Below are 144,179 nucleotides of genomic sequence, written 5' to 3' on the forward strand. Positions count from 1 at the left end.
TTAGCCAACACTAGATTCACATTGCTAACACTATTGGCTCAGTAGACATTAGAGAACATGGTTAATATTGTGAAACTCAGTTAACACTATGGGACTTGATCAACACTAGAGTTTCCATCACTTGTACTAAACAACTGATAAAAACTACTACACTTAGCATAAACTGTGCATAGATTTTGAAGCTTGGTAGCAATTGAGAAACTCACTAGCAACTATATATTGACTAATCATGAGTCACTAATAGAAAAATTGACCTTAATGTCAACAAAACCTTGTCATATTTTATGGATAACAGATGAGCATATGATATTGATAAGTGAAAAATGCATTATGAAGTTCAAGATTGGACATTACTTTGATGAAGTTTTGTGTGATATTATTCCTATGGATTGTTGTCATATTATTTTGGGTAGACCTTGGAAATGTGATAGATATGCTATACATGATGGAAGATTAAACCAATATACTCTTTGGGTAAATGGGAAAAAAATATTGCTGCCTTTGATTGACAGTTTAGATGAGGTTGATTTTACTACTGTGAAACATTACATTGTTAATGGAAAGCAATTTGAAAAGGAAATGAAGAAGAATCAAATCCATTTTGCTATAATTTCTAGGAGACTAAGTTGTAATAGTAGTAACTGAGTATCATAAAATTGTACTAAGTGTCATTTAGTAGTGACCAAGTGACAGAAGCTAGTGGTAACTAAGTAACAATAGAAACTACTAGTATTGATTGATTGCTAGTGGAAATTACAAAAAAATTAATGAGTATAAGGATATTATTACAGAGAAAATTCTTGATGGTTTACATCCAATGAGAAGTATAAGTCATTGTATTGATCTGATTCCTAGAGCTAGTTTTTTGAATAAAGCACCATATAGATTGACACATACTAAAAATGAAGAACTTAGCATACAAGTGCATGAGTTGTTGCAGAAAGTTTTGATTAGAAAAGTTTTGATTCCATGTATTGTACCTAACATATAAGCACCTAAGAATAATGGAAAATGGATAATGTGTACTAGTTCCAAAGATATTAACAAGATCACAATAAAATATAGGTTTTCTATGCCAAGGATGGATGACATAATGGATTGTTTAAGTGGAGAAAATTATTTTACAAATATTTATTTGAAGAGTAGATATCATTAGATTAGACTCAAAGAAGGTGATGAATGGAAGACTACTTTCAAGAACAAAATATGGTCTGTGTGAATGGGTGGTTATGCCTTTTGGTTTGACTAACACACCTAGTACTTTCATGGGGTTGATGAATGAAGTTATCAAAAGATTCTTAGGTAAGTTTGTGATTGTTTATTTGGATGATATTTTGATATTTAGTAAGACTAAGGAAGAACATCTTGAGCATGTTAGACAAGTATTGTTGAGATTGAAAGAGGAGAAATTGATGGTTAATCTGGGGTATTTTGGATTTGTGATTTTAGTAGATGGTTTGAAGATGAATCTTGAAAAGGTTAAAGAAATTTTGGAATGGCCTACACTTAAGAATGTGGGCAAGGTAAGATCATTTCATGGTTTGGTTAGTTTTTATAGGAAGTTTATAAGGAATTTTAGCTCTTTTTTTAATTCTATGAAAGAACAATGAGAGGTTATAAAAAGGAATTCAAGTAGACACATAGAGTTGATAATAGTTTTGAGACTTTGAAACAAAAAGTTGTTGAGTTACCTATATTGGCTTTTCTTGATTTCAATAAGGTATTTCAAGTTGAATGTGATGAAAGTGGTAGTGAAATAGGAGTTGTATTAAGTAAAGAAGGTAAACATGTTGCTTTCTTTAGCGAGAAGTTGAATTATGCTAAAAGGAAGTATCCTATGTCTGATCAAGATTTTTATGCTATTGTCCAAGCATTGAAGAAGTGGAGACATTATTTTATTCCTAAGGAGTTTTTATTGTATCCTAATCATAAAGCTTTACAATAGTTGTGAAGTCAACATAAGTTGAATCAAAGACATATGAAGTGGGTTGAGTATTTTCAGAGTTTCACATTTGTGATTAAGCATAAGATTAGAGTCATTAATTGTGTTGTTGATGCATTGAGTAGAAGAATTTATTTGTTGACCAAGATTAAGGTTGAAATTCTTGGTTTTGATGAGATGAAAGAGTTGTATGATATCAATCCTAATTTTTTTGGGATGTGGAGAGTACAGAGCACCTAGTTTGATAGAATAACCAAGTAAGTTTAATGAATATTTTATTCAAGAAGGTATGTTGTTTAAGAGTATTTAGTTGTGTATTCCTAAGAGTTCTATGAGGTTGAATCTAATTAAGAAGAAGCATAGTGGTGGATTGGTTGGACATTTTGGAATTGATAAGATATTGAGTCTACTAAAGGATAAGTATTATTGACCTCAGATGTATAAGGATGTTCAGAAGTTTGTAAAGAGTTGTGGAGTTTGTTAAGTTACAGAAGGAGTAAGTTAGAATAATAGCTTGTATACACCTATTTTTGTTTGTGAGAAACCTTGGAGTGACATCACTATGGATTTTGTTCTTGGATTAGCTAAGATAGTGAAGGGTTATGATTCTATATTTGTTATTATGGATAGATTTTCTAAGATGGCCCATTTCATACCTTGTAAGAAGACATTAGATGTTGGGTTGTTGCTAAGATTTTCTTCAAAGAGAATATTAGATTGCATAGATTACCAAAAAGTATTATTTTTGATAGAGATAGTAAGTTTGTTGGTTACTTTTGGAAGAATTTGTGGAAGAAGATGGATACTGAGTTGAATCTTAGTTCTACATTCCATCCATAGATAGATGGATAGAAAGAGCTTGTTAATAGAAGCTTGGGTAATTTTATGAGATGTTTAGTTGGAGACAATCTAAGTAATTAGGAGTTGATATTCTCACAAGATGAGTTTCCATATAACTATTCTATGAATAAGAGTATAGGGAAAACACCTTTTGTGATTACTACTAGAATGCAGCCTAAGGGGATATCAGACTTAAGGGATGTTGTTGGTGAAGAGAAGAGAAGTGTTTTAGGAGAAGAATTTTATAATTTTATGAATTATTTGCATGAGGAAGTAAAGTTAAGATTGGAACAAAGTAATCTAAAGTATAAGGAAAATGTTGATAAGTCTAGAAGAAATCATGTTTCTGAAGTTGGTGATGATGTGATGATTCATTTGAAGAAAGACACTTTTCTTGTTGGAAGATATAGTAAGTTGAAGATGAAGAATTTTGGATATCATAAGATCTTGAGGAAGTTTTATAGAGGTAATGCTTATGAAGTTGAGTTACTTAAGGTCATGGATATATCTCCTATATTCAATGTTGCTGATTTGTACAAATATCATTAGTTAGATAATGAAGTTTTTGTATTAGATGATTATCCTAAGAAGTAGATTGAAGAAGTTGAATAGGTATTTGATCAGAGAGTTGGTAAGAGAACAAGAGGAAAAGATTACTATGAGTATTTGGTAAAGTTGAAGAAAAAACTAGTTGCACATACTACATGGATTTCTCAGTCTAAGTTGGACTCAGCTCAGATTGTGACATCTCAATCATTCAAGAGAATCATTTCTTTTATCCCTAGTTGTCTAATGTAGGAGCGTCCTTGGTTGCATTTCTATCTTGCATGTTTGTTGAGTGTGTTAGTTGTTGCTGATTTACAATGTCTTGCATTGTCAAGCTCTCTATATTTTTCAAGTTTGTAGTTGTTGTCAACTTATCCTTTTGTTTTTGAGTCAGAATGATTGCCAAGATCCTTTGGTTGTTGAATGCTATTGAATTCCTTCGATGTTCAAGTATTATGTAGTTCCTTTGTTTTCTGTGTGTTTTCAAGTTTTTGGGTGCCAATTGTTGTCAAGTTTTTGATTTGTAGCATTTTTTTCCCCCTTCATTTACCAAGTTTTCTGAGTGTGGTTTCTAGTTGGAGCTAACCTTTTCATTTAATTTTTTGATGGGTATTTTCCTAGAGTCAATGTGTGAGTTTTTTTGGCATTTGATGCAAGGTTTTTATTTAATTTATATTTGCAATAGGATGACTTGTGGTCATGCATATATTTAAGGGGTCTATGGTAGAGTTTTAGAGTAAGAATAGAAAAGGAAAGTAGAAAAGGAAGAGATAAAAGAAAAGTTGGAATGCAAAATTTATCATTGAGGATTGAAGTCTAATTATAATTTTGGTTCTAACCCAGAAAGCCTCACAATTGGGCATGTATTTGGAGATTTGATGAATCTATAAAAAAATTTGTTCCTCTATCTTATGTGTTTGCAGTTAATTGTATTTTTTTCTATTGTGATTACTCTCACAAGTAACTTAGATGGTTGGGTGTGCCTTTGGCCCTAGTTATTCCATCTCTCCATGCATCATATATATATATGTATGTATGTATGTATGTATGTATATATATATATATATGTATGTATATACACATATATATATCTACACATATATACATATATATACATACATATATATATATATATATATATATATGTGTGTGTGTGTGTGTAGATATATATTTATATATGTCTATATATATATATAGATACATATATATGTGTGTGTGTGTATGTGTGTGTATATATATATATATGTATGTATGTATGTATGTTTGTATGTATATGTATATGTATGTATATATATATATATATACATATGTACACACACATATATTTACTATTAGCATGATTGACATGTCACATTCATGATTATGTTTTTCATTGATGTTAATATAGCAATATTTTTATAAAGAATGGGAGAGTTGCAAACTATATATATATGTATGTATGTATGTATATATAGATACATATATGTGTGTGTGTGTGTATGTATGTATATGTATGTATGTATGTATGTATATGTATATGTATGTATACATATTTATACTTATGTATAAACACATATATATTTACTATTAGCATGATTGACATGTCATATTCATGATTATGTTTGTCATTGATGTTAATATAGCAATATTTCTATAAAGACTGGCAGAGTTGCAAACTAAGAATGAGGTTCTATAGACAAATTACTAATGTTTTGGTCAACCATGGTTAAGTACATTCTCTACACTATGTCTTAATGACAAGGTTAACTGTGCATGAAGTAAGGAGAAGACATACAAAAGATATGCTAGATTTACATAAAGAAGTATGTAGACAGAGTAGATGATAAGAAATTTTTGATTGTTGGATTTTATCTCCTAACAAATATCTAATATTAATGTGTGAAGTTGAATAGAGACATCACTCTCTCCCTCCCTAGTAGCATTCTTTCCTTCCAATAGACTAATTCTTTCTTTTATCTCAACAATCTAGTAGAACAACCATTTAGTGGACCTAAAGTTTTCCATCAAAATATTCTTAGCATTGTTAAGAAAATCGATGTTAACTTCCTTTCTAAAGTCACTCATGATCAACATCATAGGGTATATGATCTTTTGAAGTTCTACCTTCCCTTTCACATCCTCATGAATTTTCAGGTTGATAGTTTCCCTAGGATTCCCAAGCCAGATGTTATCCATGTTCATCTATTTCTAGTTTGTCACCCTCCCTTTAGTAGAGGTGGTAACAAATTTTTTTTTTTCTTTCATCCAATTTTCCATGGGATTGATAAAACTCTCATTTCATTGCTGGTCTCCCAGATCCAAATTTTTGATAGGGTTATGCTCTCCATCCTCGACATATACCATTGTCTCCTCTTGACTAGGTTTCTTCTCCTTTTTTTTTGGATTCTTTCTCTTAATAAGATCATCTTCCTCCCCTTCCATTTCCATCTTCTCTCCTTTCTCATCCTCATCCTTAGAGGTGGACACCCTCCTTTTTTTTTCTTTAGTGGCTTATTTTGATTTCCTTTCTTCCTTTGTCTATTAGTAGAGCTAGTCTTACTAGTAGTGTCAAAATCCTTTATATCCATGTTTGTATCATCATCAGTAGCACTGATCTCATCATAAGACTCACCAAGGTTTCCTAGTGAAAAATTGGTAGACCTTTTCTATAGCTAGATCTCTCAAGACCCAATCCAAACCCAAGCTAGTCCAGATCCACACTCTCGTAGAAACCTCTAAGATATCAACTTGTTCTCATAAGCCACCAAGCAACCTCCTTATTTCTAAACTGTAGCCACTAGATCTTCTCACAAACTCTACCTAAGATCCAAGTGTAAACTAACTCACACTCGGTGCTCTGTCTAGACACTCACAACTCCATCACAATCCTGTTGTAATCTACCTCACGTTCGGTGCTTTGTCCACAGACTCAGGAAAACTCACTCTTCACTTCCTCCTTCTCTTTCACACCTTCCAGCTTCACACCTTGAAGCTTGACTTTCCTAAGCTTTCACCTTCCCAAAATTTTCCTACCAAAGCTTTCACACCTCGAAGCTTTCCTTCTAGCTTGATTAGGAATGCTCATATGCATTTCTTAAATAGGCACTTACCAATTTATCCACAACCTTCTAGAATTTTACCTACATAATATCCATAACCTTCTACAATATCCACAACTTTCTAGAATTCCACCTAAATACAACTAAGCACCACCATTTGGCCCAATTAGAAAATTACATTTCTTTTGTTGATCACAATATATATTAAATACATGATTTAAGCAACTTTCCACAAACTTCTAAGATGCCACCTACACACCGCGATTAATGGAATGACAACTAATTTTCTTACTTTTTTATTTATGCTACCTTTGCACCTTGAAAATAGAAATTCCTCTTTTCTCCCTTTTTTTTCCATTTTTTATTTTTTAAAATTATTTTTTCTTTCTATTTTCTTCACTTTCTCTCTCCTCCACAATTTTTTTTAAAAAAATATTTTTTTCCCATGCAAGATGCTCCTACATCAGACTCCCCTGGTAGATAGAAAAGTGTGTCACACACTTTGATGCCAAAAAGAAAGATATACAACCATCTTCATCTTCACCAAAGGCTTCCACCTCAATAGGGACAAGAAAACCACCGTGCAAATCCTCCACATCTGCATTACTCTATCAAACACTAGAATCTCAACCATCCAATCAACATGCTCATTTCCAGGAACAAATTGAACATAATGCTTCATTAGAAAACTCCCATGCACATCAAAAACTACTAAATCCATACCAACAATAATAAGCTTTGCATCAACAACAACATGTAGATCTCCATCAACACATTCCACACTCACAACATCAACAGTCTCAGCTCACAACAAGATGCTCTACAACATACAAGTCACCACCAACAACAACTAGATCATCCATGACCGAGTGCTCCACAATATCCATGTTAGACTCAACCAACTAATCATGAGAACTAATCTCCATCCCAACATCAATAAAGTTAGGAATATCCTTAGCAACAACCTCTATTTTCTCTATAGGTTCTGCATCAGGCTCCACAAACTAATCAACAAAACCAAATTCTTCCACCTCAACCTTGCGATGCCATCTTCTCTCTTGAACATCCTTGACTTGATCAACCAAGCTAGCTTCAAGCCGAGTAGATATCTTAGAAAAATTCCTCTCCACTATATCATGGAGTTTTGCAATCATCTTAGGGTCCAATCCTCTTAGAGCCATCTTCCAAGATTTTTGTAAACCCTCTACATCAAATCCTTCCTATGCTCCTTGTGAAAATCTTGAATTGTTTGCAAGTTAGATCACAACCTACCACCTTGCATGAATAATCAGGAACAACATCACAGTTCTAGGACCACAAATTTGCAATCCACAAGCTCTCTACAATCATGCCTCAAAAAGTTCAATCTTCCATCTCTGCATCCATTGATCAACTTGTAAGCCCTCAAATTAAGACCAACTCAGATCTACTTCTCCAACCCAAGTCCTTGTGCAAGTTGCCTCAACTTTAGTGATCTGTCTACACACTCAGGAACTCCCACTTGATAAACTTTGCCCAACCAAGGTCCTGGTACAAACTGCCTCACACTTCAATGATCTACTTGTTTACTTAGGAACTCCTGCTTTGATACCACTTGATAAAGGACCGCTTTGATACCACTGACAAAGGGCCACACCACCCTTACCAACTCACAACCAAGAATGTAACAATATGAAGACAAAGAGAGATAAAATTCTTCCCAAGAAATTTTATTAAACTTGAAAATCCTTAGCAATTACAATAACATTTCTGCAAGATCTCTCAAGATCCAATCCAAACACAAGCTAGTCCAGATCCACACTCTCGTAGAAACCTTCAAGATATCAACTTGTGATCACAAGCCACCAAGAAACCTCCTTGTTTCTAAACTGCAACCACTAGCTCTTCTGACAAACTCTATCTAAGATCTAAGTGTAAATAGCCTCACATTCAGGACTCTATCTACACACTCACAACTCCACCACAATCCTGCTGTAAACTACCTCACATTTGATTCTCTATCCACAAACTCAGGAAAACTCACTCTTCACTTCCTCCTTCTCTTTCACACCTTCTAGCTATGAAGCTTGACTTTGCTAAGCTTTCACCTTCCCAAGCTTTTCCTTCCAAAGCTTTCACTTTCCAAACCTTTCCTTCTAGCTTGATTAAGAATGCTCATATGCATTACTTAAATAGACACTTACCAATTTATCCACAAACTTCTAGAATTCTACCTACATAATATCCACAACCTTCTGCATCCACAACTTTCTAGAATTCCACCCAAATACAACTAAGTACCACCATGTGGCCCAATTAGAAAATTACATTTCTTTTGTGGATCACAACAAATATTAAATACATAATTTAAACAACTTTCCACAAACTTCTAAGATGCCACCTACACACCTCGATTAATGGAATGACGACTAATTTTCTATTTTTTTAATTTATGCCACCTTTGCACCTTGAAAATATAAATTCCTCTTTTCTCCCTTTTTTTCCATTTTCTATTTTTTTAAATTAATTTTCTTTCTATTTTTGTTTCTTTCTCTCTCCACAATTTTTTTTTAAAAAATAAATTTTTCCCATGCAATATGCTCCTACATCAGTTCTCTTAGATAAAAATATACTAGACTGAGTTAGATTTTTTTTAAGGTGAATAATTTAATCATAACTTCATGGAAAAGTCAATAAAAATATGTTAATGTTAGATAACACTAAAAGGTGGGGTGGGGAGGTGAATAAATGAAACCACAAATTAATATCTATTAACTATTTACTTTTGCAATGTCAAGCATGCAATGAAAAGTAATGTAGAGCTTAATTAACAAAATATGGAGAATTTTTCGTAGGGCTACAATGTATCATGCCACTTTGGATGGTTGTTCCTCTAGATTTTTTGCCTATCAATTTGTGCTTCTGAATATTTTTTGGCACAAAATGAAAGTTTCGAACCCTTATTACCTTTTACATCTTTGAATACTAGTATTAATGGGATTTTTTCTAAAAAAATCACTAACTCTCCAGTACAAAATAAATCAATAGTCCTTATATATAAAGACCTTAAGTATAATTCTTATAGGCCATCTATTCAAGAAAATTTTCCATCAGGGGAGAAAATGAAGGATTTTGAGTCTTTTTATGGTGATAATTTCTCTGATATAGATGTGAGTGGGGTATCAAAGGTAAAAGATGATGAGAGGAAGAGTCCTAAGAAAAAAATCAAATATATTACCCCTAAAAAGACCCTAAAATAAAATAAAATTAATGCTTAATAGTAATAGTAACCATGAAAAAAGATAACTCATAACACCAAATTTTGTTAACTAGGAAAACCTTGGCCAAGGGAAAACCTCAGTGGGGATGATGCCTACTAGATAATATAATGATACATAAGTTCCTCTTTAGAGGATGGACACTATTAGGAGACAATGAGAAGATTCAGTATAAGGAGTCCCTATTAGGAGACTTTGAATCCCTATTAGGAGATTCCAACCCTACTAGGTGTTGTAGTATAGTAGATGCAAGATGAGCCCACTACCCAAACATGCATTTCCAATTACAAGAAGACCTCACTACCCAGATAAGTAATCATACTTCTGGAGTATAGGTACTACAACTTCTTCCTTGATTCATCTCTAATCTTTAGCTTGATCTCAAATCACAAAATAGCTTTCACAAAACTTCACATATATCACTCTTACAAAAGTTTACATACAATTTTTCAATATTATAATTAGCACATATGGTTGCCTCTTCTCATCACAAGTTGTCCTCTTCATAAATACCATGAATTTACACAAATTTTATCTAGGTCATCTAAGACCACAATATAGTTTTCCAACTTAGAGTAAACATCTAGGATGGTAGCCCTAATTGGATAGTAATTATTTTGTAAACAAAATATTCCTTTCCTTCAATTTCACTGTACTATTTTGCTAAAACACCAATATATTTTTTCCATATAGTCCATACTAACTTCAAAGGTTATACATGTCATCATCAACATGTGTACTATCTCCATCTAACTTTGCTAGTCATAATATGATGTCAACAACAAGTTATAGACAAAATAATACACTATTGTATACCAAATTCCATACTTAGATAATTTTCTAATTACCAAATGCTAAGTATCTTTATTTTTGAGGTTTCTTGTAATTTTATACATCATTTGTTGCCATAAATGACAATAATTACATACCTCCATTAGCAAATTTTCAACAATCTCCCCCTTTGACATTGATGGAAACAAAGTAGGGAAAATTGGCTAAGTAACAAAAACTACATAAACAATATAGTAACATCTTTACATATGCTCTCCCTTACAATATAATTTACAATCCCTTTTACCTATTGTATCTCTTCCTTAAATAAAATTCTTTTCTTAAAAATCTTATCAATTTTCATGTGTACTTCTCCCCCTTTGACATCAATGACAAAGGTCAAAATGTCAAAATCTGTCAAAAAACTATCCATTTGCTATCAAAAATGTTGTTCTACCTTAAGTTGGTAGAATCTTCATGCAATCATCAAAATTTTCCTTAATTTTATCCATATATTTTTTTCATGTCCCCTTAGTTGTTTCAATAGAGGTGAGAATTGCACATAAAATATATGATGCAATCTCAATTGCATTCAAGTCTGAATATAAAAACTTAGAATAGGTGTCCTTGGCCTTGACACATTCCTCCAATTATTTCTCAATAAAAGATACTTTTAGAGAAATAGACTCTCTAAAATCCGATATCCTCTTCAAAATTTGTCTTAGTTTATATTCATTATCCTTAGTATTGGATTCATTAATTTCACTATTCCCACTATATCTTTTAATTTTAGATTATTGGCTACAATGTATCTCACTGTAGAGATATCAATATGATCCTTCTCAAAATTGCTATACAAATCACAAAATTTGTTCATTTGAAAAAAGTTACCTTTAATAGCAATAGCTAAGTTAATATTTTCTATCTTTGGCTTCTAGGGTTGCTAAACCTTTCCTGGTGATTGCTTTGACATTGTTACCTTCAGTGCTTGCTTGATTTCTTTTTTTTCTTCTTCTTCATCACTAGATTGAACAATTGTCAAAAATGTATTTTGCCTCTTTCATGGTTCAGTGGCTTGTTGCTTGACCCTTTTTGTCTTTGTGGTCACTACTTTCACTAATATTTTAGATTTTCTCTTTGGCTCACTAGGTTGTACATCTCACACTACTGCATATGGAATGCTTTGTTCTGAAGATGTCTCTGCAATAGATACTGCCAAAGGTCACACATTTAGTTTTCCTTGTTTCATTATTTTCCTAACTACCTTAGACTCACTCTTAGTCATAACAATTTTTTTTAATGCTTTCTTCATGATTGACTCTATCTTCTTGTGTGATGCCTTTTCCAAGGATGCTTCATGAGTTGACTGGGTAATCTCATCATAGGTTCCAAATCTGTACTCTACTTTGTTCTTCTTTGATTTCAACAATAAATCAATATAACCAACTTTTGTATCATCATTCAATTCATAACCCAAGGGATCAAGAAATATTTCTCGAGGTTTCACTACTTGAATATAAGTATAATCTATATCAACCATAATGCAAATGTCTTCTTTAAATCTATCTACAATTGTGGGTGAAATTTTGAATCTTTGTCTCATTTCATTATGAAATGTCTTCATTATCAGGTTTCCACTATTTAATATCTGATCTGCTGGATGTCTTTTGCATACTTTTGTGATCTTCTCCATTGTACATCTATCACTGCTTATTATATCTATGACTAATAAATATGGATATCTTTAATGCACATGAAAGAATATGTGATTGATTAGTGACTAAAATATAAACACACTATTCTTAGTCTTCTTGATATTTTCTAGGTTTTGAAGTAATTGCATTCTCAAAATCTCACTAAGGTTAACTTGTTCCTTCTCTACACATATCTTATACACTACATAGATAAATCTGACTGATAATTCATCAATCTTTGAGCTTGCACATATAGAGTAGGCAATGATTTTACTCTAAAATCTTACATCATCTTGCTTAATGGTGCTATTCACCATAGCCTTTCTATTATACACTGCTTTGGTATAACTTTCAACTTTCTTCTTGACCATTTTCTCACCTATAGGCACACTACCTTGTTTACTAAGACTAGTTATCTCATGAATAAGGTTGGGAGAAATATCAATTACATTATCTTGTATCCATAGTTTTTCATCATGTATCCTACTTAATATGATCTATGTCCAATTCATGGTAGAAATGATATTTGAATAGGTCTAGTTCCTTTAAATGTTCAAATCCAAGTTTCACAATCATGTCAAGATTGAAAACTAATTCCATATCCTTGTTCATGTATTTACTCACAATAGATTCAAATTTACTATTCAAATAGCTTCCTACATCTTCCAAATATACTATATTGTTCAAAGTAATGGATATTGCAAAGATAGAGTTTCCTTTAGTAAGTTTCATAGAAACAACCTTCAACTTAGGTCTATCCTCATTCTTGACATTGTGCACTACTAACATATCCATGATTCTATCAAATATGAACTTTTACCAAATAAATTTGTGGAAAAACAATAAAATAATTTTTCTAAAAATAGGGTTTTCTTTGAAATCACCTTGACGAGTTCTTCTAAGTGCTCTTCACTTTAGATGTATTTGCAATAAAATGAAAATCAATTTTGTACTCCATTTATTCCATCAACTTGAACTTGCATTAATAGCATACTTTGTAAACATGAAAAACATATCAATTACATTCAGTAATCAAATAATTGCTCAAGATCATCTAACCATTCTCTATATGCCACCCAAGGTTTAATATAGCCTCCTTTCATCATGAAAATGCTCCTAAAGACTTCACTTCATGAAATTGTCTTCAAAAACATAGTTTTCATCTTCTACTATAGAATTAACCTTTTCCATAATACCAGTGATTCCTAATTCCTTCATAACTTGTTCAGACAAGCTTCAAATTACAAGCAAGCTTAGTTACCATCTAACTAGATACACCTTTTCTGAACTTTGCTACCTCTAATTTGATCTCAAAATGAGGTTCTCAAATTCAAGTGTTGTGTAAAAGATTAATTCAACTTAGTTGAATCAAACACAACAACTGACTTTGATCTTCCTGTCTCATTAGCTAGCTTTTCTTTTGAGATATTTTCTCCTATTACAAATGTCTGATTGAGTTCTTCTCAAAGTTCACTGACTACATTTCTTTGTTCCTCATTTTCTCTATTAGTTATAGAGTTAATTTAATAGTTCCTTCTATCATTTCTGATGTTCTTTCCATCATTCCTTCTATTCCTAAAGTTTCTTCTAGTGTTCTTTCTATCTTTGAAGTTTCTATACATTCTGCAACACTTTGTTGTATGTCCAAATTTGTTGCATAACTAACATATTGGTGCTTTACTTCTAAGATTTTACTGATCATTAGGTGCATGAAAATTCTAAGCAATGTGTCCAAAGTTGTTACACTTATAACACATGATTTTTGTTCTATCTTCATAAGGTCTTCATTCTATCAATGTCCTTTCATTAGATCTTCTTCTATCTATGGGGTTAGTATTTCTAGACATTTGACTATTCCTTCTATCATTATCATATTTAGGTTTCCTACAATAAATTGCTTTATGACCCATGCCATGAAAATTATGACAATAAAATTCCTTAACATGATTGAATGACTTATTTGTATAATCTCTTTTCATATGACCTATTTCATTACATGAAAAATGCTTACCTCTAGATTCAGACCTAGTTTCTCTAAGAGATTCCATTTTATTTGGTTCATCTAAAATTTCAACTTCCTTTCCTTGTCCAATTTCTTTACATTTATTGGAAGATTGACTGGATTCAATCTTATCATCAATTTTATCTTTTTCTTTCTAATATGATCTAATCTTAGGTTTCTTTGCAGACATATTGATTAGATAACCAAGACTAGTCTTATCATAGGTGGGTCTCTATATTGACATAAATCATAAAGCTTTTCTCTACTAGAATAAAGCTTCTCAATTTGCTTCTTGCATTGAGTTAATTCACCTTTCACCATAGTATTGTATTTATGAAGTTCTTTGTGATCTTCTTGAACAATGTTTCAAATTCAAATGTTTTCTTTGCTATACTTGCTCTTAGATCTGTATTCTCAATGTTCAAATCAAATTCAACTTTGCTAGGATGATTTCTCAAAGTTAACTTTAGATTATCTTTAATTCATGCTTCAATATCTTGTACTCTATCTTTAGCTTTGAATAGTCATCATCACTAGTTCCAGATTCAATATATTTAGGATTAGATTTGAGATGTTCAATATTTTCCTTTAATTGTCCAATGTATACTTTGGATTATTCACACATGTCCTTCATCTTATCTCTTTCTTCAATAAGGAGATCAATTTTTTCTAGTGCCTCTTCAAGGTCCTTGATCAACTGTTCAATATCTATAGGGATTTTACTCAAGTTGTTAAGCCTCTTCAAAGTAACTATGCTCTGATACTAATTGTAAGAAATAGGGATTACTAAGAGGGGTGAGTGAATCAGCAATCTACAAACTTTAGTCACCAAATAGATATTATTTCTTACTTTAAACCATACATAACAAAGTAATAAAGTAATTTTGAATAGTAACAATAACCGTACACAAAGATAAATCATAGTACCATATTTTGTTAACTAGAGAAACCCTAGCCAAGGGAAAACCTTGGTAGGGATGATACCCAGTAGATAATATATTGATATATAAGTTCCTTGGTAGAGGATGGATCCTATTAGTAGTCAAAGAGAAAATTTAGTATAAGGAGTCCCTATTAGGAGACTTTGAATCCCTATTAGGAGATTCCAACCCTATTAAGAGTTATAGTATAGTAGATGGAAGATAAGCACACTACCCAAACATACATTTCCAATTACAAGAAGAACCCACTTCCCAAAAAAGTAATCAAACTTTTGGAGCATAGGTACTGTAACTTCTTCCTTGATTGATCTTTTATCTTTAGCTTGATCTCAGATCATAAAATAGCTTTCACAAAACTTTGCATATGTCACTCTTACAAAAGTTCACATACAATTTCTCAATATCACAATTAGCACATACGATCACCTCTTCTCATTGCAAGTTGTCCTTTGCATAAATATCATGCCTTTACACAAATTACTAGTAGGTTGGCTAAGACCACAATATACTTATCCAACTTAGATTAAATGTCTAGGATGTCGGCCTTAATTGGACAAGTAATTATTTTGTAAACAAAATAATCCTTTTATTCAATTTCACTATCCTATTTCTCTAAAACATGAATATATCTTTTCCATATGGCCTGTACTAACTTTAGAGGTTATACACATCATCATCAACATGTATACTATCTCCATTTAACTTTGCTAGTCATAATATGATGTTAGCAACAAGTTATAAACAAAACAATACATTGATGTATACCAAATTCCATACTTAGACAATTTTATGATTACCAAATGATAAGTATCTTTATTTTCTAGGTTTCCTATAAGCATGTATGATGTAGGAGTATCCAAAGGTATAAGGGCAATCCTGTGTCACCCACAAAATAAACTTAGAAATAGTTTCAGTTTCATGTGTATTCATTTCTAGATACCCATTTGGGTCAAATAAAGGTTCCAACTCTCACAGTTCTACTATTAGTGTTTTGGGTTAGAGTTTTTAAGCACCTTGGGATACGTGTAAATGCCAAAAAAAAAAGACTATGTAATTGAGCCATAATTATGGTGAGTTAGAAGTTGTAAATTAGAGGGGTGATTAAAATTGTAATTCATAACATTCTAGAAAAAGAATCAGGTCAAAAGGCTACATGGTTTGAAAGTTATACAATTTTTTGATTTCTAGAGACCTCCTAAGAATGCTTAAAAATCAAGTTCAAGGTACTAAATGACCTTGTATAGGCTTGAAAAATGGAGGATGAGTGAAGCTGGTCCATAGGGCTATAGAGCACTCTGAGAGCTTTCCGAAAATGTAAATGGTTTGTCAATTAGAGCTATGCTTCAAAAGTTATGCCTCCCAAAAGTTTGGCTACCATTTCTGGATTCTTCTAATTTTGTGCTGACTTCTAAAGGGACTTCTGGAGCCTTCCATTTTGGCGATGGATGCCAACCAACACTTTCTAGAATGTATTCCTAATCCTTAACCCTTTTGGGTCTATTTAAGGACATTTTTGGCATTGTAAAAGGTAGTTTAGAGTGGAGTTTGAGACAAGGTACTGGAAGAAGAAATTATCTCCAGATTTATACTATTGTAAGCCCATAGGGCATGTTTTGGAGTCTATTCTCTCTACACTGAGTGTATTAGCATATTTTCATAGTTAATAAAGTTTTCCCTTTCCTGTTGTGTCCATTCTGTACTTGGGTTGTGTCTCCATCAATGTACATCATTTGTTATCATAAATTACAATAATTACATACCTCCATTAGCCAATTGTTAGCAATCTCCCCCTTTGGCATTAAAATAGGGAAAATTGGATAAGTAAAAAAAACTACATAAACAATATAGTAACATCTTTCAATATACTCTCCCTTACAATTTACTTTACAATCCTTTTTACCTATTACATCTCTTCCTTAAATATACTTCTCCCCTTAACAATCTTATCAATTTTAATGTGTACTTCTCCCCCTTTGCCATCAATGACAAAGGTCAAAATGTCAAAATTTATCCAAAAAAATTTCATTTGCTATAAAAAAATGTTTTCCTTCTACCTTAAGTTGGTAGAATCTTCATGCAATCATCAAAATTTTCCTTAAGATTATCCATTTCTTTTGTCAATATCTACTTTGCTGATTTAGCAGAGGTGTGATTTGCACATAAATCATGTAATGCAATCTCAACTATGTTCAGGTCTGAATACAAAAAGTTAAAATGTGTCCTTGGCATTGACACATTTCTCCATGTATTTCTTAAGAAAATATATTTTTAGAACAATAGACTCTCTAAAATCTAATATCCTCTTCAAAATTTGTCTTAGTTTATCTTCAATATCCTCAGTATTAGGTTTCATTAAGTTTGGAACCTTCAAATGGATTAGTATCATCAATGTTAAAGGTAAAACTTGTTGGATACAATTAATTCAATTATGTGTTGTCTTTGATGTCACACAAATGTCATATCAATTATCAGATAGTGCCTACCGAACTTAGAAGGTCAGTAAGGAAATAGATAGTGTCGACTGAGCCCAAAAGGTTAGAAAAGATAGTTTATAGTGTCTACCGAATAGAATTTTGGTTACTGAGCCTTCAAGGTAATCAAAGAAATATAATTCTTACCGAGCTCACTCAGTAATCAAAGAAAATATGATAAAAGAAGTTCTTACCAAGCTCACTGGGTAATCGAAGAAAATATGACAGAAATAGTTCTTACTGAGTTCACTCGGTCATCAAAGGTAATTTGGTAAAAGTAGTTCTTACTGAGTAAACTCAGCAGCCAAAGGATATTAAGATATTGTAATGTTAACCGAGTCAATAAGGTTAACTCTAGAAATTCCTTGAAGTAGTATTTACCGAGCGAGGTCGGCCAGTAAAGGACATTTATTTTTTTTAGAATAATATCTATAGCCAACTAATGAATGGTTTATTGGTAAATGTAACATGTAAATGAGCCGACTTGACAATCTAAATGGTATAAATAAGAGGTCAAGTTATGAATTCATAGAGAATGTGGGAGGTATGACAAGTTAATGTGATATGAAGACTGATTATTGTAGAAGCAAATTTGAAGGATGGTCAGATATCATTGAGGATCAACAGAGTCATATTTGATCAAAAGGGATCTAATGATGTTGAACAGAGACCTATATCCAAAAAAATTAGTTGCATCTTGTTCAGGTCAATTCATTATTGCTTTCTAACCATTGTAGCAGTGATTTCAAATCTCTTAATAGAGTTGGTTTAATAGCCATTTTGTAAATCCTCTAACATGATAACAGTTCATTTGAATTATTCTAAAGACCTCTAGCAAGGCCACTCCTAACAGGGTGATTAAATCCTCTAATAGGGTCACACCTAATAGTGTGTATTGTAACCTTTAATATGGTTGGCTCCTAATAGGGCTCACTTCAAAAGAGTGAAAAATTGGTGACTGGTTACTTGGTTGTTTTTCCCATATTAGGTTTCCACGTTAAATTTGGTGTCTCTTGTGTTCATTTTGTTTTCAGTTACATGTATGAATGCTTAAAGATAAGTAATAGTTTAATTTACTGAGTTGCAACATTTGTTTACCAAGTATCAATAGTAATCAAATCTTTAAGGCATCTAAGGGACCTGTGGTTAAATTTTCTTAAGTAACTGATTCACCCCCTCTCTTAGTTACACTATCTTTAATCCCAACAATTGGTATCAGATCTTTTGGTGCTTATAGGAAAAGATTTCAAGGATCTAAGCTAAAGATCAAGATATCTTACAAAAGGGAAATTCCAAGACTTAATAGGGACAACTTCTCAGCATGGCAAGGATTGATAAGGCTTCATCTAGCTTCCATTGGTGATACAGGGCTGTAGTACCTTGATGAAAAATATGAAGAACCTTCTGGTACATTATCTATCAATGATATTGCTGAAAAGAAGACTCACAATAACATGATGATAGATATAGCATCTGCTCTGAGTTATGAAGAATTTGGTGACATCAAAGATTGTAAAACTGCCTTTGAAATGTGGAACAAGTTGAAAGAAATCTATGGAGGAGATGATAATGTGAGAAGAGCCAAAACATAAAGTTTGAGAGGGCAATTTGATCAAATGAGGATGAGAGAGGACAAAAACATTGCAAAGTATGTTGAAAGAGTTAAAGCATTTGTTAGTGCAATCAAAGCATCTAGAGGAGATATCTATGAGGAGACAGTTACAAGTAAAGTTCTTAGAACCCTACTTCCTATTTATGCAATCAGAGTCTCCGCAATTCAAGAAAGGAGATGTGAGGCAAATCATAAAATAAATTTAGAGGCCATAGTTGGAAGATTGATTGCATTTGAGCTAGACAACTATGAAAACTATGTTCCAGCAGCCAAGAATGTTGAATCAACATTTGAAGCCAAGCTTTCACTGAAAGAAAAAGGGAAAAAGATGAAGAAACCACAATCAGAAAGTAATGAAGAATCAAAAAAAAGTTTAGATAGTGATCTTGAAGTGGTTAAAGCTCTACTAGCAAGAAAATATTCAAGAGGCAAAGGAAAATACAAAGGTAAAGTTCATCATATCTATTTCTCTTGTGAAGAAATTGGACATATTGCTACTAGGTAGCCAAATAAGAAGAAAAAAGATGAGAATAAAGGTCACAAGGACAATGGAAAGAAAGACTTCAAATCATTCAAGGATAAAGGTAAGAACACATGTTTTATGGAAAAAGATTCCAATGATTCTGATGATAAAGAAGAAGATGAAATTGTCTACATTACTGTAAAAGATGAATATGATAATGATGAGAAAATGGCACTAATTTATCATATGAGAAAAAATGATACATGGATCATAGATAATGGTTGTTCTCATCACATGACTGGTGATAAAACTAAGTTTGAATATTTTGAAGACTATGATGGTGGTAGTGTAAGGTTTGGTAATAATGAACCTTGTTGTATAAGAGGAAAAGGAAGAATCTACTAACCAAGGAACTTGTATGTGATAATGCATATTGGGTAGAAGGACTAAAGCATAATTTGTTGAGTGTGGCAATAATGGATTCAAAGTAGAATTTATGCATGGAAAAGCAAGGTTGCTAGATGGAAAAGGAAAGCTGATTAGATCTGGCACTCAAAAAAAAGGTAACTTATTTTATCTTGAACTTGGTGAATGTTCATGTTTCATTGCTCAAATTGAAGAAAGTTGGTTATGGCATAGGAGGTTGTGTCATGTAAATTTTGACAACTTAATAAAGATCAGTAAATTTAGGAAAGTAAGAGGTATTCTTGACATAAAGAAACCTAAGGTTGGTCTATGCAAGAATTGTCAAATTGGTAAAATGGGAAAGACTAGTTTTAAAAGCAAGAACTATCAAACTGAAGAAGTTCTAGAAATTGTGCATACTTATTTGTGTGGACCTATTGGCATTGAAAGTTATACTAGTGAAAAATTCTTCAATTTTTTTTATATGATTATTGAAGAATGATGACCATCATGTACCTGAGAGAGAAATTAGAAGCATTTGAAAAGATCAAATAGAATTTGGCTAGAGTAGAAAAAGAAACTGAAAAAAGACTAAAATTCCTAATGTCTGACAGAGGTGGTGAATTCATTTCACATGAATTCAATAACTTTTTCATTGAAAGAGGAATTAAAAGACAAGTTTCATCACCTAGAACTCTTGAACAAAATGGAATAGCAAAAAGAAGGAACATATCTATCACGATTAAGAAATACATTGCTATCGAATACTAGAAGGAAGCTATCAGCACTACAGTTCATACCTTGAACCAAGTACAACTGAAAAAGGACTCATTCAAAACACCCTATGAGTTGTGGTATGGCTACAAACCCAATGTAAGTTATCTAATAGTATTTGGAAGCAAATGTTACATTTTGAAAGAATTTAGAAAAGGTAAATTTGATGTAAAAAGTGATGAAGGAATATTTTTTGGATACTCTTGCAAAAGCAAAGCATATAGATGTTTGAACTTATCTACTCACAAAGTTATAGAAAGTGCACATGTGAAAGTTGATGAGTTTGCAGAAAGAATAGAAGAAGAAAGAAAAAAGGAACCTAAAGACTACAGAAGATTTGTTTACATTGAACTTGATACAATACCAAGTATACCTATCAATCAAGAATCCTCAACTCTAGAGTCTTCATTAACCAGGTCACAAGAAGTTCAAATTGAGTTAGCATCTACCGAGCTGCAAGAACCCAATTTGCAAACAGAAGCTACTGAGTTAGCATCTACCAAGCCCAAGCAACCTGAATTAGAACTATAAGTTAAGAGACAAAAGGATAACAATGCAAGTCATTCAAAAGGCAAGGAGCCCATGTTAACCAAATATGTGAAAGAGCATCATGCACCAGTTCAGATCATTGGTGATAAATCAGAAGGAACAATGACAAGAAGTAAGTTGAGAGACACTTGTTTACTTGTTGATTTTGAACCTAGAAATTTCAAAGATGCACTAGACAATAAAAGTTGGATTGAAGCTATGAATGAAGAGATAAAACAAATAGAGAAAAAAAAAACATGGACTCTTGTACCTAGACCCAAAGACAAGAATGTGATTGGAACAAAGTGGGTATTCAAAAATAAACTAAATGAAGATGGTAAGGTATCAATGAACAAAGCTAGACTAGTATGCAAAGGATACTCTCAAGAAGAAGGTGTAGACTATGGAGAAACTTTTTCTCCTGTTGCAAGATTGGAAGGTGTCAGAACTTTACTTGCATATGTTGCATTCAAAAAATACAAATTTTATTAGATGGATGTCAAGTCGACATTTCTCAATGGCATATTAGAGGAAGAGGTTTACATTGAGCAGCTTGAAGGTTTTGTTGATCCAGATAAGAAGAAAATGGCCTGCAAGTTGCATAAAGCATTATATGGTCTGAAACAAGCCCCTAGAGCATAGTATGAAAGATTGCATAACTATCTTATTCAAATTGGTTTTCAAAGAACTAATGACAATAACAGTTTGTACATAAAGGAAGGACAAGATAATAAGATTTTTTTGGTAGAAATTTTTGTAGATGATACTTTGTTCATAGGAAATGATGATCTTTGCAAAGAATTTTTAGAACAAATGAACAAGGAATTTGAAATGTCAATGTTTGGTGAGATAAAATTCTTTGCTGGTCTTCAAATCTAGCAAAATAAGAATGGCATTTACATCTCTCAATCTAAATACATCAAGGAGATACTGAAAAATTTTGGTATGGAAGACTACAAACTAGTTGGGACTCTTATGTGTACTAGATTAAAACTCACCAAGGATGATGAATCAAAAGAAGTGGATTAGACATTGTATAGAACTATAATTGGAAAGTTGCAATATGTAGTGCACATAAGATCAGACATTGCCCTTGTAGTAGGAATTGTAGCAAGATTCTCATCAAAACCAAAAGAAAATCACATAATGGCAATCAAAAGGATCATGAGATACTTGAAAGGAATTGAAGAATATGGATTATGGTATAAACTTGGAGGAAAATTGGATTTAAAGGTGTTTACTAATGCAGATTGAGCAAGAAATATTGATGACAAGAAGAGTAGAAGTTGAGGAGCTTTCTTTCTTGGAAAAAGGCTGGTTTCCTAGACAAGCAAAAAGTAAAATTGTACATCTCAATCCATAGCAAAAGCTGAATATGTTGCAGCAGCAGTGAATTGTTCAAACATTTTGTGGTTTAAACAATTATTGGAAGGTATGAAGCAAGAAATCAAAGAAATAGTTGTTATGTTTTGTGATAACACAAGTGCAATTAACATCTTCAAAAATCTAATGATGCATTCAAAAACCAAGCACATTTCCATAAAGTATCACTTTGTTAGAGAATTAGTGCAAGAAAAGGAAATAAGATTAGAATATGTGCATACAAAGGAACAAATTGCTGACATTTACACAAATCCTTTACCTAAGGATGCATTCTTGTATCTAAGAGGTAAGTTAGGTGTCATTCCCCTATCTGAAACTCACTAAAATACAGTTTAGTGATGCATCAATAGGAACAAAATTGAAGATCTATTAGTTGATGTAGCAAACCAATGAAGACATTGCATATGAATCAGTACATCAGGTACATTGCTATACAATTGTTTTGAGTTATCTTTGGCATGTGTTGTCAAAGAGGGAGAATATATATTGTCATATCTTTCTAAAATTTGAAATTAATAAGAGTTTGTGTAAGAGAGAGAGATTATATGTAGGAGGGATTTTTGTATTCTTTCATTAAAAGATTTGTTTTCAAATTTTATTCTGCTATGACATGTTGTGTTGCCATCAATGCCAAAGAGGGATATTTTTGGATACAATTGATTCAATTGTGTGTTGTCTTTGATGTCACACAAATATCATATCAGTCATCAGATAGTGCCTACTGAACTTAGAAGGTCAACAAGGCAATAGACAGTGTCTACCAAGCCCAAAAGGTTAGCAAAGATAGTTTGTAGTGTCTACTGAATAGACAGTTGGTTACCGAGCCTTCAAGGTAATCAAAGAAAATTAGTTTTTATAGAGCTCACTCAGTAATTAAGAAAATATGAAAAAATTAGTTCTTACCGAGCTCACTCAGTAATCGAAGAAAATATGATAGAAATAGTTCTTACAGAGTTCACTTGGTCATCAAAGGTAATTTGGTAAAAGCAATTCTTATTGAGTAAACTCAGCAGCCAAAGGATTTTAAGATATTGTAATGTTAACTAAGTCAAGAAGGTTAACTCTAGAAATTCCTAGAAGCAATATTTATCGAGCAGGGTTAGGCAGTAAAGGATGTTTATTTGTTTAAGAATAATATCTATAGCCGACTGATGAATGGTTTATTGGTAAATGTAACATGTAAATGAGTTGACAATCTAAATGGTATAAGTAAGAGGTCAAGTTATGAATTCATAGAGAATGTGGGAGGTATGACAAGTTAATGTGATATGAAGACTGATTATTGTGGAAGTGAATTTGAAGGATGATCAGATATCATTGAGGAGTAGCAGAGTCATATTTGATCAAAAGGGATCTAATGATGTTGAATAGATCCAAAAAATTTAGTTGTATCTTGTTTAGGTCAATTCATTGTTGCTTTCTAACCATTGTAGCAGTGATTTCAAATCTCTTAACAGAGTTGGTTTAACAACCATTTTGTAAATCCTCTAACAAGGTAATAGTTTAGTTGAATTGTTCTAAAGACCTCTAGCAAGGCCACTCCTAATAGGGTGATTAAATCCTCTAATAGGGTCACACCTAATAGTGTGTATTGTAACCTTTAATAGGGTTGGATCCTAATAGGGCTCAGTTCAGAAGAGTGAAAAATTGGTGACTAGTTACTTGGTGGTTTTTCCCATATTGGGTTCCCATGTTAAATCTGGTGTCTCTTGTGTTCATTTTTTTTTCAGTTACATGTATGAATGCTTAAAGATAAGTAATAGTTTAATTTATCGAGTTGCAACATTTTTTTACCAAGTATCAGTAGTAATAAAATATTTAAGGCATCTAAGGGATTTGTGGTTAAATTTTGTTAAGTAACTGATTCACCCCCCCTCTTAGTTACACTATCTTTAATCCCAACACTAACCTAATCTATGTGCATAGTGTCACTATTCATTGACACTTCTAAGGTTCTGGGTGTCGATGGAGATGCTATCTTAGATTCTATCAATATCTAGTTTATAGTTGTTATAGTCTCACTTCTTAATTTTTCTTTCTCACCTAGCATAAACAAAAATGGTCTTACTTTATTTCTCCAGTAAGCTACAAAATTATTTAATAATCTCTTAATCTCTTCTTCATCATCAGTCTTGTAAATAGTTCTTAGCATAGACTTCCAAAGTTCTAAATCTTCTTCTCTTGTTGTTGCCTTCTTCTCAATAATTTTTTCATAGACTTTCTACTTCACTATTCCCTCAATATATTTTAATTTTAGATTATTGACTATAATGTATCTCATTGTAGAGATATCAATTTGATCCTTCTCAAATTTGTTATACAAATAATAAAATTTATTCAGTTGAAAAAAATTACCTTCAATAGAAATATTTGAGTTAATCTTTTCTATCTTTGGCTTCTAGGGTTTCCAAGCTTTTCCTGTTGATTGCTTTGACATTTTCACCTTCTCTCCTTTCTTTGTTTCTTTTTCCTCTTCTTCTTCATCACTAGATTCAACAATTATCAACAATGTCTTTTGCCTCTTTCCTAGTCTAGTGGCTTGTTACTTGACCCTTTTTGTCTTTGTGGTCACTGCTTCCACTAATATTTTGGATTTTCTCTTTAGATCACTAGGTTGCACATGTGACACTTCTACATATGGAATGCTCCATTTTGAATATATCTTTGCAACAGATACTCCAAAAGGTTGTACATTTAGTATTCCTTGTTTCATGGTTTTCTTGACTACCTCAAACTCACTCTCAGTCATACTAGCTTCTGATAACTCTTTATTCATGATTAACTCTATCTTCTTATGTGATGCCTTCTCCATGGATGTCTAATGAGATGACTAGGTAATCTCATCATAGTTTCCAAATTTGTATTCGACTTTTTTCTTCTCTGATTTCAACAATAAATCAATATAACCAACTATTATATCATCATTCAATTCATAACCCAATGGATCAAGAAATATTTCCTAAGGTTCCACTAGTTGAATATAAGTATAATATGTATCAACCATAATGCAAATGTCTTCTTTAAATCTTTCTACAATTGCAGTGCAATTCTAAATCTCTATCTCATTTCATTCTGAAATTTCTTCACTATCAAGTTTCCACAATCCAATATCTTATCTATAGGATGTCTTCTGAATACTTTTGTGATCTTCTCTATTTTACATCTATCACTACTCATTATATATGTGACTAATAAATATGGAAATCTTTTAGGCACATGAAAGAATATGTTTTTGATTAGTGACTGAAATCTAAACACACCACTCTTAGTCCTCTTGATCTTTTCTAGGTTCTCAAGTAATTGTATTCTCCAAATATCATTGAGGTTTACTTGTTCCTTCTCTACACATATCTTATACACTGCATAGATGAATCTAATTGATAATTCATCAATCTTTGAGCTTGCACATATAGAGTAAGAAATGATTCTACTTAGGAGTCTTACATCACCTTGCTTAATGGTGTTGATCACCATAGCCTTTCCATTACACATTACTTTGGTATAATTGTCAACTTTCTTCTTGACCATTTTCTCACCTATAGGTACACTTCCTTTTTTACTAAGACTAGTTACCTCATGAATAAGGTCGGCAAAAATATCAATTACACTATCTTGCATCCATAATTTTCCATCATGTATCTTGCTTAATATGATATATGTCCATTCATCTATGTCCAATTCATGGTAGAAATGATATTTGAGAAGGTCTAGTTCCTTTAAATGTTCAAATCCAGGGAAATGGAATATATAACACCCTTACTAACAAGGTTAAAGAGTTAATGAAATATATGGAGAAATAGAAAAGATGGAGCTTGAAGTGATGGAGTTGCTAAAGTGCCTTGGGTACTTATTCCTCTCTTTTTTCATTATTTGTCTTTGTTGGGTTTAGGTTATTGGTCTTTTGGTGGGCTTACCATTTTCATTATGTGGTATCTTCATCTAGCTAACTTTTTTCTTCTTTCGTACATATTTTTTGTTTGATTCTATTTTGATGTTGGCCTCATAAGGTTTATATCTCTTGAATCATTTCGAAAAGATTTTTAGGGCCCCTTCAAAACCTATTTTCACTTAATAAAAAATAAACCAAAGCTTATAATGAATAAATAAAGTTCTCAAGTTGATGGTTTAACTATGATAGCATGAAGAGAAGCTTAATATTGTGAGTGTATATTCTTATAATAATTGAGGTTGCAAACTTAAAAATGTGTTTTGGAACATGTCTCACAAAATGTGGTCTATATACCTCTTCTCTTGTCACATAGTTTTTCAAAATCCCTTTATATTTTTATGCTTGTTTGTGTTGACCCTAAAGAAAATCTTAGTGTTGTCTATTAGTACAAAACACTTAGTCATTATCTAGGAAATGTTGATTAGTCAACATTGTGATTGAGTCACTATATAGGTCGAGCAAGTATAATGGTGAAGTGTACATAATCATTTTATACTGAGTGCTAGTTAATACCAAGCATACATTAGAGTCACCAACCATTTTAGTTGATGCTAAGTGATTTAGGAGATAATAAATACCAAGAAGGATAGAGGGGATTACTGTATAAACTAAGAAAAGATAAATTCAAGAGACGACATGAAGAACAAGCATGATAGAGAATTAGAAGATTATTACTACCAAGTAACACATTTTTTGTATATGAGTTTGTAATGACATTAAATATTATGTATTCATTTTTGTCTAGTTGGAAGCATGTTTTAAAGATTGAAAAGTTAATCAAGGAGACAATTATGCATGTAATCATAGATCATTAATCCCTATGAAAGGAAATCAACCAACCATAAAAATTGAAGGAAAAATAAGCAAAAGGGATGTATCTAGACCATAGGTTGAGATATAGAAGCTTGATTGAACAACTATTTAAGGAGGGTTTTAGGCATAATTCTTAAGTGTGTTGCATATTACAAGTTTGGATGCAAAGTTTAAGGTGAATCAAAGGTAAATGATAGAAGCAACCAAGCAATTTAGTGAGAATTCATTGAAAATCAATCACAAAGAGGTGATATTTCATTAGATAGAGGATATATATTTCACCATTATAGTGCCAAGAAAATTATCAAGGTATTGTAACATTTTAATAGGTATTATAGGGTAAATATCTTAATAGAGTGGACCTAACGTGGCTATGTAAATCTCTTAATAGAGTACTCACTTAGTTGTGATTTTAGATCTTTTAGTTAATGTAGACCTAACAATCTTGTAAGCTCTTAATAGGATAGACCTTTCATAGGGTCAATCATCAAAAGTGATCAAACTTTGTAGCCTTAACAAACACACTTTATTACTATATTAGTGAAGATCTTTATGGATTTCATCCACATAGTAGTTTTACCTTCATCTTGGAGGGCTTTTGTGTTACCATATCTAGTGTAATGTTTTGATCAATTTCTTATATGTGTTATTCATGTTATTAGATATTATATCTAATATTACATTGTAGTATATGATTTTTTTGATATAAGGTTAACATTTAATGAGGGTTTATGATAAAGATGTCAAACATACTTTATTTTTGATGTGGTTTTAGAGATCCAGATTCACCCCCCACTACTATTAGATTTCAAAAAATGGTTGTATCACATCCTAGTTACTCTTAGCATATGTCTAACCAAATGGGAGTTAAATATCTTGGAGAATGAAAGTCTAAAAATTGGGAAATATCATTGAAAATATAAAGCTTGATGTTCAACTTGAATTTGAAAAAGTTAAGACTATAAATGATACATTAAGAAAATCCTTGAAGAGAAGGAAAGAGATAAAAATTCAACAAAAAGATACAGAGTGCAAAGAAAAAAGATCTTGAAGACTTGTTTGATGAAGGCATATCTAGTGAATGTGATGTAGCTATAGAAGATCTATTGGAGAAGGGAAAAAAACTAAATGAAGAAGTTAGAGCACTAAAAAGAGAACATGAAATGCATTTAGTAAGGTTATGTGAAGTCATGGAATAAAAGGAGAAAGATGAGGATGATAAGGAAATGGTTTATGAAGACAAGAGGCAAATATCTGTGAGACTTAATGAAATGATCAATGAAGTGCAAATGATCATGATATTTCTATAAAGGTAGAAAAGATTGTAAATCAAAGATAAATTTAGAGCTGAAAAAAGTCATTGAAAGGATGAAAAATCCTAAAGTGTCTATGAGATTACTTAATGAATAGATGAATGGACCAAGGAGACCTCATGGCACTTCTAGATTAGGCTATGTGGGGTTCCTATTAGGTGCCAATAAAGGAGAGGCATCAAAGCAAGGAGAACACAAAATTTCACTACCAAATCAAAGAATAAGAATCATATATGCTATCATTGTGGAAAACTAGTCCATACAATAAATGTTTGTAGGAGAAAAGTTGGTAAGTCAAATCCTAAACCTAAATTCAATGGAAATTTATTTAATTGGAATAAGTATGGATACCAAGTACTTGAGTCTAGATCAAAGGTTAGTAAGGGATCTTTATTTAAAGGATATTGGTATATATGTCATGAGTATGGTCACATGGAACAAGATTGTAGATCTAATGCAAAAACTAATTGGAAACCTAAAAATCAAGGCAATACACCTAGACATTATAATATAGTAAGTTGGGATTACAACACTTGGATCACTTATCACCTATGTGGTAAGAATTAACATATTGAAGTAAATTGTATAAAGAAATAGTTTAGAGGAAAAAATTGGAAAAACATTGGCCCATTATGTTTTCACTATTAGAAGGTTTGTCACCTAAGTAGAGAGTGTAGGAACTGAACACCAATATATTGATATTATGTGTGTTGCACACATTGCATAATATTGTTATATACCTGATGAGTTTTATTGTAACATTGCAATAATATTTGGTGTAATAATTTAATATTTTGGAAAAGAAATTAAATTTCCAATATTAAATGTGGGGCCAATGGGTTAGGTAGCACATGGTTTATGTAAGACCACATTTTAGTTTTGTGGGACTTGGTACTATATAAGAAACCACAAGGGTAGTTGTAGAGGCACAAGAAAAAGACAAAATGTAAAGGTAAGAAAGAAAATGCTTGCTAGGTTACCCAAGGAAGTATTTATGAATTAGAAGCATTGCATGGGATGTGTAGATTCATGCTTTTTCACATGGATTGCTTTGTTGTGGCTATGGATTTGAAGAATTTTATGGTTGTAATGTAATGGTATTTTTTTGAATAATACATGGTGATGAATTATTTTGGAGGCTAGGTTTTTCCCTTAATGAGGGTTTCCTAAGGTATATATTGTGTCACATTTTTTGGGTATATTGTCTATTCTCTTGCATGTGTATATAATTTCATATTTATTTTAGATATGTAATGGGTTATGTGGAAATGGTTATATTTTTTGTTGCAAGTTTCCTTACATAATATACAAAAGATCAGGAGAGAAATGGAAAAGTAAAGTTTAATATAGAAGAAGTAAGACCTAAGATGAATCAAACTTGGAAGAAGAAATCAAATGCAAGCAATAGTGAAAATCAAGAAATTATGATCACTTAGTCCAATAGATTAGGTGATTCCCTCACCTCAAACTAAATAAATATGTATGTATGGAATTGTCTTTCAAATCACTACATCATACATAAGTTCTTAAGATTGCTTGCACAAAAGTCCAAATCAACATGATATTAGATGCACAAGGACAAATCTTAAGTTTAGACCAAGAAATTTATTTTGGAGTTGAATTCAATAACTTGTGATGATCAAGTACTAGTGTTGGAGTCTTAAAATATTAGTAAGGTCTAAGTGCCTATAGTAACTAAGTTGGAACATAGACCAAGCTAAAGATTTTAGTGGTATTGACTGAGAAAATCTAAAGGAAGTATGTTTTTTGTGTTTTATAGAGATTATAAAGATAGTTATTAAACACTCACCATATGTACGATGCATTAATGAGACCCAAATTCAAATTTTTTAGGATTCAATTGATCAATTTACACATCATGCATTCAATTTTTTAAGAGACCAAAGAGCTAGAGTGATTCCATACTATTGAATAGTGATTTGAGTGAAGATCTCATAGTGCTCCATTGACAATTGAGCATTATTTAGGGTTTTTGTTTGTACTAAATGAAGGAGAGTTGGAAAGTCAAACTATAAGCATGAAGAATGGAATCAAGCTCAACCACAATGGAGAAAGGGATATCATCCAAGGTTATTATTGTTTAATTGATTAGTAATGAAGCTTGCAGTCTACTTAAATTAAAGGCAAACCTTGAGATAGTAGTTAAGGGAGACACGTTTGGAGTCCTATCCTCCATCCTACCTAGGGTAATTTTAATTCATGATGTTAGATATTGTTTTATGCGAAAAATTAGGTAAATTGGAGACATTGAACTAAGAAATGCATATGCAAAGCTATGTGTTAATGAGATGTTGAATGAGGAACAAGAACATATTTCCAAGAAATGGTTGACCCTCTCCCTACATTATCTGAAGGTTTTGAATGAAGAATGGATCAAAATTGTTTTGAGTCATATGCATGAGATGAAACTATTATTCAAATGAGGATTGGTTAAAATCACTAAAAAAATCATTCATCAAGTTACAAGATAAAATATTTTAGATAAAGTGAAATCTGTTCATTGCAAGGTGAGAAAAGTGATTGAGGAAAATACATTGGCCAAATGGAATAAGCGAGGAATGTTGATTTACACTATTAAAGATCCAAGGCTATACTTTGCAGTGGGGGTAATGGCTCACAAATTTTATCAATCTAGTTGATTGGGAAGTGTACAATGGATGTAGCATGGAAAATTGTGAAGAAAGATTATTCATATGATCTTGCTGACTTGCAATTGTAATAATTAGAGGAGAACCTAAAAAGTATCAGAAAAGTGAAGAACATAATGTGTAAGCTTGGTTCACTATTAATTTTCATATTATTTTATGTGAAAATTTCATTTTATACTATTGGTAATGTGAATTGGAGAAAGAATAATCTAGTGACCAAACAAATTAATAAGTTTATTAGATTGTTGGGAGATGATTTTGAGAGTTTTATGGATGGGTACTTTAAAGAGTTCAAACAAAAGAAGAAAAACAGGTCAAGAATACCTAACTTTGTGGTAGTCAATTAATATGGTAACATTTGTTCTTAGTTGATTTACATTGGACTTGTGTCTGAGAATTTATACTAAGATTTACATGGTTGATGCCACTAGGGTATGAGATAAATATTGAAGAGGTTGTTTCTCCTATAATAGTACTATTAGATGAACCTATTGATAAGGATTTTGAACAATTCAACACATATGAAATAGAAAATATCAAAATCGTGATGGAAACTAAAGTGCATAAGATAGAGAGAAAGATGAAGAAGATGATAAAGAACTTGGAAGGTACATTTGGTGAGGTAACATTATAGATTACAAAAGTAAAAGGTGAAGGCTTAAGGAGTGATGAAGAGGAAGATGACAATGATGAAAAAGAAGAAGGGAATGAAGAAGAACAAGAACTTGCCAAAGGAAAATAAATTGTGGCTATTGATCCACAAGAAAAAAAAGACAAAAAAATGTTATTATCCAGCTTGAGCTAAAAAGAGTTTAAATAATAGTATCACAAAACTTGCACCCACTCCACCAAAGGTGACATGACAAAGTACAAGAGGAAACTAGTACTATAGTTGCTAAGCCCTAGAAGAAATAATTGTTAAGATAACTAAGCCAACTCAAGTCTAGAGCTCAATAAAGAGGAAGACAACCTCTAAGAGAGTAGATCCAAGAAAACCTATAAAGAAACCAAGGAGAAGGCTTGTACTAAAAAAGGATTATGATGAAGAAGAAGTAGAGAGGACTGATTTAGATGACTTGAGTCAATTAAAAAAATTTGCACACAATAAGCCCCATGACTTAGATGAGGTATGTGAGAATATAAGGAGTAGTGTAGGATTGTTTGGATTCCACTATATAAAATATGATACATTAAGTAATGATGATAAATGATGAAGAAGAAGTAGAGAGGACTGATTCAAATGACTTGTGTCAATTCAAAATTTTTGCACACAATAAGCCCCATGACTTAGATGAGGTATGTGAGAATATAAGGAGTAGTGTAGGATTGTTTGGATTCCACTATATAAAATATGATACATTAAGTAATGATGATAAAAGTAAGCTAGAAGAAATAGTTCTAGATATGATGGTGAATTTTAAATATACACCTATAGAGTTATAAAAGATGATTCTAGAGTAGTTATACAATAAAAATAATGCAAAATGGAAATGGGAATTAGTGACTGAAAGAAAAATAAAGAAGTCTCATTGGCTTAGACTCTAACTAAATTGACAAAACAAAACAAAAATGTTTAGCCATGAAAAATTATACAAATAGATTTATACCCAAGAGGAGAGCATATATATTATTGAAGAACAAGGTAGAAAAGGTAGCTCAAGAAAGAAAAATAATATTAATGTTTTAGTTCTTGATGATGAAGATAAAAATGATGCAAAAGATAAGGAGGTAGGAAAAGTAGAGTTAGCTAACAAGGAGGATATCTATGAAGATGCCAAGTAATTAGTTGACACAATTCATAAGATGGCTCAAGAATTTGAGAAGAAACCTAAAATAATCACCATAGAGGATGAACCTATAGAAGATCCACTTAAACATGGGACTAATAAAAAGGAAGAGCCTAAAAAGACTACATTGATTGAGGTAGGATAGAGGGAGAAAGATCCCACACAAAAGTCAGCAAGAGAAGTGTTGATGAACATTAATCATGTGTTGGTGCAAGCTAAAGAATATTGGAAGATTGACACACAAGTGACTTCTCAACTAGTTGAATTGTCACCTATTCCTATTTCCTCTTTTAATCTAGTTTAAAGTCAAGCAAAAGTAAATGTAAGTGTTGTCAAGAAATAAAGTGTGTTAGGTAGAGAAGGTGAAAATGTATAAGAACCTAAAAAGACAAGCAATGATAATAAGGGAAGTAACTATATAAATTTACAAGGAGAGAAGAAGGGAAAAAATATCACATGTTCAAGTAGATGAATCTACTAAAAATCTAATTAAAAATGCCTTGAGACCTCAAATGAGACATAAAAGGAGGTTGTACAACTAAGTTCAAATAGTGATATTATTTTCGTTGATGAGAAGAATAAGGATAATGCACCTAAATAGAAGGTGATGGCCACTGGAGAGAAATAACAAAATGTAGATCAAAGGACAAAAGGAATCAAGGAGGCATAGAGATTGCATGTAGAAATTTCCACTCAAATTCTATAGTTGTTTGTGTTGAGTACCACACCCCAAATTCAATGATGAAGACATCTAAGAAAACAAAATTGAAATTTCTTGGAAGAATAGAAGGTAATATTGAAAAATTTCATGATGTGATTGTGATTCCTAATTGGGAAACAAATAATTTAGCTTATGATCGGATGAAAATAGTTCAAAAAATGTTATCTAGGAAAACTAAACAAGAAGAGATGAGAAGGGAACAACAAAAAAATGAGGTATTGCATGGGATTAATGATATATTCCTTAAAATAGTTGTTGTTGATAATCTAAATAAACAAGCTCCAATCATTGAACAATTTTTTCAAATAGTAGAAAGATTGGATGATCCAGATATTAATACAAATGAAAAACTTATGTAGTGGTCTGAAATAAAATTTGAGAAAAAGGTGATGGGCAAATGTGTAGATGAGATAGTCATAAGATAGGTAGAACTCTCTAAGCTTATAGATAATTTGGAAAAAGCAGTTCACAATGTACATATATTGTTTAGAAAGTTATGTGATGTTTCATTATTCACAACAGAAATAAGAGCACAAATGGACAAGAATGAAGTTCATTTCTAGTATACTACAAACACAATGAACATGGATACAAGTTCTTATTTAGATCATTTTCTTAAGTTAATATTTTTTCTAGGTAGATAATTTGAATTGATGATAGAAGACAATAGAATAAAAGAACATCTCATATCTACTCAAGTTATTTTGACACCTCATTTGAGGGTAATAGAAATGCACATTTATAGAATGCTAAAGAATTAATAATGAGGGATTATAATCTATCTATAGAAGATAGTATAGTTGATCTCACAAAAAAAATAGAAATTGAAATTCAAGCAATAGATTCTTTAAGAACTATTTGGGACAATAGATTGGTAATGATTTTGTAGATTCATAACCTATTTTTGGGCAAGTATGGTTTAACCCCTACTAATACTCCATAGTGACCATGACAAAAATAATGGGGAAAATATGCATGCTCAATGATAATGGAAAATAAAGGATCATATACACCTTAAGGGGGAGCTTTTCCAAATTTTGAAGTTTTGAATTGATAAGCATGAAATGTTGATCATGTAAAGTATTTTTTCCACTAATACCAAAGGGGGAAATTTGTGAACCTAAAAATAATCTTAGTATTGTCTATTAGTGAAAAATACATAGTCATTATCTAGGCAATGATGGTCGATCAATATTATGATTGATCCACTATATAGGCAAAATAAGTATAATGGTGAAGTGTACATAATCAGTTCATATAGAGCACTAGTCAATTTCGAGCATACATCAGAGTCATCAACTAGTCCAGTTAATGCCAAGTGATTCAGAAGACATTGAATGTCAAGAAAGGTAGAAGGAATTATAGTATAATCTGAGAAGAGCTAAAGCCAAGGGACAACATGAAGAATGGGCATGACCAAGAATTAAAAGACTATTAGTTTCGAGTAAGAAAATTTTTGTATATGAGTTTTTAATGACACAAAATATTAGCTAAACTATTTTGTCAAGTTGTAAGTTTGTTTAAATATTGAAGAGTTAATCAAGGAGAAAATTACACATGAAATCATAGATCATTAATCCCTATGAAAGGAAGTCAACCAATCAAAAAAATTGATAGACTAAGTGGAAAAGGGATGAACCTAGATCATTGCTTAGGATCTAGAACCTTCATTGAATAACTATTTGAGGATTGTTTTAGACCTAATTAATAAGTGTATTGTGTACTAGAATTTTTGATGTGAAGTTAAAGGTGAATCAGAAGTAAAAGACAAAGTAATACATAAATATCCTTAAAAAGTACTCACTTAGTTATGATACTAAATCCTTTAATCAAGGTATACCTAAAAATATTGTAATCTCTTTAAAAAAAAAACCCCTCGAAGGGTAGATTATCATAAGTGATCAACCTTTGTAGCCTCAACATGCATATTTTATTGCAGCAATAGTGAAGATCTTTGTGGGTGTCATCCCCATCAAAATTTTGTGGTCACCTTGGAGGGTTTATGTGTTACTATATCTAGTGTCATGTGTTGATCAATTTCTTATGTGTTATTATATGTTAGATCTAAAATTACATTGTAGTATATCAACATTCTAATATAAGGTTAAAACAAATTGAGGTTTTTTATGAAGATGTCAAATATAGTTTATATTTTTAGTATCTTACCTTCCATATTAGATTTTTAGCAATTGGTATTAGAGCCGAGTTACTCTTATAAAAATTCTAAGAACTTGAAAGTTAAAAATCTTAGGGAATGGAATCCTACCAAATGGGAAAGATAATTGAAAATCATAAGCTTGATGCTCAGCTTGCATTTAAACAAGTTAAGAATACAAATGAGTTATTAAGAAAATCTTTGAAGAAAGGAAAGAGTTGGAAATTAAAAAAATAAAACACAATACAAAGAAGAAATTATTAATTTCAAATTGGTTTTGACATATGAGTGACAATATACTTAAGTCATTTACTTAGTTCATGCCAAACAAATAATACATAATGAGCATAAGTTGTTAGATAGTATATGTTGAGTGAGAGATATTAAGTATGTGTTGAGTAACTAGTAAGTGCTAAGTCACTTAAGTGTCAAGTAGATAGTAAGTGTTGAATCATTTAGATGTTGATTGAACAATGGAGCTTGAGTCATTCAAAGGTTGAATTATAGCACTAAAGTTGTAGTTGAGGTCGAGCATTAGAGACTTCAAGTGCTGAGTAATAGAATTTTGAAATAGTTATTATTAATGGCACAAAATACTATGTAAACCATTTTGGAGCTAACTTGAGGGATATTTTGAGATCCTAAATGATAAGGATGAATCTTTAATGAGAACCCTATGTAGTACATGCAGACAATTAGAAAAAGGGAAGGATTTAGTGTTAATATGGGTGAATCATAATTGTTGAATCATACCTAACCCTGAGTCACCTATGTATTCTTAAGGAGGAAAACCCTAATTTTTATATGTGTGGAATGAGAAAAGAGAGAAGTTTGTATGTGTAAATAGATAATTCATGGTGGCTAAGGTATTGTGAATTGAGATACATTGCAGAATTAGTTAGAGGAGAACATAGGAAAGAAGGTTAAAAGATAGAAGAGAGACATTTGATTAGCAAGGATCAAGCACACATTAGGAAGGATGTGATCTATTATTTAGTAACAAAGTGTTAATCAAATGATCATTGCTAAGACATTCTAATAGCTCAAACAGTTAAATCAACTAATATAATAGTCCTAACAGGTTATTGTAAATCCTTTAATGAGCTGCTTACTTCATTGTAAGTTAAAGTCCTTTTACTAGGCACACTTCTAATAGAGTGTTCAAATCCTTTAACAGAATAAGAGCTAACAATATTGTAAGCCTTTAATAGGGTAGATGTTTCATAGGGTAGAACTATTAGAAATAGGGATTACTAAGAGGGGGGTGAATAAGTAATCTATAAAATTTAGTCATTAATTGGATATTATTTCTTTCTTTAAACCATACATAAAAAAGTAATAAAGTAATGTTGAATAGTAATAGAAACCATGCACAAAGATAAACTCATAACACCGTATTTTATTAACTAGGGAAACCCTGGCCAAGGAAAAACCCCAGTGGGGATGATACCCACTAGATAATATACTAATATATAGGTTCCTTTTTAGAGGATGGACCTTGTTAGGAGTCAATGAGAAAATTCAGTATAGAGAGTCCCTATTAGAAGATTCTAACCCTAATAGGAGTTACACCAACCCTATTAGGGGTTGTAGTATAGTAGATGCAAGATGAGCGTACTACCCAAACATGCATTTCCAATTACAAGAAGAGTTCACTACCAAACGAGTAATCTGACTTCTAGGATATAAGTATTGTATCTTCTTCCTTGACTAATCTCTGATCCTTAGCTTGACCTTAGATGACAAATAGCTTTACAAAACTTCACATATAACACTTTCACAAAAGTTCACATACAATTGCTCAACCTAATTTCTCCAAGATAGCACACTTGAATTCACAAGATGTCCTTTACACAAACACCATGCCTTTATAGAAATTGTTGTTTGGTTAACTAAGACCATAATACACTTTTCCAACTTAGAGTAAGCATCTATGATGTTGAACATAATTGGGCAAGTAATTATTTTGTAAACAAAATAATTCCTTTCCTTCAATATTGCTGTCTTGTTTCACTTAAAAAATGAATACAACTTTTTCGTAAAGTCTGTACTAACTTCTAAGGTTATACATATCATCATAAAAATGTATAATATCTCCATCTAACTTTTCTAGTCATAATATGACATCAGCAACAAGTTATAATCAAAACAATAGACTGTTGTATACCAAATTCCATACTTAAACAATTTTATGAGTACCAAAAGCTAAGTATATTTATTTATGAGGTTTCCTATAATAATGTACATCATGTGTTGCCATAAATGAAAACAATTAAATATCTCCATTAGCTAATTTTCAACAATCTCACCCTTTGGCATTGATGGCAAAAAAATAGGAAAAATTAGCTAAGTAGCAAAAACATAAAACAACACATTCACTTTACATCTATTAGAATTTGTCCATCTTACATAAGCTCCTCCTTACAATATAATTTTCTCCTCTTTACCTAATTTACAATTTCTATTGTATCTCTCCCACTTTGACATCACTGACAAAGGTCAAAATGTCAAAAACTATCCATCTGCTATCAAAAATATTGTCTTTCTACCTTAAGCTAATAGTATCTCCATGCAATCATCAAAATTTGCATTAAGATTATTGATGGAGGAGCATCTAGTGGTGTAAGGGAAATCTAATATCACCCAAAAAAATACTTATTATTAGTTTTTGTTTAATGTGTTTTAATTTTTAGATACCCATTTGGGTTGAATAGAGATTCCAACTCTCATAGTTCCACTATTGGTTTCCTAGGTTAAATGTTTTTGAGCACGTTGGGATATGTTCCAATATAGAAAATAGGTTATTTTGTAATTGAGCCATAATTATGATTATTTGGACGGTGCAAGTTGGAGGGATGATTATAATTATAATTTAAAGCACTCTAAGAAAAGAATCAGGTCAAAAGGCTTTACGATTTGAAAGTTATTATAGTTTTAAGTTGCCTAGAGACCCCCTAAGTGCACTTTAAAGTTATATTTTAGGAACTAAAAAGCCTTATAGAACCCTAAAAAATAGGGGACAAGAAAAGCTAATCTATAGGGTTATAGAGTGCTTGGAGAACTTTTTGAAAATTTAAATGGTTCATCAATTGGAGTCCCAGATCAAAAGTTATGCCTCTTGGAAGTTGGACTACCAACTTTGGATTCTTCTAATTTTCCACTAACTTCTAATGAGTTTTCTAGAACCTTTTGTTTTCATTTTTGATGTCAATTGGCATATTCTAAAATCTATTCCTAGCCTTAAACCTAATTTGGGTTACTTAAGAACATTTCTAGCATTGTAAATGAAATTTTTGGTGGAGTTTGGGAGAAGGTAATATTAGAAGGGTTTTCTCTAGAATTTGATAATATTACAAGCCCATAGGGCATGTCATGGAGTCTATTTTTGTTAGACTAAATGTAATAGCATATCTCTTTTGATAATAGTATTCACCTTTTCCTATTGTTCATCTTGTCTTAGGTTGTGCCCTCATCAATTATCCATACCTTTAGTCCATGTCTCCTTAGTAGATTTAGTAGAGGTGAGAATTGCACATAAGGCATATGATGCAATCTCAACTACATTAAGGTCTAAGTACAAAAAGTTAGAATAATTTTCCTTGGCCTTGACACATTCCTCCAACTATTTCTCAACAATAGATACTTTTAGAGTAATAGACTCTCTAAAATCTGATACTCTCTTCAAAAATTGTTCCTTCTAAAGTTCTAGTTTCCTAATATTAATGTGAATAATAGCCACTTGTCCTTCAAAATCATCAATCTTACTAGCTAGATGTTGTATCTTGCTAGATAGAGCTTCTAGCTTACTCGTCTTTCCTTCAATCTGACTATAAATGTGCTTAGTCATTTTATAAGATAGGGTACACTTAGTGTAGAGTATCTTACCATCCTATTGACACTTTTGAAGTTCCTTGATACAATTATCAAGACTTATCAAATAATTCTTAATATTTTGACAAATGGTGCTAAATACGTTATTATCATGTGAAATTTGTGCCTTTTCTTCTACAACACTCAAAAAATTACTAAATTCCTCATCAAATTACTTTAGCACTACCTATGCCCTTTGTTCTCGATATGCCTCTATGTGTTGCAATACCATAGTACTATGTAGTCTGTCAATAACCTTCATCAAGGTTTTTTGTAGGCTTTTCACTATCTTTTTATTCTAAATATGCTTTGATAAGGATGTGATCAAAGTAGTTTGATCCAGATCATCATTTTCTAGGCTAGCGAGTGATATTAGAGTAGATGAACTAGAAGGTTTAGTGTCATCCCCCGTTTTCTTCTTCTTAGTTGCCTCTTTTACTCTTCTTTCTTCCTCCTCTTTCTTTTCTCTTTCCTTTCTCTATTTTTCTCTCTTCTTTTCCTCTTTCAATATTTTCTTCTTACCTTCTTCTTTTGCTACTCTTTTCTTTTCTTCCACTTTTTTTTTTTTTCTCATCCTCAAGAAATTCTTGCTCGACCTCTTCTACTGTCCTTTTCTCTTCTTCTAGTAACTTATTCTCTCCTTCAGTTTGTCTCAATTTATGTTCAATATCCTCAATGTGAGGTTCATTCTATTTAGAATCTTCAAATGGATTTACATCATCACTGCTAATGGTAACATTGGTATGATCTATTTGCATAGTGTCACCGCTCAGTGACACTTTCGAGGTTATAGGTGCTAGTGAAGATACTGCCTTAGACAATTCCATCATCTGACTTATTACTACCATAGTCTCACTTCTTAACTTATCTCTCTCTCCCACCATAAATGAAAATGGTCTTACTTTATTTATCAAATAAGGTACAAGATTATTCAATAATCTCTTAATTCTTCTTCGTCATCAGTCTTGCAAATAGTCCTAAGCATAGACTTCTAAAGTTCTAAATTTTCTTCTCTTGTTGGGGCCTTCTTCTCAATAAGTCTATCATAGAATTTCTATTTCACCATGCCATCAATATCCTTGAGCTTTAGATTATTAGCTACAATGTATCTCATAGTAGAGATATCAATATGATCTTTCTCAAAATTGTTATACAAATTATAAAAAAAATTCATCTAAACAAAGTTTCCTTCAATAGTAATAGCTAAGTTTATCTTTTCTATCTTTAGCTTCTAAGGTTTCGAAGCATTTCTTTATGATTTCTTAGAAGTTGTTACCTTCTCTACTTGCTTGACTTCTTCTTCACTAGACTCAACAATTCTCAATAATTCTTATTGACTCCTGCCTAGCCCAATGGCTTGTTGGTTGACCCTTTTAGTCTTCATGGTTACAACTTCCACTAATCTTTCATATTTTTGCTTTGGTTTACTTGGTTGCACATTTGATACTGCTACATACAAAATGCTATGTTCTAAAGATGTCTCTGCAACAGATACTAAAAAGGTTGTATATTCAATATACCTTGTTTCATGGTTTGCTTGACTATCTTTGATCAAGCTTTCTTCATTATAGTTTCTATTTTCTTGTGAGAATCCTTCTCCAAGGATGTGTGATGAGTTGACTGGGTAATCTCATGATAGGTTCCAAATTTGTATTTAGCTTGGTCCTTCTTTGATTGTAACAGTAAATCAATGTATCCAACTGCTACATCATCACTCAATTCATAACCTAAAGGATCAAGAAATGTTTCCCAAGGATATACTTCTTATATATAAGTAAAATCTGTATCAACCATAACACAATGTCTTTCTTAAATCTATCTAAAATTGTAGGTGCAATTCTAAATATTTGTCTCATTTCAATCTGAAATGCCTTCATTATCAAGTTTTCACTATCCAATATCTTATCTGTAGGATGTCTTCTACACACTTCTATAATATTCTCCATTGTACATCTATCACTTCTCATTATCTCTGTGACTGATAAATATGATAATCTTTTAAGTACATGAAAGAATATGTGATTAATTAATGACAAAAATCTAAACACAACATTCTTAGTCCTCTTGATCTTTTCTAGGTTCTCAAGTAGTTGCATTCTTAGAATTTCACTAAGATTTACTTGTTCCTTCTCTACACATATTTTGTATGTTGCATAGATGAAACCAACTAATAATTCATCAATCTTTGAACTTGCTCATATAGAATAGACAATGATTCTACTTAGGAATCTTACATCATCTTTCTTAATGGTGTTGATCACCATGGCCTTTCCACTATATACTGCTTTGGTATAACTCTCAACTTTGTTCTTAACCATTTTCTCACCTGTAGGTACACTACCTTGTTTTCTAAAACACATTACCTCATGAATAAGGTTGGAAAAAATATCAACTGCATTATCTTACATCTGTAGTTTTCCATCATGTATTTTGCTTAATATGATTTGTAGTCCACTCATCTATATCCAATTCATGGTAGAAATGATATATAAATAGGTCTAATTCCTTCAAGTGTTCAAATCTAGGTTTCATAGTCATATCATTATTGAAAACTAATTACATATCCTTGTTTATATATTCACTCCCAATATATTCAATTTTTTTGCTAAGATAACTTCCTATATCTTCCAAATATTTTACATTGTTTGGAGTAATGGATAATGTAGAGTTAGGGTCTCCTTTTATGAGTCTCATGGAAATAATTTTTAACTTAGGTCTATCCTCATTCTCAACATTGTGAACTACTAACATATCCATGATTCTATCAAATATGAACTTTTATCAAATATTTTTTGTGAATAAATGATAAAATGTCTCTTTTCAAAAATAGGATTTCCTTCAAAATCACTTTGACAAGTTTCTTCTGAGTGTTCTTTGCTTTAGATGTATTCACAATGAAGTGGAAATCAAGTTTCTACTCCATTTATTCCTTCAACTTGAACTTACACTAATTGCATACTTTTCAAACATGAAAAAGTTGTCAATTACATTCTATAATCAAATAACTTCTCAAGATCATTTATCTGATCTTAAAATGACACCTAAGGTTTACTATAGCCTACTTTCATCATGATAATATTCCAAAAAACTTCACTTTATGAAATTCTCTGTAAAAACATAGTTTTCATCTTCTGCTACAAAATTAACTTTTTTTGTCATACCAGTAACTCTTAATTCCTTCATAATTTATTTAGATAAGATGAAAATTACAAGGGATATTGGGTATCATCTAAACATATCTCGATACACCTTTTACCAACTTCGCTACCTCTAATTTGATCTATGAATGAAGTTTTCAAATTTTGGTCTTCTGAACAAGCTTAATTCAACTTATTGAATCAAAATTGATAACTAACTTTGATCTTCTTGTCTCATCATCTAACTTATCTTTTGAGATGTCTAATCCTTTTACAAATTTCTTATTGAATTCTTCTCAAATTTCACTAATTACATTTCTTTGTTCCTCATTGTCTTTGTTAGTTCTGGAGTTTCTCTCACGGTTCCTTCTATCATTTCTAACAGTTCTTCTATCATTCCTTCTATTTCCAAAGTTTCTTCCATTGTTCCTTCTATCTTCAAAGTTTTCTTCCATTCTACAATACTTTTTTGTATGTCTAAATTTGTTGCATAACTGACATACTATTGTTTTTCTTGTAGGATTCTACTGATCATCTGGTGCATAACAATTTTGAGCTATGTGTCCAAAGTTTTTACACTTATAACACAAAATCTATCTTCTATCTTTATAAGGCCTTGCTTCTCTTGATGTTCTTTCATTATATCTTCTTCAATTTGTAGGGTTAGTATTTCTGGACATTCTACTATTTCTTCTATCATTATCATAATTAGATTTCCTACAATCAATTGATTTATCACCCATACCATGATAATTATGACAATGAAAATCCTTAACATGATTAAATGAGTTATTTGTACAATCCCTTTTCATATGTCCTATTCCATTACATGAAAAACACTTACCTTTAAATTCACACATGGTTTTCTTAGGAGATTTCACTTGCTTTGGTTCATCCAAAATTTCAACTTTCTTGTCTTTTCTAACTTCTTTAGGTTTATCTAAAGATTGACTACATTTAATCTTATCATTAGATTTACCTTTTTTCTTTTAGATCTGATCTAATCTCAGGTTTCTTTGTAGACATGTTAAATAGATAAACAAGACCAATCTTAGTATAAGTAGATATTTTTATTAACATTGAATCAACAATATTTTCTCTGGTAGAATAAAGATACTCAAGTTGTTTCTTGCACTGAGTTAATTTACCTTTCACAATGGCATTATATTTATGAAGTTCTTCATGATTTTCTTCCAATGTTTAAAATTCATACTTGCTCTTAGATTTGCATTCTTAGTCTTCAAATTAGATTAGATTTTTCTTGGATCATTCCCCAGAGTTAATTTTAGATTCACAATCATCAATTGATGCCTCAAGATTTTTTATTCTATCTTCAGCATTAAATAATCATCATCACTAGTTTCAGGTTTAGTAGATTCAAGGTTGGATTTGAGATGTTCAATATTTTCCTTCAATTGTCCATTGTATACTTTGGAGTCTTCATATTTATCTTTTAACTTCTCTTTCTTCACTAAGGAGATCAATTTGTTTAATTGCATCTTCATTATTCTTCATCAATTGTTCCATATCCATAGGGATCTTACTCAATTTGTTAAGCATCTTCAAAGTAACTATTATATGATACCAATTGTTAGAAATAGGGATTACTTGGGGGGGGGCAGGGGGGGAGGGCGGGGTGGGGTGGGGGTGGGTAAATTAGTAATTTACAAACTTTAGTCACCGGCTAGATATTATTTCTTACTTTAAACCATACATAACAAAGTAATAAAGTAATTCTAAGAAGTAACAATAACCATGCACAAAGATAAGTCATAAGAACATATTTTGTTAAGGAAACCCTAGCCAAGGGAAAACCCTGGTGGGGATGATAATGTTGGAAATATTCAAGATATGACAAGTTACTAAGAGGGGAGGGGTGAATCAGTAACTTTTAAAATTTCAAACAATCAAACTGCATACTGATATATTCACCATTCATCCAAGTAACCTACTGTAAGCATGAAACAAAATCATTTGCAACACTTGAACACACAGATTTGGTGACCCAAAAACCTTCCAAATAGAAAGTAAAACTGGGGTGGAGATGAAACCCACGAAGCTTCATTACTGCAGTATGAAGTTGGCCGGTTAAGGCTTACAATAACCACTTCTGGTGATCTGCCCTATTAGGAGCACAAAGGATTGCTAGATCCACCTTGTTATAGGATTTACAAACATACAATAAAGTATGCACTCTGTTAGGAGATTTACAAAAGACTATTAAGTCTACCTTGTTAAAGGATTTACAAAAACTGATTCACCTGTTAGAATGAAACAGTGGATCTGATTACAACTAATTGCTGATAAGATCCGCTATGCTCTGATTCACCTTGATGTGATAGATAAAACTTTTCTGCTCCAAAACTTGACCTTGCTGAATACCTTCACAACTCAGCACACATACTTTCGCACGCATGTACTTCTTTCACACTTTCGCATTTTCATTCATTACCATTACTATTTTTACATTTGAATGATACAATACATTGCATATATATACCATCCAAATAAACAATACATGCAAGGTCGGCCAAAACAACAAGTGCAAATCTCTATACAAAGTCGGCCCAAGGTAAAAACTTGGGTTCACTGAACTGACTCGGTGTCCTTCTGATACTCGGCGTCCACTGTGTTACTCGGAATCGTCATGCACTCGGTAGAAGTGAAGGCATGGTCCATACTAAACACTTCGAGTAGTTCTGAACTCGATAACCACTGGAGACTCGGTAGAAGAGATGTCACTCGGTGAACACTTCTATCTGAACTGTAGCTCGGTGATCAAAGGAAACACTCGATAGAACCTTGTGACTCAGTGATAGTTAGTTTCCTTGATAACCATCTGAGCTCGGTAAAATTAATTTCCTTGATAACCTCAGGAGCTCGGTTATCACAAAGTTCTCGATCAATACTAAGTACATCTTCACTCGGTCAAAACTGATTCCTTTCTTTACCTCGAACACTCGGTAAACACTGGCTGCTTTGTTCACCTCGATCACTCAGTAAACACTGACTTCTTTGTTCACCTCGATCACTCGGTAAACACTGAGAACTAGGTAAAGCTTGGCTTACAAAGGAATGTCCGGTGAGAGCTCGGTAAGCATTCAAAATCCAATAAGTGTTGTAACTAATGACAAAAATGTATCATAATGCCAACAATCTCCCCCTTTGGCATTAGTGACAAAAACACTTATGAGACAAAATTTATCTGACATGCTGATGACTGATTCTGAATATACATAGCTTCGTTATATACAACTCCCCCATAGAATGTACATACAGTATTTACATGAGCTGTATATCTCTTCCTTTGTACAATTTCTCCGAAAACACTTATTCACCCATAGTATACATATCCAACAATAATCTCCCCCTTTTTGAAAATAATTCCAAAGAATAAAAGAATATATATAATTATATAGAAACACCAAAATGAGAGATGAACTCTGAATGTACCTGAAGAATAAGCTGGAGAGTCTTATCCCAATTCTCTTGCAAAATTTTGCAGGTGGAAAGAGCTACTTGAACTTCAGCCGAAAGTTCAATCACATGGTCTACAATGGAGAAGTTATTATCATGGATTAATGTCTTTGAATGTGCAATGTGCTTCTGCATTGAATCCATGATGGGAAGGATCATGTTTTGGATATCTATCAATGTAGATCGGATCCTTGCCTCTTCTCTCAATAGCTCTGCCTGCTTCTCTGACAAAAATTTGATCCTGAGGTGATGAGATGAGCTTGAAATGGGGTCAAGCTTCAAGTTCTGTGTGCTCACCTTCAGATCCTCATCAATTTTATTTACTTTCTCTCTTATTCCCTTAGTGTACTCGGTAACATCACAAAGCTTAGCAAAAAGGGATGTTACATTATTAAAAGAATTTTCCATATCTGCCAAAACTGAGGTTAATGCAACCTGATTTATTGCGATGTTCTGGGAAATGTGCCCCAACACCTTATTATCAAATTTCTTTGCTGCACGCTCAATCAGCTTTTCTTGTCCGGAGGCATCTTCATTGAATTTATTAACTGCCTCTTCCAATTGAATCAAAATGTGTTGAGAAGTATCAACATCAACACCTATAGCCTTAGTAATTATGTTCCGGGCATCCTCAATTATCCTGTATTCCTTATCCCTTTCCGATCTTAACTGCATCTGAGTAGCCTTTTTCTCAATAAGTTGACTAGCATACCTCATTTCTTCAATGGTAGCATTATCAAAGTCAATCTTTGGAATTACTATCTCTGTGTCCAAGTCAATGTCTTCAGGAATTTCCTTTCCAGTGATCATAAGTCTTAATGGTTGCTTTTGTTTGACTTTTGAGATGACTGGTTTGACCTTTGGAATAGACACAACAGTAGAGACAGAAGGACTAGCAGTAAAAACTGGGATGCTTGAGGGTTGAGTGCCAATAGGAGTATGTATAGGGTCAAAAATTTGAGTACTGGCCAAAAATGGTGATACACTCGGTAATATAGTATCTAAGCTTACTGTGCCTGAAGTAGATGGCGACAAAATTGTAGAACAAATTGGAGTAGACAAAATTAGAGAACTCACAGCAATACCAACTGATGATGATGGAGTCGAGGAGGCCAACTTGATAGATGAAGAGGGGTGCAGCTCGGTAGACGAAGAGGTAGTCACTTCCACTGATGATACCTGGAGCTGAGATATGGCAGGTGTAGATGGTAAATCTAGTGTAGATGAACCTGTTGAAGCTGACCCCAACCTTGATGATGTCATAGGTTTAGCTGGGGAGTGAGGAAGGAATGCAATAACTGCTGCTGCAATTTTTACCGGATCATCCTCCTTATCTTCCTCTTCAACTTCTTCCTCTTTGTCTTCTTCCTCTTTCTCTTCCATCATTGCATGCAACTCTCCTGGTGTAACTGTGATGGATGGAGCGCTATCTGATTCATCACTGCTGTTGCTACTGTCATCATCCTTTATTTCTACTGGGTCTACACTGGGCTTATGTAGATGATAGATGTTTTTCCACATGTTTGTAGCATCATTTACAATATGCTCTATATCTTTGATCAAAATCAAACAAGTGTGGAATCTGATCATCATTTTACCTTCATAGGTTTTCAATTCAAATTTTACCTCTGCTCCAGTGAGACTAGGCTGAAGATTCTTCAAGGATTGCTCATATATATCTTTTACCGTCTTGGTGGCTAACTCCCATCTTGACTGTACTCTCTCCAGTAGTTCTTTGGAGATATGAGGAGCAATCTGGTCTGAGGAGTATTTCCATTTTCCCATTTTGTTAAGTACCAGTTCCTCAATCTGCATTTTCTCTGCATCAGTCCTTGTCTCAAATTTCAATGCCTTGAAATTTGTGATGCCAGCTCCTTCTTCCAATGATTTGAGCCTTTGCTCGAATGTAGGTGCAGGCTTGACCAAAACAGGTTCCTGAATACCTTTTCTTGTCCTCCGAGTAAATACTGCAGTAGGCTTCTTTTTGGGCTTGGTAATGATTACCTTGCCTTTCTTCTTTATCGGTTGCTCTTCTTCTGATTCTTCTTCTACTTCTTCTTCACTTTCTTTATCTTCATTTTCTTTATCTTCACTTTCTTTATCTTCACCTTTTCCCTCAGTGAGCATAAGAGGACCTATTGCAGTTTTCAGTTTGGCCACTTTCCTCTTACCTTTGCTGATGGCCTGTGGAATTTTGATTTTCAGTTCAATTCTGGCCTTTGCTTCATCATAAGTACCAAAAAACAGTTGCCTTGGGTCTACTGGCTCATTTACCAGTGCTTCAATGATATCCCTTGTTTCATCAATATTTACCTCATATGGAAGAGGTTTCACCCATGCAACTCGGGGTCTAACTGCCTGTATGTATACCTTGTCATAGTCAACCATAAAACATACGTCATCTTTATATTCTTCAACAAGCCTAGGAGGAATTCTGAATCAGTTATTCATCCTCTCCTTAAAGTCTTCAAAATAGTTATCCATGATACTATCAAAATTTTCTCCCATCTCTTCTATAAACTCTTTAATCTGATACAAAATTGGGACATCTTTTCTCCATTCTACGGTTCCCTTTGATGGAAAGAATTTTTGTACATAAAATAGTAAACATATTAACAGAGATCCAAATTTATAGGGGTTATTCTTTGATGTCCTTATACTATCCATGTTCTTGTTTAACTGCTTCAACATTACTTCTGACAGATCAAACTCAAGATTCTTCTTTACAATTTTCAGGGCCAAATCCACAGCTTTACACGGTACACTATTTAACCTGCTAGAACTATATAACTTATATGCAATAATATGTATGCCAAATATTAGTTCTAGATCTGTTACAGTGTTAACCTTCAAACCTCTACCATCCCACTCAGCTAGGGTTTTCCTCTGTAACTCATCCCGTCCTAGGGTTTTGGTGGTTTTGGCTTTGCTGAGCATCGGGAGACCCGTGATTTTGTGAATCATCTTCTTGGTTATCAAAATGGGTTGTTCCAACCACAATTGACCATTATGCACTCAACTCAAGATATACCTAATCCATTTGGTTTGGAAGTTTCTAGGCATATGCGCGATGTGAGTCAAACCTTTAGTTTCCAAATGCTTGTGCTCGATTTTGAGAGAACCATTTACACATAACTCCGCTAGGGCATTATCCATGTCCAATGTCCCTATTTCTTGAATAGCACACTTAAAATGAGTGTGAATGTCATTCACGAGGAGTACCTTGGGTGGAATCTGTGATTGAGCTCCATTGGGATCGAGCGATTCAGCGATGGCAGGAACGAGCTTGAACGTAGGTGCCTTCCATTCCATTCCCTTCACAAGCATTTCGGAACCCTTCTTCGCCTTGCTGTTGCTGGTGCTTGCGGATGCCATTGCTGCTTGGTGAGTGAAAAGGTTTCGTAAGAATACTTCACTGGAAAATCTCTTCAAATCGCTTGAACTCGCTTGAAAGCCTCTTTTTTTTTTGTAAATCTCTAATTTGCGGTAAAAAATGAGGTCAAAATCTGCCCTTTTGATGAAAAATTCTCCATTAATGTTCAGTACGGAGGTAGCTGCGATCAACAGACTGTCATCCACTAGCTCGACTTAAACTTCGCAACTCAGTGACCAAAAGAAAAATAGGTTAAACCGACCTTAACTCGGTAAGAGAAGAACCAACCATGCTCGGTAAGTGCAACTTGGTGAAAGAAGCCTTATTGCACCCGACTGAGCTCGGTAAGGTCATGTACCAACCATGATCCTGATGTATCTGAAATACTGATTTGATCATATTTTCATTCTAGGACTGCTTAGGATATTGCTTTGTAGATACAGTCCTGGTCTTATCCTGATGAGTCTTAATTGGAAATGGTAGAGTCACTCACTTCTTGAGTGACCATTCCATCACTTGAATTATCTGGATCGGTAGACTTAGGAATCCATTGCTGCTTCATTTGCTTTCAAATATTGTCTACTTTGATTTCCTTCTCATCCTCGACTTTCTTTATGTTCATGCAGTTTTTAGATATATGACCAAGTTCTGTGCATGTATAACATCTTACAATGGTATCCCTTTTTCTTAGGTGATGCCTTGCACAGTTTATGCCAGTATGACCATATTCTCCACAATAATGACATCTACACCAAGTGTTGTAGTCCCAACCAAATATTGCTTTGACAGGTTGTTCAGCTGGATTAAATGATTTGGATTTGCATTGTGATGCCTTATGACCTTGCTTTTGGCATTTGTGACATTTACCTTCAAATTTCGGTTTCTCTTTGCATTCATTGGCTTTGTGTCCATGCTGATTGCAATTGTAGCACTTTCCATTAAATTTTCCTTTTCCATTGCTCCAACATCTGTTAGATGTATGACCTAACTTACCACAGTGGCTGCAAGTAGGTCTTTGATTCTTTTGAGTACCCTGTTTGGAGGATTCACCTTCTTCCTTGTATCCAAGGCCTGCTTTACCATTTTGTTTATGAAAGTTTTCTTCATTTTGTAGATTCAATTGATCCATGTCCTTTTGAGATTTTACCATTCTCTCATTGACTTGTTTTTCAGAGATTAGATCACTTTGTAAGCTTGCATTGATTTGCCTTTCAGTAATTAAGTCATTTCTCAAATTCTCATTCTCAGATCTTAGATTCATAATTTCTTCATTTGCATTAGATAATTGAGTTACAAGATTTTCAAGCTGAGAGGATTGATTATTTCTTACCTCTAAGTCTTCAGCTGCCTTGTTCCTTTGCTCCAAGATTTCACATAGCCTGATGGACTGGATTTCTTGTTCCCTTTTGAGCTTTCTTACTTCTTCCTGCAGAGATCCATTCTTTTCTAAAAGTTCTTTGATTGCTTTATCAGCTTCATCTGAACTACTTGATGGTGAGAGATCTTCAATCTTTTCTTAGACATACTGATGGTCATTCATTTGCCTTGCAAGTTCTTTTCTTCTTTTCAAGGATTGTGAAAGATTCTCTTTTGCTTCATTGAGTTGAGCCATGGCCATTTTCAGATCTAGCTTTTCATTCTCAATAGTTTTGTCAAGTCTGAATATCTCCATTGTCCTTGATCTTTGCTCAAGCTGTGAAACTTTTATCTTGAGAACCTTATTGCTCTGATACCAATTGTTGGAAATATTCAAGATATGACAAGTTACTGAGAGGGGAGGGGTGAATCAATAACTTTTAAAATTTCAAACAATCAAACTGCATACTGATATATTCACCATTCATCCAAGTAACCTACTATAAGCATGAAACAAAATCATTTGCAACACTTGAACACACAGATTTGGTGACCCAGAAACCTTCCAAATAGAAAGTAAAACTGGGGTGGGGATGAAACCCACAAAGCTTCGTTACTGTAGTATGAAGTTGGCTGGTTAAGGTTTACAATAACCACTTCTGGTGATCTACCCTGTTAGGAGCACAAAGGATTGCTAGATCCACCTTGTTAGAGGATTTACAAACATACAATAAAGTATGCACTCTGTTAGGAGATTTACAAAAGACTGTTAAGTCTACCTTGTTAAAGGATTTACAAAAACTGATTCACCTGTTAGAATGAAACAGTGGATCTGATTACAACTGATTGCTGATAAGATCCGCTATGCTCTGATTCGCCTTGATGTGATAGATAAAACTTTTCTGCTACAAAACTTGACCTTGCTGAATACCTTCACAACTCAGCACACATAATTTTGCACGCATGTACTTCTTTCACACTTTCGCATTTTCATTCATTACCATTACTATTTTTACATTTGAATGATACAATACATTGCATATATATACCATCCAAATAAACAATACATGCAAGGTCAGCCAAAACAACAAGTGCAAATCTCTATACAAAGTCGGCCCAAGGTAAAAACTTGGGTTCCCTGAACTGACTCGGTGTCCTTCTGATACTCGGTGTCCACTATGTTACTCGACATCATCATGCACTCGGTAGAAGTGAAGGCACGGTCCATACTAAACACTTCGAGTAGTTCTGAACTCGGTAACCACTAGAGACTCGGTAGAAGAGATGTCACTCGGTGAACACTTCTATCTGAACTGTAGCTCGGTGATCAAAGGAAACACTCGATAGAACCTTGTGACTCGGTGATAGTTAGTTTCCTTGTTAACCGTCTGAGCTCAGTAAAATTAATTTCCTTGATAACCTCAGGAGCTTGATTATCATGAAGTTCTCGGTCAATACTAAGTACATCTTCACTCGGTCAAAACTGATTCCTTTCTTTACCTCGAACACTCGGTAAACACTAGCTGCTTTGTTCACTTCGATCACTCGGTAAACACTGACTTCTTTGTTCACCTTGATCACTCGGTAAACACTGAGAACTAGGTAAAGCTTGGCTTACAAAGGAATGTTCGGTGAGAGCTCGGTAAGCATTCAGAATCCAATAAGTGTTGTAACTAATGAAAAAAATGTATCATAATGCCAACAGATAACTATTAGATAATATATTGATATATAAGTTCCTTGTTAGAGGATGGACCTTATTAGGAGTCAATAAGGAAATTCAGTATAGAGAATCTCTATTAGCAGACTTTGAATCCCTATTAGGAGATTCCAACCCTCTTAGGAGTTGTAGTACAATAGATGCAAGATCAGCCCACTTCCCAAACATGCACTTCCATTTAGAAGAAGAGCTCACTACATAAACAAGTAATTAGATTTATAGAATATAAGTAATGTATCTTCTTCCTTGACTAAAATTTGATCTTAAGCTTGATCTCAGATCACAAATAGCTTTACAAAACTTCACATATATCACTTTTACAAAAGTTTGCATACAATTGTTCGACACAATTTCTTCAAGATAGCACACTTGAATTTGCAAGATGTCCTTTGCATAAATACCACGCCTTTAAAAAAAATGTTGCTATGTCAACTAAGAAAATAATACACTTTTCCAACTTAGATTAATCATCTAGGATGTCGACCCTGTAAGGAAACTCAGGTGCAAAAACAACTTCCTACACTAATCTCATAAGAAAAGTATGATGCAAATCCTATTAAAATCTTCTACACTTACAGATTCAATATCATGTAAACAATAATATTGTAGCCAACCATGCATACAGAAAATAGACAAAGAAATAAACACATAACACAAAGATTTTCTGGTGGGGAAAAACTTTTCGGTAAAACAACCCCACCCCTTCAGAACCTACATAATGTATTATCTTCAATAAAAGGTTACAATACACTTGCAGTGCAAGCTCAACAGTGACAAAAAAAGACTCCAATTGCAACTCACAGTACTAACAATACACTCTCACGTATCATTTCTCTTCATAACCCTATAAATGGTTATAACATGCACTTCACTTTAGGGCTACTCCCAAAGATAAACTGTATTAGGGTTTTACCATTCTCCAAAAAAATAGGAACCTCAAAAAATTTTTACCCACTATTGGGGTAGAGTGTATAGTACTCAAATATCTTAGTTGCCATATGTCTTCACCTATCATTGAATCTTCCTAACATAGCTCTTACATGTTATAGGAATCCGTCATAGCCATTTTAGCCATGATCTCCTTACACACAATTCAAGATGTCGACATATCAACATTATTTGCAAGAAATACATTTTACAAAAAAAATAATAAGAATAGCAATTATACGAGGTTGAGACACCTTATTCCTAACAGACCCTAATTCGACAAGTAATTATTTTGTAAACAAAATAATTCCTTTCCTTCAATTTTGTTGTCATGTTTCACTTAAAACATGAATATCACTTTTTTGTATACTCTATGCAACTTATGAGGATATACATATCATCAACATGTACACTATCTCCATCTAACTTCACTATTCATAATATGACATTAGCAACAAGTTATAATCAAAACAATAGACTGATGTATAGCAAATTCCATACTTAGACATTTTTTTGAATACGAAAAGCTAAGTATTTTTATTTTTGAGGTATCTTGTATTCATGTACATCATGTGTTTCCATAAATGACAACAATTACATATCTCCATTAGCCAATTGCCAACAATATTATGTTTTATTATCAAACATTATAACCTTTATTAGATACACTTTATTACTACAATAGTGGATATTTGTGGGTGTCATCCCCACCCCATTTTTACCTTCTCCTTGGAGGGTTTCTAGGTAACCAAATATCTTGTTTCATACATGTGTTGAATGTTATTTACTTTCAAGTTATGTGTGTCTGTGTTTAATTTGGTATTTAATTTTACATCTATAGATTGTGAGATGGGTGTGTGGTGAATGATTTTAAGGTTGAAGTTTTAAGTACTAATTTACCCTGCCCACCCTCTCAGAGTTTACTTTCCCTATTGTATTTCCAACAATTGGTATCAACACTTATTTCTCTAATAAGTAAGGCATTGCAACTTTGAAGAAAGATTTTGGCAATGGAACTCTACAAATTGGGAAAGACTATTGAGAACCAGAATATTGAAATACAACTTTCCCTACATCAGCTAAGTGAAGTAAGAGATGAGTTGAAGTGATCATTAAAAAAAATGAAAGAGGTAGCTATTGAATAGAATGACACACATTACCAAGAAATTGATACTATAGATTTTTTTGTAGATGGCAACACAAGTGAATTTGATGCAGTGGTTGTAGATCTGATGGAAAAGATTATAGCCCTAATTGATGAGGTTGGAAATATCAAGATAGAACAAGAACTCCAATTAGTATTGATATGTGAAGTGACTAAGTAGAAACACAAAGTTGAAGAGGAAAAAGTCATGATTGAAGATGAAAAAATAATAATGACCAATAGACTAGAAGAGAAAACATCAGAGGTGAACAAGATTTCTCACATGCAATTGGAAACATTGAATAAAATGATCATTGCAAATTATGAATTGAATGAAAAAGATATTGAGATCACAACACTAAAGTTGTAGAATGAACAACTGAGAAATGGTCTAAAAAGAGAAAAAGATTTTGTTGAAAGCTTCAACAAACCTAGTGAAGCTATCAAGTATTTTGAGCAACTGATGAGATCTCCTAGATCCAAGAATGATGGTACTAGATTAGGAAACACTGACACTAAAGAAGGAGGATCATCTAAAAGTGGTGAAGAAAGAAATAAAAAAGGTAAAAACTCCAAACCTACTTGTCATAATTGTGGTAAGATAGGTCATACTGCAAATCTTTGCAGGAGAAAGACTGCAAATCAAAATCCTAGGAAAAATTTCATGGGTCACTGCCACAAATGTAACAAAAAAGGACATCTAGCACATGAATGTAGAACCAAGACCATAAAAACACAAAGATTTGAAGGATATTGCTATAATTGTTAGAAGTATGGACATAGAGCTTATGAATGTAGATCAAAGCCCAAATGGTTATCAAACAAGTAGACAAAGGTAAAACATAATGACAACTCTTATAATTGGGATTATAATACTAGGTATAGTTGTCACTATTGTCAAGAGTATAGAAATATTGCTGAAAATTATATAAGAAGACATTTTAGAAGTGACAACAAAAGATGGTTGAGTCAAACTGTAGAAACCTAAAAAATCTTTTAGAAAACAAAGTATTTTTATTTTCTAAAAAAATCCCTGATGACATCATCATTAATTAATTAATTAATTTTTATGCCATTAAATCCCTTTATCTTAATTTAAAATATTTAATTAAAGAATCCCTCCCAAAAATGTTTAAATCTTATTTAAACATTATTTCCTTATTTATTAATTATTTAATTAATAAATTGACCAAAAATCCCAAAATTAATAATTTATTTATTTTTTACCCAAAACTTGGCCAATTTCATTAAGACCACTAACCTCTTCCAAAATCTTCTAATCCTTCTTTAATTTTGATTAAAGGCTAATCCCATCATTTCCTACCCCTAATCCCAACTCAAAATATTTAATTAAGATTAAATATTAATTCTCATGTTTATTAAAAATATTTTAATAAATTTCTCCTCAACCCAAACCCTTGAAATAAATAAAACTTTATTTATTTCCTAAAAGCCTTATTTATCCTCATCCTAGGAAGTTCTAGACTCTTTTAGAAAGTCTTCATCCTCAACCAAAGCCTAGACTCTTCTAGAAGATGTCAATCCTTATCTTTGACTCTAATCCTAATCCCCCCCCCAACCTTGTCACATTTCCTAAACATAGGTTAAGACTTGCTAACCCAAGCCAAAGCCAACAAATATCTCCTCCTTCATCCACCCTCATTTAATGCCATCCATTTGCTCATCTCTAACAAGCCTAATCTAATCTTAACCCAAGCCTAATCCAAGCCTTAATCATTTGCACATTCTTAAGTCAAGCTTAAGACTTTCTTAATCCAACCCAAGTCAAAATATCTCAACTCTCTCACAAATATCTCACCCATAAAATTTTATGAAGCCCACAAAGTCATAAATGACTCTTACAAGCCCATTCATTGCTCTTACAAACAATTATGAAGGTCTTTATAAGCTTTGAGCCTCCTTTGTTGACCCCTCAACCTCTCTTGCTCTAACCAATGACCCTGTGACATGTGTCACTCTTCAATTGGTTGTAAGGAAGCACAATCCATGTGCTCTCCTCTCATTCAATCTAAACCTTTCATAAGCTTTCTCACATCCTTGCATCCTAGCCCTTGATCCCTCAAGCCCTTTGCCTATTTAAGGAATCCTCTCCCAAGCCATTTTAACACAATCTAGAAAGTAAAGCCATAATGCCATTTTGAGAAGCCATTTTTACATCAAATCCATTCACCAAAATCTATCAAAGATCCTCCATTGAATCCCATTTGAGCATTTGAGCATACATACATAATCAAGCCATCTTAACTATTAGACACACCTCTACATCAAGTGATCATGCTCATTGAGAGAGCCTATCCATGGCTCATATTCTCATTTGAGGACTTCACTGTGTCCCTCATGAAGTTATGTTAAATTAGTATGAAAATGCTTTTGATTGTTTTAATTTGGTGTTTCTAACATACTAAAGTAGCATATACATTTTGTGCCCATGCCCAGTGGGACCCTGCATGGGTCATCTTCATTAGCTTTTTTAGTCAAGTTTTGTATGTCATTTGCTGATTTTGGCTAATTTTGTTTGTTTTTGTGAATGGTAGGATTGTATAAATTGATTTTGTAGGTCCACATGAGCATGAAGAAGATAAAGGAACTCATAGTCTATCTCATAGTGTTTGCAGATTTTTCAAGCTTATAGGTGGACGAAGCACTTGGAATTCTTCTTCCTTTTCTTGTCTATATTCTTCTTCTATTTCGTCTACTTCTTCTTCTTCTTCTTGAGGGATCTTGGCCTTTTTTTTTTTAAGGAAGAAAAATCATACACATTTTTTTTTAAGTGCTTAAAATGAACCCCCAAATCATACTTAAATCCATTAAAAACTAAAAATTTTCTATAAAAAAAAAATCTTTTAACAAGTGAAACTAAACCAATCCAATCATTTGCATCCGTGCAACATTAAGGTTTTAGATGCATTCATGCAAAGCTAGGAACACTTCATTTTTGGGAATTTAAAAAGAACTTCAAGTTTCCATTTCAAAAGGTTCAAAATCAACACTAAGTGAACACTAAAATCTAAATCAAACTCAAAGCATCAATCAAGGATAAAATGAACCTCATTTGCAAATATTTTAAAGTTCTTTTAAAAATCTCATGGTTGCCAAAATTGTCTTAAAAGCTTTGTTATTTGTTCCAAACAAATGTCTTGTTGCAAAATCTTGAATGTTTCTTAGATTTTTCATGCATCAAAACAATCTAGGAATATCATTTTTGGGTTTAAAACATGCAAATTAGAACACAAAATCTTGAATGAAAACCAAAGTCCAAAGATTCATTTTCACTTTTGAGTCCAAAACAATCTTGAATGATCTAAGGTTAAAAAATAGCACTTCAAAGTTCTTAAAACAACACACAAAATCTCAATCTTGAATGCTCAAAAGAAAAAAACTTGAATGTTTAATCACTTGTGTTCGAATGCATGTTCCTAAAATCACTCTTGAGTGCCATGGACTAAAATCAAATTTTTTATTTTTTATTTTTAATGAATGCATGATTAAAACAACAAATCCAATCTTGAATTTCATAGATCAAATAATCATCTTTTGGGGCATAAAAAGAATCCACATTTTAGAAATTTTTTAAGTTATAAAAACAAATAAAGACACTTTGAGTGAATTTGTTGTTGGACTCACCCTCTTTAATCACCCATCATTCTAACCATTGGTTGCAATATCAGTGTCATATATGGGGATGGGTCTACCTAAGAAGGTGTTAAGTGCTCCACAAAAATCAAATTCCACTCACTTGAGTTTTTATTGGTTTTTCTAAGATAGAATTTTTTTTGAATGCACATTAGTCTCCCTAACACTTCATTTGGGCATAAAAAATTGAACAAATATTAACGTGGAGGGCCTATAGGTGCATGCTTGAAATTGAGCTTTACACACATCTTTGTTTTGGGCTTAAAAAAATTCACACTCAATCTTGAATGCCTTAAAGAAAATCAATTGATACTTGACGTGGAGGGCCTCTAGGCGCGCAAGTTTACTTTTTGTTGACCCTAAATCTTCTTGGTGTATTCATTCTTCGATCACTTCTCTTTTTTTGGCACATTTCAAATTGGAATTGAACCTTTGAATCTTAAATCACGTGTGTTTTCAAAAGGTCTAGATCAGAAAACTTAAAGCGTCAGTTGGAAAAGAACTCTATCTTTTAGCCCAAGATCATCCAAGTCTTCTCTCCCCTTGTCATCTTTCAAGGCCATCTTGGGTGCATAAGATTAGGATCCAAAATCTTGTTTTAGCTTTTAGGAGGCCTTCTTGGGGATTTCATCACCCCTTGGGACAACCTCAACTCTATAACTCAGGCTAAGCCTCAAGGAACTTTATACCCTTGAGAAGTGAATGAGGAGAAGTGGGTTACCACTCCTCTTGGCTATGTGACATTGTTTTGGTTTCATCTACGAATTTGGGCCAACTCCCTAGCTAAACCAAATTGTATCATTGTAGATAGCTTCCTAGGATGTTGTTGTGTTTGACATGCTTGATCCAAAATTTTGTCTACTTGTTTGCTCATAGATTTTGTGTAGTGCCTGCCCCTGGTTCACATTTTGTTATCATTGTTGAACTCTTTTAGAACTAGTTTTATGTTGTTGGTTAGCAGCATTCTTTTGAGATTATCAGATATTGTGCTATGGATTTAGTTTATTATGTGATGAGATTACTTAGACTCTACATTTTATGTATGTATGATGATTATTTTTAGTGTTCACAATTATTGATGATGATTATTACATTGCTTTTAATTATTAATGATGATTAGTAAGATGATTTATTATCATATGTGCTTTCTTATGAATACTTACCCCATACTTGCATGTGTATGGTGTGCGTGTTTTTTTTGTGTGTTTGCTTTTGTATGGCATGTCTGATGTGGTTAAGGAAGGGAGTCGTAGTCACCTACTAGTTGGAATCTACACGATGCACCACTTCCTACCATTGTCTGTTTAGTTTACTATATATTGTGTTTGTACATGCATGGTTTTTATACAGGTTGCAGGTACCGAGTATCGACTTCTCTAAATTGCCAGGATGAGCGTACCCTATCACATTATCTCAATGATAAGAGAGGGGAGATAAATTCTCAAGTCCAAATCCCAACCCTTTGAGCCATTCGTCCTAATTGAAAAATTAGGACAAGTATCTGAGTTGAATACCCACCGAATGTGTTGGATGACATATTTCGTGATTTTTAACCCTTTAGATTTATTTTGTATGATTTGTTCTATGATGAATTTTCATATTTTATCTTGGAAGTCTATGGTGAATTTTTCATTAATTAAGTCTTAATAAATAGATTTAATTAATAAATTATTTATTTGAAAAAATTAATAAAATATCATGATCTTTGATATTTTGATCATAATTAATTAAATGTGAATTATTGGGGAAAAGAAATTAAATAAAAGAAAACTAGAAATTAAAATTAATAATAATTATAAAATAATAATAAAGTAATAAATAAAATAATAACAATAAAAGTTATAAAAATTAAAATGAAAGTTATAAAATTTAAATAGAGATTATTTAAAAAGTAAATTGGAGTTATAAGCTTGCATGGGAATTAACATGTGTCAACAACACGGGGGTTAGTGCATCAATTAAGCACAAGGTGTCTACAACTCTATGACTCATCAAAAGGTTGGAAAAGACCCATGCTTAGTTGGTGACACCTTTTAACGGTTTCAAAAAGAAATCCAAAGGTTTCTTGAGAGCTCTTCATATTTAGGCATTTATAGAAGCTTAGGGGAGGGGGTGGAAAACAATTGGAGCATTGGAGGACTCAAGAACTCTGAAGAAAGGAGCTTGCTCTGCGGGTTTTTTTGAGGAAGAACGAATTAGCATCAAAATTCGGGTAGATTCTTGTGATTTTTCTTATGCTATTTCCGCATCATGCATTCCTGTCTTCTTCGTGTCTTCCATGTGTCTTCTGAAAAATTTCATATTTTTATTGTATGCATTTTCAATTTGGGGCAATTAAATTTATTCGAGAATTGTATATGCATGGATTAAAAAAAGAGAAAATGGATTTGGGTTCGAATTAGAATCAAATTGAAATAGATTTGAAAATGGTTTCAAGATTTATGGCCAAATCTTTTAGTGAAATTATTGGATAAATTTAGAAAACAATTACCTTTTAAAAAAAAAAAATTTAATTGTCTTGTCGCTGCCCCTTGGATAGACCCGAACTCAGTCATTCATAACTTTTTATCGTGATCGAATTTATTCGATCGCTTCAGTCAGAATTGGTGCAACTTGGCCCTCTCGAACATATTTCAATTTTAGCCAGATCCAACGGTTCATTAGGGAGATATGGCCATCGTAATGAGACTATTTTATTCAAAGACAGATATTTCTCCATTTTCCATTACCAAGAGTTCTTTATACTTAAACTTCACAAAAATAATATATCAAAGCATGGAATGAATTAAAAATATTATTATAATATTGTCTTATTAGAATCTTATTAAAATGCATTAGTTTTATATAGTTTATTATCTAATCTAATTAAATCAAATTTAATTAAGATTAATTAATAGTAGAAGAAGTGTAATTAATTATTAGTCAATCTAAGTAAATGAATTTTTAAATGAGAAAAAATTAAAAGAAAAGATATTTTAATATAGTTTATATAGTAGACTTTTTATAATGTATATTGAATACTATTTAATATATATTAAACAATTTTAGAGTTGTTTAATGAAGATGATAATGTTAAGAATTTGGAGATTATTCATGTTAAAATCTGCAATGAGTCTTATTGGTTTGTGATAGGGATCTGTTTCAAACAACGTTTATATAGACAAAATATTATTAGAACAATTAAAAATAGAATCTAATGGTTGATTTTAATATTGATTAAATAATTGTAAGATGATAATTTATATTATGTTGATTTAAATTTAAAAATTCTGAATGATATTGGATTAAGATTGAATTATTATGTTATTGGTTAATATGTTTGAATACCTTAATAGTATTAAGAGTTAGCTAATGAAGTTCTATGTAAACATTCTCTAAATTGATTATTTATAGTTGTGATAAGTTTATTATTTATTAATGCTTGTTGGGTCTAACAAACTATTAATAAAAAATAGTATAAATAGTTTAAATAGTTATCAACTAATACGAACAGAGTTACTCTAAAGGAGATTAGTTAATGATTGAAGTATTGTAAAATATATTAATCAAATTGAATTGGTTAATAATTTGGAGTATCAATTAACTAAATCAACATACATAGGGGAAACTTATTTGAGATAATAATACTTGGTATTGAGAATTTATTATAACTTGTTATTATTAAAATATAAATGGGAACTTTGTTGAAGAGTGATGAATTTGGTTAGTATAGAATTATTAATAAGATTTTCAATATAGCTTGTTATTAATTATTAACAAGATTATTATTATTGAATATGATCATTTGAGTATTGAATTATAGTTGACTTTTAACTTATAGAATTATAGTTAGTTATTAGTCAACTGATATTAATTAGAACGTTGCTATGATTATGTAATTATTAATTAAATCAATCAATGAGAGTTAATTAGATTTAATTAACAATTAAGTTAAGTAATGAAGATTTAATTGATATAATTCTTTTAATAAGATTGTAGAAATATTGATATCAAGTTGATAGGTCTTATTCTTATGACTTGAATTATGACTTTAGATATTGTATGGTTGTCAACGATGGTGACGATTAAATTCAAAGACTCAAACTTTAGTAATACTTAATTAAGTTTCTAATTGAAAACCAATAAGATGTTAATAGGTCATGGATGGTGTACCTATGTTAATGGATTGAGATAAATAAAGTTATAATCTCTTATTCGAAGAATGATAATTGGTCATCTTATAATATAACGAATAATGATCATAAAAAAGTTGAAAGGTTAATCAATTAGAATATGGATCATAGATAAATTTAAAAAAATTAATGATGATCAGTTTAATGAGTAAATAGTTATCCTTAAGTTATTCTTAGAATGTAATTCTTAATAATGGAAGAATAATGCTATCGGGGAACAAATGGGTTGACTTGTAGGTCAAATGATAACTTTATACACTTGAAAATATACTTGCAAATAGAAAACTGGAAACCTCTATACTTGATTCAACTATGTAAGATAGCAAAATCAAAACATGTGTCTGCATCGTGTATTCTATATGCTTCTTATTTTGGGTTTTGGGTTAAGTAGTGTTGATCAGTCCTAGATTGTTACCAGAGGCTCGGGGTTATGAGATATGATGGCATGTTGATCTTATTTGGTCTTGATCATTATAAGCTCAACCATAGTAATGTGATCGTATGCTCTATGAAATGTTTGTATTTACTGATTGTTATTATTCATCAGTCTTCATATGTGAAGCTGAGAGGTATGTGTATGAGACACTTGAGCTAATCATTTTTGAGTCATCGATCAGTTATCCTTGAATTACTTTCTAGTCACCATGATGGGACTGAAATATGGATTTATTTCTTGATGATGTCATATTGTGACATGTTTGACTCAACCATTATGGAGTCTTCGATCAGTATGATTTTGAGATATTCTTGGTTGCTTGTTGAGAACCATTTATCTTGAGATATATTTTGGTTATTGAGAACCAATTGATACTTATGATTATCAGTGATGCCTTCAGTTGCCAATAAAGAACTGTTGTGGTCATGATTTTCTATGGATGCTTTTTCAGATGCTCATGGAGATTTGATGATTCTTATCTTGGAGATTTGATGATTCTTATTATGGATATTTGATGCTTTTATGCATATTTGATGATTTTATTATGGATTATCTTTTATGATTTTGAGATTTATGATTCTATGAGCTTAGGGTAGGTAATCTACTTGTAGTGTCGAGAAGTGGCTTGCAATGGGGGCCGGGGCCCTAAGTGGCTGTTAGGGTAACTCATTGTAAGTTTGGTTAATAAGTGATAACATTTACACACTAAATGGGGATTAAATAAACCTAAAAAGATAATTGTTTTGGTTCTCACCCATGCCTTGAGCACTTGTACAGGCTAGGATGGGAGTAGTGAGAACGCATGGTTGTGACCTTGCATTCTGTAGTATGCCTCGTCAGTAAGAGAGGATACTAGTGGCCGCATGAGATCAGTATGGACTCATGGAGTTTAACTAACTGCCAAAGTAACTTGTACGTGATAATTGCGATGACACTTTCCCGCTTGCAGAGTAGGTTTCCTACATGTCATTGTGTGCCTCTGGGAATTAGATGTCGATTTTGTGTGATGGAACTTTTGAGTTAGTATACTTTTAGGATTCTTGGACTATTAGAGATTTGTGCTTTGTGATTTGATATCTTTTTTGGGACTTGAGATTATCTCCTCAATACGGTGGGAGTGGACCACTTAGGTTCCACGTGGTCGGGTGGTAGTGTATTTTCACTCTTATCATTTGAGATCCGTCCGAGACACCGTGGCTGGAGTATCTTTGGTTGGTATTTATTCTTCATTATCTTCTTGGAGCATTATGATAGATAATATACCTTATGATGGATGTATTTACTAGTTTGTTTCTTATATTGATGATTTGCTTTACTTTGTATATGTTAGTTGATGATTTATTATGCTTTACTTTGCATGTTAGTAGGATGTTTTAGGAGTGACATTCCTACTATGTTAATACTGATGATCTCTTCGGTACTTTGGAATGTTACACACAGAAGGATGGCTAGGATCCATGATGGTCTAATGATGCTATTTACGGTTGGGAGGAACCATCCACTTAGTTATTTATGTTTGTGATATATGGTTATCTTTTGTGATGGATGTTTATATCTTTTGTGATGATGTATCATGTATGATATGTGGTTTCATTTATGTTATTTCATCATGAATTAATATTAGATGATGATGATGTACTTTATTTACTTGGATGTTTATTCTTTTAAGCTTTTCATACCCTATGATATGTATAGTGGATGATTGAGCTAAACTAAAATATAATTACAAAAGGATACTTGTATATTGTTTAAGTACATTGGATGTATCATTATTATTTCATAAAGATGGGATGTTAGATGAATAGTTAATTTAGATGTGATACAACGTTAAGGGATCTTTAAAGAATGTAGCCTGTTATGTATATATGTTATGTTTATTTTCATTTGAATTGTTGCTATTGATTCTGCAAATGTTATGAATGGTTTTATCTTTCATGTTTAAAAAAAAAAATTGTTTGGCAAACTTAGTAAAATTCTTTGGATCCCTTGGCGGGGCATTACATTTTGAATGAATGTTTTCCAACTTGGTCAAAATCCAAAAAAAGAAAAAATCTCCCAGCTCAAGGCATACTTAGCATAGTCACTGCCTCCTCAAGAAATCATCCAAGCTCCCCCACCGTAACTGAATCTATCTAGTTCTTTGCTTTATAAAAATCCCAAATCCAAAGCCCATCGAAATCATCCCCCCAGCCAGCTAGCAACCCAATCCAAAATCACCCAAGCCTTTAAGGAATTTTTTTCACTCTGCTAGAGTTTTCTATCCAATCAGTCTATCCAAATCGCTCAATCTCCCCAAGGTTATCCCTTTGACAGAGCTCTTCTACTCACTCATCTCCACTACCAAATCTTCCATCTATCCATCTACTGCCTTTGAAGAATCCATCCCTTCACCTCCTATCGCACCATCCACTCCAATCCAATCTTATCAAGATCCTACCTAAAAGCATGTTGACATCCCCCAAAGCATAAATGAAGATATCATTGTACCATGTCTTTCATCCATAGTGCAGTCACCATCCCCTCCATCTCAGAAACCTCAAGCCATACCTCCTCTACTGCAGGATATCTTTTCATCCCGTCAGCTAAATCAAGATCCTATCCTACCATCTCCTCCACTCCATGCTTCCATCTTACCACCTATCCAAGCTATTCCACCATCTATAATCTACCCTCTTGGTTTACTTACATTCATCCATGGTGGCCCCCTCTCAGCAGAAGAATTAAGAACAATATCTCCCCATTGTATTACATCTAATAAAACACTTCTACCATTTTCTACAAGCAAAAAGTTTCCTCAACTCATTCAAATGCTCAATCGATGGCATTATCAAGGTCAAGGTTTAGCACCACAAGAGCAAGGAATCAGAAAGCCTATTATTGCACAAAAGAATCGAGGATTTCATGGTCTTGGATATGTATCAAAAGGCTCACCATCTAAAAGTGTTGGTACATGCCATCCCCAAACCAAGCCTATCTCCAGACCCACCATGCCAGCCTCCCATTACTCCTTCAAGAAATCTTATGTCATCCCCCCTCCACCATCTTTGCAACCCAAAAAAACCTACCATATCCCCCCTTCATCTACTAAATCCATTTTGGGTCCCTATGTCCCAAAATCTAGCATCCTCCATCCTCCTATCAGCCATCATAAAAATCCTATTCCCTCTATTCCTATGCAAGATCAACAAAGGCACTTATTAGGGCACATCATCCATCATCATCCCCTTACATGCTCTTCCATATCCTCTCCATCTCACAAAGCTTCTCCTAACCATCTTCCCAAAGCTTACCATAGCAATGTGAATGCCAACTTCAAAATACATAAAGCTAAAAATCCACATCCTAGGTAATCATATGTCCATTCTAAAAGACATACTCCAAAAAGGAAAAATCCAATCAAAGAATGCAAAACAATGCAAAAGCCTATGAAAAGAAAATCCAAAACCATGTGGATCCCAAAGAAAAAAGTTGAAACCCAATGCATAATGGCATCCACCATTACTAATCTCCCATCTAGTGACTCAAGTCCCCCATCTCCTAACTCCATATTGGGTGCCTATATCCCCAAGTGCGCTTCCAAAAATCCTCCATCAAGCCCGCATCTACCATCTATCCCCCATATGCTCTTTTCACACCCGTCCCAACATGTGCCAATGTTGATCCTGCAAGCATCCCCATCTCATCCTCCTTTCCAGCCTTTTCATCCCTCCATCTCCTACCATCAGTCCCATCTAATCCGATCTATTACATAAATCACACATCCAGTGTACCAACAGCTAGCAACAAAATTGAACATTCCAATAGCCAATAAAAAATCTCAAAAAAGCCAAAAATAGCTGAAGAAAGCAAAAATTATTCCAGCAAAGTCCAAAGTCAAAAAGTCGAAAAAATAAAGAAAAATAAAGCGTCCACTGGTGGAAACTTGGCAATTCAAGTGCCTTGGACAAGTACCATGATGAAAACTTGGTAAACAAGCATCATGCATAATCCAGCCATCCCCAGCTTAGCCTATCATCCTCATGCTTTTGGTCACATCTTGCCATCCAGCTCCATCTTCAAATTTATCCACCTATCTTTCATCCTCCAGCTTTTATCTATCACTATCTATTTGTCTTCTACAACCTCACCCCATCATCCCAGCTATCATCCATCTCCCTAGCGCCTTCAGCTTTTCCATCCTAACTTCAATTCTATCACATCCATCGTAAGACCTCCTTCCACATGTCATCTTTTGACTAGGGGCACTGTATTCCTTGGAGATCTTGTCTTGTCCATCCTTCCTTGTCAATGGTATCTCACTCTAGGCTATCCTTATGCAAATCCAATGTCATCCTCTCATTAGCCATTCACTCTAGCACCATATATCAGCTTAGCTACCACCAACCTTAGCATTGTCCCCATTCTTGGTCACACATCTATCATCATCATTGGATGCATCCTACCAAATCCATATCTTCTACTATCACCTCATCCTTAGCTTCTACATCTTGCACCAACTTGAGCCATCTTGCTATCTTATCATCTAGAGCTCCTGTTCAGCTTGTAAATAATCTTGTATCCAACACTTGTATCATACCTTGTATATCCAATCTTGTAAAAAACAACCTTGTACATTTGTAACATATCTTGGTCTATCAGCTTGTACATCCTCTTTAGCTTAGTACCATTGTATCTATCCAGCTTTCGTATCAGTTCATCCTTGATCAGCATCTTGCACACATCGCACAACCCTTGGTTAGCTATTCTAAATGCATCATTTAGCTAGATTTCCTGTCACCAAAGTGTTATCCTTCTTAGTTCAACTTGCCAAGTACATCATTAATCCAAATCCACCAGCTTAGGTTCTCTCTGATAGATCCTTATAGGATATAGCTTTCCTTGTTAGATTGTGGTGACTAATCAGGAAAGTACTGTACATACTTCATAAATAGTGGGGTTTCCAAAAAAAAAAATTTGGGCAGTAGCTGACATGGTAGCTGAAATATTATGGCCAACATATGGCCAACATGTTATAACCCTAAAGTGATTTAATACTTGTATAAAAGGGCTTAGGGTTGGGTATTTTTCATAATGTTGTGATACAAAATTGGTTCTTGTGGCGGTATTGAGCTGTAAGGGATTACGGATTGTAATCAAGTTGTACTCACTGGATTGTAATAAGATCAGACTTGTTGTTCGGTGGACGTAGCCTAGAGATTGGGTGAACCAAGTTAAATCTTGGTGCCTTGTGTTCATTTCTGTGTGTTCTATTATTTTCTATTATTGGTTATATTTGCATGTAGTTTTTATTTCTGTCCGTGGTTTATCCTAACAAGTGGTATCAGAGCCTAGTTGTCTTTCAGTTATCCTCTGTAGGAAAGTCTCGTGGTTAAGTGGGAGTCTCACAGTTGAGTGGGAGCGATGGTAGATGAGGGTAAGTTGAGGGTTGATAGGTTTAATGGGCAGAACTTCTAGTTATGGAAGATGCAAATGGAAGACTATTTATATCAGAAGGATTTATGGAAGCCATTGGAAGGAAAAGCCAAGAATCAGGGAACTATGTCAAAGGCTGAATGGGATCTCTTGGATAGAAAGGCATTCAGAAGCATTCGATTATGCTTGGCACCATCGGTGACATTTAATATTACAAAAGCAAAGATGACAGAAGATCTGATGAAAACCCTAGCGATACTATATGAAAAGCCCTCCGCTTCAAATAAAGTATTTCTCATAAAGCATTTATTTAATATGAAAATGGCAGAAGGTGGATCTGTTGCAAATCATTTAAATGAGTTTAATACTATTACTAGTCAATTATCTTCTGTGGGTATCAATTTTGATGAAGAAATTAGGGCTCTCTTGATTTTGTGTTCTTTGCCTAAAAGTCGGAATGGCTTGGTAATGGCGATGAGTAATTCTGTTCCTGGATCTAGTACCCTAAAATATGATGATGTGATTGGTGTTATTTTAAGTGAGGAAACTCGTAGAAAATCCTCAAGTGGATCTACATCAGGAAGTGCTTTAAATGCACAAAGCAGGGATAGAACGACTGAAAGAGGAAGTAACTCTGGAAATCATGGGAAATCAAGAAGAAAGTCAAAGGGGAGGAGGTCTCAATCGAGAGGACCAAATGATTGCTGGTACTATGGGAAACCAGGGCACAAAAAGAAAGATTGCTGGAATCGAAAGAAAAATGAAGGAGATAAATCAGATGGAGACAAGGAGGCAAATGTGGTAAGTAACAAATTCGAAGAGGATGCTTTGCTTCTTTATTTAGAGAGTGTTGATGATTCATGGGTTTTAGATTTTGGTGCTTCATTTCATGCTACACCTCATAGAGGTTATTTCATTGATTATGTCCAAGGGGATTTTGGGCTTGTTTATTTGGGGGATAATGAACCCTATCAGATTGTTGGAAAGGGAAAAATTAAGATTAAGTTACACAATGGGAATTATTGGCTACTACATGAGGTAAAACATGTTCCAAAACTAAGTAGAAATTTAATTTTAGCAGGGCAACTCGGTGATGAGGGTTGTGTAGTTACTTTTAATGATAAAAATTGAAAGGTTTCAAAAGGTTCCCTTGTAGTAGCAAAAGGTGTGAAAGTAGGCACCTTATATCTTTGTACAGGTCATATTGTTCCTTCTACTTTGATTGTTTTAGAGAAAAATGAATATTCAGGAACAATTACTGCAGTTGAGCAGGGAGAACAAATAGCTGCTGTAGATTCTGATACAGTGTTGTGGCACAATAGACTTGGGCACATGAGTGAGAAAGGTATGAAAGTACTTCATTCAAGGAAAGTTTTACCAGGTCTGAAATGTGTGAATATGGATTTCTGTGAAAGTTGTGTGTATGGAAAACAAAAGAGAGTGAGTTTTGTAAAGACAGGGAAGGAAAACAAAAAGGAGAAATTAGAGCTTGTGCATACAGATGTATGGGGACCGGCTTAGGTATCTTCCCTTGGTGGCTCTCATTATTATGTTACATTTATTGATGATGCAACTAGAAAAGTATGGGTTTATTTCATTAGACAGACTTCTGATGTATTTCAAACTTTTAAGAAATGGAAATGCTTGGTTGAAAATGAGATTGGTAAGAAATTAAAATGTCTCAAATCTGATAATGGTGGTGAGTATTGCAGTAATGAATTTGAAGATTATTGCTCCACTAATGGTATTCGTAGACAAAAAACTATTCCAAGGACTCCACAGGAAAATGGAGTGGCTGAACACATGAATTGGACTATAATGGAGTGCACAAGGAGCATGAGGTTGCATGCTGGGTTGCCCTTACACATGTGGGTGGAGGCTATCAATACTGCAGTATATTTGATTAATAGAGGTCCCTCTACTCCTTTGGGCTATGGTATTCTAGAGGAAGCATGGACTAGTAAGAAGGTGAGATATTCTTTTCTCAAGACCTTTGGTTGTGAAGCTTTTGCTCATATAGACTCTGAAAATAGAACCAAGCTAGAAGCTAAATCAAAGCAATGTGTCTTTGTTGGATATGGCATTAATGAATTTGGTTATAGGCTTTGGGATTTTGAAAATCTTAAAATTATAAGAAGCCGAGATGTCATATTCAATGAAAAAGTGTTGTACAAAGATCTGTTGCAGCAACATGAGAAGAAAGAAGATGATTATGTAGTGCTGGATGATACTCCAAAAGTTGATATTCCAACCATTCCTCATGATGTGCAACAACAAATACCACACACACTAGTGAATGTTAGATGGTCAACAAGGCAAATTAGACCTCCACAAAGGTTTTCTCCCTCTTTGTATTCTATTTTACTTACTGATGCTGGTGAACCTGAAAGTTATGATGAAGCTGTGCAGGTGGATACTAAGATTCAGTGGGAGTCTGCAATGAAAGATGAAATGGACTCTTTGCTGAAAAATAAGACATGGGATTTGTGCAAGTTGCCTGCAGGTAAAAAGGCTTTACAGAATAAGTGGGTTTGCAGTTTGAAAGAAGAGGAAGGAGGTAAGAAAATATTTAAGGCCAGGTTAGTTGTAAAAGGATTTGCACAGAAAAAGGGAATTGATTTTGATGAGATATTTTCTCCTGTTGTTAAAATGACTTCTATTTGTACTATTTTAAGTCTTGTGGCTACTGAAGATTTGCATTTAGAGCAGATGGATGTTAAAACAACCTTTCTTCATGGTGATTTGGATGAAGAAATATATATGGCTCAGCCATAGGGTTTTGCAGTCAAAGGTAAGGAGAACTTAGTGTGAAAATTGAAGAAAAGTTTATATGGCTTGAAGCAAGCACCTCGGCAATGGTATCTGAAATTTGATAGTTTTATGCATGAGCATGGATATAATAGGTGTCATTCAGATTACTATGTTTATTTTAAGAGGTTGGATGATGATAGCTACATTATTTTATGTTTATATGTTGATGATATGCTTGTAGCTGGGTCTAACATGGATCATATTAAGGGGCTAAAATGCCAATTAGCACATGCATTTGCTATGAAGGATTTGGGGACAGCAAAAAAAATCCTTGGTATGAAGATTTGCAGAGATAGGAAGAACAGAACATTGACGCTATCTCAAGCTAATTATGTTGAGAAGCTGTTGCAACGTTTCTCTATGGAGAATGCTAAAGTTGTCAGAACACCTTTACCTGGTCATTTGAAATTGACTAAGGAGATGTGTCCCAAGACACAGGAAGAGGAGTATACGATGTCCAAGGTACCCTATGCTTCAGCTATAGGAAGTTTGATGTATGTTATGGTATGCACTAGGCCAGATATTGCACATGCAGTGGGAGTTGTTAGCAGGTATATGAGTCATCCAGGATTTGAGCATTGGAATGCTGTCAAGTGGATTCTCAAATATTTGAGAGGAACATCCAATAAGTGTTTACACTTTGGGGGCTCTACTACTGATTTACAGGGCTATGTTGACTCAGATTTGGCTGGGGATATTGATACTAGGCAGAGTACTACAGGTTATGTCTTTACTGTTGGTGGGGCAGCCGTGAGCTGGGTTTCTAGGTTATAGAAGATTAATGCTCTCTCCACTACAGAGGCAGAGTATGTTGCTGCTACAGAGGCAGCCAAGGAGATGATATGGCTTCAGTTCTTCTTGGAAGAATTGGGACATCCTCAGAAAGATAATTATTTGTTCACAGATAGTTAGAGTGCCATTCATCTTGCTAAGAATTCAGCTCTGCATTCTAAGACCAAACACATACAGTTGTGGTACCATTTCATTTGGTCAATTTTGGAGGATGGACAGTTAAAGCTGGAGAGGATACATACCAATGACAATCCAGCAGATATGTTGACAAAGGTTGTAACAAGGGAGAAGCTGAACTCCTCTTCAGCTTCGGTTGGTCTTTTAGACTAAACATGAATAAAAGAACAGTAGAGTCCAAGATGGTTTGATCCAGTGGGAGCCCCATGTGGTAGTGGTATTGCTACAGGATCAGTCTCCAAGTGGGAGATTGTTGTTTAGTGTGGAGCCTGATCAGTCCCCAAGTGGGAGATTGTTAGATTGTGGTGACTAATCAGGAAAGTACTGTACATACTTCATAAATAGTATGGACGACATATGGCCGACATGTTATAACCCTAAAGTGGTTTAATACTTGTATAAAAGGGCTTAGGGTTGGTTATTTTTCATAATGTTGTGATACAAAATTGGTTCTTGCAGTGGTATTGAGCTATAAGGGATTACGGATTGTAATCAAGTTGTAATCACTGGATTGTAATAAGATCGAACTTGCTGTTTGGTGGACGTAGCCTAGAGATTGGGTGAACCACATTAAATCTTGGTGCCTTGTGTTCATTTCTGTGTGTTCTATTATTTTTTGTTATTGGTTATATTTGCATTTAGTTTTTATTTATGTCTGTGTTTTATCCTAACATTCCTCATGTCTGATCTTGGTCTGTTAGTACCTTGTCCTACCCATCTCATTGGCAAATGGTTCTCTTTTGGATTTTTGCTTTCTTTTGATTTGGAATCTTCCCTTTTGGGTCTTGAAGTGTCTTTTTCAAGAAATCTCCTTGTTCCCTCCTCATGGTTGCCATGATCTTCCATATCATGGTATGCTATGAATGGGGCAATCTGAGCATAAGGTATTGATCAAGTCTTTCGTTTGTTTCTTTTTTGCTTGTGGGTTACCCACTGTTGGTTCCACGCTATTTCCTCTAGGTTTCATGTGTGATGTTGGGGCAATTCTTGCACGTTTGTTTTGAGTCAGTCCATCAGTCCTCTGAATAGTTGGTGAAAAGGCCTTGATGTTCTTGGTACCCTTGGTAATTAACCAATAGTCCTATAGAAAATCTAGTGCTCAACTACATGGTAGTACTTCTCTTTGAAGTATCTCCCTGCTCAAAAAGCTTCAATGGATTCTCTTCATCTCCATTATCCCCCATCCATATCCAGCATCCATCTCTCCTACCCTAGCTTGTGTAATCATATCTCTTAGAATAAATCATCACTCTTAGCTTTAGGGATCCACAATCCTAGGCTTAGGGATCCACCCATCAAATCAATCCACCAAGCCTCATCTTTCGAGATCCACAATCCTAGTCCTATGGATCTCTGACACCCATCTTCCATCAATCTGGCTCTTTGAAATCCTGTTGCCTCAACTTTATCTCATCCCATCATCCCTTCCGTTATCCTAGATTCCTTTTTATGGCACTCCACTCCTTCATCCTCCATCTCCCCTGAAGTCTTAAGCTTATTTACTCTTGTGCCTCTGATTCTCCCCTTATCATTCTCTCGTAGTGTGAGTTTGAGCTAATTCAGCCCCTTTTCTTTGCCAATCTGAGTCTCCTTGCTCATCCTAGATTCTTGTATTTTTCAAGAAACCATCGAGCCTTGTTTTCTCTCCCCACCGCCTTCTTGAGAGGGCGTCATGCAGCCCATTCTCTCCCTTCTACCCAAGACTGGGGTGACTATGTCGCTCCATAAAGTCATCTTCATGTCATTTATATCTGAACTTTTTTGAAATAGTGTTGTTTCAACACTATGTCAAAGAGGGGAAAAATGTAGACACCTAAAAAATCCTTTAGAAAATAAAGTATTTTTATTTTATAAAAAAGTCTTTGATGACATCATCATTTATTAATTAATTTTTATGCCATTAAATCCCTTTATCTTAATTAAAAATATTTAATTAAGGAATCCCTCCCAAAAATGTTTAAATCTTATTTAAACATTATTTCCTTATTTATTAATTATTTAATTAATAAATTGACCAAAAATCCCAAAATTAATAATTTATTTATTTTTTACCCAAAACTTGGCCAATTTCCTTAAGACCACTAAGCTCTTCCAAAATCTTCTAATCCTTCTTTAATTTTGATTAAAGGCTAATCCCATCATTTCCTACCCCTAATCCCAACTCAAAATATTTAATTAAGATTAAATATTAATCTTCATGTTTATTAAATATGTTTTAATAAATATCTCCTCAACCCAAACCCTTGAAATAAATAAAATTTTATTTATTTTCTAAAAACCTTATTTATCCTCATCCTAGGAAGTTCTAGACTCTTCTAGAAAGTCTTAATCCTCATCCAAAGCCTAGACTCTTCTAGAAGATGCCAATCCTTATCTTTGACCCTAATCCTAATCCCCCCCCCCAACCTTGTCACATTCCCTAAACATGGGTTAAGACTTGCTAACCCAAGCCAAAGCCAACAAATATCTCCTCCTTCACCCACCCTCATTTAATGCCATCCACTTGCCCATCTCTAACAAGCCTAATCTAATCTTAACCCAAGCTTAATCCAAGCCTTAATCATTTTCACATTTCTAAGTCAAGTTTAAGACTTTCTCAATCCAACCCAAGTCAAAATATCTCAACTCTCTCACAAATATCCCAATCATAAAACTTTATGAAGCCCACAAAGCCATAAATGAGTCTTACAAGTCATTATGAGGGTCTTTATGAGCTTTGAGCCTCCTTTGTTGACCCCTCAACCTCTCTTGCTCTAACCAATGACCCTGTGACATGTGTCACTCCTTGATTGGTTGTAAGGAAGCACAATTCATGTGCTCTCCTCTCATTCAATCTAAACCTTCTATAAGCTTTCTCCCATCCTTGCATCCTAGCCCTTGGTCCCTCAAGCCCTTTGCCTATTTAAGGAATCCTCTCCCAAGCCATTTTAACACAATCTATAAAGTAAAGCCATAATGCCATTTTGAGAAACCATTTTTACATCAAATCCATTCACCAAAATCTATCAAAAATCCTCCATTGAAGCCCATTTGGGCATTTGAGCATACATACATAATCAATCCATCTTAGCTATTAGACACACCTCTACATCAAGTGATCATCCTCATTGAAAGAGCCTATCGATGGCTCATATTCTCATTTGAGGACATCACTTTGTCTCTCATGAAGTTATATTAAATTAGTATGCAAATTCTTTTGATTGTTTTAATTTAGTGTTTCTAACATACTAAAGTAGCATATACACAAACTACTTATTTTAATTTCTTAAAGACTGGTCACATAAGCATGAATTTTCCAACAAGTTCAAGGGCACCTAGCAATGATTTCAAAAAAGGAAAAGGAAAGGCAGATGTTGAGAATGTCAAAGATGAAATGAACAATACATGGAAGAGAAAGGAAGATTGTAGCACATCAAGTTCAAATGGGATCACTTCACCCAATGGGTCAGGTGATCACACCACCTCCAATTAAGAAATCAGAAGGTATGTATGGGATTGGTATTTAAAAGATATACTATACATCAGTTCCAATGATTGAGTTCTAAAATTATTATATTTGCATGAAGAAATATGTAAATTTTTGTTTAGAATCTAGAAGAAACCTTAAAGTTATGTTAGTTTTAATGTTACTATGAAAAGTTTCACTATGGTTGTTGAGTGAGATATAGTTGATGTCAAGCTATCATAAGTTATAGTGTTGACTAAGCTTGTAGTGGTTGTCAAGCATAAAAGAAACTACATGGAAGTCAAGTGAGTTGAAATTTCTATTCAAGTGAAGCTTATAGTTGTGTAAGCACTAAGCATTAATTGCAAAGTTTTAAGGTCTATTTGATTGATTTTTTGACTCATTTGACATCATCCAAAATTAGAGAGAGCATGAACAACTAAAGGTGAATTGAAGAGATTGTTCCAAGCATTTGCAGCTAAAATTCAACCATAATTCAACACCATTCAACAAATTTGAGAAGGTATTTATCATGTGCCAAGCTATGATGTTCGAATTTGTGCAAACCCTAGGTATTGAATATGTTGTCTAGTTCTTTTGCTACTAAGGTCAAAGAGGAAAAGGATGTTTTAATTGTTCAACTCATAAGTAATGAAATCAAACAACCTAATTTCAAGGCTATTCTTGATATTGCTTATAAACAAGACCCATCTGGTGTGTTATCCATGATACCACCACAAGTCTTAATGAATCAAGATGGGAGATGTTACACATGCAATCTGAGTAGCATAGGAGATATGGAAATCAAAGACCTATATGGAAAATTGTGTGAAAATGGGATACTAAAGGAAGAATACAAGATTTTAGAAAGAAAAGGGTTAACTCGTGCCCTATATTTTCCAAACATCTTTAGGATTGAATGGATTAAGATTATCTTAAGTAGAATTGATGATAATTATGTATGATTAGAGAATGGATTGATCAAGATCAATAAGAAGATTGTGTAGAGGGTAACAAGGTATCCAACCGAGGACATAACCAAAACTATGAGAAGTGATGCAAATGAAATCATTGAGAAAAACACAGGGGTAGTAGGGAACAAAAGAGGAATGACAATTGATACCATTACAAATCCCCTAATTGTTTTTGCAGTAAGGATTATTTCACACAAATTCTTTTAATCGAGTAGGTTGAATAGTGTGCCTTATATTATTGTTGACATAGGCTATAAGATAGTGAAGAAGGATCATACATATGACCTTGCTGAGCTATAGTTGTAATAATTATCAAAAAACTTGGGAGCCATAAGGAAAACCAAGAGTACACAATGCAAGTTTGGATCAATACTTGTATGTATATTTTTTTATGTGCATAATACATTTCCTTCCTTTGGAAAATTTTCCTAGAAGACAAATAGATCCATTGCAATACAAATAGGTGAGTTCATTCAAAAAATGGGAGAGAAATTTGAGTTTAATATGACTAGTTATTTTGAGGACTTTAAGAAGTCTATAAAAAAAAGAGACAAGATTTCAGTGTCACTAGTTGAGAAACATTTCGATGAGGTTTTCTTTCTAGTTGATGCTGACTTCACATATGATTAGGATACCATTCCAAGTTTAAGATGGCTAAGACCTCTAGGATATGAAATTAATGTGGATGAGGCATATGTAGCAATCACAACTTTTCTTGTAGAAGAAGTACATAATAAGGCTACTACCCTTGAAAATTATGATGTTGCAAAATCCAAGATAAAAATGGACTTGAAGATAGCATTAGTGATAAGAAAGAAACACAAAATTGTTAAGAAGATAGAAGAAAAATTTGGTGGAGCAGAGGAAGATGAAGAAGAGGAAGACAATAAAGATGATGAAGAAGAAGAAGTTCCTACTTAAGCACTACTAGCCCTAACACAATGTCAAGGAGAAGATCAAGATGAAAAGGAAGCTAACCTTGAAGAAGATGTTGAGGGAGAAGAAGCTAGTGAAGCACCTATAGACACAAAGAAGAAGAAGAGAAAAGATAAATCTCCAATAGTCATAAAACCAAAGAAGGTTGTAAAACCCATGCCTCCTCCTACCAAAACTAGCACAAGAGCTACTACTAAGAAAGCTCTAGAAGTAGCAAAGCCAAAAGAAACAAAGGCTAGACAATTTATACAAGTTGATGAGTCTAAAAAGATACAAAGGAGAAAATACATTGTCCAATTGAATTAGATGAGGAAAAGATGCAATCTGATGATAACAACCAATTTCAAGTGGTAATTCTCATTCCTTCATCTAATTTAGATAATCTATGTGAAAATATAAAGGATGATGCAAATTTGACTGGATTTTCACATATATTGAATTTGATAAGCTTGGAAAGTTAGATATGAATAAGGTAGAAGAGTCAGTATATGCCATGATGGAAACATTTAAGATGACTCCAATTGAGGTTGCCAACTCTCTACCCAATCATTTATATGATAGAGTTGAGAAAATATGGAAATATAGTCTCACAATAGAGAAAAATATAAGAGAGACTACACTTGCAAGAGTGATGCCAGATTTGGATAAATATGAGATGAAAAAGGCCATTAAGAAGTATGAAAGAAATTTTTCTCCAAACTATTGTGCCTTTAACATTTTAGAACAAGATTGAAGATGTTTTTTGGTAGAGTCCCAAATTTGGAAGGTAATTTATGGGCTAACAACACCTAAGGCAATAGAGGAGACACCTGTTGAGGTTAGTAATGAAAAGGATGGACAAGAAGTAACTAAGGTTACTATAGTTGATATTGAAAAAGATACACATGTGGAAGGCAGTAAGACAAATGTAGATGCACAAGAAATAGCTGAAGATGAGTAGAAAATATGATGTAGGAGCATCCTAGGTTGATGAGTTATCATTCTCATTTGTGTTCATTCTACTAGTTGTTGCCGAGTTGCAACTATTTTTGAGTTGTAGCAATTGCCAAGTACTAGTGATTTTGCAATATCTGCCAAGTTGAACTTATCTTGTGCTATGTTAACATTTGTAGTTGTGTGTTATCTCATGTCACTCTATAGTGTATGCTAAGTGATCCTTCATGTGTTAAGTGAGCCTTCATGTCCTGATTATTCCTATTGATGCTAAGTGTTAGCATTTTTTTATTATTTTTATGTGTTTTGGTTCTTAATGGGAGCTGATTTGTAGGATTAATTTTGATCAAAACTTTTATGATAAGATCTTTTCTTGGGATATGTGCCAACCATTTTAAGGTTGGCCTTTCTATTTTTTAATGTTCTAGAATATTTTGTAAGCCATTTTGGAAAGTATAAGTAGGGTATTTAGGCTTAGAATTATGATGGATTTGAGAGATTTCAAAGGACTGAGAAAGTTTATTGCATATGTGTTTGGGAGTGTGAATTTGAAGCTAGATCTTGGATCTTGGATATATTTTGTATCTGGTCATAACCTAGATGGCTTTAAAATTGGGCATGTATGTTGCTTATTTGATGAATCAATAAAAGTGTTTTTCTCTCTCTATGGTGTTGTTCTCTTTGTGTGTTCACTTCCATTGTGTTAACTTTGCAAAGTGGTTTGGATTGTTAGGTGTGCCTTTGGTCCTAGTTCTTCTTTACCTCCTTGCATCAAGTGTCATGAGGTTTATCCTTGTGGAGATTGGATCGTGTAGAACCCTTATTCAATTTTTTTATAGGGTTGCAAATCTATAGATTTGACCTATAACTTGTAGAGGGTTACGATCTTGTAGGACCTAATTTGTAAAGATGATTCATGGTAGAGGAAATATTGATAATGCAATATTGATTATATTGAGACAAATTGTAGCCATATAAGATGCTATAGAGACAACCTAGAGAAGAGGAGTGCATCTTGAGGATGTGAGTGAAAATGAGTGGTAGCAATAACCCTTAATCTAAAAACTGAAGAAGATTAAGATAAGGAAAGAGTGTTGAGAGTATTGTCTAGGGCATGTTTGAAGCCTATTATGAAAGTTGTTCCTTATGATGGAAAATTGGATACTAATGTTGTGTTGGATTATATCTCTAATAAGGAGAAGTTCTTTGAGTATGAAAACACTCCTAATAATAGGAAGGTGAAACTTGTAGTTACTAGGTTGAAAGGTCATTCTTCACTATGGTGGAGGCATTTACAAATTGATAGAGAAAGGAGAGGAAAGGAAAATATTAGAACTTGGGTGAAGATGGTGAACATGGTAAAGAACAAATTCCTTCTTTTTGATTACCAAGTTAGCTTGTTGAGAAAGATGCAAATTTTGAGACAAAGAGACATGACTATGAAGGAGTATACTGAGGAATTCTATAGATTAGACATCAGATCTGGACATGTGGATGATGATATTGAGAAAATTGCAAGATATCTAAATGGATTAAGGTTTGGAATTCAAGATTTTTTTTTTTTTGTGAAGTTAGAAAGTTTGGAATTCAATATGCCTTGAAAGCTGAGCAGATCTTGACAAAGAAGCATGAACAAAGACAAAAAGGTAGAGGTGGTAGATTCAAGAGAGCTAGAGATAGATCTTATGTTGAAAGTGGCAAATCTAATAGTTCTATATAAGATATGGGAAAACCTAAATGGAGGAATGATGACAAAGACAAGACCAAATGGAAAGGTGGTAGTTCTTAGTAAGGAAATACTAATTCTTATCGAGGAAGAGTTAATTCTTATCTTAGAAGTGGTTTTCATGGTAATTGTTTTAGATGTAATAAAGAAGGGCATAGATCTTTTGAATGTAGATATTTTGAAAGTAGGAAAGGTAATCAAAATGTTGTGATTCAAGAAGACATTGGAAGTTCACTGAGTGGACTTGAGGTTAGAGAAAATCTAATGGGAATAACAACCTAATGTAATAAGGGAAGTGATGAGGACCCTATCCTTAGAAGAAGTCTTTTTAAGACCAGATGTGAGATGGCTAAAAAATGTTGGAAGGTGATCATTGAAAGGGGAAGTTCTACAAATTTGGAATTAGAAGAGTTGGTTACAAAGTTGCAATTGTAGAGGCTAAAGCATCCTAAACCCTATCATGCTTCATGGATCAAAGATGAGAATAAGATATAGGTAAGTGAGCAATGCATTTTTAAGTTCAAGATTGGACATTACTTTGATGAAGTGTTGTGTGATATTCTTCCTATGGATTGTTGTCATATTCTATTGGGTAGACCTTGGAAATATGATAGATATGTTGTACATGATGGAAGATTGAATCAATATACTCTTTGGGTGAATGTGAGAAAGTAAATATTGTTGCCTTTGATTGAAAGTCTAGATGAGGTTAATTTTACTACAACAAAGTTTGCATGGTTAATGGGAAACAATTTAAAAAAGAAGTGAAGAAGAATCAAGTTTGTTTTGCTATTTTTTCTAAAGGACCAAGTCTTGGTAGTAACAACTGAAATTTCAAAATTGATGAATGAGTATAAGGATATTTTTGTAGAGGATATTCCTAATATTTTACTGCTAGCAAGGAGTATAAGTCATTGTATGGATCTGATTCCTAGAGCTAGTTTTCCCAACAAAGCTCCCTATAGATTGACACCTATAAAAAATGAAGAACTTAATAGACAAGTGCATGAATTACTATAGAAGGGATTAATCAAAGAAATTTTGAGTACATGTTCTAAACCTATTGTATTAGCACCTAAAAAGAATGAATAATGGAGAATGTGTACTCATTCTAGAGCTATTAACAAGATCACAGTGAAATATAGGTTTCCTATGCCAAGGATGGATGACATAATGGATTATTTGAGTGGGGAAAATTATTTTTCCAAGATTGAACTAAAGAGTGGCTATCATCATATCAAAATTAGAGAAGGGGATGAATGGAAGACTACTTTCAAGACAAAATATGGTTTGTATGAATGGTTGGTTATGTATTTTGATTTGACTAATACACCTAGTACTTTCATGAGGTTGATGAATGATGTTTTATAATTTTTTTGGGGTATGTTTGTGATTTTTTATTTGGATGACATTATGATATTCAGTAAGACTAAGGAAGAAAATATTGAGCATGTTAGACAAGTATTGCATAGATTGAAAGAGGAGAAGTTGATGATTAATATAAAAAAATATTCTTTTATGCAAAAGGAGATTGTGTATTTGATATTTTTGATTTCAGCTAATAGTTTGAGAATGGATCCTAAGAAGGTTAAAGAAATTTTGAATGGCCTACACCTGAGAATATGGGTGAGGTAAGATCATTTCATGGTTTGGCTAGTTTCTATAGAAAGTTTAAGAGAATTTTAGTACTATTTATAATCCTATGACTAAGACAATGAGAGGAGATAAAAAGGAATTCAAGCAGACACATGGAGCTAATAAGAGTTTTGACATAAGAGTTTTGAGACATTAAAACAAAAATTTGTTGAGTTACCTATATTGGCTTTGCCTAATTTCAATAAGGTATTTCAAGTTGAATGTGATGCAAGTGGTAGTGCTATAGGAGTTGTATTGAGTCAAGAAAGAAAACCTAAAGGTTTCTTTAGTGAGAAGTTGAATGATGTTAAATGAAGTGTTCTTTGCATGATCAAGAGTTTTATGCTATTGTTCAAGCTTTTAAGAAGTGGAGACATTGTTTGATTCCTAAGGATTTTGTGTTCTATATTGATCATAAAAATTTATAGTACTTTTGAAGTCAACATAAATTGAATCAGAGACATATGAAGTGGGTTGAGTATTTAAAAATTTTTACATTTGTGGTTAAGCATAAGAGTGGAGTTAGTAATAGAGTTATTAATGCATTAAGTAGAAGACATTCTTTGTTGACTGTGATGAAGGTTGAAGTTCTTGGTTTTGATATAAGATGCAAGAGTTGTATAATACTGACCTAATTTTTTTGAGGTGTGGAGAGAGTGTAGAGTAACAAATATAACATCTCACATGAGTAAGTATGATGAATATTTTATTCAAGAAAGTATTTTGTTCAAAGATTTTTAGTTGTGTATCCCTACAAGTACTATGAGTTTGAATTTGATTAATGAAAAGCATAGTGGTGGATTGGTTGGACATTTTGGAATTCATAAGACATTGAGTTTGCTGAAGGAGAAGTATTATTCAGCCATAGATGTATAAGGATGTTTTGAAGGTTTTAAATTGGTGTAGAGTTTGTCATGTTGCAAAATGAGTAAGTTAGAACATTGTATTGTATGCACCGATTTATGTTCCTAAGAAACCTTGGAGTGGCATTAGTATGGATTTTGTTCTTGGATTACCTAAAATAGCAAAGGGATTTGATTCTATATTTGTTGGTGTGGAGAAATTTTCTAAAATGGCTCAATTTATACCATGTAATATGACATCAGATGCTAAGCATGTTGCTAAACTTTTCTTCAAAGAGATTGTTAGATTGCATGGATTACCAAGAAGTATTATTTCTGACAAAGATAGTAATTTTCTTGATTATTGTTGGAGAACTTTGAGGAAAAATATGGGTAATGAGTTAAAATTTAGTTCTACATTGGATAGATAGAGGTTTGAATAGAAGCTTAGGAAATTTGTTTAGATGCTTAGTTGGAGATAAAACATATAATTAGGAGATGGTATTGGCACAAACTAAGTTTGCATATAATAATTGTATGAATAGAGATATAGTGAAAATAAAATTTTGAGATTGTTACTAGAATGAAGCCTAGAGGAGTATCAGATTTAAGGTATGTTGCCGATGAAGAGAAGAGAAGTATTGCAAGAGAAAAAATTTCTAATTTTATGGAGTCTTTGCATAAGGAAGTGAAGTTGAAGTTGGAATAAAGTAATCAAAAGTATAAGGAGAATGTTGATAAGTCTAGAAGACATCATGTTTTTGAAGTTGGTGATGAGGTGATGGTACATTTGAAGAAAGGAAGATTTCTAGTTGGAACATACAGTAAGTTGAAGATGAAAAAGTTTGACAGTGGAAATGCTTATGAAGTTGAGTTACCTAATGACATGGATATATCTCCTATATTCAATGTTTCTAATTTGTATGAGTATCATGAGTCAGATAATGAAGTTATTGTACTAGATGATTATCCCAAGAAGTAGATTAAAGAGCTTGAATATATATTGGATCAGAGAGTTGGTAAAAGCATGAGAGGAAAAGACTACTATGAATATTTGGCAAAGTGGAAGAACGAACCAATTGAAGATGCTACATGGAGTTCTTAATCTGAGTTGGATTCAACTCAACTTGTGACACTTACATGATTTAGGAGAATTATTATTTTTCAACCCTGATTTTCTAATGTAGGAGCATTCTGGATTGACATGTTATATTGCTCATTTGTGTTCATTCTACTAGTTGTTTTCAAGTTCTAGTCATTACTAAGTTGTAGCAATTATCGAGTTCCAATGATTTTGCATTATCTATTGAGTTGAAGTTATCCCACATCATGTTAACATTTGGAGTGACATGTTATCCCATTTCACTCTGTAGTGTGTGCCAAGTTCCATAGTGTATTCTGAGTGATCCTTCATGTTCCAATTGATCCGTCATGTGCTAAGTGTTCCTGTTGATGCTAAGTGTCAGCATTTTGGATGAATTTTCTATATATTGATTATTAATGGGAGCCAACTTGTGGGATTAATTTTGATCATGACTTTTATTATAAGGTCTTGTCCTAAAATGTGTGTAGACCATTTTAAGGTCAACCTTTCTATTTTTTAATGTTCCAGAATCATCTATAAGCCATTTTGGAAAGTATAAATAGGGTGTTTAGGCTTAGAGTTAAGATATATTTGAGATATTTTGATGGATTGAGAAATTTTATTGCATATGTGTTTGAGAGTGCAAATTTGAAGATGGATCTTGGATCTTGGATGTATTTTGTATCTAGTTGTAACCCAAAAAGACTTATAGTTGGGAATGTATGTTGATTATTCGATGAATCAATAAAAGTGTTTTTCTCTCTCTACGGTGTTGTTGTCTTTGTGTGTTTTCTTCTATTATGTTAAATTTGCAAGGTGGTTTGGATTACTGGGTGTTCCTTTATCCTTAGTTCTTCTTGCACTCCTTGTGTCAAAATAGAATAGAGTATACCAGATATATAGATGTCAAGTGCCAGTCCACAACATGTGACACAAGAAAATACTATAAAAAAAAAAGATCAAGGATGTTTCTGATAATATGACTCAAAACATCAATCCCCTAGAAGAGGAGGACATGCAAAAGATATTGTGAGACACCACCACCAAGGCATAATTGTGTAGTCATCCTATATTGGTGAGTGTAGATGAACTTAAGAAGGAAGAGAAGATATTTGCCAAGGTGGAAACAATAGAGATATCAAAAAACCTTCAATTTAATGTGATACAGCCTACATTACCCATTGTAGTGTATCAAAGAAAGGAGACATCAATGACAAATATCAGCACATTAGTACACAATGTGTTAATACCAGAAGTTGCAATAGAAACATAGGATGGAAAAAAAGTTCAAATAGGTTAGATAGATACTCCTATACCCACAACACAAGTTCAAGGTGCAATTGAACTTAAAAGACAAAAAGAGAAGAGGATTAAAGAGTCAAACTTAAGAACAAAGCCCAAGGAGCAATTAACAATTCAAGAACTGGTTGTTTTGCCAATAGCTAGTACTCTTCCAAGTCAAGCACTTCAAAGGCTAGGTGTAGAAGCTACACCACTATAGTCATCAAGGCCTAGTAAAAGTACATCCAAGCTAGATGAGTTTACATCATTTGGTGATGTCAACTTGGATGAAGTGATTGTTCTACCAAAGTTTGACCTTTCCACCATTAGTATTAAACAAATGGGTATACTACAAGATGTGTTTGCAAGGAAAAAGAAATAAGAACTACTCAAAAGGGAACTTAGGTGGAAGCAAGCATTACAAGACATCAAGGATATCTTTCTTGATGCATTTAGCCTACTAGTACCTCTAGCAAACAACCATATCATGGAGAAGTTGGGAAACATTATAGAATAAATCAATAATGTAGACCTAGATTCCAATGTAAAATTACTTGAATGGTCTAAGAGAAAATTTCAAGGAAAGGTAACTGAAAAGATATCAAATGCTATTTCACTTAGTCAGGTTGAGTTAGCAACCAATATTGATGATGTCTAGAAAGTATTAGAGAATATTTTCTCACTTTACACTAAGTTGTTTGATACAACTTCATTCACAAAAGAAGTGCAGTGCTACATTGAAAATTTGGAGGGAGACATGAAGAACATAGGTACAACTCTACCTCATTCTCCAACTTAAAGTCAGAGGGACTTCAAGAATTTGATGAAATCCCAAGGTCAATTGGTAGCTTTGCATGCTCAAGATGCAAATATTCAAGCTACACTGATCAATATCCAATTCATGTTGATCCCCCACATGGAAATACTTCATAAGGAGCTAGCCTTTGCAGAGACATTAATGCAGAAAGATCCCTATCTTTCTACACTTGAAGGTTTAGTTCATCTTGCTACCGAGTCAACCATCCAAACAAAATCATTGGATGTAGCTTGTGATAATTGGGATGTAGCTTTGAAGATAATACTTGAGGTCTATAAAACTTTCTTGGAAAAAAATACTATAAGTGTATAGCCCTTGATATAAGTGCTAAAAGGGCGAGAATAAAGTAAGGGAGAGAATAAATGGGTAAAAGCACAAACCTGTGTCACCTTTTATAAAGAAACATGATATCAGAATGTGACAGTTCAACATTAGTGAAAAAAAAATGGTATTTGTGTTTACAATATGAAGATGATGTAAATTGATGAAATGTGTAGAATTGGATGAACATTATGCCTACAATTTTTATAATTTTTTTGAGTAAGAATTTATTCATTTTATTTTATTTTGAAGTCCCTTTTTTAACTATAAAAAATATAGGGTGTATTTCCTATCAAACAAGTATATGCAAATCATCTTTTTTCATTCTGATTTGAAAATATCTTATAGAGGACATGTATAGCGGCTGCACAAAAAAATAAATAATTATTTTTGATGTATATTTTCTTTGTTATAAGTACTCAAGTTTGACCTTATAAGATCCAACAGTTTTTCCTCCCGTCAAAACTTTCCTATCAAATCTATACCTTCTTGAAAAAAAAATTACATATTCATGAAGAGGATTCTCTCCTCTAGAGGTAAATATAATTTTAAATTTTTTTTGATATGATTTACTATTTTCTTTCCTTTTTTGAGGGAGCATCTTCTGAAATGTTGAAATATCGACTTATAATACTTTGAGATTATAACATATTATAACTAATCAAAACACTCAAAAATTTATATAATGATGATATTGAATCTGAGATCTATAAAAGGGTATTTTTAGTTTTTGAAAAAAATTGAGTTTTGATAGAGAAATGAGATTTGACCAAAATAGATTTTGGTATCACAAACAGTGACATAGATCTGTGCTTTCACCCAAATAAGGAGGAAGAATACATGAATGGAGAGATAAGTTTTGGACAGACAAGAAAGAGTAAGTTAGACAAGCCAACATATGTAGAATGTACTCAGAAGGAGTATTTAGTTTTAGTTTAGTACGGGACAATTAACTTGGGAAAGTTATTCAATTTTGAGGTATGAATGATGACTCATAAGTTTTGCAAAATTCTAAAGTTTTGAATTTTTTTATGTAAATGGATAATATCTAAGTTATACTTGAAAGGCTAAGGTTATTCATGCATGACCAAGTATTTTTCCACTTATGTTAGAGGGGGAGATTGTTAATCTCACACTGGTTTTGACATATGAGTTACAATATACTTAAGTTATTTACTTAGTTCATGTCAAATAAGTAATACATGTTGAGCATAATTTGTTAGATAGTATATGACAAGCGAGATATATTTAGTATGTGTCAAGTAACTAGTAAGTGCTAAGTCACTCAAGTGCCAAGTAGATAGTAAGTTTTGAGTCATTTAGATGTTGAGTGATCAATGGATGTTGAGTCATTCAGAGGCTGAGTTACAACATTGAAGTTGAAGTTGATGTTGAGCATCAAACACTTCAAGTGTTGAGTAATATAGTTTTGACATAGTTATTTGTAATAGCACAAACTACTATGTAAACTATTTCGGAGCTGACTTGAGGCCTATTTTGTGATCCTAAATGATAAGTACAAATATTTATTAAGAATCCATATGTAATACATGCAACCAATCAAAAAAAGGGAAGGATTAAGTGGCAATATAGGTAAATCACAATCATTGATTCATATTTAACCCTAAGTCACCTACATCTTCTTAAGGAGGACAAACGCTAAATTTTTTATGTGAGTGGAAGGAGAAAAGTTAGAAGTTTTCATGTGTAAATGGAGTATTCATGGTGACTAAGTTATTGTGAATTAATATACATTGCAAAATTAGTTAGACGAGAACAGAGGAAAGAAGATTAAAAGATAGAAGAAAGGCATCTAATCAGTAAGGATCAAGTACACATCAAGAATGAGGTGATCTATTATCTAGTAGTAGAGTGCTAGCTGAAGGATCATTTTTGAGACATTCTAATAGGTGAATTAGTTAAATCTCCTAATAGAGTAGTCTTAACATGCTATTATAAATCCTTTATAATGGTTCTTACTTCATTGTAAGTTAAAGTCCTCTTACCAGGAACACTTCTAACAAGGTGTTGAAATCCTTTAATAGGGTAAGATCTAACAATCTCATAAGCCTTTAACAAGGTAGACCTTTTACAGGGTAGATATGTTTCATGATCAAACATTGTAACCTTCATTAGATACACTTTATTACTATAGTAGTGGAGATTTGTGGGTGTCATCCCCACCACAGTTTTACCTTCTCCTTGGAGGGTTTCTGCGTAACCAAATATCTTGTGGCATACATGTGTTGAATGTTATTTACTTTCAAGTTATGAATGTATGTGTTTAATTTGGTATTCAAGTTTACATGCATAGATTGTGAGATGGATGTGTGGCAAATAATTTTAAGGTTTAAGTTTTAAGTACTGATTCATCCCCCCCCCCCCCCCCCACTTAGAGTCTACTTTCCCTATTATATTTCCAATAGAAACTACTAAAGACTTGTTTGATGAAGGAAGATCTAGTGAATCTAATACAACCATAGCAGATCTATTAGAGAAGAACACAAATATGAATGAAGTAGTTAGAGAACTAAAAAGAGAACATGTAATGCATTCAGTAAGGTTATGCGAGGTCATGGAACAAAAGAAGAAAGTTGAAGATGACAAGGCAATACCTAATGAAGACAAGAGTTAAATGGATATGAGATTTGATGAAAGGATCAATGAACTAAAAAGGATGACAATAAATAAATATGAGATGTTCAATTAGTTGTTAAGAGAAAATCATGAGATTTCTACCCAGGTGGAAGATATTGCAAATCCGAGACCTAAAAATGATTAACTCAAGAATGGATTATGAGCTAAAAAAAAAGGTCATTTAAATGATGAAAAAATCTAAAGAGGCTATGAGATTACTTAGTGAACAGATGAATGCACCAAGGAGACCTCATGACACTTCTATATTAGGATGTGTCGAGTTCCTATTAGGTGTTTGTTGGTTGAAAATTTGTTTTCTTTGGATTTTAGTTTATAACTAGACTCTTAATGTGCGCAATGTGGTGGAAAACAAAATAGTTAACAAAAGAATGGATCAATGTAGTAATATATTAGAGACCCCTAAACTAAAAAAAAAGTAAGATTTGACAATAACCATATTGCTTCCAACTTAGTTCTTTTTATTTAAAAAATCTCAGACTTCTCACACAACAATGAATACATATGAGCTAAATTGCACATTATAGAAGGAATTAAGATAATACTATAAATGATGGAAGTAAAGCTTACAACCACTAAAAAGAAGGAAACAAAACCTAGTTTATTTGCAATCTCATAGATTTTATTAACAACACATTTCATTCTAAGCACCATACAATAACCAAACAAACAACAAAATTAAAATGCAGACATAGTCTCACACAGTAATCCCAACTATAGGGGTTTCCCCACATATTGATTTATTGATCTTATTTACTCATCAATAGGTTACTATAGGCCTTCTTAGAAATGGCTAGTTATAGTTAATGATTACTTCGTAGAGCATCTTTGAATAAAGCTAATAATGGAATTGATTGGGTAGTAATTCTCTAAAAATATCATTTTATGAAGAGAATTCCAAATATGGCTACAATTCTAGAAATGTAAGATATAGAGAAGAGGTGACAATAGTCATATTTTGCAGGGAGAGTATAATTTCTTTGTCAGGGGATCATTTTTCTTTGGAGTTACTACCTTTTCCCTCTATGCCTTCATTGCATTAGCTACACTTTTTAGCTCATAAACACCAAGAATGAGGATGTTATCAGCTTTAGTCATCCAGTAATCATGCATTTCTATCAATTTCTCAACTCTGGAGATTTTTTATTGGAGCTTCACCACTACACACTTCTAGACAAAATCTACAGCTAAAAGTTTTAGAATCTTTGAGACTTGGAAGATTAATAAATCAATAGCCTCTTAAACAAATTCAAGGTACTTATATTTCATTCATTTGATGTCTACCAACATACCATTATTGGTGACATATGATTTAGTATGCAAAAAATTTTGATGTTTGTGTATTTTGTCCATGACTTTCTACACCAAATTACATACATCATTTAGCTCATTTTTGGACCTCACTAAGCTCTCAACTTTGAATTCCTCTAATTTCTTCCAATGAAGCAATGGTTCCTGACCTATTTCGATAATTCTATGAGTCATAACCACATTAGTTTTCCTATCAATTTCCTCTTGCAATAAGGCCAACTGCTCTATTAGGCTCTCAGATGCTCTATGTATGGAGGTCTAATGATTAGACACTACTTCTTTTTGTTTTTCAAGATCTAATAGAAGGTTTCCTAGGTTCTCAATGAGAGGGGGACCTTAGGCCTTCATCTGATCAATCCAAGAATATCTAATTTGACCAAACTACCTTTGTTGTTGTAGCTATAGTAGAAAATTCTTATTTTCCTTTCTACTTGGACCAAATATCCTTTTAGAGGTACTTCCAAAAGAACTCTTGATGTAATCCATAAATACCTTAGTTGAGGCCTTGAGCACCTCTTTTTCTTATCTTAATTCTTCTAGTTGATCCTCAATCTTCTCATTTTTTGATCTTCATATGTTGACCATATAATCATGCATTGGAATGCCTATATCAACCATTCTTATTTAGAAATTTTTAGTAGTTAGTTCATAAAACTTTTTCTCCTTTTGGGGTTCTGCAGTCTCTACTAGCATTTGACTAGTAGAGGAATTTGTAGCTAATGCTGCTATAGTCTTCTACTTCTTTGCCTTCTATGATGTTAATTGAGCCAAAGTTTCTTGCACAATGAGGTCCTTCAATGGGGCAGCTTCCTCCTATCTTATCTTCTTCCAATAAAGCCTCAATTGAAAAGACATTGAGTGTAGAATACATAGCCGTAGGATCAAACATCTTCCTAGAAACTAGAGGGATTTTCTTGCTTTAGCTTGCAATAAGGAAAGAGATGGTCTTAGTAACAAACAAGGCTAGACTATCACCTTGCGAAGATGTCTCCTATTCTTGACCATCTAGAGGATTATTGTCACCATCAAGATTGATGACTAGCATAGGGGAAGAGGGCTTAGCCATTGATTTTTCCTTTTCATTTTATTTCTCCTTGTCCTTCTCCTTGTCCCCTACCTTTCCTATGTCTAGTAGAGATCCTTCTCCATGATTTGGAATAATTTGATCATTCTTTTAGGAAGTTGGTCTCCTACTCCACCAACATATTGCGTTGGTCTAGTTGGTCTTGATGTAGCAACAGTTATAGATGTAGTAGTAGTTGATTGGGTTGTTCTAGATGCTACTCCACTAGTAGAAATTACAACTTCATTTCTTTTCTTTATTTCTCTATTCCACTCAACCCACTTGTCTATCCTTTTGATGATTCCATGCATAAAGACTTCCATTATGTTGACAACTAGACCTTTAAGTGTAGTTGACATAATGGGGGTCTTCTTTATTTTATCATAGGTTGACGAATGCATGTATAAGCCATCATCTACAAGATCAAAAAAATCAATAGTATCATTATATAATTTATATTCATCTATTGTTAAACTAGACCAATACCCCTAGTCTAGTATTCATCATAATACTTGACCCAATACTCCTTAGAATTTGGAACATGCCTATGAGTGTATCCAAGCTTCAGATGATCTTTCACAAAGTTCGTTGGGTCATAATGGGGCCTTATTTAACCATAATCTAATAATTTAACTTTTCTTTCAAAGGATTTGACTAGATATTGGGCATCAAATCTAGAAGCACAACATTAAGGTCTTGCCACTATTGGAAAGGGAATCTCAACTATCTTCTTCACATTGGAACACAAGGTGTTCACCTCTAGTATTTTCCTAGGAACTTCAATAAGAAAATCCTTCTCCTCAAGATACTTGGGGAGCCTTTTTGGGAAACCATCAAATACACCAATCCTTACGTATGAGAAAGATAGGAACTGGATGAAATAGCATCTAAATTGGCTCATCACAAATATGGCCTCTGATAAAAACCTTCACTCAGGGAACCCTTGCAATTCTTGGTAGAGACTCATTACAAAGAAATCATTAACCTTTACATATTCTTCAAAGCTCCTTTATAGCTATAGGTAAGGATATAACTTTTACACTCTAGTGTTCTCATCATATTCTTTAATATAGGGAAGATGTGGCCATAGGTGATGTGTGGCTAAGGCATTTATCAAATATGATGACATCTAGAATCACCTGAATCCCTTAGCTAACATTAGCCAAGAAGCAAGCACTAAACATATAATATGAGCCCAGTTAATCTTCAATTCCTCAAAATAAATGGCATGGACTAAGTAGAAATTATGCTTGATGAAATCTAATATCTCTTCCCTTCTTTCAATCTTCATAATAGTGTCAAGATGTTGACAATTTCTCACTTTAAATTGGTCCCAAAAAGAGTCCTTGGCATTTTACTCTTTTTGGAATGAGTTGTTTGAAATAATGTTATTTTCATGTCCTCTCTCCTTAGATTATTATTCTCATTGAAAATTGGTGCATAGATGGAAAATTTGATGTCACAATATTCTTCTCTCACTGGGTTGTCGAATGTAGATTGCATCAATTCTTTGTTTACAGAGACTGGTATCAACTAGTTAGGTAGCAATATATGATTTTTCTCTAAGTTGATTCTCAAGGATAACTTTAAGGAACCCCCCCCCCCCCCCCTCCCAAAATTTATAAAATTGTGGCGAATCACATGTCATTTGGGTGAGAAAAAATTAATAGTGTTGGCGAATTTTTTAATAGTTTAGACATTTTTTATAAAATAATGGTGATTATAATTTTTGTTTTTAATAAAATTATTAATATTGATGGTGAATTATGTTTTGAAATGTAATTATGTTAAATGTATTATTTGAGAACTCAAATCGTCTGATGATCCAAGATCAATGGCTAAGGTTTAATTTTGGCCAACATTTCTTGAAGGAAGAAGAATTGTCGAGGTAGTCACCAGAATGGTGACATGTATCAAGGTAAGTTGTCTATAGAGTACAGTTTCACTCATAAAATAAAAAAATTCACATAGGAAAATGGGAATTTGGTGAATGATGATCGTCAAAAGAGACACCCAATTAATTTCGTGGTGAATAAGAGTAAACATTAAAGAGAAATATGGGCAAAGAACCTGACTACCAAACTAAAATTATGTAATAATAGTGGCAAATGTTTTGACCACTATATGAGTATTTTATAAAATTTGGGCAAATCAGTCGACTAGTATACAATTTTTTTTTAGCCAATTTCTATAGCCCAATTGGGACATATTAGCCAATTAGTGAAAAATAGCCACTAAAAAAATCCCTGCTCTATGCATCCCCTTACTAGTTCAAGCACTTGCATGACCATGGGGAACCTAACATCATTAACCAATCTAGTCTTGAGCTTCTAGGTAATTGGATAATTAGGCTGAGTATTGAGTCTCCTGTGCAGATCACCTAGGTCATAAAATTTGAAGGAAGTGTCAGAAAGATTCTTTAATTCACTCTCTAATATGATCAGATGATCATACCCTACTTCTTTGATTTCCATTATCTTATGTCTTCACAAAGGAGATAAATTTTTTTGATAAAAGAGCCATTAAAATAATGAACTCTATTCTCCAAAAATCTAATCATATAGATGTGGGAATCTAAATGTTGGTGCCACATGAATTAAATAAATCATAATTAATAGTTGTAATGGTTAGATTTTTATAAATTAGATGGTTAATGGCTATTTAAAAATTTTCAATTCAACCCATATGTTGATTCAAATATCTAACGATTATTTCTGTCACTTAAATCATATATAGTAGCATGTGTTACAAACTAGAGTTGTCATTGCACCAAAAGATCAACCTGTTAATGCTCGATACAACCACTAGACTTATATAATAGAGGAGGTGGTTAGGCCATGTTATGAATCCTGAAGGGGAACATTAGTAGTTAGTCCAAAAATCCCCCCTCAGCATTACCCAAGGAGATTCAAACCTATGATCAAGCTCTGATACCACTTGTTACAAACTAGAGTTGCCATTGCACCAAAAGATCAACTTGTTAGTGCTCAATAGAACCACTACACTTATAAAACACATGAGGTAGTTAAGCCATGTCATGAATCCTGAAGGGGAATGTCGGTGGTCATTCCAACAACACAACTAGGCACTTACCAAATTAGTTAAATTTTGTTAAATGGAAACTCCCCTGTTTACTTTAGAATCTAGAACAAGGGCTCACACCAAAACTCTTTATATACAAGAGAGAAAGAATATAATTATCTTTCTATAAGCTTTCTTTTTCCCTTGATTCAGTATTATAGCACAAACAATACTCCTTCGGCATCTTGGGCACTTTATTTCCTCCTTTTCCACACAAGGCTTTCTCCCTTTATTTCATGACTTGACTTGGGAAAGTTGGGAAATGAATTTTTTGCCCCAAGAACTTTAACAATTGATTACTTTTGTATTGGGCTCTTTCTCTATAACCAACTCCATCAAAAGAATCTTTTTGGTATCTCTATAGAACAACCTTTTGCATCTAGTTTTAGAACCTTTTATCTTTTAAGTTTTTGAAAAAGAGGTTTCATGTGTTTCCTTTAGATGGAAATGCACCCTTGAGACCATTATTTTTTGAAGACAATAATACTTAGAAATATTTCCCTTTTTTTTAGTCACTTTACTTTCTTTATCTCTATATGAATCTCTAACCATGGACTTTCTGATCTAGTGGGAAAGTGGGGCCATATAATCAAATGGACTTTAAACTGTTCCTTTCTTTTTCTTAGGAAAGATACCTAAAAGTGCATGCTTCTAGAGGGGGAGCCTCTGAATAGATGGAATTTTGTTTCTCTACAAAAAGTTAAATTCTAACCTCAAATCTTCAATATGAAGGTTTCATAGCTTTATATTTTTCTCTAGTGATCTTTACACCATGAATTGACTATAAATACACCTACAGATGTCATTGTTTCTCTTTCTTCGGGATCACATTGATAAAGTTTTCCAAAGATGGAAAACTAGTAGAAATGGTCAAAATGTGGATAAAACACCCACTTGAGGTAGGAACCAAATTACAAAACCAAAGAAGGACTTTCTTCTCATTGGGAAAATGCTTAGCCAACCTCCCACCCAAACCTAGATCATCTATGACCTTAATGGAGTGAAATGACAAGAATCCCACATGGAGGCATAAGGGGGAAGTAGGGTAGGGAAAACCTAGAATGAACACAAAAGGGAAGCCTTAGGATTCTTGATGACAAGAGAGCTACCTAAGAGCTATCTAGACAAGAAATTGATCATAAATGCATTGAGAACTCATCTAGCTAGAAGCTTAAAAGGAATAGACTGAAAGTTTGGCAATAGTTGGATCTAACTAGGGATTTAGCCATGCACATGTCTAAGAAGGGACCTAGCACCTCTCTAGTTTCAAGAAGCTAGAAAAAAAAAACTTGGGACAGGGGGGGGAGACCACTAAGATAAGCACATGATAGAAAGAAAACTAAACTAGTACAATAGGAAACTAAAATATGAAAGTAGGAAACTAAAGCCTACCTAAATGAACTTTTAACTACATGGGTTTCTTGATTTGAATTGTGAGGTTGATATAGCTTCAAGTCCTGACCATTGTAGGAAAATAGTAGTATTGGATACAATTGATTAATTTTGTGTTGTCTTTGATGTTACACAAATTTAATATCAATTAATAGTTAGTGCATGCCGAGCTCACTTGGTCAGTGAAGATAGTTTTCCTTTTCTACTAAGCATTCCTAAGTTTTCTCTATAGAAAAGGTAGTATCTACCGAGCTTACTCAAGCATCAAAGGAATTTATGCAGAAAAGAGTGTTAACCAAACTCACTCAGTTAACAAAGGAAAATTGACTAGAGCTAGTATTTACCAAGTTCACTCGATTACCAAAATGTTTTTGTAAGTTTGCAATGTTAACTGAGCTCTTGTTGGTTAACATAGGAAATCACTTCAAAATTAGTTTCTACCGAGGTGGGTCAGCTACCAAAGGATTTTCTTATTTTGGCATGTAAAGCTTAATTATTTTACCTATTTTTTCTAGCCAACTATGGTAATTAATATTGCTTCTTCTAATTTTTATTTGAACCAACTTGACAATCTAGAAAGTATAAGTAAAAGGTCAATTTGTGATTTCAAAATATGCAAGTTGAATGAGTTGAAAGAGATAAGAAAAAAGGAAGCAAACTTGAAGGATAAGTAGGTATCCTTGTGGAGTAGAAAAGTGTTATTCAATTAGGAAGGATCAATCATAAGCCATAACAAAGATCTATAATTAGAAATTCAATTGCATTACAATCAGGTCATTTCATTGCTATTCTCTAACCATTGTAGAAGTGATCTAAAATCTCTTAATAGAGTTGGTTTAACAACCATTTGTAAATCCTCCAACAAGGTGGCAATTCCATTGAATTTTTTCAAGACCTCTTACAAGGCCACTCCTAACAAGTTGATCAAATCCTTTAATAGGGTCACACGTAACAATGTATTTTGTAACCTTTAACAGGGTTGGCTCCTAATAGGGCTCACTTTAGAAGAGTGAAAAACAATAACTAGTTACATTTGGTGGTTTTTCCAAATTGGTTTTCCACATTAAATCCTAGTGTCATATATTTTTGTGTTATTTATTTCATCCTTGCAAGTAAATTACTGACAATATCTTAAGATCTGCAAAGTTAAACACATTCTACATTTATCGAGTATTAGTAGTAATTAGTTTTATCAGTCTGAATTTTATTTGACATCTAAGGGATCTAGGATTTATTTTAGTAGTAATTGATTCACCCCTCCCCTCTTAGTAACTCCTCTTATATTTCCAACAATTGGTATCAGAGTTGTTGGTGCTTGTAGAGAAGGTTTCAAGGACCTAAGCTAAAGATTAGGATGTCTTACAAAAGTGAGATTTCAAAGCTGAATAGAGACAAATTTGTAGCATGGAAAGGACTTATGAGGCTTCATCTGGCTACCATTAGTAACTTAGGTTGCAAATATATTGATGAAGAATACAAAGCTCCCAATAGAACATTATTAGTCGATGATATTGCTAAGAAAAAGAACCATAACAACATGATGATCGATATTGCATCTACTCTCAGTTATGCTAAATTTGATGAGGTCAAAGACTGTAAACTATTTTTTGATATGTGGAACAAATAGAAAGAAATCTATGGAGGAGATGAAAATGTAAGAAGAACCAAAGAAAAAATCCCTAGAGGACAATTTGATCAAATGAGAATGAGAGAAGATGAAAATGTTGCAAAATATGTGGAAAGAATTAAGGCTAGTGTTAGTGTAATTGGAGCATATGGAAGAGAAATCAAAGAAGAAATTATTGTAAGCAAAATAATTTTAACTCTACTTCCCATCTATGCAATCAGAGTGTCTATTATTCAAGAAAAGAGATGTGATCCAAATAACAAGATAGGCTTAGATGCCCTAGTAGGAAGATTGATAGCTTTTGAACTAGACAACTTTAACAACTATGTTCCTACTTCCAAGAATATTGAGTGTACATTTGAAGCTAAAGTCTCACTTTAAAAAAAAGGAAAGTGAATAAAAGAAAATCAATTAGGAAGTGAGGAAGAAATTGAAATTTTTTTGATAGTGATCTTGAAATTATTGAAGCCCTACTTGCAAAGAAATATTCTAGGAGTAGAGGAAAGTACAAAGGTAAAATTCCTCTAATCTATTTTTTTTGTGAAGAAATTGGTCATATTGTTGCTAGGTGTCCAAACAAAGAAAACAAGAGAATAAAAGCCACAAGTACAAAGACAAGAAAGAATTCAAAGGTCAAAAATCCTACAAAGACAAAGGTAAGAAAACTTGTTTTATGGCTAACAATTTTGATAACGGTGAAGATAAAATAGTGTATATTACTGTAAAAGATGAATTTGATGATAAAGGAGATAAGATGGAACTTGTCTCTCATGTTAGTAAAAATGACACATGGATCATAGATAGTGGATGTTCTAACCATATGATTGGAGATAAAACTAAGCTTGAACATTTTGAACACTATGATGGAGGTAGTGTAAGGTTTGGAAACAATGAACCTTGTTGCATAAAAGGAAATGGTCATATCTCATTAACCAATGAACTTGTATGTGGCAATGCCTATTGGGTTGAAGGACTAAAACATAATTTACTGAATGTGGCATAGCTAAACAACATTAGATTCTAGGTAGAATTTATGAATGACAAGGCAAGGCTACTAGATAACAAAGGAAATTTGATTGGATTAGGCAGGAAAACAAAATATAACCTATTTTATCTTGATCTTGGTGATTGCTCATGTTTTATTGCTCAAGTAGAAGAAAGTTGGTTATGGCACAGAAGACTATGTCATGTAAACTTTGATAATATGGTCAATATAAGGAAACTCAGAAGAATAAGAGGTATCCCTAGTTTGAAGAAACCTGATGTTGGATTATGCAAAAATTGCCAAATTGGTAAAATGGGAAAAACTAGTTTTAATAGAAAAAACTATCAGTCAGAAGATGTCTTGGAAATTGTGCATACTAATTTATGTGGACCCATTGGAATAGAAAGTTATAGTGGAGAAATTTTTTCTTTCTTTTTGTTGATGACTATTCTAGAATGATGACTGTTATGTAGCTAAAAGAAAAATTAGAAGCTTTTGAGAAATTCAAATGGCATCTAGCAAGAGTAGAAAAAAAACTAGAAAATGATTAAAATGCTTAAGATCAGACAAAGGTGGTGAATTCATCTCAAATGAATTCAACAATTTTTGCATTGAAAGAGGGATCAAAAGACAAGTATCAGCCCTTAGTACTCCTAAGCAGAATGGAATAGCTAAAAGAAGAAATAGATCTATCATGGATTGTACAAGGATACAAATGATTGAGAAGAATGGTGCTATCAAATATTAAAAGGAAGCTATCATCACTACATTCCATACTTTGAACTGAGTTCAATTGAAGAAGGACTCAAACAAAACTCCCTATCAACTATGGTATGGCTACAAATGCAATGTAATTACTTGAAAGTATTTGGTAGCAAATGTTATAACTTGAAGAATCTAAAAAAGGAAAATTTGATGTAAAAGGTGATGAAGGTATATTTCTAGGATATTACTATAGAAGTAAAGCATACAAATGTTTGAATTTGTCCATTCAAAAAATCATAGAAAGTGCACATGTGAAAATTGATGAGATTGTAGAAAAGAGTGAAGAAGAAAGAAAAAAAAAGCTAGAATATTACAAAATATTTGTCTAATATGAACCTAATACATTGCTAAACATATTTGACAAAAAGGAGACTCCATCTCCCAAACTCTCCAAGTCTCCAATAGTTGTCAAGTTGCAAGAAGTGCAAACTGAGTCATAGAGACCTGAGTCACATTTAGAGGCTACTGAGTTAGTGCATACTAAGTCTAAATGACCCAAGCCATAGATAGAGGGACTCAAGCCAAAAGTTGAGATTCAAAATGAAGATAATACAATTCATTCAAAAATCAAAGAACATGTATTGGCTAAATATGTTAGAAAACATCATGCACCTAATCAGATCATTAGAGACAAATCATATGGAACAATGATAAGAAGAAAACTAAAAGGTACAAGTTTACTTGCTAAATTTGAACATAGAAGTGTGAAGGATGCACTAGAAAATAAAAATTGGATTGAGGCTATGAATGAAGAAGTAGAACAGATAGAAAAGAATAAAAAGTGGACTCTTATTCCTAGGCCTAAAGATAAAAATGTGATTGGTACAAAATGGGTATTCAAAAATAAGTTGAATGAAGATGAAAAAGTGTCAAGAAACAAAGCAAGGTCGGTATGTAAAGGTTGTTCTCAAGAAGAAGGTATTGATTATGGTGAGGCTTTTGCCCCTATTGCAAGATTAGAAGGTGTTAGGACTTTAGTGGCATATGCAGCTCACAGAGGATTCAAAGTATATCAAATGGATGTTAAATCTACATTCTTGAATGGAATTCTTGATGAGAAAATCTTCATTAAACAACCAAAATATTTTGTTGATACTAATAAAAGGAACATGGTCTGAAAATTTCACAAAGCACTATATGGTCTTAAACAAGCCCCTAGAGCTTGGTATGAAAGATTACATAACTATTTGATATAGATTTATTTTCAAAGAATGAATGATAATAGTAGTTTGTATATCAAGGAAGGACCAGATAAGAAGATTGTGTTGGCAAAAATATTTGTGGATGATACTCTATTTACAAGAAATGATGACTTATGTAAACCATTCTTAGAAAAAATGAATAAATAATTTGAGATGTCCATGTTTGGTGAAATAAAAAAAATTGTTGGATTGCAGATACAATAGAACAAAAATGGTATCTATATCACACAATCTAAGTACATCAAAGAGATACTCAAGAAATTTAGAATGGAAGATTCAAAACTAGTTGGAACCCCCATGTGTATTGGACTTAAGCTTACCAAAGATGATGACTCCAAAGAAGTAGATTAGACCTTATATAGATTAATGATTGGAAAATTACAATATGTAGTACATACAAGGCCTAATATTGCCTTGGCAGTTGGGATAGTGGCAAGATTCTTAGAAAACTTAGAGGAAATCACATGATGGAAATAAAAAGAATCTTGAGATATTTGAAAGTACTGAAGACTATGGCTTATGGTACAAACTTGGAGGCAATATTGACTTAAAAGTATTTACTGATTCTGATTGGGCAAGAAACCTTGATGACAGAAAAAGCACTAGTGGTGGAACATTATTTCTTGGTAAAAGGTTGGTATCCTAGACAAGAAAGAAGCAAAATTGCACATCTCAATCCATGGTAGAAGCAGAATATGTGGCTATAGTAGTAAATTTCTCTAACATTTTTTGGTTCAAACAATTGTTGGTAGGAATGAAGGTTGAAATCAAAGAGCCAATAGTCATGTATTGTGATAACACTAGTGTAATCAACATATCAAAGAATCCAGTAATGCATTCCAAAACAAAGCACATTACTATAAAATATCACTTTGTAAGAGAACTAGTATTGGAAAAAGAAATTAGATTGGAATGTGTGCATACAAAATAAAAAATTGCACATATATTCACCAAGCCATTACCTAAGGATGCATTTCTATATCCAAGATGTAAGCTACAGATCATTCCCCTATCTGAACCTCACTAAATAAATTTTAGTGATGCATCAATAGGAACTAAGTTGAAGATCAATCAATTGATGTAGTATTGGCAAGGACATCTTGCAGATGAATCTGTACTCAAGGTACATTGACACTAATTAGAATTGTCTTTGTCATGTGTTGTCAAAGAGGGAGAAGTTTATTGTCATATCTTTCTAAAACTTTGTAATTCCAAGAAGGAAAAGTTAAGTAGTTCCAATTTACAGAGGGAGAATACTATAGGAGAAGTTTTCTATGTAAAATCAAAGATGGAGAAACTTTCTAACAGAGGGAGCCTTGTTCTCAAAATTTCATTGTGTTATGACATATTGTATTGCCATCAATGCCAAAGAGAGAGATTGTTGGATATAATTGATTAATTGTTAATTGTCTTTGATGCTACACAAATGTCATATCAATTGATAGTTTGTGCATGCCAAGCTCACTTGGTTAGTGAAGACAACTTTCTTTGTCCACCGAGCATTCTTGAGTTTTCTTTGTATATAAGGTAGTATCTATCGAGCTTACTCAGGCATCAAAGGAATTTATGCAGAAAAGAGTGTTAACCAAGCTCACTTGATTAACAAAGGAAAATTTACTAGAGCTAGTATTTATCGAGTTCACTTGTTTACCAAAGGAATTTTTTAAGTTCACAATGTTAACCGAGCTCTTGTTGGCTAACACAAAAAATCACTTTAGAATTAGTTTCTACCAAGTTGGGTTAGCTACCAAAGGATTTTCTTATTTTGGCATGTAAAGCTTAATTATTTTACCTACTGATTCCAGCTAACTATGGTAATGAATATTGGTTATTCTAATTTGTATTTGAGCCAACTTGACAATCTAGAAGGTATAAGTAAAAGGTCAATTTGTGATTTCAAACTATGCAAGTTGAATTAGTTGAAAGAGATAAGAAGAGAGGAAGTGAACTTGAAGGATAAGTAGGTATCCTTGTGGAGTAGAAAAGTGTTATTCAATCAAGAAGGATCAATCATAAGCTAGAATAGAGATTTGTAATTAGCAATTTAGTTGCATCACAATTAGGTCATTTCATTGTTACTCTCTAATCATTGTAGCAGTGATCTAGAATCTCTTAACAGAGTTGGTTTAATAGCCATTTATAAATCCTTTAACAAGGTGGAAATTCCATTGAATTGTTTCAAGGCCTCTTACAAGGCCACTCCTAATAGGGTGATCAAATCCTTTAATAGGGTCACACCTAACATTGTGTTTTGTAACGTTTAACAAGATTTTCTCCTTACGGGGCCAGCTTTAGAAGAGTGAAAAGTAGTAACTAGTTACATTTGGTGGTTTTTCCCTAATTGGGTTTCCATGTTAAATCCTAGTGTCATATGTGTTCATGTTATTTCTTTCATGCTTGCAAGTAAATTATTGACGATATCTTAAGATCTACTAAGTTCAATACATTCTACATTTATCAAGTTACAACAATTTTTGTATGCTTACTGAGTATCAGCAGTAATCAGTTTTGTCAATCTGAATTTTATTTGACATCTAAGGGATCTAGGATTTATTTTAGTAGTAATTGATTCACCCCTCCCATCTCAGTTACTCCTCTTATATTTGCAATAGGTAGAATCTCTCCAGTGGGATAGCCCAAAAAAAACAAAGAATTGTTCTCATTTATTTGACCAATTTTGGAAGGGCCATTCCAAAGAGAATCAAACTTATGGTGCATGCCTTCATGTTTGTGTCTTTTATCCCACAACAAGACTAGATCATCTTTCATAAACCTTCTTGGCCTTGTCTTCTTTTCATAGAAGCTCTTTACATGTTTCTAGTGTCATGTTATATGGTTGACCAATTTCTCATGCTCCTCTTCTAGCTTGGTTAGGTACATAATTCATTTTTCCAGACCATTCTAAAATACAAGATCCTCAATTACTTGTTGCAACTTGCAAATAGATAGCTATAATGGAAGGGGGAGACTAGGCCCAACTCCATATACTAGCTCAAATGGGAAAATATTAATGGCCATTTTAGATGTTACCATATCTTCTTGTGCCAATCCTTATGATTATCAAAGAAACAATTTTTCAAAATGTTGATCAATTTTTTGTTGCTTGATTCTACCTGATCATTTCCTTGGGGAAATATTTTGAAAAATGACTCAAAAACATATTGTTTTCATAGTAGAATTCCATAATCTCCATTAAAGAAAAGTATGTAGCATTTTCCATGACCAACTTCAATGGGACACCAAATCTCGAAAGAATATTCTTCTTAATAAATTCATAGATGACTTGGGATGTGGTTCTTTTAGTGGGCTTATACACCTTCTAGGGAAGAGGAAAAACAAGAAGAGACACATTAAGAATTTTGACCATGCCACATTATTATGGGTATTCAACCCATGCAAGTGGATAGTATGCACATAACTATAGATATAAAGGAGAATCATTTTGTAGCATTTGGAAAATCCATTATTGGCAATATCATTGATTACTCTATCTCTAATGATGAGGAAGAAGGAAAGAAGAAGAATGCATAAGAGAAAAATAAAAGAAAAGAGGAACATGAAATAAAGAAGATAGAGGGAGAGAGAAAGAAAACATCAAATGAAGAATTTGAACTCAAATAGAAATGGAATATTGTGATGCAAGAATTAGTATTCTTGCCCAATCTAAAATGTGTGGAATTAGAAATAGGAAAAGTAGTGTTCCAACATGAGGTTGACATACCTTATGTAGCTCTAATAACTATAACTATTGTAGCTCTAATAGCTAGTCCATTAGTAGTAGTAGTGACATCCGATGATGAATATTAGAAAGTCTTGATGAGCCCGTTAAGTAATTTTTTTGAAAAGAACAAATTAGTAAATTTTCTTTGGAGAAGACATTAACTAAAGTCTTGGATAGAATGTAAAAATAATTACTACAACTATATCCATTCTAGACTTGTAGTAGAAGGCAATACAGTTGGTGAAAACCTTTGATAAGGAATTCACAACTTTGGCATAAGTAGCTTTAGTGAAATCTTAGGTTTTACATGATGCAACACTATTCAACACAGTACACACCAATGTGCACAACAATGTAAAGGCACTTGATGGAAACATCAAGGGATTGAGAAAGCATATTAATGAAGGGAAAATATTGTATGGACAATGTGCATAGTCATAGAAGTACCTTACATACTTTGAGATTTATATAAAAGGGAAGTTCAATGAACTTGAAAAACTCTTGGTCAAGTTACTACTCCTAGAATCCAATATTGAAGACTATGGAGAAAAATTGGAGAAGATACATAGTATGATTAGAGACTTGGAATCTAATAAAAAGAAAGAAATAAGGAAATTCTCTAGTCCTATAGAATTTTTTTCATCAAAAGTCAGCATTTGGTAGAGGCAACTTGTGGAATGTCTTATAGATAAGGCTTCCTATGACAAGTTTTCTTATACTAATTTAAGTGCAATTGAAGTGGCATCCTATGCACTTTGTGCACTACTCAGTATCTTAGAGATTGTTAAGGAAAATAGGAAGAAAGAGATAGAAAGACTAAAGGTTTCTTATGTAGATTATTTTTCTAGATTAACAAGTTGATCAGTAATAGTACACCATTTTGCATACAAATTCTGGCACCTTTTCCACTGATGTCAAAGGGGGAAAGTAATATGTAAGGAAAATTGTAAGTTTTTAATATGTAAGTACTAAGGGGTATACACAAAGGGAAAGTAATATTATATATGTAAGCTAATGTAAGGTGAAGTGTACATATGTATTAGTGTAAAGGAGTGATAAGGGATGTAATGATCCATCAAAACATGAATAAAGTCATTATGTTTTTATGGTAATTTTATAGTTACTTTAAATTTTTTAATTATGTATGACATCATTTTTGGACTTAGCCAATTTTCCCAAATGTTACCATCAATGCCAAAGAGGGATATTATTGGAAATATGGTCAGATATATGTCTTAATGGATATCATTTATGATAACATATTTTCAACATTTTGTTTATGTATTTAGAGCTAGAAAATTGCTAGAGTGTTAAACGGTTTAAAGTAGCACATAGAATAGATGTGAAGTGTACAAATGATTCATTTAGAATTAGATCATGCACAAGTAATGGAATCCTCATGATAGTATCATGAAGACATGTTCCAGTGCACAGATGTGTATGGATAGTAGGGCATGAGTTGTGATCAAATTACTAGTGCAGGTATTTAACAGTACTCAATAGAGCATAGCAGAGAATTCAATTGTATGGTCTCAAGAATTATTTTGGTTAGGAAATAATTACTAAGTTATGATGAGCTGAATATGTTGATTTTTTCCACAAGCTATTTTATATTATGTCAAGCATGTGAACACATGAAGGCTGGCTAAGTAGAGTTTTGTAATTGTGAAAGTTATAAGTAGAAATCTTATATTACATAGTAACTAGAAAAATATGACATGATATGAAAATTATTGTGGGAATAATTTGAAAGATATATGAGCCTTATTTGATGTGAATTCTAATGTATGATTAGAACAAGTGTGAAGTACAACAGACAACAAATATTTTATGTATATCTATTCTTGTGAAGAGTTAAATTGTATAATTGCATGTTAGGGCAATGGGCTCTTCTTGCATACATTGTATTTGTTCTACCAACTCCTAATAGGTTTGAAGAAAATCCTAATAGGTTTGAGGCTTCTAAAAAGGCCTAGACTCTTAATAGGGACTTCAAACAATATATGTACTTCATAGACTCCTAATAGGGTCAATATCCTTAACAAGATCCTATTGTTTAGTGAATCATCTAGTGGGTATCATCCCCACCAAGTTTTTCCCTTGGCCAAGATTTCCCTAGTTAACAAATAATGGTGTTATGAGTTTACTATGTTTATGGTTATATTTACTATTCACCATTATTGATTTACTTTCATATGCAAGTTATAAAGTAATTAAAAATATTCAGTTGTGGACAAAAGTTTGTAGAATATTGATTCACACACCCCCCCCTCCCCTCAGTATTATCTATTTCTAATAGTTATAATGTCTAAATGATCAGTAGAGGAAGAGGGAATAATTGGAAAAATAAAAAAAATTCCCCATTTCTAAAAGGGGCCTTCTATTACTAATAGCTTCAAAGGTAAGGAAGCCAACTGAGGTTTGCAAGAAAACATCTTACACTTGTCACATTGGGCTAGCTACTTATAGGCACCTCTAAACATACCAAGTTAGTAATAGTACTACCTCAAAATTTAATAACTTGTTGCTATAGAAGAGAATTGGCCACCACAAGCTTCATCATAAAATGCATGGAGAAACCTCACTTGCTAAGGCTTATCCACACACCTTAGGAAGGTGTCATCAATTGCACTTTTATACAACTAATCATCATAAATAACATACTTGCTTGACTTACTCCCAAGGTATCTTCCTTTCTTGTATTCCAATCCATTAGGACACTCTTCATAAGTAAGGAAATAAGAAATATTTAAAAACCAAGAATCTTGGACACTTACCATTAAAACTCTTGAGGTTTCTTCTTCTTTACTTACCTCCTAGTTTTCTACAATTTCTCTACACAAACCATTACATCAAACCAGATTTTTTGGCTTTAACTCAATATCATACTCCTAGAATTTGACTATCCAAGCTCCTCTAGTATTGTATCCTCTCTCTTGCTAAGTCAAGATACTCTTGACTATTGAATCAAGAAAATGCATAATAGAATGTGAATACAAAACATGCAATCTGAAATTTTTAAAGACTCTTACCATAACATAAGAATGCCTCTCCATCTAAGAGTAGTTTAGTTCATGTTCCTTGACAGAGGTGCTTATGAAATCAATATTTTATTGAATACCTTCCTTTTTTTTTGCATGAGTATGGTAGATAATGTATGGGTTGATGGATAGAAATACAAAATAAACTATTAGGCATAATCTAGATGAACTAGGACAAGAGCTTTGGCCATGGAATCTTTGATCTCATAAAAATCACTCCTTCCAAAGTTACTCCACTTAAATGACTAACTTCCCTTCATCATTTCAATTATACTCTTTGTAATCTTAGAGAAATCAGGAACAAAATGCCTCAAGAAATGTACTTGACCAAAGAAGGACTTAATTCCATATTTTCTTGTTGGTAAGTTGAGCTATTGGATAGCTTTAATACATTCAAAATCAATCTTAAATCCTTCTTGAGACACTATGTGACTCATAAAATTTCCCTCTATAGCATAGAAGACATATTCTTGGGGTCAATTCCATGTTCCTTACATCTAATTAGTACTTTCTCCAAGTCCTTCAAATGATTTTCTATTTTCTTGGATAAAATTGTTCAATCATACAAATATATGACAATAATTTTGTCTTTTAAATCTACAAAGGACAAATTCATGGCTCTCTAAAAAGTAGCTCCAACATTAATTAGCTCAAAGGGAATTCTATTATAAGAAAATTTTTCCCAAGGAGTGGTGAACATTTTTTTAAATTGATCATCTGAATCTACTTCAACTTGATTGAAGCTTGAGAAACCATCCAACATAGACATCATTTTAGACCCTACCACTATTTGTAGTAAATTATCCATGTTAGGGAGGGTGTAGTTATCTTTAAGAGAATATTTATTGAAATTTCTAAAGTCAACATAGATTTTGATCTCCCAACTCTTTTTCTAGATAGGGACAACATTAGCTACCCAAGTTAAATGGTGTATGGGATAGATAATCCTAGCTTCCAACATCTTATGAATTTATCTAAAAATTGAATCTAAGATCATTGGGTTGTAGTTGTATTACTTTTTCCTAAAGGGGATTGCATTAGGCTTAAGGGGAATCTTGTGTTTAAACTCAACATTTTTGAAGTTTTTAAAATCCCCATAACCCCAAGAAAAAATATCTTAACATTCAGAAAGTAACTCTTTAACTCTAGCTATTTCTTCAACAAAAAAAATACCACCAATATTAATCATTTTAGGCTTAAACTCAATGCCTACATTCATTCCATCATAATCTCTAGAGGTTCCTCCTTTCCTACCTCTTTCTGTTTTACATCTTGTATAGAGAAGGTATCTAAGTTTTCTATTTCATCCCAAACTTTATTCCTATAGTTCCAAATTCTTGAGTTGTTCACAGTATATTTACTTTGGACTTGTCACCTTGGGCCTTTAAAATTTTCACACCTTTCTACTTTGTGAAAATGATACCTAAAAGGAAAGCTTCATATTTTGTAGTGTTGTTTTTTTTTTTGCACTACATCTTGTATACTAGTTGTGTCAATTCTACCTTAGGGGAAATGAGCACCGCACCTAACCTTAATCTAGCATTTGCACAACTACTATCAAATTCTAAGATTCAAACTCCTTGATCATCATGCACATCTGGTTACTCTTTAAGAGAACTAAAATTGGTTAACATCATATAATTCCCATTATCTATTTCTTCATACAAGATTTGAGCCCTGGGATCATCATATTTTATCATAGTAAATTTGGCCTTTTCTTTAGGCTCAAGATTGATCTTTTTATCACTCATAAGAATAATGGCATGAGAGAATCTAATTTTATATCACCTCCCATGTCCCTAAAAAATTTCCTACTGAGTAGCATGCCATAACTAGTAGGGATATCAACCACTAGGATAGTCAATTTCATTCTTTTTGTTGGATGTGCAACTAGGGCTACTTGGGCATCTTTCACTTGACCTATAAGGGGAACTTTTTTTGCATCCATGAAGTAGCAATACCCAAAAGTGTTAGTTAAGGTTAAGCCTAAGGCCAAGAGATAATGGAAGGCATGACATTGCTAATGCATCCAAGTCAATTATGAAATTACTTATCTTTTGGTCATTGAGATATAAAGACAAATAGAAAGGATCAAGTTTCTAGATAGGGAAAGTAGCCAGGACTAAGGATTCTTCTTCATCAAATAGCACAAGCAAGATTCATTAGTAGGGGGGTAGTCACCAGTTCTAGGGTTAATAATAGTGTTAATAATATTCAATTGAACTTTATTACTAGTCTCACTTCTAAAATAATCAACTAGCTTTTTTAATTTAGAGGCATTAGATTTCAAGTATTCTAAAGGTGAGACTTGAACATGAGAATCTTTACAATATTGAATAATATCAAATGAGGAAATGCAAGCACTACCATTAGCTAGCAAAGAAGAAGAAGCAATATTTTGAATAGGAGGTAAGCTTGCTACACCATTGTTCTTTTGGTTTCTTGTAGTCATGGTCATCTATACTCCATCCAAAGTGGTGAAATAGTTGCCTCCTCTCTATGAATCTAATTCATACTCCAAATAAAATTTTCCAGAGTTTAGAGGAGCATAATCATCTTCAATTTTTGGATATTCCACTTTTAATGCATTACTTGTGTTCATATTCTTATATCTTTTCATTTTAGGACAAGAGCCACCATTGTGATCTTTTCTTAAGCTGAATATGTTAGAAACACTAGTCCACCAAAATAACTAAGAGGGGAGGTGAATTAGTTATCTGATAATTAAAAATTTATTTTCCTTAAAAAAAATTAACCATTCAACCAAAGTAAATAGAAACCATAATAAGATGCACATAGAAAATTACACTATATATGTTAACAAGGGAACCCCTTGATCAAAGGGAAAACTCTAGTGGCAATGATGCCCATAAGATGATGTACTAATATAAATATTCCTTATTAGAGGATGGACCCTGTTAGGAATCTATTACAACATTTAGTACATAGATTCCCTATTAGGAGACTTTGAATTTGTGTTAGGAGATTCCAACCCTATTAGGAGTTGTGCCAACCCTATTAGGAGTTATAGCATAATGTATGCAAGATGATCCCAATGCCCAAACATGCAATTTCAACTATAAGAAGAGCTCACTGCTTAAACATGCAATTTACTATTATGTTATGATTTCCTTTATTATATGAATTAAACCAATCACTATTAGGCCTTGTAGACTAGTTCACAAAGCTGAGATCTAAATATAAAACCTTGGATCACTCAACAAAACCTTAGCAATGAAGTTTCCTTCACTTCTACATTGCTCTACTCAACTTCACATTCAGCTCTCTCTCTGCTTACAATTACTACACATCAATACAATTCATGTTATTCATATGTCATAATTGATAAAGGAAGATTTCCTTCCTTTATACTAAGTCCATAAAAAAATTCCTTGAGTCAACTATTAGACCTTCTCAATTAATTATTATAGGACCACATTAAAAACATGTTACACTTAGTGATAACATTAATCTTCCACCTTGCAAGTTGAATAATTTTTCATACATGAAATTTTATGATGAGTGAAATTAGCCACATCAACATAAATATGTCTTCTTCATGTCCTCAATCTTGATCCTCAAAATATCAACTCTACTAAGAGATATAAAAAGTTTACCAAAACATGGCTCTGTAAACTCTATCTCAAAACAAACATCACCAAAACTAACCTAACTTCTTCTAGACTTATTATTTCTTCTTCTAACATTAATTTCATATACTAGATACTCAGAAGTATCTCCCATCACCTCAAATAATTATGATACTCAACTAGTCATCCATACCAACTTGATCTTTCTATTGTTCTTTTGTCAAATACCATAGAAAATTGCTATGTTGGCATCAATGAAAAACTCAGTCCTACATGTAACATATCATTATAGTAACATATATACAATACTACCCCATAGGAATATCATTGAATTCATGCTTGCAAAAATCTCCCCTTTAGGCATTGATGGAAATATAGATGAACAACATCTAGCTCCAAGAATACGAAGAAAATATTGTTCATCTTTTCAAATCCTCTTCATCAATCATTCTCCCCAATTGATATACCTCAATGTGCTTTCTATCAAACTATCATTCCATGCTATACTTCTTCCAAACATATTGAACTTATGCTAAACCTTTACAACTATTATGCTTACTTTTTTCATGCCAAACTTCTCCCCCATTGGCATCAATGTTAAAGGTTTCAGCAACCAACTTTTACTTTATCAAACTCTACGAAAATTTATTTTTACTTAGCTCATGTGTCCAAAGGAACTATTTAAAACAAAAGCCAACAAGAGTCCTAGATGTCTCTATCCATCACAACTACTCTCTCATATAGGAAGCATCATCATTCAGTCTAGACAATAGTTGTGTTCTATTACACTGGATTGATGCACTCTTGCATCTTCTACTCTAATGTAGGAAGGGGCATAACCCCAAGTAGATCTCACAAATACTTAAAAGTCTCTTTGGGAAGAGGCTTAGTGAATATATGTGCAATCTTCTCTTTGGTACTCACATACTCCAATCTAATTTCCTTTTCTATACCTTTCTCTTTCAACATATGGTACATAATAGAAATGTGCTTGGTCTTAGAATGCAACACTAGATTCTTAGACATATTTATCATGCTCTTACTATCACAATGTATAAAAATAGGTTCATTGATTTATATCCTTATATCCTTCAACATCTACTTCATCCAAATGACTTGATTGTAATTATTTGTTGTTGCAACATATTTTTCTTCTGGTCTACTTTGTGATGTACAATCCTACTTCTTTCTTATCTAGGAAACCAATCTTTCTCCAAGAAAGAAGGCTCCACTAGTGATTCTCTTTTTGTCATCCATATTGCCCTCCCAATCTACATTAGTATAAGCACTTAGAGAAAAATCCTTAGATCTATCATACCGCAATATAAACACAGATGTTCCCTTTAGATATCTAAGTATCTTTTTGACTGTTGCATAATGTGATTCTCTAGGATCAGCTTGGAATGTTGCAACAATTCCAACTACATTTTCTATTTCTAACCTTGTGTGAGTGAGATGTTGTAATCCTCCAATCATAGATATGTACTGTTTCTATTCAATAGTAGGCTTCTCATCCTTTGTAGATAACTTGTGTCTACTTACTATAGGTGGTCCAATGAGTTTGCATTTTTCCAAACCAAATCTTTTTAGTAAATCCTTCAAGTACTTATTTTGAGAAATAAAGATTCCTTCTTTATTCTGTACAATTTGTAATCCTAGAAAATATTTCATCTCTCCTATCATTCTGATTTCAAATTCTTTCTTCATCTCCTTAGCAAACTTCTCACTTTCTTCGTCATTTCTTCCAAATATGACATCATCAACAAATATTGCTAAAATCATCAAACCATTATCAATTACTTCCCAATAGATATTACTATCTATCATACCTTTTCTATATCCAACTTTTGTCAAATGTTTGCCCGACCTTGCATGCAAGGTTATGGGTGCTTGCTTCAAGCCATACAATGTTTTCCTCAATCTACATATTATGTCCTTGCTAGCTATCAAAGGACATCCTTCAAAATACTGAATTTACACTTCTTCATCATGTTCTTCATTAAAAAATGTTGAGATAACATCCATCTGATACACTTTGAATTTCTTTTGTGTTGCATAGGCTAAGAATAATCTTACTAATTCTATTCAAGCCATTGGAGCATAAGTATCCTCATAATCTACCCCTTCTTGATGTGAGTAACCTTTACATACAAATCTTTCTTTGTTCCTTACAACTTCACCTTGTTCATTCATCTTGCTTCCAAATACCCATTTAGTTCCTATCACATTCTTATCTATTGATCTAGGAACCAATTCCCATGCCTCATTCTTTACTCTCTAATCCAATTCCTCTTTCATATCTTATTTCCAATAATCATCTTTACATTGTTCATATTCTTTCCTAAAGTAGGAGTTGTTATCTCAAATCTTGGCTCTTGTATCATAAATTTCTCATCAATTCTCATGTTTACACTTTTCATAATAGTCTTAGTTCCCTGATTATAACATCTATAAGCCTTTCTTTTCAATTAATAACCAATAAACATGCCTTCATCACTTCTAGCATCAAACTTACCAATAGCATCATCTCTCTTAATATAACACGTACTCCCAAAAATTATGAAATACTTAAGTATAGGTGAGTGACCAAACCATAGTCCATAAGGGGTCTTTTCTATGTCTTCCCTAACTTGCACTTTGTTCATTGTGTAGACTATAATATTCACGTCTTCTCTCCAAAACATCTTAGATACATCATTCTCTCCTAACATAGCTCTTGCAACTTATGTAATTGACTTGTCTCTCTACAATGCCATTCTATTTAGGGGTTCTTAGAGATTATAACTATCTTTTGATTCCATTTTCTTCACAAAACAAGTTAAATTCATTTGAAGTAAATTTTCATCCTCTATCTAATCTTAAACATTTAATCTTCATACTAGATTCTCTCTCAACTCTATTCTTGAATATCTTAAACTTATCAAATGCCTTAGATTTATCTATAAGAAATGAAACCCACATCATTCTAGAAAATTCATCAACTTGAATCATAAAATACCACTCACCATAGAATCCTTTAGTCTTTGAAGGACTGCTAAGATCTATCTGTACAATCTCCAACTTTTTTGTAGTGGTAAACTTCTTGCTAGGAAAAGAATTTCTATTATGCTTTTCCAAAACACACTCCTTGAAAATTTTGTTAGTAGGCTTTATAATCTTTGGTAAATCTCTAACTGTAAACATACTACTAGTCTTCACAAGACTGTCAAAGTTTACATGACAAAATCTCTTATGTCATAACCAACTGTCATCTACCTTTGTAACCAAACATTTCATTTTAGTAATATTCAATAGAAATACATGACTTCTAGATCTATTTCTTGTTCCAATTACCTTTCCATCTTTTTCTCTAACCATGCATGTCTTCTCTATGAACTACAACTGATAACCTTTGTCCACTAGTTGTCCAACACTCAAAAGATTGTGCTTTAAACCATCAACAATGTATACATCATTAGTGTTAGTTTTACCATTAAGAGTTATAGATCTAATACCCTTAACTTGGCATGTGTCATTTTTTCCAACTCTAACAATGCCTCCATCCTAACTTTTGAAGTCAACAAACTTATTCATATTGCCAGTCATATGATGTGAACAACCACTATCAATTATCTAATCAAATTTCTTCTCAACCTGTGACACCAAAGCTACTTTCTCTAGACTTTCTTCTTTAATTTCCACAAATCCTATTTCATCATCATTATCATTTACTACTTGTTCATTAGAATCATTATCTTCATTTGCATACAAACACTCTCTATCTTTTCTAGATTTGTAATTTCCCTTATACTTTTTTCTCTCTTTTAGGATACTTAGATGCATAATGACTATATTCATCACAAGTCCAACATTTAAAGATTTTCTTACCTCCTTTTTCTCTTTTTGTTAGAAGGGTTGCTCCTTCAATCTTTTTTTCCTCCTCAAAACTACTACTGCTAACAAAATCTCCTCTAGCACTTGTGCTCCTTGATAGACTAGGTCTAATATTCATGGCACTAAAAGTTGTCTTTGTTTTAGTCAATTCTCTAGATTGTCTAAGCTCATTCTCAACTACTTCAAGTCTTCCATGAAATGTCTCCTTTATGAAATCTTTGGTACAAGATATCAACAATTGTACCAACTAAACTACTGACTTAAATGGTGGTGTTAGAGTCTTCAATACCTTCCACATAAGCTCATCATCTTCTTTGGTTCCTCCTTGGGATTTAATACTTGCAGTAATTTTTGATATCCTACCTATATATGTTCTTACAGATTCATCTTCCATCATTTTAGCATCTTGAAATGCACAAATCCAACTTTGTATCCTTAACTTCTTTAAATGTGCATCACCTTCAAAACTAGTTTCCAAAGTTTTCCAAATCAAATATGAAGTTGCAAGTGATTTTACTTGATTGTATTCAGATTCAAGAAGTACATTCAATAGTGTTTCTCTAGCTCTCATGTCACACATAAAAATATCTCTTTCTACCTTGGTACAAGTTTCTAAATCATTTTCAGCAATGATTTTCTTTGTAGATTTTGTCAATATCCAATATCCCAAAACCATAGACAATAGATGTGTCTTCATCGTTTCCTTATAGTTGTCATAATTTGTTCCATCAAACTTTAGACTATCTTTCCTAAACATTTTCACCATGGATCTCCCAAAGTTTTTAAACTTTATCTTCAAGGGCTTGATGCTTTGATACCAATTGTTAGAAACAATATTCCACCAAGATAACTGAGAGGGGGGAGAGAGGTGGGTGAATCAGTTATATGATAATTAAAACATTTATTTTCTCTAAATAAATTTATCCATTCAACCAAAGTAAACATCAACCATAATAAGATTCACATAGACAATTATACTAGATATGTTAACTAGGGAAACCCTTGATCAGAGAGAAAACCCTGGTGGGAATGATGCCCACAAAATGATGTACTAATATAAATATTCCTTGTTAGAAGATGGACCCTATTAGGAGTCTATTACAATATTTAGTGCATAGATTCCCTATTAGGAGACTTTGAATCCCTATTAGGAGATTCCAACCCTAGTAGGAGTTGTGTCAACCCTATTAGGAGTTGTAGTGTAATGTATGCAAGATGAGCTAATTGCCCAAACATGCAATTTCAACTCCAAGAAGAGCTCACTGCTCAAACATGAAATTTACTATTATGTTCTTCTTTCATTTGTTCTACCAACCAAACCAATCACTATCAGACCTTGTAGACTAGGTCACAAACCTTGGATCACTCAGCAAAACCTTAGCAATGATGTTTCCTTCACTTGCGCTCTGCTTTGTTGAACTTTTTATTTAGCTCTCTCTCTACTTACAATTACTTTGCATCAATACCATTCATATCATTCATATGTCATCATTGATAAAAGAATATTTCCTTCCATTATATTGATTCCATATAATAATTCCTTGAGTCAACTATTAGACCTTCTCAATTAATTATTATAGGACCACATTAAGAACACATTACACTTAGTGATAACATTAATCTTCCACCTTGCAACTTGAATAAATTTCCATACATGCAATATTATGACAAGAAAAATTAGCCACATCATCATTAGTATGTCTTCTTCATGTCCTCAACCCTTATCCTCAAAATATCAATTTTGCTAAGGGATATAAAAAGTTTACCAAAACATGCCTCTGTAAACTCTATCTCAGAATAGATATCACCAAAACTAACATAACTTCTTCTAGACTTATTATTTCTTCTTCTAATGTTAAATACATATGCCAAATACTCATAAGTATCTCCCATAACCTCAAATAATTATAATACTCAAGTAGCCATCTATACCAACTTGATCTTTTCGTTGTTCTTCTATAAAATACAACATAAAACTACTATGTTGACATCAATGACAAACTTAGTCATGAAGGTAACATATCATCATAGTAACATATGTACAATACTCCCCCATAGGAATATCATTAGCATTCATGCTTGCAACAGAATATGCACATGCTCTATTTCTTAGGAGATGGCTCAATAGAAAGTCATTGTTGAGTGGGTGGTAACTGTAATATTTTTCTTCATGTTGCTTTCTAGATATGTCTTGATAGGGATCTGAAAGGAAGGAGTTAGCTTACCAATTTTCCTCTTCATGGAAATTATTTCATTTAATAACTTTTTGTAATAAAATAACTTGTAGAAGAGAATAAATAATATAAAATATTATACAAATACTTGATAATAACTGAGAGTAATAGGCCACTTCAATGGGGAAACTTCCAAATATCTCCAATGAGAACACACTACACAATCTGATGATGAAATAAGACTCACAACATCCTATATATACCTAATTATGCTTAGGTTGAATAGATACAACCCTACATAACACATTGTCTGACCTACCTACCTAAATAATAATATAATAATGATAACATGACTTAATTAAGCATAAAGATAGCCACAAGTTGATTATTCATAACCTTATACGCACCAATATTATGGGTGTAGCATGACCCCTCTCTTCAAAGAAGTATTGTCTATAATGCTAACCAAGCATAGATTCTTATAAGTGAAATCCTCATTCTCCCATATGGCATCTTCAACAAGCAAATTCTTCCATTGGATGAGATAATGAATCAAGGTTTTGTTCCTCAACTTCTTTGTGCATATTTGAAGAATGCACTCTGGTTCCAAAATTATTCTTCTTTCTTCATCAAGTTCTAGTAGTATTATTTGAGTCAGAATATTCTATCCAATTATCTTCTTCAAATAAGAAACATAAAAAATTGGATGTATCTTTTTTGTTGGTGGCAACTCAAGCTTGTAGGAAACACTACCAAACTTTTGCATGATTTGCTATGGTCCATAATATCTTGGAGCCAACTTAGTATTCTTTTTTTGTTTCTTCATTGAGATTTTTTTTATAAGGCCACAATCTCAAGAAGACCTAGTCCCCAACTTCAAAATTTCTTTCATTGAGGTGCTAGTCTACTTGTTGTTTCATTTGATTTTGTGCCATAGCTAAATTCTCCTTGAGTCTTGACATTACCTATTGTTGATGAAGCAAGTGGTCCTCTATAACCTGAACTCTTGGTGACACCTTTAATGATTATGTGATGGAAGGAGGATGAATCCATAAAGTGCCAAAAATGGAGACATTTTTGATGAGCTATGAAAAGAATTATTGCACCACCATTTTGCAAGAGGCAGCCAATCTAACCATTGAGATTGTTTTTCTAAAGGAAAAAACATATATATCGTTCCAAATATTTATTGACCACCTTAGTTTGGCCATCTAATTGAGGATGGTATGGAGAACTATGAGCCAATTGAGTACCCAAACATGAGAATAAATCTTGCCAAAAGTGACTAGTAAAGATAGGATCACAATCACTAACAATAACCTTAGGTGTACAATGTAGCTTTTGGATATTCTCCAAGAAAATATTTTCCACTATACTTGTTGTAAAAGGATATGATAATGCAATAAAATGTGCATATTTAGTGAGGCAGTCAACTACTACCATAATGAAATTATGACCTTTAGATTTGGGAAGCCCTATGATGAAGTCCTTGGATACCTCTTCCCAATGTTGGATAGGAATAGATAAACTCTACAGGAGACCTAGTGTATTAATTGTTTCCCTCTTATTTCTTTGACAAACTAAAAATTTAGCCACAAATTTTTGAACATCACCTTTTAGACCTTACCAAAAAAATCTTGCTTGACCCAATGATATGTTTTCAAAAATCATGAATGACCACCAATTGGGGACTCATGTAGATCTTTGAGAATCTTGTGTTTAAGGATGAAATTCTTGCAGAGATATGAGCACTCTTTATACCAAAGAATACCCCCCTTTAAACAAAACTTTTCTAAACTACTAGGGTTAGTTTTTATTTGTTGGATAAGATTACTTGTTGCAACATCATTTTGCCACTCTTCTTTGGCTTCTACCACCCAATTTTATTGTAATATAGAAAGGGCACACAATAAGGCTTCAATATTTTAATCTTTCTTGGAAAGTGCATCGACCACAATATTTTCCTTTCCTTTCTTGTATACAATTTCAAAGTCATATGCCAACATCTTAGTGACCCATTTTTGTTGCTCTTCTAATGATAGTCTTTGTTCCAAAAAACATTTTAGGCTATCATGATTTAAATTAACCTTGAAGTGTCAACCCATTAAATAAGGCCTCCATTTTTTAACTGCGTGAAGGATTGCTAACATTTCCTTCTCATAAATAGGTTTGAGTTGATTTTTACCTTTTAATTGATGACTCTCAAAAGCAATTGGTTGATCTTCTTGCATTATAACTACTCCTATCCCATTTCTAGAAGCATCACATTCCACAACATGAATTCCTTGGTGAAGTTTGGAGTGGTAAGCATTGGAGTTGTACACATAGCCTTCCTATGTTGCTCAAATGATGCATTAACAAATTCATTCCAATGAAAAGAACCCTTCTTCAATAGATTTGTAAGGGGTGATGCTATACAACCATAATTCTTCACAAATCTTCTATAGTATCCTATCAATCCCAACAAACCCCTAAACTTCTTAATAGTTTTTGCAATAGGCCATTCCATGATAGCCTTAATTTTGTAAGGGTCCACCTTTACTCCTTCATGTGAAACTATGTGTCCCAAATACTCCCCCTCCTTAAGACCAAAAGCATAGTTGGATGGTTTAGCATAGAGTTGATGGTCTTTGAGTAATTATAATGCTTGATCTAAATGCTGCAAATGTTCTTCCCAAGTCTTGCTATAAATTAATATATCATCAAAAAACACTAATACAAAATTTCTCAAGAACTTCTTAAAAATGGAATTCAACAAACATTGGAATGTAGATGGTGCATTGGTAAGACCAAATGGCATCACCAAAAATTCATAATGACCCTTATGAGTTAAAATTTTTTTCTTACAAATATCTTCCTCCTTAATCTAAATTTAGTAATAACTTGATCTAAGATCTAACTTGGTAAAATATATAGCTCCATTTAATTCATCTAGAAGATCATCAATGACTAGAATAGGAAACTTGTCTTTAATGATGCACTTTTTTAGCACTCTATAATCTAGACACATATGCCAAGTTTCATCCTTCTTATGCCCTAGCACAACAAGTGAGGAGTAAGCACTTTGGCTATGCCTGATAATTCTTGCCTCTAGCATTTCCTCACCATTTTTTTCTATCTCACTTTTTTGTATGTGTAGGTACCTATAAGGCCTAATGTTTGGTGGTTGGCTCCCTAGAACTAGTTATATGGCATGGTCATGATCCCTCTTAGGAAGAAGTCCTTTAGGCATATCAATTATTTCTTGTAAATCTTGATGAGTAAGAGCATTAGATTGAGAGACTTCTAATGAACATAGCTAGGCCACAAATCCATATGCACCTTTCATAAGAAGTTTTTGCATTTGATGAGAGCTTACCATTTGTGGGGATTTTTCTTTTAGTCCCCTTAGCTCCACTACCTTTCCTTTTGACTTAAATTGTATGAATAGTTCCTGGAAGTTCATCTCAATTGTTCCCAATGTAGTAAGCCATTGTACTCCCAAAAAAAATCCATTGCACCCATGGATATCATATACATTGGGGTATCAAGTTGATAATCTCCCATGGATAATTTAATGCTATGACACTTCCCTGAACAACTAATTGTACCCCCATCTGCAATCAAAACCTAAAACTGTGGGGCTGGATATATAAAATAATTTAGAAGAGTTGCCAACTTTTTGTTGATGAAATTATGAGTATTACCTGAGTCAAAAAACACTATGAATTTCTTTTTTTAAAGAAATCCTCTACCTTGAAAGGTTGTGGTGCACTAAAACCTGAAAGTGCATGACAAGAAATGATTGGTTGAGAATCATGTGATTCCTCACCTAACTCACTATCCTCCTCTGATATGTGCTCATCCTCTTCTTCCTCACTTGGACCTTCAATATAGAACAATTTATTTTCACTACATTTATGTCCTCGACTATATTTACTATCACAATTGAAACACAACCCTTTGCTCTTTCATCCTCAATTTGTTGTGGAGTCAACCTAGTAGGTTGAGGAAGTGAAGGTGTTGAGTATCCCTTTTATCTTGTCACATTAGCCCCTTGCTTTCTAAGAATCAAGAACTTCTCCTCTACCCTACATGCCAATATAAAAGACTCATTTACTTAGCTGGGACAAAACATGTGTACCTCATATTGAATATGATCCTTGAGACCACCCAAGAATAAATCATTCAAGTTCTCCTTTATAATTGTATCCACTCCTAAGGATAGATTTTGGAATTTTTGAATATAATCCTTAACTAATCCTATTTTTTGAAGCTTAGTAAGTTGGCTAAAGAAGTTTTCTATCATAATATTTCTATATTGTGCTTGGAGTTCTACTGTAAAAATTGACTATGATACAATGAGACCCTTTTTCCTCATATAAGTACAAAGCCAATGATACCAAATGAATTGATCTAGTTTTAGATATAAGGAAACCATAGTAACCTTTGTCCATATGGGATTTGATATACTTCAAAAAAATTCTCCTTTTGATTTATCCATGTTAGAGGATCTTTGCCATCAATTTTTACATATCCACCTTTGGAAGAAAATTCCTAGATCCCATAGGATTAATAAATTTTGTGTCATTATTAGTCGACTTGAAAGTTTCACCTTGATTGCTTGAGAGATCCTTCCTTATTTCATTCATATAGGTGCTTAACATGCTGTGTATATCTGATATATCCCCTCATAGGTCACACATATCCCTCTTAACCTCTTCCTTGAACTTACTAAGTTCCTCATTGCAATTACTATCCTCTATTGCTTCCCAATCTTGATCAGAGGATTTCCTCGGTGTGGTAACATTATTTTTTCCTCTTGTTGAAGGCCCCATCATGATGGAAACCAATATTTTTGAAATAAGTCACAAATGAAATGTAAATTCTCTCTTCTTTTTTTTTACTGTAACTTACTAGGGTCAAGATACCCTTACTCAAAAAAAATCCCAAAAAACTTAGCAAAATTTGATGCCTTGAGAGAGAGTTTTCCTAATTTTGCAATATCTTTCTTTTTTTTGTTTTTCAATTTCTCCAAGATTTGAATTTTGGCTCCTCTACTATGTATTGAAAAACCCAATACATGTGATACTCCAATTTAGCAGGATGTGAGAGATATGAAGATCTTAATAAATTGTGTAAAAATAGTAATTCTACAATAATTTTCTCAAATTTTCTCCAATTCTTCTAAATTTTGGACTATATCTTCTTTATTATGGTCTTCAAAAACCCTTTAAAAATCATTGAAATTTTTTCTAAAATTTTAAAGTTATGCTCTTCCCAAAATTGCCCCAAAGTTGAGAAAAAAATCTTGCCTCTATGGTGCCAAGATCGTGCTCTGATACCACTTGTAATGAAATACCTTGCACAATAGAAGAAATAATATAAAATATTATACAAATACTTAATAATAACTAAGATTAATAGACAAAATTGAGTGGGCAACCTCCAAATATCTCCAATGAGAACACACTTCACAATCTGATGATGAAATAAGACTCACAACCTCCTATATATACCTAATTATGCTTAGGTTGAACAGACACAACCCTACATAACACCTAGGCTGACATACCTACCTAAATAATAATGTAGCAATGATAACATGGCTTGATTAAGGATTAAGATAGCCACAAGTTGACTATTCATAACCCTATATACACCAATATTAAGGGCATAGCACTTTTGAAGCATTGTCTTTGCGTTATTGATAGGGCCAGAAGTAGAACATGTGGAAGCTCTTCTCTAAATCTCTCTCTTCCATTTTTTGGCTAAGTCTAGGTAAAAGCACAAACCTGTGTCACCCTTTTGTAAAGGAAAAGGCTAGCAAAAGTATAATTGTTTATCTTCAACGACATAAAATTGGTATTATGATTTAGAATTTGAAAATGATGTAAACTAATAACATGTGTAGAAATGGTTAAAATTTAAGATTATAATTTCTAATAATTGTTTGGAATAATAAATTATATATTTTCCTAATTTTTATACATAATTTTTTAGTTGCTAAAAAATGCTAAAAATTATGGGTTTAGTTCCCATTACAAAACTATATGGAAATAAACTTATTTCCATTTGAACTTAGACTATGTTATCAATAAAAATATAGATAGAACAATCAAAATTAAAAATTGACTTTAGACCTATATTTTCTCTTTTATAGTGATTCAAATTTAGACTCACCTATAATCAATAGTTTTCATCTTCCACCACATTTTTCAAAACAAATCTATTCTAACCAAAAGAAAAATTATACATTCTGAAAGAGGACTCTCTCCTCTAGAATGTCATATAATTTTTAAATTTTTTTATATGATGTAATATTTTTTTCTTTCTCAAAATCAACATCTTTTCAAGTGTTAAAATACATGCTTGTAGAATTTTTTAATTATAATATACTATATGTAATTAAAACTCTATATGAGAATATTCTTGACTTTGAGCTCTAAAAATGATGTTTATATTTTTCTTTAAAAATATCATTGAAAATAGTAAGAGTTAGTGAAACGTTAGTTTTCTAAAATAATTTTATTTCTTTAGTAATTGGATACAAACTATTATAAAAACATGCATTTAATAGATATTTTCAATTGGAAAAGTGTGAGACTATATATAACTTAGCTAGCATTAATTTATCTAGATCATATGTTTGAGAAAAATTGAGTTTTGGATAGAAATACTCAAATTCAATCATTTTGATAAGTTAGCTCGAAAGGTGACACAACTTTGTACTTTTACCTTACTATCAAATTGTCTTCTAGTTCTATTGCCAAAGTTTGAGTAGCTTGGAGATTTGCCACATGTTCTCTTCTGATTTGAAAGCTACTATCTCAAGGTGTAGAACTAATGAAGAAAATTTTCTAGTTATCTTTAGTTGGCCTACTTGTAGAAAGAATTTGGTTAATTAACTTGTTGAATCTTGAAATGCAATCTCTCATGGTAACACATGGTTCCTTCTTCATTTGAGTAAGCTGAAACAACAATGTGTGTTCATCTTTTGTACTTTTATAGCTAGATTCCAAATGATTTCACATATCATCCCAAGTTATGATGCACCCAACAAGAAGGTGTTGGAACCAATCAGTGACATTTTCAACTACTATCTCAATAAACACTTTGATCTAGGGAATAAAAAATAGTTTAAATTGAAATGTCCCCAATGCTTCAAGAATCAACATCATTACAAAGTGTTCACAATTTTGACTCCAATGCAACTTGAATAGGAAAAATTAGAGTTTAGATGACAAATTTTTTGCCAGTCAAAGTTTGGTCAAAGGAATAGAGACCATAAAAAGATGAAAATTTTGGATTTCAAATTGAAGAACTTATTGGGAGCTTTCCAACAGTGTTCTTTTCATCCAAAAAGGAGACTAGATGTGGAAGTTGTGACTATTTAAAGTTCAGGTAGAAATTTTAATTATGATGACATCATAATAACATCACCATTGTAGTCAACATGATGACATGGCACAATGGGAATATTGTAGATTTTTTTTTTGAGGAGATTCAATCTACCAACTTCCATATCTTAACCTTCCTCCTTAACTAGTACACCATACAAGTGGCTTTACTAATTTAAGGAGGGAAATCCATTTAAAGTTAATAAACAAACTATCAATATCTTAACTTTCCTCCTTAATTGCTACACCACACAAGTGGTTTTACTAATTTAAGGAGGTAAATCCATTTAAATTTAATAAACAAACCACCAAGAGAAAATGGAGGTCAATGGAAGATAAACTCCTAACCGACCATCTCCTAAAGTTAATTTTGACCATTACACCATTGGCAACTTTAAAGAGATATTCATGATTAGTTATATTTGAATAGTGCCTCACTTGCCAACCTTATATAAATGAGGATTATTGTTAAAACCAATTGTCAATAATGGACTAAATCTGAAACCATAAAATATCAAAATATTGTCACTATGGAAAAAGGAGGATTAATTGGTTTAATTGTTAAATCCTAATTATGGATAATTTCATGTATAAAAGGGGATAGTAGGATTTGGAAATTCATTCAAGTGATGAGAAGGAGATTATGAACTTGAAGGCTTGTTGATTAGTCCTGCACATTTGAGAATAATGTTACCATTATGCTTGAAGGTAAGATCTTGTAAATACTTGTAATTGATTTTGGAGCTAATTAGTTTGGTCCACCTACCGGAGTAGGACCCAGAGACATAGTCTGGCCCATGGACAAGCTCTGTTATCAATTGTGTTTTGTCTTCTATCTCTCTACTCTCTTTCTTTTAGTCATTACCTTATTATTCTTTTTTCATTTAAGCATTTAAGTACTTATGTTAATTTTCTAATTAATTCTTTGAATTAATTTTGTGTAATTATGTTAAGCATTCCTCTATAATAGTCCTAAATCCTAATTAGATCACACTCTTATGACCACATCTTCATGTTGAGGGCAGAAAATACTATAGCCTACAAAGAAAATAGTGATGTGTTCATCTATGGAGACCTTCCCATCGGCATTAAATTTAGGGAATTTCTTTTTGGGGGCTCTTGGTAAGTCACTATTAGTAGCAAGTTGTAAAGGGCCAATAGCATTTCCCTAGGGTACAACCATTGATGTAGGAAGGATAACTAGTAATCGTTTGAAGGTAACAATAATTGGGGCTACAACTCTACATAGGGTGAGAGCATTACATAATTATGGAATTTTTGTACAAAAATAGGAGGGGAAGAGGAATAACTACATTGTTGGGAAGCAGGATGAGGTGGTGGAAATAGATCCCCGTAATACCATGAAACACCAAGCCCCTTGAGAAAGCTTTTCCTCTTCTTAGGGGGTCTTATAATATGGGAAAATCATCTTTCATGAGTTATTCAAATACTAGATCAATTTTTCCTCTATCTCGAACACTCCCGGTATAGTTGGGATCTAGGGTGAACTAATTATTTTCTCAAGAGGTGTGCCTTTAGGCTTGTCTCAATCTTATTTAATGAAGCACACCTTCCTAGTACTCAACTTTGGCTTCTTCTCTTTCTAATGAAAAGTTGACTCATCTATACTCATCAAAGGATTTTCTATTTTACTAGGTGAGTGTATTCAACTGATTGATTATATCTTCTTATTCATCTTAAAAGATAAGGTTGGACTAAATTAGTGGGATTTGACCTTCATGAGGATGACTTATATAATAAGGAACAACCATGCGACTATATCTTTCAATACTAGGAAAGATGTGATTTAGACATTCTAGAAAGTTCCCTAGAAGAGTCACCAAAAACTATTGATTAATAGTTTTTCTTCCTTGAATTTTAGTTTATAACTAGACTCTTAATATTACCAATGTGGTGGAAAAAAAAAATGATGAAATGGGTCAATGTAGTAATCTATCAAAGATCCCTAAATTAAAAGGTGTAACTCCCTTGTGGTGCAAAGGTTTGCAAAGAATTTGCTTTTAGTAGATTAAAAAAAAATTAAAAGGGGGGGATGCTCTTAATTAGAGAGTAGAAGAGGTATACCTAGATTTCCCAACTTTTCAAACAATTCCAAAAAAAATTAGATGATCACTCACAGTTTCCACAACTATGAATGCATATGAGTCATATTTCATCTCTTCTAGTCACCTAAAATGTAATATAATCTATCTACTCTATGTAAGATACAACAATGCAAGGTTATCTATTAATGCACACTGCATAAGAAGGGAAAGTACAATTAATTAGACAATACCTAGATTGCTTCCTACTCAATCCCTTTCATTAACCAAATCCCAGACCTCTCACACAGTAATGAACTACATATGGACTAACTTGCACATAATAGAGGAATTAAAATAATACTATAAATGATGCAAGTAAAGCTTACAACCACTAAAAGGAAGGAAACAATACCTAGTTTATTTGGAATCTCATAGCTTTTATTAATAGAACATTTCATTCAAAGAACCATATAAGAACTAAACAAACAACAAAATCAAAATGCAAATGCAGAATCTCACACAGTAGTCCCAACTAAAGGGATCTTCCCACATAATCATTTTTTCGATCTTATTTACTCATCAAAACATTACATTGATAGGCCTTCTTAGAAATGCCCATTTATAGTTCATGATTACTCTGTAGAGCATATTTGAATCAATGCAATACTTGAATTGATTAGGTAGTAATTTGTTACAAAACTTCATTTTATGAGGAGAATTCCAAATATGGCTACAATGTCAAAAATGTGTGTGTGTGTGTGTGTGTGTGTGTGTGTGTGTGTGTGTGTGTGTGTGTGTGTGTGTGTGTGTGAGAGAGAGAGAGAGAGAGAGAGAGAGGAGGTGACACTTGTCATATTTTGTAGGGAGAGTATAATCCCTTTGTCAAGGTTTTAATTTTTCTTTCTAGTTATTTCCTTTTCATTGCATGCCTTTATTGCATCATTTACATGTTTTAGCACATGAACACCTAGAATGAGGATATTATTACCTCTGATCATCCAGTAATCATGCATTTTTATCAATTCCTCAACTCTAGAAATTTTTTATTAGAGCTTCTCCACTACATGCTTCAAGACAAAATCCATAGCTAAAAGTTTTGGGATCTTTGACACTTGGAAGCTTGATGGATAAATATCCTCTTCAATGAATGTTAGGTACTCAGATTTCATTTTTTTGATGTCTACCAACTTACCATTATTGGTGACATACAATTTAGTATGAAAAACCTTTAGATGTTTGTATATTTTGTCCATAAATTTTTGTAGTAAATCACATACATCCTTTAGCTCATTTTCAAACTTTACTGTGTTCTCAACTTTGAATTCTTGTAATTGCTTCCAATGAAGCAATTTTTCCTAACCTACTTTGATAATTTTGTGAGTCATAGCCACATTAGTTTTCATATCAATAACATCCTAGAATAAGGTCAATTCCTCTATAAGGCTCTTTGATGCTTTGTGTATTAGGTTTGATGGCTAGATACTATTCTTTTTTAGTTTTTCAATGTCTAACAAGTTTCCTAGATTCTCAATGAGAGGGGAACCTTGGGCCTTCATTTGATCAACCCAAGCATGACTAATTTGACCAAACTACCTCTCTTGTTGTAGCTTGAGTAGAAAATTCTTGTTCTCCTCTACACTTGGATCAAATGTTATTATAAATGGTTCTTCCAAGAGTATCCTTGATGTAATCTATCAATTCCTAACTTGAAGCTTTGAGTAGCTCTTTTCTTGATCTTAATTCTTCCAGTCGATCCTCAATATTGTCATTTGTTGATTTCTAGATGTTGACCATAGAATCATGTACTGGAATGCCTATGTCAATCATTCTTATCTAGAAACCATTAGTAGTGATCTCATAGAACTTTACCTCCTATTATTTTGAAATCTCTACTAGCATATGACCATTAGAGGAATCTTTGGTGAATATTGCTATAGTCTTTTGTTTCCTTTCCTTCTTTGATGCCAGTTGAGCCAAAGTGTCTTGCATAATGAGATCATTAGAAGGGGCATCTTCCTTGCATTTTCTCTTCTTCTAATCAATAGTCTCTTCCAACTAAGAGTTGATTGAAAGGAAATTGAGAGTGAATTGCATATTTGTAGGATCAAATAGCTTCCTAGAAACTAGAGGGGTTTTCTTTCTTTGGCTTGCAATAGGAAAAGAGGTGGCCTTGGTAATAGAGAGGGCTAGAGTATCACCTTGCTAAGATGTCTCCTATTCTTGATCATCCAAAGGATTATTATCACAATCAATATTGATGAGAGGCATAAGGGAAGAGGGCTTAGCCACAAATTTTTTTGTTCCCTTTTCTTTCTCCTTGTCCTTATCCTTGTCCCCTACCTTTCACATGTATGGTAGAGATCCTCCTCACAAGTTGGAGTAATTTGATCATTCTTTTTAGGAGTTTGGTCTCCTACTTCACCAACCAAATGTGTTGGTCTAGCTAATGTTGATGTAGTAGTAGTTGTAGATGTAGCAATAGTTGATTGGGCTATTCCAAATGCTACGCCACTAGTAAAACATGTAGCTTTGGTTCTTTTATTTCTTTCTCTTGTCCACTCAACCCACTTGTTTGTCTTTTTTATTATTCCACACATCAGGATTTCTATTGTGTTGACAACTAGACCTTTAGGAAAAGTTGAAACAATGACAATAGGTTGAGGGATGCATGTAGGAGCCATCATCTACAAGATTAGAAATATTGATAGTATAATTATACAATTTAATTTCATCTATTGTTAACCTAGACCAATACCACTCCCTATTCTGGTATTCATCATAACACTCATCCCAATAGTCTTTAGTATCTAGGACATGCCTATGAGTGTATCCAAGCTTCAAATGATCTTTCACAAAGTTATTGGGTCATAATGGGGCCTTATTATCTCACAATTAATCAATTTAATTTTTCTTTAAAAGTCTTTGACTATATTTCATGCATCAGATCTAGAAGCACAAGAGTAAGGTCCTACCACTATTGAAAAGGGAATCCCGACTATTTTATTCACATAGGAACACAAGGTGTTCACCTCTAGTATTTGCCTACAAAGTTCAATAATAAAAACCTTGTCCTTGAGATACCTAGGGATCCTTTTTGGGAAACCATCAAATGTACCAATCCTAAGGTAGGAGAAAGAGGATAATTGGATGCACTAGCATTCAAATTGGTTCACTATTTATATGGCCTCTAGTGAAAACCTTCACCCAAGGTACTCTTGCAATTCTCAATTGAGTGTAATTGTAGATTTATCTTTAACCTTTACATACTCTTCAAAACTCTTCTACATGTGTGGATAATGATAGAACTCATACACTTCGGTGTTCTCATCATAGTCTTCGATACTGAAAAGACTCGGCCATAGGTGATGTGTGGCTAAGGAACATATCAGATGTGATGACATATAGAATTTCCTAAATCTCTTAGCCAAGTTTAGGCAATAAGCAAGCTCTTCACATATAATTTGAGCCCAGAAAATCTACAATCCTTCAAGCCAAATGGCATGGACTAAGTATAAATGATGCCCAATAAAATCTAAGATCTCTTTCCTTCCTTTTAATCTTAGCAATACTGCCAAGATGTTGACAATTTCTCTCTTTAAGTTGGTCTAAAAAAGAGTCCTTGGCATTTTACCTTTTTTGGAACAAGTTGTCTAAAACTAGGTTCTTTGTACGTCCTCTTTCCTCAAATTTTTATTGTTATTGAACATCGATGGAGAGGTGGAAAAGTTGATGTCATGCTAGGATTTTGAATGCATATTACATCAATTCTTTGCTTACAAAGAGTATTATCAACTGGTCAAGTAGTAGTATCTACTTTGTCTTCATGTTGTATCTCTCTATGCATTCCCTTACTAGTTTGGGTAATTGCATAGCCATGGGGAACCTAAAAACCTCAACCAATCCACTCTTGTTCATCTTCTGGGTAATTGGATGGATAGGTTGAGCATTGAGTCTTTTGTGTAGATCCCCTAGGTCATAAAATTTGATGTGTCACAAAGATTCTTTAGTTCACTCTCTAATCCAATCAAATGATCATACCCTACTACTCTAATCTCCATTAGCTTATAAATTCATAGAGGAGATAAATTTCTTTGCTAAAATAGTTGTTAGAATAATGAAGAACTCTATTTGGGAAAAATCATATAGATTCAGGAATCCAAACGTTGGCATCGCACAAATGAAATAAATCACAACTAATGGTTGTAATGGTTAGATTTGTAATAAATTAGATGGCTAATGAATATTTAAAACTTTTCACTTCCACCCATATGTTGATTCATAAATCCAATGATCATTTCCTTCACTTCAATCTCATATAGTAGCAACACTAGCCATTTATCAAATTAGTTGAATTTGGTTAAATGGAAACTCCCCTCTTTACTTCAGAATTTGGAACAAGGGCTCACACCATAACACTTTATGTGAGAGGGAGGAAACATAGACTTATGTTTCCCCAATATTTCTTTTTCCCTTGATTCAAGATCATAGCATGAACAATACTCCTTCGGCACCTTGGGCACTTTATTTCCTTCTTTTCTGCACAAGGCTTTCTTCTTTTATTTTAGAACTTGACTTGGGAAAGCCATGAAATTGATTCTCCACCTTGAGCACTTTAGTAATTGATTTCATTTGTATTGGGCTCTTTCTCTGCAACCAATTCCATAAAAAGAATCTTTCTAGTATCTTTGCAAGATAACCTTTTATCTTTTAACATTTCCATAAAGAAGCTTTTCATGTTTCCTTGAGATGGAAATGCACCCTCGAGACTATTATTTTCTAGGAGAAAATAATATTTTAAAACATTTGCCTCTTCTTTATCTCCATATAAATTGCTAACTATGGACTTTGTGAGATAACAACAAATCTAGGCCATCAAATCAAACTAATTTTAAGCTCTTCCTTTCTTTTACTTCAAAAAGATACCTAAAAGTTCTTACTTCTAGAGGGGTAGCCACCGAATAGATAGAATTATGATTCTCTATGTAGAGTTAAATTATGACCTTCGATCTTCAATCAGAAGGTTTTGTAGCTTTATATTTTTTCTCCTATGGTCTTCACACCATGAATCTAATACAAACATACTTTTAGATGCCAATGTTTCTCATTCTTCAAGATCTCATTGATGAAGTTTTCCAAAGATGGAAAACTAGTAGAAAAGGTCAGAGTTCACAGAAAATACTTTCTTGAGGTAGGAACCAAACTGTAGAACCAAAGGACTTTCTTTTCATTGGAAAAATGCTTAACCAACCACCCACCCAAACCTAGATCACCTAATACCTTAATGTAGTAAAATGAAAAAAATCTCGCATGGAGGCATAAGGAGGAAGTGAAGTAGGAAAAACCTAGTAAGATCACAAGAGGGAAGCCTTAGGATTCTTGATGAGAATAGAGTCACCTAAGAGTTATCTAGACAAGAAATTAAACAAAAATAAATTGAGAACTTATCAAGATAGAAGCTTAAAAGGAATAGAGGGAAAGTTTGGCAATATTGTTGAGCAAGGCGAGTCATCAAAGAAAGGAGACAAAAAGGAGTGCGGCCATAAAACAAAAGAACAAGAAGCCTACACGATACCACTATGGAAAATTAGGCCATACAAAAAATGTTTGTAGGAGAAAAGTTGGTATGTCAAATCCTAAACCCAAATTCAATGGAAATTGTTTTAATTGCAATAAGTATGGACATTAGGCACTTGAGTGTAGATCAAAGGTCAATAAGGGGTCTACATTTAAAGGATATTTTTATACATGTTAGAAGTATGGTAAAATTGTACAAGATTTTAGATCTATTGTGAAACCTAACTAGACACTTGAGAATCAAGGCAATACCCCTAGACAAGCTAATACAGTAGGTTGAGATTACAATATTGGGGTCACTTTTCAGCTATGTGGTAAGAATGGAGATATTGTAGCAAATCATGTGAAGACACACTATAGAGGAAAGAATTGGAAAAACTTTGTGCCAATATGTTTTCACTATCAAAAAGCCTATCACCTAAGTAGAGAGTTTAGGCTAGTATACAATAATGAAGAGAGAAATGGAAAATTAAAGGTCAATATAGAAGAGGTATGAACTCAGATGAATCAAGCTTGGAAGAAGCAATCAGATGGAAGAAATAGTGCAAATAGTGAAATTGGGTCACCCAGTTCAATGGATTAGGTGATTCCCCCACCTCAAACTAAAAAGAGGTATGTGTGGAACTATATTTCAAATCACTACATCATGTAGTAGTTCCTAAAATTATTTGCTCAAAATTATAAATTAGCATCATGTTAGATGCATGAGGACATATTCAAAGTTTGAACCAAGCAATGTTTTTTGGAGATGAGTTGAATAAATTTTGATGACCTAGAACCAATGTTGGACTCTAGACTACTAGTAAGGACTAAACAAGTATAATAAAAAAGTTGGAATACCATGCTAGATATTGTAGTGGTATAGAGATTTTTGAGACGACTATTGCACACCCACTATATGTACCATACATTAATGAGGCCCTAAATCAAATTTTTTAACCTTTATAATGGATTTTATTAAAAAAATTATACATCATGCATTTGATTTTTCAAGCGACCAAAGAGCTAGAGTGATTTCATACTGTTGAAAAATTATTTGAGTGAAGATCTCATAGCGTTCCATCAATAATCGAGTGTGATTCAAGGGTTGTATTGCTACTGAGTGAAGCAAAGTTGGAAAATCAAACCCTAAGCACAAAGAACGGCATCAAGGTCAACTACAATATATAAAGAAGTATCATGCAAGGTTAGTAATTATTAATTGATATGTAATGAATCTTTCAATATGCCTAAATTAAAGTCATACCCTGAGATAGAAATTCAAGGAGATGCATTTGGAGCCCTATTCTTTGTCCCATCTAGACTAATTTTAATTCATGATGTCAGATGTTGTTATACATGTAAAATTGGTGAAAGTGGAGATTTTGAACTAAGAAATTCATATAAGAATCTATGCTTCAATGGAAAATTGAAAGGAACACAAATATATTATCGAGAAAGGGTTGACTCTTGCCCAAATTTTCTAAAGGTTTTCAAAGAAGAATGTATCAAAATTGTTTTGAGTTGCATACATGACATGAAACCATGGATAGAAGGAGAATTAATTAAAATCATAAAATAAATCATCCAACAAGATACTAGATACACTATTTTAGATAAAGTGAAATATATTTATTTCTAGGGGAGAGAAGTGATTGATGAAAATACTTTGGCCAAATAGAATAAGCGAGGAATGTCAATTTCTACTATCAAAGATCCAGAGCTAAATTTTGCAATGAGGGTATGGATCACAAATGTTATCAATCTAGTTGACTAAGAAGTATATTAATCATTGTAGTGGTCATACCATGGAAAATTGGGAAGAAAGATCATTCATATGATCTTTCCAACTTGGAATTCCAACAATTGGAGAACCTAAAAAGCTTCAGGTAAGAAAAGAACACAATGTGTAAGTTTTTTTCACTATTAGTTTGCATATTCTTTTATGTGAAAATTTCATTTGCTACCATTCATAATGTGAGTTAGAGTAAGAAGAAGCTAGTGATAAAATAAATTAATGAGTTTATTAGACAACTGGGAGATAATTTTGAGACTATCATAGATGGGTAATTTGAAGAGTTTAAACAAAAGATGAAAAACAAGTCAAGAATACCTAAAACATTGGTAGAAAAATACAAAGACAACATTTTTTTCCTAGTTCATGTAGATTGGACTTATGTTCAAGTAGGTGTACCAATAATTTTATGGCTGATGCCACTATGGTATGAGGGAAACATTAATGTGGTTGTTGCTACCATAACAACACTATTAGATGAACCTATTGATAAGGATGTTGAGCCATTCAACACATATGAAATAGAAAATATCAAAATAATGATGGAAAATAAAGTACCCAAGATAGAGATAAAGAGGAAGAAATTATAAAGAACTTTAAATGTACATTTGGTGAGACATCATTATAGATTACACAAGGAAAATTTGAAGAATTGAGCAGTGATAAAGAGGAAGATAATAATGAAGAAGGAAAAGGTAATGAAGAAGAAGTAATAGTTAGTAAAGGAAAAGAATTAGTGGTTTCTGAACCACAGGAAAAAAAGACAAACCAATTGTTATTGCCAAGCTCAAGGTGAAGAAGAGTACCGTAGAACTTAAACCCACTCCACCATAGGTGAAAAGACAAAGGAAAAGGGAAACTAGTACTATAGTTTCCAAGCCTTAGAAGAAAGGAATTGTTAAGATAACCAAGCCAACTCAAATAAATATCTCAATCAAGAGGAAGACAACCTCTAATGGAGAAGAGCCAAGAAAACCTAGAAGAAACCAAGGAGAAGGGTCATAGTTAGAAAGGACAATGAGGAAGAGGAAGTAGGGAGGACCAATTCAAATGACTTGAGTCAATTCAATATTTCTACACACAAGAAACCCTAGGACTTAGAAGACCTATGTGAGAATATAAGGATTAGTGTAAGATTATATGGATTCCATTATATAAAATATGATACATTAAGTAATGTTGATAAAAAGTAAGGTTAAAGAAATAGTTTTGGGTATGGTGTTAAATATTAAATATAGACCTATAGAGTTATGAAAAAAGATTCTAGAGGAGTTATACAAGAATATCGATGCAAAGTGGAAATGGAAATTGGTGAAGGGATAAAAATAAGGAAATATTCATTGGCTCAGAATTTACCTAAATTGACAGTGAAAAAAAAATAGCCATGAGAAATCATACAAATATATTTGTACCCAAGAGGAGAGAATATATATTACTGAAGAACCAGGTAGAAGAGGTAGTTCAAGAAATAAAAATAACATGGAAGAAGATTTATGGTTTAGTGCTTGATGATGAAGAGAACTAGGATGAGGAAGAGAAGGAGGTAGTTGAAGTAGTCTTAGATTACAAGAAGGATTTCTATGATGATGCCAATAAATTAGTTGACACAATTCATAAGATGGCTCAAGAAAGTGAGAAGAAAATTGAAATAGTCACCATAGAGTATGAACCTATAGAAGATCTACTGAAAGATGGGACTAATGCAAAGGGAGAGTCAGAAAAAGTTGCACTGGCCAACCTAGAATAGAAGAAGTAAGCTCCAACAAAAATTTCAACAAGAGAAGTTTTAATGAGAACTAATCAAGTTTTAGTGCAAGTTAAAGTATATACAAATATTGACAAATGGGTAACTTATTGACTAGTTGAATCATCACCTATTCCTATTGTCACTTTGAATCCAGTTGAAAGTCAAGTGAACGTAAGTGTAAGTGTTGTTAAGCAATAGAGTGTGTTGGCTAGTAAAGGTAAAAATGTACAAAAACCTTCAAAAAATGACAATAAGGAAATTCATGTATAATTTTAGTAGGAGAGAAGAAGGTAAAAATCTCACATCTTCTAGTAGATCAGTCTATTGTAGATGTGACATCAAGTGTCTCAAGACCTCACATTGAGGGAGAAAAGGAGGTTGTACAATTTAGTTTAAAAAGTGAACTCATTTCCACTTATGAGAAGAATAAAGATAATTCACATGAATAGTAGGTGACAACCACTAGAGAGAAACAAACAAATTTAAAGAACATGATAGAAGGAGTTGAAGAGTCATAGAGACTAAGTAAAGAAATTCTCATTCAAGGTTTGCAGATGTCTATACTGGGTACAAGAACCCAAGATTCAAAGAGGAAGAAATATAAGAAAGGAAATTTTAAATTTATAAGAGGAATACAAGGTAACCATATTGTTGGGACTCAAAATTTCCTTCCCGATTTGAGTACCACTCCAAGCTTTTGAGCCTTATGAGCACATTTAATAAATGTGTACCCAGCTATCCATTTGAGGCCTAAGAGGTTTTTAATGTTTCTAACACCTTTTATTTACTATATCTATTCATCCCATGAACATAAATAGTCATTCTGAGTCATTTTGTGAAGTTTTGTTTTGAGCAATGTTCAAATCTGCATTTTTGCCTAAGTGTCAAACAATGACATGCAGCCTAGTTTGTATTTGAATATCTTGCATCTAGTAATATTTCATGATTTTTCACTTTGGTCATGTTTAGTATGCATATCAAAGGACCTATTTTTCATATTTCAAATTATTTTGACATATTTTGATTATATTTTGAATCCCTCAAAGTCGGTTGTTTACTATTGTCATGCTAATGTAAATTATTCAAAATTTTGGGAGGCCCTATTTGACCTATTATAACTTTGACCTAGTTGATTGAAATGAGATAATTCCTTTTACATTGCACTCTAGAAGTAAAACACTTGTTATTTTTCAGACTTGAGCTTATGATGAATCTATTTGAGCAGTTTCCATTGCAATTCCATATGCAATTTGTAAAGTTTTATTGGTGTCATAAAGTGCAGATTGATTAGTACCCTTGTTTAGGATGTCATAACTTTAAATCCATGAGAGGTGAGATGAAATGGATTGTATCATTGTGTTATACTCAGAAAATTCTTTAAGTGTGCTAGTTTACAAGTCTTGACAAATCTATTTGCACACTTTAAAAGGTCCATTCCATGTGTGAAAATTGCTTTTCTACCAGTGTTCCCAATTCTACAAATCCAAGTATCCCACTTTGACCATTTGTCAAATTCACCTAGTTATTCTTCATGAGCCCAAATCCAAGATTTATACTCTCCTCATGATAGTAAACCAATGCCCCAATTTTTACACCCTCAAATATAAGTTTGACCTATTTTTGAAGCCAAAATTGAATGCAATTTATGGTTTTCTGACATCTTTACTTGTAGGCAATTCTAAAAAGACAACTTTGATGGCCAATATCTTTTGATCGAAGTGTTTCCATGACACAAGATCTAATAGGCTAAGAGAATGTGGAGCAAAGAATTATCATGTCTAATTTCAGAGCCCAATCAGGTGTTTTGGCTAGTTTTTTAAGGCCAGTCAAAGGACCCCTTGGAATGAAATTGGTAGATGGCAAGAAATGATAAAAATTAGTTTTAAAGTTTGAGTTAGTCATGAAATTTTATTTCAATCATTTTTAGGTGATTAATGGATCATTCTGAAGGGCCAGATGTTCTAGTTTGACTGAATTCAATATCTTGACATGACATCATGGAAATTGATTGTCTGAAGAATTCACATTTTTTTATTACCATTAATGTTTTGCTAGTTGACACATATCATCATTTTTTTAAAGTATTATCTATCAGTTTGTTAACATGGAGTGTAAATGAATTATTATATGTGAAGGGTATACTCACTAACCCTCTCTAAGAGAACCTACTATTTGAGGAATTTATTGATTTTTATCAATCCATCTTCAATGGAAAGGGTAAAATATAAAAAAATAACAAGTGGGGATAATATTCTTTGAGCCCATATATCTCTAAAAGTGTAAGAATCTTATCTTCACCATAAAAATGAATCTTAGCTTAGTACTATATGGTCTTCTCAAATAGTGTGTCCATACTCTATGAGAAGTGATGGCTAGCCTAATAACAATTCCAAATGCCTAAGTCAAATTGGAGATGTATTTGTAGGTGAATACATTTGGATCTTAGTGCTCATTTTTAGTGGGTGTTTGTAGATAGATAAGGAAGGAGAGTTATTGAAGAAATATGTGCAACACTGGACGTTGTAAAAGTTGTAGTTAGAGTTGCAAGGAGATTCCAGATAAGTACCACATAGTGGAGTCTGATAGGTGATATGAACACATTACTCCACCCAAGGATTATGTAAGGCAAAGGGAAAAGGGAAAAAGAAAAATTAATAGAGGCAAAATGTGATTGAGAATGGCAGCAACCCCATGCAAGAAGAAGTAGAGTGTGGCATGGAGAAGGGAACAAATCCATAGCATGAAGGAGGCCAACATATTCAATCATCCAATAGTAGGAGTAAACAAGGTGTTGGGATTCAAAATTGAAGCCCCGATTTTGAGTACCATTGAGAAATTAAGCCCTATAAACATTTTTTGGTGCATATGCACTTGGCCATTCATGTGAGGCCTAAGAGGTGTTTAATGTTTCTAACATCTTGCATTTCATGCATATATGTGTTTCATGAAGATAAATTTCCATTCTGAACCATTCTATGAAATCTCATTTTGAGCAATTGTCAAATCTGCATTTTTGTGTGTCAAATAACAACCAGAGGTTGAGTTTGCAATTGAATATCTCACACCCAGTAATGTTTCATGACTCACTACTTTGGGATATTTTTGGTGTCCATAGCAAAAAACCTATATTTATTATTTCAAGTCATTTTGAGTTTGTTTGACTAGGTTTTGAATCCCTCAAAGTTGGTAATTTATTGATGTCATGCTGATGCAACTTGTTCTGATTTTTGGGAAGCCTTGTTTGACTTGTTATAAATTTGACCTAGTTGACCAAAATGAGAAAATTCCTTTTATGCTACATTTTAGAGGTTATAAACTTGTTATGTTTCAAGTTTGAGCTTATGAAGAATCTATTCGATCAGTTTTCAAATGCAATTTTTAAGTTTTTACTGGTGTCAAGAAAGGCATATTGATTAGTACCCCTATTCATGATGTCATAACTCAAAATCTATGATAGGTGAGACCAAATGGATTATACCACTATTTTCTCCTCTAAAAATACTTCAAGTGTGCCAATTTTCAAGTCTTGATGAATCTATCTGCACACTTTCCTAGGTCCATTCCATTTGCAAAAAATGATTTTCTACTAGTGTTTCCAATTTTGCAAATTTGAGTAGCCCACTTTAATCGCTTGCAAAATTTTCCCAATTATTTTTCCTGAGACCAAATCAAATATTTATACTCTTCTCATGACAGTGAACAACTTCCCAATTTTTATGCCCCCTACTGTCAGTTTACCCAGTTTTCAAAGCCAAATCTGAATGCAATTTACTATTTTCTGACATGTTTTCTTGTAGGCAGTTCTAAGAGGGCAACTTTGATACTCAATATCTTTTGATTGAATTCATCATGAGACCAAATTTTACATGGTGTAAGTATGCAAAATAGAGAATCAATGTTGTTGATTTCAGAACTCGGTCGGATATTTGGGTCAGTTTTCAAAGACAATCAAAGTACCTCTTCACACTAAGTTGGCAAGTTGCAAAAAGGAGTTAAAATGAGTTTTAATTGGTAGTTTAGTGATGGATTTTGATTTGGATCAATATTAGATAATGAATGGATCAATCTAAATAATTAGGTGTTTGAGAACAAAATTTGTTTAGCTAGACCCACTTTGGGTCCTAGTTAAATTTATCATATTTGTGACAAACAGACCAAATGGATCCATCGAGGCACATCTCAGAATGAGATCACTGATTCAAACATCTCCACTACAATTATTGGATTGAGAGAATTACTTTTCTCTCCATGCCAAGATGGAAATAATAATATTGTGAGAGCAAATTTTGGACATGTAGATAATATAGTTAAGAAAATTATGAAAGGATCTTTATCAATGGCTTCACTTTCTTCTTTGAATTATAAAAAGAATAAATATAGCTCCTTTCTATAAGTCTATTTCAAAAATTACACAAATTATTGGGGAAAAAATATTGTTGAGTGAATGTGAGAGAAAAGGGTACTCTTGGCTTGTGACACCAAACTTTTGAGACATAATCTTATACCCAATAACCAAGCATATAGGGTGAAGAATCTTGCCAAGCAAGAAAAACTTGTTGAGGTCATTGAAACATTCAATATAAAAATATCTAAGTACCAACTCATGTCTAGATGTATCAAATGCAATGGAAAGTTCATTGAAAAGTCATTCACAAAAAATATGTCACGGATCTGATAATTATATGCTGCCAAATGAAGAATTGATTCATCCTTGATACAGAGTGAAGATGACAGGTAGAATGGTCTATATTTTACAAATTTTTAATAAAAAACATAGATTCTATTTTGAAGGTCAATGGTCCAGAGTGCTCCACATCTTGCTCAGTTATGCAAGTCTTAAGTTATTTAATTGAAAGCCTTTGTTGAAAAGTTGATAGCAGGGGAGCCACCATGGAGGAAAATGCCAAGAAAGAAAAGAAGGGGCATGGAGGTCCAAGAATTAGAGAAATTTGGGGAGCCAAGAAGGAAACCCATGCAATCAAAGAGGAATAGAGCACCACAACTATTTGAGAGTAGTCAGAGGCCCACATTAAGGAGTAACCAAATGCCTAGGAATCTGCCTTGGGAGCCACATCTTAGTAAGGAAACCACTATATTTTGTAAAGTCCATGCAAAAGAAAAGTAGGCGTAGGTTCGACGCAAGAGGAAGTCACACACAAAAGGAGCCATAGTTTTTGAGGAGCCAACACCTAATTCAATCAAAATTCTAAGCACAAAGAGTACTAATTCAGACCAAAAGTTAATAAACTCAATTTTTTTGACACTGGAGAGAGTAGATCCTTTGTGGGCACAATACTAGATTTGGCATTGCAACAACCTTCCAAGTCATGTCTGCTAAATTGTCATTGTTAAAATTTACTCTTATAAGTTCCATATATTATTAAATATATAGAATATTAGGGCAGTCCATGTAAGGGGAGACTAAGAAGCCATAGGTAGGTGTGGAGGTAGTCTTCAGTGTAGGAGAAATCATTTTAATTCACCAACGCACTCACTATATGATAGAAGAAGATAGAGGAAGTGGCAAGAGAGAGATTTTTTGAAGGCAGAGACCAATGTGTTTGAAGGAACATTAGAAAGAGGAAACAAGCCATGGGATGTTGATCAAGGCAAGGGAGGCACATTAGATGCCAAGTTAAAATGTGAGTGTTGAAGACAAACCAACATTTGAAGAGGAGGCAAAGAAAAAGAACAAAAACCATGAAAACGTCTTCATCCCACATTGCTTGTGTTGGTATATTTTCGTCTATTTAAATATAATTCCACACAATATCCATAATTTCTCAAAGAAATGACCCTTTTGAAAGCCACTAACCACATGGAGGGGCCCACCCAACTGGATGAAGACTAAAGAAAATTTCAAACAAACCAACTAGGATGCTAACGTGGCGGACTCAAAACTGGAGACACAAGATTGTGCCACATGGAACATCCTATGGTGGGTGCTCCCCCACATTGAGAAGTTTCTTGAAAGATAAATAATGTGGTAAAGCACCTAGGTTCCACGTGGTAGTGGGCCTAGGCTAGTAGTGAGGTGGCAGATCTCGTTAGCAACAATGTGGATATCTAAGAATGAATGAGAGGCCACCACTTGGTGGTGCCTGGTAGAAAAATAGGATGGTGCCACATGACACTTGGTGGTAGCTAATGGTGCAAAGGTTAGCCAATCAGGTGCTACCACATAGTAGCCTGGTCAAACTAGGTTTGACCTAAGATCCAAGTATAAGGGAAATTTTGAAAATGATAAAAGAATATTTTTAATTATTTTCTTAAAAATGGCACATATAGAAGTTTTTAAATGCAGAAAATGTATAAGCTAATGTTTCAACTTTAGGATATTTTAATTTTTTGAAAATTTAAAATGTAGACTAGAGCCTTTAGCAAGGGGGTATGTTTTTCAAACTAAGATTCTAGGGGTTTCCTATAGGAAAATATAGGCCTATTATATATCACCGAAACTAAGAGAAGACAAAATTTCCAATTATAGAGTTTGTTTTTGCACAGGAACTCATTGGTTTGAGTTATAGGTAGAAATATAAAATTTGGGCTTTCTCAGTGAAATGGGTCAAAAATTAAAAATATAGTTACAAGCTCGGTAAAAATGCAGTTAGGGTCAAATTTGGTTACCTTCAATCAATATAAAATTAGTTTTTTACCAACATTTCATAAGGCTTTCAGATTTTTTGCAAATAGAATGGTTTTCATCATTGAATAGGAGATATTTCAAGTTTTTTATAGGAAAGTGATGAAAACTAAATCAAATCAAATGGTTAGAAAGAGGAAAGAGATTTTGCAATAGAAAAGGATGGAATTTCAAGTGGACACACGTTGTCTTCAAATTAGATTTGGGAATTTACTCCTTGTCTATATCTTCTTCTTTCTCATCCATTGTAAGGGTTGGTTCTAGTTTTGGAGAAAAAACTATTCGCTGATGTGATATCATGTGTATTCCAATCTTGAGTTTTCTTAGAGTTGTGAAACCAAGGTTCCAGTCTTGATGTGTTCTCATCACTATGATTCCACTGTTTATTCAACATATTTCTCTCTATTATAAATAGCAATTGTAATTCCTTAGAAGCAATTAGATTATACAGTCATTTGTTTTGTATATTTTGAGTTTTTGGCATACAATTGATGTATTGATTTCAAGGAGATTAATACAGAGAATCATTTTTCTTAGTTTCATTCTGATTCTCATCTCCTCTCTCTATAATTTGCAATTTTTTTTGGTTTAAGGACAAAGAACTTAACCCCTTTTGTAGCCCCTTAAATTTGTATGTCTTATATGTTTTTCTATTGGAACAAAGAGCCAAGTAAATGCTTAATACATCTGATAGGGTTGCTGATTATTTAAGGAGGATATTACAATAAGTATGAGGTCTTTGTGAACACTGATATCTATTTGCAAGGTGAATAGATGGATCAAATATATGAGTATATTTGGATATCCAAGTGTATGTTATAACTTAGTTAATGCCCAATGGATAAGGGGATTGATCAGCTAGGAGATTGCATGTGTTTATTATTGCATATTTGGGGTTTTTCTGAAATCAACATATTAAATCATCTTCTCCCTTTGTGTTGAAAGTTATTCAAAGTCTAACCCTCAGTCAGCTTATGAATTGCATTTTCTTGCACTTAGCTACTGCAAATCTATGTTATATCATGAGTTATTAGGAAAAATAAGGGTTAAATCTGCTATTAATAGATTGGTACCATATAAATTGAATGTAAGCCTAGGTTTTGCAAAGCCTGAAGTAGAAGAAGGGTCGAGCCTTATAGTTGGCATGATGTATGAAATGATATGTTGAAAATGGGAGTTAGCTGCCCCTAGATATGTTTTTTTCTCATCAGGATAATTTGAAACTCGTAACGTTTCAAAACACCAATACAAGGCACGATGTATGGAAAGTTTCCAAGTTGAGAACCACCTCCTAAGAAGAGTAGTGGTTGTGGTTATCAAATCCCCTAAGTAAGACAAGTAAAATTGCCCCTCTATCTCTCATTTCTTTGTTGGATTCATAAGGTAGTTTTTGTTATGAAGGAAATGGGTGTTACCTCTATAAAGAAGAAAAGTCATAGCTACATGTACCTAGACAAGGGATGAGATCACAAGCCTTTTTGGATGGATTGATGTTGTATATGGAGGAGATAGATTAGTATGAGTCATTATTTTTCATGTATATTCATAGACTAGAGCTACTAGAAAGGTGAGAAATGTACAAGAAGCTCTACCTACACATGGATTTCATTTAGGGAAAGCTACCATAGTTAAACTCTGACTATTGAGTGTTTCCATTAGAAATAGTAGGAGCCATGAGCATTAATCTTTTAAAATTCACTTTGTTTTATCCCACATTGAGTGGATAGGGGTTTCTTTTGTTTTTTAGACATCTCATTGCAATATGGTTAAGTGTCTTAAAGACATTAGGCTTTTGAAGCCACAAACTTGCATTGTGAGACCCATGGAGGGACATTTGACTTGATGATGTAGCAATATTTTGAGCCAACACACAGAATGATATGATGGCATCATTGATGACATAGATTAAAACCAACTAGGGGGTGACATATGGCATCTAGCTCAATGAATTATAGGGCAACATCTAGCATTAAGTTTGAGGATGACATTTGGCATGAAGTTTGAGGTTGAG

The sequence above is a fragment of the Cupressus sempervirens genome, chromosome 1 (genome assembly GCF_028749045.1).
Source record: "Cupressus sempervirens isolate cs-2001-9-10 chromosome 1, ASM2874904v1, whole genome shotgun sequence".
Lineage (NCBI taxonomy): Eukaryota > Viridiplantae > Streptophyta > Pinopsida > Cupressales > Cupressaceae > Cupressus > Cupressus sempervirens.